The sequence below is a fragment of the Poecile atricapillus genome, chromosome 12 (genome assembly GCF_030490865.1).
Source record: "Poecile atricapillus isolate bPoeAtr1 chromosome 12, bPoeAtr1.hap1, whole genome shotgun sequence".
In the NCBI taxonomy this organism is placed as follows: domain Eukaryota; kingdom Metazoa; phylum Chordata; class Aves; order Passeriformes; family Paridae; genus Poecile; species Poecile atricapillus.
The window spans coordinates 5,178,097-5,322,275 of NC_081260.1; the positions used below are offsets into that span (position 1 = coordinate 5,178,097).

The 144,179-nt window shown below is 41.0% G+C and overlaps 3 protein-coding genes across 13 annotated transcripts; 2 read left to right on the forward strand and 1 right to left on the reverse strand.

The window, feature by feature from the left end:
• Positions 1-1,904: 1,904 nt before the first annotated feature.
• Positions 1,905-42,786, reverse strand: LRCH2 (leucine rich repeats and calponin homology domain containing 2). 4 transcript variants are annotated; one of them, XM_058847654.1, is made up of 22 exons: positions 42,418-42,785; positions 29,256-29,400; positions 27,040-27,166; positions 26,098-26,203; positions 25,853-25,989; positions 25,471-25,604; positions 25,259-25,346; positions 24,853-24,964; positions 24,445-24,542; positions 24,266-24,333; positions 23,931-24,035; positions 22,202-22,279; positions 18,728-18,796; positions 17,357-17,405; positions 16,131-16,247; positions 14,122-14,166; positions 13,663-13,713; positions 12,541-12,598; positions 11,759-11,871; positions 10,443-10,580; positions 10,070-10,147; positions 1,905-8,857 (listed from the first exon to the last, which is right to left on the reverse strand). In XM_058847654.1, exons 1-22 carry the CDS (start codon positions 42,701-42,703, stop codon positions 8,738-8,740), a joined length of 2,322 nt encoding a protein of 773 aa, XP_058703637.1. In that variant the 5' UTR covers positions 42,704-42,785; the 3' UTR covers positions 1,905-8,737. The 4 variants fall into 4 exon arrangements, with proteins under 4 accessions (XP_058703637.1, XP_058703638.1, XP_058703639.1 ...); XM_058847655.1 differs by lacking the exon at positions 22,202-22,279 and having other exon boundaries at positions 42,418-42,783; XM_058847656.1 differs by lacking the exons at positions 13,663-13,713; positions 14,122-14,166 and having other exon boundaries at positions 42,418-42,786.
• Positions 42,787-50,991: 8,205 nt separating this feature from the next.
• On the forward strand, positions 50,992-62,159 carry LOC131583519 (UAP56-interacting factor-like). 3 transcript variants are annotated; one of them, XM_058847722.1, is made up of 9 exons: positions 50,992-51,149; positions 53,438-53,581; positions 57,334-57,476; positions 58,776-58,900; positions 59,727-59,808; positions 60,245-60,288; positions 60,370-60,444; positions 61,103-61,214; positions 61,971-62,159. In XM_058847722.1, the coding sequence occupies exons 1-9, from the start codon at positions 51,068-51,070 to the stop codon at positions 62,064-62,066; spliced, it is 903 nt and encodes a 300-aa protein (XP_058703705.1). In that variant the 5' UTR covers positions 50,992-51,067; the 3' UTR covers positions 62,067-62,159. The 3 variants fall into 3 exon arrangements, with proteins under 3 accessions (XP_058703705.1, XP_058703706.1, XP_058703707.1); XM_058847723.1 differs by having other exon boundaries at positions 60,248-60,288; XM_058847724.1 differs by lacking the exon at positions 53,438-53,581 and having other exon boundaries at positions 51,013-51,149.
• Positions 62,160-65,158: 2,999 nt separating this feature from the next.
• On the forward strand, positions 65,159-70,368 carry LOC131583624 (leucine-rich repeat and calponin homology domain-containing protein 2-like). 6 transcript variants are annotated; one of them, XM_058847951.1, is made up of 4 exons: positions 65,159-65,477; positions 66,291-66,328; positions 66,807-67,528; positions 68,481-70,368. In XM_058847951.1, exons 1-2 carry the CDS (start codon positions 65,174-65,176, stop codon positions 66,311-66,313), a joined length of 327 nt encoding a protein of 108 aa, XP_058703934.1. In that variant the 5' UTR covers positions 65,159-65,173; the 3' UTR covers positions 66,314-66,328; positions 66,807-67,528; positions 68,481-70,368. The 6 variants fall into 6 exon arrangements, 3 of the variants coding, with proteins under 3 accessions (XP_058703934.1, XP_058703936.1, XP_058703933.1); XM_058847953.1 differs by having other exon boundaries at positions 67,467-67,528; XR_009278544.1 differs by having other exon boundaries at positions 65,216-65,477; positions 66,291-67,528; positions 68,481-69,111; positions 69,505-70,368.
• The last annotated feature ends 73,811 nt before the right edge of the window (positions 70,369-144,179 follow it).

A 144,179-nucleotide genomic window follows, 5' to 3' on the forward strand; every position in this document is an offset into this window, starting at 1 on the left:
TATCTGTTTCTAAATTAGTCCTCTGAGAGTTTTCACAGATAATCCCATTTTCTTTTGCTTCTGTTTCTTAGGGCCTGGAGAATACAGGGAGGGGTTTGTCTTTTTAAGTATTCTTCAGAAGTTCATGCACTTGGAAGCTTCTGCTAGGAAATACAGTGCTGGTTGTTGCTTTGCCTTCCTCTTCTCTTTCTGAGAGCTGGATTTTGGAGATCAAAAGGGAGAGAATGCAATGAACAACAGCCATGGATTTATACCTATCTGGAATGTCATATTATTATTAACACAAATTAACATTTACACTGAAGATATCAGGATTTCTCACTCAAGCTGCAAAAGGATTTCAGCCTCCACTGGCTGTGGAGAAGAAAAAGATCTGGAAACGCCTTAGGAGAGAAAGCAAACATCTTTGGACTGCTGAAGAGTAGGAAATTTGACAGTTTTATGGGAGATAAAAATGGTAGTATGTCATTGTCTTGGTTTCAACAGGGACAGAGTTAATTTTCATCCTAGAATCATCCAACCATTAAGGTTGGAAAAGACTCCTGAGACTGCTGAGTTCAACCATTAGCCCAGCACCACTGGGTTCACCATGAAACCCTTTTCCCAGTGCCACATCCACACAGCTTTTGCCCACTTCCAGGTATGGTGATCCCACCAGTGCCTTGGGCAGCTTGTTCCAAAGCTTGAACACCCTTTCAGAGAAGAATTTTTCCTAATATTCAATCTAACCCTCCCCTAGCACAACTTAAGGCTGTTCCCTCTCCTGTTACTCCTTCCCTGGGGGAAGAGACCAATCCCCAGCTTGCTCCTGGCTCCACCCTCCCCTCGGGGAGCTGTAGAGTGATAATATCCCCCCTGAGCCTCCTTTTCTCCAGGCTGCTCCTCCTCATTCCCAAACTTCATGGGGTTCAGCTTGGAACAGAGGCTTCTGAACGTGGTATCATTAGCCAAAAAGCCTCTTCATAACAGGAAAGTTTTCTTCAGAGATGAAAAATGAACAACAGACTCACAGAATATTTTAACTATAAACCCCTCATTGGCAACTACAAAAAAAAAAAAAAAAAAAAAAAAAAATTCCAGCTGCTGAGATGCTTTTGTCAAGGAATGGCGTTCACTTCCTCTGGAATGCTGCTCCTCAGTTTCTGCTTTACAGTCCTCAAATGTGCCTGATCAGAAAACAAAAGCACCTGGGTGTCTGCAGGTGCAGAACAAGGTCTCTCAGGGAAAAACACCTCTCAAAAGAGAGTTGTTTTCAATATTCAGGTCTAAGACTAAAATTGTCTACATCTTTAAATAATCTAAAAGAAATTAAGGTAAAAAAAAAAAACAACTTGGTCGTATAAACACTCTATTAACCTACATTTGAATAACCCAATTTAACAACAGCTCCAAAACGTAGCAGTTGTGCTCCCCAATGCTGGATCAAGCAATTGATGACTGCAAAGCATAAATATTATCTGTGCTATTGCCAGACACAGCCCAGGTAACAGAAGTGAAACAGATCACCTCTGTCAGGAGGAATTTCTGTGCTGGTTTAAGGTTATCATTAGCAAGACTCAAAAATCTATGGTGTTCCAAATATATATGCAAGAAGACACGGTTCTCACAGGAAAGTGTTGAAATGCATAAAGATTGCTACAAGTGAGGGCATCTTGCTCCTCATATTTCTCACCACTGTTGGTCAAAACTGAAATCCCAACATACTTCATATGTGGATGTGTCCTACTTCCCTGAACCAGGAGTTACCTTTTCTTTTGTTTGTCAGAGGATGTGTTTCCTGGCATAATGAGGCAGTCACTTATCTATCAAAATGACAACACAGACATTTGAGAGAACATACAACAAATTCTCATTATTTACTACGAATATATAAACTGAAATGAAATCAAACCGAATAACTTGACTACATGAAAATTATGAAACAGTTTGTATTTTATACATAGTGTATGTACAATGGTTTTGGAAATGTAGGTTTTATCCATGCAAATTTAATACAAAACACTATTTACAAAAAAAAAAAAAAACAACAGTAGGAACATTTTTCGAAATAAACATGTATGTTGGAAGCTCCAGCAATAATGGAAATCCTGAAAAAAGGCTTAATACAGTATAGTACAAGCAGACAATCTTCAAAAGTATGAAAGATGCACTTTACAAGAATATGAAATGCAAAATCAATTGAAATGCACTATCAAAAATTTTGCAAGTATATACACAATTTGAGCATCCATTTTTAATGATCACTCTCCTGCTGTGCCCTCAGAACTACTTCTGCCACATTCTGCACACATTTACATGTTGACCATTTGGTTACATTGCATCTTCTGAGTTTTATAACCACAAGTTACAAAATAAAATAACTGAATACCAACTGAATGATAATCGTAAAGCACATTTTCATTGCTCTAGACATTCCATAACAGTAGAAAGTATTCACATGACTCCCAATGTATTCCACCAACCCACCCTTTTTCACTACACCTGTGTGTGCTCCTCCTGGGAATCTCAGCCTTGCCTTGCTGCTGGTACCAAGAGCAGCTGCAGGAATGCTTCAGGTACCACATCCCTTCAGCAAACACAGCTGCACCAACAGCTCCATGAGAAGAGCACAGTCCTGCACAGCTTCAGAATGTGTATCAATACTCAACACTCACTGCAAGTTCCCGTGCCTGGGATGGCACAACCAAACCCTACGCAAATGCAGTAAATTTGGAAATATTTCACTGGTTCACTCATTTTAAAATGAAACAAAGCAAAAAAGTATCCTTGTGGCATTTCCAAATATTCTCTATTTTACAATCTGACTTTATAAAACTATGATGGAAAAAGTTATGCTTGCCTTATTTCCTGTAACTTTGAATGAAGTGAGGAAACCCTCCTCAGTGCCAAGAATTTACTTTAAATGACTGACTTTATGTAGCAACTGAGTTACAAAACTCTGGAGGGAAAATCTGGTGTCACTGAACCTTACAATCATAGACTTATTTAGGTTGCAAAAGACTTTAAATGGATCAAATTCAACGAAAAATTCAACACTGCCAATATCAAAATTTTTCCAAAACAATTAAATTTGCTGTCAGTCTGAGCTATTCTTCTCCTTTAGAATTTCCTAAGATACTAGAGTAGTCATGGAAAAAAATATTTGGTTTTTGCTTAAGTTTAGAATTCTAAAATGTAAAAAATATTCTGAATATTCTTTTTTGAAAATGCAATTTGCTATATATAATTTGAACTAAAAATGATTTATTAGATGTCATTTTATGATAACTGGTATTCCTTCCCTAGAAACTGATCAAGTAGCTTGCAGCAATTTTGCTGCCCTTTGCCACTCATGCTGAAAAAATAATGATCAAACCCAATGAGGGAACAAACTCTTCATATAAGTACAATTTTAAGATAATATGTTGCCAAAATTGTACTATGTGAAATATTTAAAGACAAATAAAGAGAAGGGTATTTTATTAGGTAACAAACATAGAACTGCTCCTGTGCAGTGGGAAGTATAAACTGAAATCCAATTAACCACATATATTCTCTATTTAAGCAGTGAAGATCAGCAGAATTTTTTTCACAGGAAAAAAAAATTATCTTCATATTTTACAAAACAAACCTGTACCATAACACTGCTCATTAAGAATAGACAGTTCACCTTTCCCTCTGTCTGTAGATGAATTACACATGACCCAGTGTGTTGCATATGGAACAAACCCAGCAACACACTTTGCATTCCCCCATGGAAGTGCAAGAGGGCCACATTAATCAGTTCAGAGCCACGGTGCAATTTTCAGTCAGAAAAGGTCAGTAGTTCCCAGAGCAAAAGCTTCCTCTGCCTCACTACACCACCCACTGCTGTTGGAAGTTAAATACTGGTATCTATTATTGAATACTCTCAAATTATCCCTTGGTGGTTTTGCTCAGGTTGCAGCATCTCTTTAAGAGCAAGGAGGTGTTTCTGTCAGCAGTTGTCCTGCACAGGTGTCACTGGCACAAAGGGACCACGAGTGGCACACGGCAGATCCCCTGCCCAGGGCAGCGCTCCCTGCACCACCAGCCACACTTCCTGCAGCACTGGGACACAGCTGTCCAAACCAAACGGGCTCTGGAAACACAGACAGCAAATTCCTCCTTGTTCTAAACTCTACTGGAAGCTCCATGCACTCAAGAATCCTCATCCCTCAGCTACAAAACACGCCTTTCTTGACTAAGACTGAAGGCTTTTCCTGGTGAAGCGATTCAATGTGAAATCAACTCAGAGCACTCTCTGCTTGGGCAAGGCTACATCACCTTTCCCACTGCTGGTCTTAATGACAGGTTTTTAATTCCAAATTTGTGTGTGTTGGGGTGTGTTTATTTGCTTTTGCTTTTCAAGTAGAGATCCTCTAACAGAAACACAGACATTAGCCTGACTTGGTGAGAGAAAAGTGACATTTGACTTGCCAATACCAAACCACATCTCCTGTCTGCAGAAAAAACTCCCACAAGGTTGCTTTCAGTTGAAATCAGTGGAATCAGCCTTTCAAATAAACATTTAAGGAATCAGCGAAAGGAAGAAGTGCCAGACCTTCATCCTTCTCTTCAGTACCAACACGACATATGAAAGTTCCATTTTCGTGAAAGCAGAGGTCTTCATTTTTGTTTGGATTTGGCTACAGATTTATGTCAAAATCTGAGATTACCACTAAATTATACAGTATTTGAAATACAGTTTTTAGTGCAGTAAAAACCTAATGGTTGTCCTCACCTACAATTTTACTGAGGTAACACACCTTCCCACCTCACTTTCATGTAATTTTTCCTACCATCTAAATACTGTTTGCTTATCAGAAGACTTTTCTTAAATGAATCCATGTAACATTTTACAACTTCATTTGACTTACCAGAGGTCACTATTTTAGTCAAGAATCTGACACTAACGTTTGCTAGTGTCAAACAAGTCACATTTACTATGGTCTCCAGCTCAGGTGTCCCACAAATCAAAAAGGCAAGAATCTACTGAAGTTAAAGGTAAAACTTGCCTTGACTTCAGTAAAGGCTAGGATTAAAAAAAAAAAAAAAAAAAAAAAAAAAAAAAAAAAAAAAAAAAAAAATCTTATGATTGATGTCAGTTGTTTATTGTTTCAAATTAATTTCTCCCTATTTTATGCTCATAGTTCTTGGTTAGATTTTGGAAGGCCTCCAGCTGCAGCGGTCTGGGTGGTTTCTGCATCCCTGGCAGTGTCCCAGTGAGCACATTGGATTAGCAGTGCTGGAGAACAGATGTAAAGCATTTCTGAGAACTCTCTGGGAAGACACTACAGTTCACAACAATTATTTTCCTGTCACTGCTTTAAGACCTCACCATAGCTGGGACATTATTGCTCAAGTGAAAGATCAGTCATGTGTGACATACTGCATCCAGTGACATAAAACACAGAAAAAATACACAAGGCCAGAAGCCCTGCCACTATGCTGATTCACTCTAATCTACAGTTCATGCCACATTATTGCAAAGTTTATCAGGAAAACTTAATGCATCTCCCTTCATGTTGTAAGTGAAAATGGAGTAAGTGCAACAGGAACTGACTGGGCCTCTGTTTTTAACTACCCTATCAGCTGTATCAAGTACTAAGTAATGGCATCACATTCTAAACAAAATGGAAAATGGGCATCTCAAACACTGGAAATGTTTGGAGCAGGGATTCTGGAATCACAATAGTTCACCAGTGCCACAGAACAATTTCTTGGAAAAATTAAAGAGGAAGGAGGAAAGTGACCCAAGGTAACCAATAACATGAATCACCAGATCTGAGAATGAACAAAAATAAGTAAGATGCTGGGAAACAAAGAGAGAAAGGAATAGAGTATGCAAATTCTTGTACAGAGAAGACACAACTATTTCCACAGGCTACTTGGATATGAAAACTTAAAGTTCAAATCTTTTTAGCATAATTTTTGAAATTGCTCTTAAAGAAATCACAATGGGTACCAAAGCCAATGTTAGCACAGCTTTAGATTATTATTTGTAAAACCAGTTAGAGATGACAGAAAGATTCATCCAAGCACAGTGAATCTTTTCTCAGACTGCTCCTAAGGGTACTTGAAGGTTTTAATCTTTGCCATGCTAAAAGAGAAGCCTTGGAAGAATCATGATTATCCTTCCCATAAGCAAGAAGGGAGCCATAATAATTTCCAAGGAATGGCAAAGCAAGACTGTTGCTGGCAAGTCTGTGGGGAAGAACTGCAGAGTACTAAAAAAACCCAAAAAAGTTGTTTTAGTAGTTTTGAATTTAAAATGAGTACATAAGTTTCATATTCTGTTTTCAACTGACTAAGGAATTTGAAAAACCCCTAAGTAGTCAGCAGCTGCCATGCTACATCAAAGGGAATTCTTAATGTTTACACTGTGATGTAACTTAATAAAATTAGTTCAAGAAGGAAAAATGTTACCTTAAGATCAGAAAATGTTTTTAAATATGACAATGAAATAGCAGTGGAGATCAGTTTTCAGATAACTGAAAGTGACAATTTATAGTCAGCACTTCTATGGCTAAGACTGAACTAGAACTTTGCTCTGGTAGTAGCAACAACAGTGAAATGAAAGACAAGGACTAATTCTTTTTGAGTGGCTGGTTTTTTAAATGCAGCAGGCAAGCATTTTGCTTAGTGAATTATAACTTTTTCATTAGTTTTTGCATGACTTTTCAGATAGTGCCTTTAATGAAAATAGAGACGGAAGTTGTTAAAATAACCATTAAGAAGAGATACAAGAACCAATTAGAGATAGATTTGAAATATAATATTTCAAATGTCAAAGCAATCCAGTTTCCTTAAACATGTATTTATCTAACCTAAGATTTATAGCTAGGACTTTGCAAATTAATTTATACACCAGCCTCTCCATAAGGTGTGTTTTAAGACAACACCATATGAACAATAGTGGATTTAAACTATTTCATGTACACTATCTTGTTTCAATGGATTTAAAAATAAGTGGTAATTTTAAACTTATCATCAGAAAAAGGTTATTTTTCCTGTCAGCTATTGCCTATAAGGACTACAGTAGAAGGAATAGACAGTACTCCTCCCTTATTATTTTATGAATTATCTTACACGGGGTCTTGATCAATTGGAAAGAACAGAATCAAATCTTGTCACATGCTTGGCAAACACATCCCTCAACTGAAAATAACTTAGCCTGAAATAGAAAATCTGTGGCAGTCAAAACATTTTTTTAATTGAGCTACCTATTCATGAAGAACTAACTAATACAAACAGATTTACTACCAAAATTATGAAATTATTTGCAACTCGATTAGAGAAGAACTCAACTGTGTATGGTTTCAAAATGTTCTCGAAACACCAAGAATTTGTGCAGAAGCAAACAAATAAATAAACTTGGGAGTTTCAAAAAACCACCACAGTGGAAATGTTTTGTTTTCACATTTATCAATCGATCTAATGTCTCAGCACAGTGACATTTGTACAAACTGACCCGTGTGCTAATGCCACACTCATGTAAATTACACAATAAACCCTGCAAACACGAAAATTATAAACACTGATACTTCCAGCTAAATTATGGATATATCTGTTGTAAAAATGTAATGTGAGATCAGGAGCAATTACACAAAATCCTGAACATCACAGCGTAAACCTGAGATTTTGGCAGTTTTATCAAAATGTCCTAAATTACTCTGTACGAATCACTAGTCCTCATGTCTTATTCATCATGTGTATTTGTTTGTCCCAAAAAAAGAAAAGTAGACAACTTTGTTTTTGTCCAACAATACATTAAACCAAAAGTAATTAGGTATTATCAAATTAAATATCATAAATAAAAAGTATTTACAGTATTTTCTAATTATTAGACAACAAATAACCAATTAAATTGTGCAACAAACTTAAAACACCCAACATCAAAAATGTGAAGTATTACTTAAATCTTCACATACTGATTTTACAAAAAAACTATTAAAATATTTAAAAATTTCCATTTTATCTATTTTAAACAAATAAATTTCAAAAATGCTTAAGACTATTAAGAATTATCAATTACACAGGCACTTCACAGGTAAACAATCTACAGTAAAACTGAAAAAAAATATTTGGCACCAACCTAGAAGACTGGAAAAACTCAATAAACTGTGTCCTTTTCTCACTGTATCCTGTTCTGTGTAATCACCAGACACTCAGACTCAATACTGGCAATGTTAGAAGTGCGTAAGTTACAATCAGGAGTGCAAAAAACAAAAAAACGCAAATATTAAGCTTTTAGAGAGTGAAAGGGGATTACAAGTGATCAGTTGCTCACATTTTTACCATCATACCATCGCTACATTTTTATCTTATCTTTAAATCAAATTATTGACGCGAAAAATTAAAGTGACGGGGGGTGTGCTTTGTACTTTCCAAAGTAATTCAAACATTTTCAATGTAAAAAAAGAAATCCAGCATTTAACTCTAACACTGAGATGTTAAATGGCAGCTTTTAAAACTTAACTAGAAAGAGAACTTGATGCTACCACATTCTCTTTGTACATCCAATTACAAGAGAAAAAAGAAAGAATAGTTAAGTTCTTTTAACTGTGAACTGACTCCAAGGTTTTCACACACAGCTCCAAAGTAAGGCTCTCTACAGCATCTGGACAGATTTTAGTTTTTGATGGCTTGGGTGTTCCCGTGTGGGAGGCTGAAGTGCCTCAGAGCAATCCATATCAACAGAGCAAATGGGAAGCTGTCTAGCTGCCAAGAAGTTGTGTCACATAGAAGAAAGCTGAGATACTTTCAACGCAGGCAACTCAAGCAGAGCTTGAACTGTGAGGCCAACCTTCACCAGACCCCTTTCCTCCAGAATGTGATGAGGCAAGCAAAGTCTCTCCTGCAAAAGAACACAGGACATTTAACCAGTTCCATGCCTTGTCCCCAGGGCAGGTAACAAACACATTCTCTGAAGCGACACACGTGTCAGGAAGACACTTGAAGAGAAAAGACCTTTAGCATTGAATGTCACATGTGGCTCTCTACAGCAACAGAATGGGCAGAAACTTGTTATAGCTGCAATCTGTATAAAGTGTTAAACTACAACAATGTCAGAAGATACATAAAAGACTGCTAAATTATAAAGTAAAAACTTTTTTTCATAACCAGAGTACGAAAAACAAGCTGGTGGGTGCTGTTGGCTCAGTGGCCTTCTTCCCCCTTCCCCTGTTGTGCAGACTTATTACCAATCTTTCTCTTGGGATAACTTAGAAGTGCTGATAGACTCAATAATAAACCATTCTCCAAAAAAGTCATAATTCAGTCTCAAAATTCAGCACAAGCTGGACAATCTTCCCAACTGCCAGCTAGCGTTACAAGTAATTTATGAGGTAAATCTCAGCACCTCTAGCTTCTGAATGGCCTGTGACTCCACATGAGACAGAAGCGATGGCAGAGCAGTAAACCAGCTTCTAAATCTATCTTCTAATTTTCTTCTTGCACTAAAGAAGATCAAGGGAATTTTTTGTCTCATAATATGTAGGAAATAATTGAATTTTTAGGTTTTTTTCCCCTCACAAAAGGAGGTAAAAGGATAAACTTGGGCAGCAGCAGCACAAGTAATGGGCTGCAACTACAGCCATGCTAAAAAAGACAGCTAATCATTCAGGCTACAGACTTCTGTAAGTGCAGGATGTTTCCCAGGCCAATTCATTTGGCATGAATTCATGCCAAGAAAGTTGCTAAACTCAAGACTTTCACGTAATAAAACATCACCCTCAAGTCCATTCCTTTGTTTAGATGACAATATATTTTATAAGGAGGTCAGTGTTATTTTTACTATTAAAAAATAAAAACTTCTATAAAAGTAAAATACTGTACAGTAAAAATGCTATACAGTGGTATTTTACTATTAAGAACTGACTAGAAACCCATAAAGTTTCTCAAGTTTACTCCATAAGCCTGGAATGGAATTTCTCTTCAGATCTTCAAGTTCTCTGGTCAGTGTCATAATCACTATTGCTCCCTAAATAAAGCTCCCCTAACCCCCCAAACTCAGTATCTGCTGACATCTTCTGTGGTTATTAATAAATCAATAAAGCAATTAGTGTACCTGTGGAACGCCCAATTTTTTACAAGCATCAAGAAAGTTTTCAACATTTCTTCGGCACTTTGCCATGCTGAGTTTAGGCTGTGAAGACAGGATATTAGATCTTCATCAGACATTTATGAAAGAGTGCATACTTCTGATATAAATTCACTTACAGTTACTAAAACACAAGACACATTCTATGAAGACTCAGTATGAGAAATATAGCTCAAACTAAACTTCTGAGCCTTGTTTAGTGCTTCTCACAGAAAAACCAAAGTGAGCAATGTAGCAAATTAATGTGGTGAACATGAGTCACAATGTTTTAGTACTGAAATTCAAAAGCTTGTTTTCATGTAAGATGAACCAAAAATGAGATAAATGATTTATGCCTTACCACTGCTGGCGATGGGACGTGAATGCTGGCAACAGAACGTGGCCTTATATGATTGGCTAAATGGCAAAGAACCACCCCATCCATCAACGCTGCTCCAATGTCATCTGGCAAAATTACCTTCAACCTGGATTCAAGATTCTAGGAAAAAGGCCATAAGTAAGTTACCCTCAACATGAGCTGATTTTTCATTTTAAATCCAGGGTATTTTAAAGCATGTAGATGTTTAAAAGGAACATTTTAATACTAAAGTGAAATAAACAGAATAAATTTACACTGTACTCAGTATAAACATCCTTTTCTCCTTATAGTCTCTGTGTTCCTTTTGTTTGTATTATTGGGGTTTTCTTGTGTTTTATGTTATTATGTGGGGTTTTTTTTAAATGACACAACAACATACATTGAGAAAGACATTCTGTCAACAGTGACCAGAATACACATCTCTCAAGCCCATACAATAAACTCACTGCTCATAACAGGAAAGCACAGAACTTAAGGACAGAAATGTTATGCTGAATATGTCATCAGTGCAGAATCTGTGAATTGAAACCACACAGGATTTTATGAGAAGGAGGAAAAGAAAAAGAAGGGAACACAACTGTGGGAAAGGCTATTTCACTTGTACAGATGAAAGTTAAGCTGGGGTGGCCAAGGGCCCATGCAAAACAGAGAAGGCAAACAATGATTTTTCCCACCCCAACAACCTTAACAAGACTTCACTTCTCAGGAAGTGAACTGGACAAAACAAACGTCCTTCATAGAAATGACACCACAAATCAGCATTGCCCTGAAAAGCAGATTTTCTTTAGAAAATCTAAATTCTTTAGAGTTAACTATGATTTAGTTAACTCTAACTGCTAAATGCCTTGAAAACAGAACTACACAAAAAAACAATTTACTGGAAATCTGAAATGCAGATCCCATTCAGTATTATAACATTTGTAGCAACTTCCTACAATCAAAAAGCATTTGACCATTTAGAAAACAATAATCATTTTTCTTCAGATCTCAGGTCAAACAATACCAAACACAAGCAGATTTATTGTCTCCCTAGGAAAATTTAAAACCTTAGGAAAAAAAATAATTTCTCTTTATTTTTTAGAAAGAAAGCAACCCCAAATAATTTCCAGTTGGTATTTTTGTTGGACCCAAACAAGTACCAGTGCAGGCTGCTACACGAAATTCCTTAGGAAGTAATACCACTACAGGAATGCGCTTGTACAACTGCAACAATTTGGAGCCTTCAAAATGAAAGTTTAAATTGTGGTACAGAACAAACTAAATGCACTGCACCCATTTTAGTGAATGATGGTACCTACACTGCGAAGCTGTCTGATTTGCTCCCTTTCTTCCCTTAAATGTTCCATTTTCCTCCTCATAGTAAACCCAGGATCCACTGCACCATAGTCCTGGCGTGAGGCACGGCTGAAAGCTATCAAACATGAGGGAAGTCAGTCAGCAGAATTCAGATCGAGAACATTCAAAAACTAAAGATCTGTAAGTGAGGATAAAAACAGGAAAAAAACTCTGGAACTTTTAAGAACAAATATATTTAAGCATATTTCTAGAAAAGATGCTGCCTATGAAACATCTTTCAAATAAAATCTAGAGATCATTTTACTTAAGTGTAAATGAATAATTAGAAAATATGGAGACTGAACTGACTTCAATATTGATGTATCGGTAAGGGACATACAACTCCATCTGCACTTCTTCAAGAATCTCAATCTAGCTTCAAAACTACTTGAATTGTGTTTTACTTTCAATCAAGTATAAAGCCTTTGAGCCATCAAACCTCAAGAGCAATTGTGTACCGTTTCCCTGTTCCCTGACAGTGACTAAATATGCAGAAAATAAAGGAGTGGGAAGAAAAAAAAATTCAAATAAACAACCCCCCCCTCCAAAAAAACCCCAAACAAATCACTCTGCAACTTTAGAAGCTTCCAATTATTTACTTGCCAAAGCAGAGCTGTCTGTGCCTTTCCCAGTACTATGCAGTGATAAGTAAATTGAGTGAACTGCTGTACTGTGACATCTGCTATGCTTACTGCCTCTTGCAGCCTGGGAAATAAACACACTGTGTTAGAGAACAGCAGCTTACCTGACCTTGGTTTGAGACCAAATGGACCATGAGTGTTACTATCTGTCCTTTCATAATCCTGTTGAAAGAGATGAAGTAAGGTTTCTTCCACTCATTAGAACAAGTAACTTTTGTTCCCATCAAGACACTGTTTAAATTATTGCCTAAGGAGAGTCCTTCTGCTTAACTGTAAAAGTCTTTTGAAGAGGACAATATAAAATAAACGGAATGAAATGTAACCTTACTACATACAGATAAAACTGTAATAATGAGAAAGAAAAGCAGCACCAGATTATCTAAAATCTACTGCAAAATACTTCAAACTACTGCAAACCATTCTGTAAACAGTTTAAGACAGCTGTAAGCAGATGCAAATATTCTCCCAATGTTTAGCATCAAAACATTTCTTAGAAACATCTACTTCCAACTATGAAGACCAGGTTTTTCTCATTTCACCATCTGAAAAAAGAAATACACTCAGTATCTTGGTATGTACATGAGATACTCTTGTTTCATTCCAGTGTATTTCGTGAGATGTTTTAATTCTGTGCTCTCGGGCTCCTTACTGACACAAGGTGGAAATGTTAATAATATTTGCTTTATTTTGATCTAAGCAGTGCAGTGTTCTCAGAGTGACACTCCATGCACAGCCACCCCTGAATGAAGCTGGAAGGCTGCACCACAAAGGCGACACCCAGGACTGAGAAGGATGAAACTCCTTGAGAAGTGTCAGCACCTTTGGGTTCCTGGTGATGTATAAAGTACTAGACCATAAACTTCAAATCCTCTCAGTGACTATGTGCCTTGAAGAACAGTCTGCCTTAGGAAGGCCTATCAAATATGGCAAATCTGATTTTTGTTTCATTAGTATTTTCATCGGGAAAGATAATAGAGACAAAGCAATATACCTTTCCTCACACCAACCAAAAAGATGAACTCCAGGGGAGATCAGAGTTGCAAAGGTAAAACAAATGGTAGTATCTCTCTAGTTTCTACCTCTTTTTGAATTTTTATTATGCTGAAATAACTTCTAATTGTAATTTCAAAGGAAACTAACAGCTTCATATCTTCATGAAAACCCGGTGACAGCAATGAACACAAAGAAATGTTTGTTGAATGAAAAACAAACCCACAAACTTGTACCTCAGACGACACAGGAGACTGTGGGGACACATTAGTATTATCACTGTCTTGCTAAAAAGAAATCAAAGAGATGAAATTATAAAAATGAAAATGATGATTTAACAAGAAACATGAAATTATGAAATACACGAGACATGTACCATTTGTCAAGTATGCTACAAACTGGCAGCAACTAAATTTTAAAATATGTAAGGTAAGGAACCACTATTTGCTGTGTATGTCAAATATTAGTTTTACATCACCTCTGCTTGACAGGTGAATTAATTTTGCTATTACCAAAGCAAGCAAATGTCCTACTGTTCCCCAGCAGGTAATCATTATCTTTTTTTTTTTTTTTTCAAACAAAGAAGTATAATAGTTATTTCTGCTATGGCTTTGGAATGCAAAGTTAATTTGTTCAAAAAAAAGACAAGAGAAGAAATATATTTCTTAATATTTCACACAATTACTACATCTCACCTCATCATTTTCATTTCCACTTGAATTCTTTCTGGAAGACTTATACTGCAAAACACATACAAATATTATTTTAAAATGAAAGCATGATTTTCATTTGAACTAAAAGACTTGCTTTCACTCAGATGTTACTTATTACTGATGAAGCTGCTGAGAAAAACAAGCCATGTTACAGAAAAAAAGGAGCAAAAAAGAAACAGACCAGAAAAGAACATGACATTTCTAGGTGAGACAAGATCTTCATTAGTCGAAGAGAGAAGTGCATTTTAAATCTAAACACTTTTATAATGTGAACTCTGCATGTGACAACTGATCCAAGTGAAAAGATCTTAACAACTGCTAACATGAAGTACTATTTCTTAGAAAAAATTATGCAACCTATGAAAGCTACTTTTGTAATATGTTTTATGTGACTAAGACTGCTTACACATCAGGAGATTGACCTGACATTGTAAAAAATTAAATTAAAAATTATTAAGGTTGCCTTTAAAACTTCAAAGTCTGATCACATCCTTTTATGTATTTACGACAATGCTTTTCCCACAGGTCTGTCTGATTTGTTGTGTGTTGCCTTCATCACTGTCCCACTTCCCTGATTATGCTAAAAGTGGAGGAAATTAAGGAGGAACTGAAGGAAAAAATTTACAAAAGCATTATTTAAAAAATAAACTTATTTCATTGTCTACAGATCAAGTGTACTAAAAAGTGGGAAAAGTCCCATGCAGATCAAATTAAAGAGAACATCACTACAAAAGTCTGTGGGGTGTATGTGGCCAGGTTACTCCTCCTCATGACATGACACAAATGCAGGCTAAACAAGGGACAACTACTAGCACTGGTTTCTCACAAGAGCACTGGTACCTATTTTTTTTTTTCCTACTTTGGCATGGCAGACAGGCTCTGTTTCAGCAGCTTTTTGCCTTGGTTTTGCAAATGAAACTATGAAACAGTGTATTTTGTTACTGGTACAGGCTGTTTAATTCACTTGAGGAGACCCATCTAGAGTGTTTGGAATGTGACTTCAGGCATCTGCTTCAACCACAGAACTCACAACTGACTGGTAAATTACCAGGAACCACTTCTGTATTAGTAGCACAGCTCTTTAACCAGGCAAACAACTGAATTCTGTTTTACTTCAGAAGCTTTTCTCTCTTTCTCCTCCAATGCCACAGCAAAAAAATTAATTTCAGGATGAAAACCCTGGAAAGACGATACAACTCCATAATCTCTCCAGGGGGAAAAAAAAAAAAAAAAGGCTTCTATAATCACAACAATGTATCTGAACTGTATGGCATGCTCTGATCTCCCAAGAATTTAATTTCTTTGAAGTTCCCTGGCATTTCACAAAGATATTTGATGGCAAAGATCCAAGAAACTAATTTCATAAGTGATAAATTTAATTTTAATTCAACCTAGCATTGCTCAGAACTCCCCATTTCTCTACATAGCCCAAAACAAATGTTACCCAATGCTGCTAGAACTTCTCCTCTGTTCTGCAGAAAGCAGACACTGGCACCTGCTGACTGAGGGTGCACACTACAGCAGCAAGGGAACACTGAAAATTTTCCTTCTGTAATGCAAACTAATGCTATGAGACCCAAAAGGCATACACCATTCCTAGAACCATGCTGAAAAAAAAAAAAAAAAAAAAAGGCAATGTATATTTTCTTTGCACTAAAAATTAGTACAGAAATAGCTAAATAAAAATCCCTCCAAATAGATGGTGAAGGACCAATGATAGGATTGATTTTTGCTTTTGCCAGAAAACAATGAATTACTTTCTTTTATTTTATAAAACAAAATCTTTCATCGATTTTTTCCTCTTGATTTTCTGGCACCCTCAAATTATCCTATATATATATATATATTAATCAAAGGAGTCAAATAAAAAATTATATGTTACATTCAAATTTAAAAGCATCACAACCTTTGAGGATTTACCTTTACTTGGTTTTATAGTTTGTTCTACTCATTAAAAACCAAAGCATCACCCACCCTCATTCCCCCATTACCTTGAAATACTCTTTTCTAATTTGTTTACTTCTCCTTCTTTCTTCATTCTGCCAGATTACTGGCTGTGTTTCTGGCCAGTGTTGCTCATCCACTGAATCCTTCTGGTTTTCCAGTGGCTACAATGGTCAGAAATACTTTCATGTAAAATGCAAACATACCTCTTGTGTATTAGCACAAATTCTTATGAACTACAATTGTCAATTGTCTGCCTGACTCAATCTAGCTTTATGACCTGAATGTTTAACAGTCTTAATGGTGATTCTGGTAGAAACCACTAATTCCTTTTCAAATTCTAAAATGTATTTCACAGAAGAAAAAGAATCTGTGAAACAATTCTTCAGAAAATAACACTTTTCAGCACTGAGACTAATTTTGTAGGTAGGTTAGGAAACTGCCAAAGGCTGCCACAAATACACCAGTTCCAAGTGTGGTTAGGCACTATCACATCTTATTTCTCACTGTGGATACTCATCACACAGAGAAAGGATGGCTACAAGAAGAGAGTTTGAGTATTTGTTGGCTATTTGGTCCTATCTAGAAGATTATACTCCCCCAAAAGCTAGAAGAGAAATCTCTCTTTTAAAGTACTGTATTATGCAATATGTACTGAGGAGACAGGTAGATTGATTCTTAAATAATAAAAAATATATATGACTGTCTACTTTATGAAAACTGGAAGTAGACAATCTGAATGAACTGTTTCCTAAGAGTACCACAACATTTCTGTCTCTTCTTACAAGAATATGAGGGCATATAAAGCAATTGTAGATAACTAACAGATTAAAATAATAAGGCACTCTCTACAGTTTAATAATAATTTTGTCATATCATGCAAGCTTCTCATTAAGGTATGGGAAATGAAAGACCTACAAACTTCAACTCATCTAGAATTTGCATCTATAAACCAAACTGAACATTTTGGTGAGGCAATACCTTTATATGGAAAGACATACTAAACCCAAGAACATAAAATTTATGCCTCGTTAGTTTTAACTTAAAGCTGGTACCACAAAAAAACAAAAGGCCTCCATTACAAACAAGTCAAATTGAGGCATAAGATCTCCAAAGGGTTTGTATTTTCCACCATAATTAAGACACCTTCAAGAACTATGTGTATAAGCAACCATACAAATAAAAGTTTTCTGCCATAGCAACAAAATCAAGGAAACAATAACAACAACATCACTCAAATATAAAGCCACCACATTTACATTTGAATATTTACCTGCCAGCTGTATGGGGACACTGGGGAATTCACTTCATTTGTTGAGACACTAAAAAGTAAGATGAAAGGTATTATGAAGCACACTACATTTTTGTGTACTTTAAAACAAGTTACTGAAAAATATATAAAAAAATGAACCCTTAAAAAGTGGCTTCTCCACAGCACTACAGTATCTTTGGCCATCTGTATAAGATGTCACAATGTGGCTTAAAAGTATGATCACTTATCTAAAATCTGAAATCATATTTTGTTCTCCCTTAACATAACTTGACAATGAGTCTTCCACATTACAGTAGTTTATTCAGATAAAGCTTCTTTTGAATTTTTTAGTTTGTTTTGGACTTAAGTCTCAGACCTGCCTGTTTCATTAACAAAAAAGCAAAAGGTAAATTTAATTATTCCTCAATTACCCTATAAAAAGAAGCCCAACAGAGGTGTACACTTGAATAGGTAACAGCAACTCATAAGAAGACCATGTGGAAAGTAAGCAAGGCCTGGAAAGTTCCAAGTAACAGCTGTAGCATGAGTCACACAACCACAGGACATGTGTGCAGCCAGCTGTGCAAAACCACAGGTACCACTGAGAGGGGAGACAGCCAAAACAGGGTGTGTCACGCTGAAGGAGCTGCACTGGATCAAGATGCTCTGCTGAGTTGTAGCTGAACAGCAGAGAGCCATTCCCACCCCACTGCTATCCAGCACCACCAGCAGTTACAGCATTTTTTTCTCCAAATTGGGGTAATTAGGGAATTTCCCAAGTCCCTAAAGACAAGGCTTTGGGTATTTCTGATTATTGATGGTTTCTGGGGTGTTTTCCTTTGTTTTGTGTGTGGGTGTTGTGCTTTTTTTTTTTTTTTTAATTCAAAGAAAAAGCCTAAGTACAGCTCCTGCAGACAGTGGATTCCTCAGTAACACACCCTCCACAAACAATAAAGGTGTTGTAGGCTGAGCTCCCAGCAACACTTTTCCAACAGCTTTTATGACCAGTAAAGGACTGCCAAGGAGGAAAATTCAGATGCCCAAGCACAGCTCCAGTGCCACCTTGTGTAACACAGGGTAGCAGACCTGCACAGCACCATCACCTATGGGAGGAGGTACAGCCTTCCACACTGGAGATGGAAGTCTGAAACACAGATGAATTGCTGCCATAATTTGTTTCTGGATGACATCAATTTTCCTAAATGCTCAGAAGAACAGATTTTTCTTTTTTTAATCTGAAAGAAAGAAGCTCAAGAATATATTACTCTTGTAGCTTCAATTTCATCATCAGCTAAAAGCAGTATGACAAGAGATGTGACAGTAGTGACACAATAAACAAAAATGAAACTAATAAAAGATTGAAAGCTGTGATTCATTAAAGTATATCAATACCATTTTTCAGATTCCATTGGCTGCTTTGGCCTGTTCCTTGTGTTTACTGAAACGGAATGATTAAGAAGCCTAGAGAAAAAAAAAAAACAAACAAACCATATTTAAAACAATTTTCTTAGAATATGTTACTTTCAGTGCATCACATTTCCTGTAAATGAAAAGGTTTTGAACGTTAAGTGGCATCTTCCATAAAACTACAATGTGTGTGTGCACACAAAATCCAAGCCCATTCCTGCTTCCATCTGAGTTAAGAGTATAATTTCCAGCTCTTGAAGTATTTCAAGTTCCTTATCTTAAGGAAGCAAAACTTGGTGGTAATTCAAACCAAAATGAAGTCTCCTCTTATTTTTCTACCTAAATAGGTACTATTTCAACTGAACTCACACCTGTGTAAAGTCATGCTGCTCTCAACACAAAAGATCCCATTGTTCACTAAAATTAGAAGACAAAAGATGGTCTACCTAAAGCAGCCCAGAAAGGATCGAGACAGACTGAGCACAAAACAGTCAGTCAGGAGGGGCAGATGAGAAGGTGACTGAGAAAGAAACATTGCAAGTGCAAAGGAAATGTAGGTAATAAGGTAAGGTGGAAAATTGTGAAACAGGCTAAGAACTAAACGAAAAATTTAACACAGAATTTAATGGAAATTCCAATTTTCTAAATGGTAAACAGCCAAAAAAGCCTAAACTTACAGAGATTCAGAATGGTGTTTTCATCTAGAGCAAGCACATACTGTGTGTGTGTGCACAGGAAGATGACAGGAGCTACTATGGATGTTTTAAGTGTTAAAAATAAAACTATCGGTAACACTTAAAACGAAATGTTTTCAAGTAAGCATCACCTTGAACTTAAGTGACAAATTCTGAACTCTTGAAGGTAGCAATATTACACTTTGACACGAAGCTCATGCGCAGAAGTGTGATGTCCATGTATCTACACAGAATTATGTTGAGAACTAGAATGCATTAAGAATCAGAACACAACCAACTATTCAATGGAAGAAAGTAAATCAGTAGGCCCCTTTTTTCACCATTACATAGTGCAGCACAGTCATTAACTTTAAATGATTGATGATTTTTCAATCAAACTTCTCTGATGACTGTGATAACTTTGAGCTCAGTAATCTCATTTGCAGTATAAACCTCTTGTTGTGTGACCCCCAGTTTAACAGGATTATGAGAAGTTAAGCCTGTAAACCTGTAAATGTCCACAAAAGTTAAAGCCTCTAAAAGTTAAGCCTGTAAATGTCTGCTGCACTCAGTCTATAGCATCTGCTTCCTGTATTTTGTGTTCAGAAACCAAGTTTTGAGGGTGCATTCCAGAATTTATTTATACTACAGCCTGAAAAAAGTTTAGCCAAAAAAAAAAATATTCAGAGGATGAGTTATCAATCCAGAATATAAACATGCTATTTTAAAGTCATTACTTTTTATAGACAATCCCTATTTAAACTAGCTTTGCCTTCAGCTGAAAGCAACGAGAAATTCAGTGAGACTTTATAGCAAGCAACGATTATAAGTAAAAAAAAATAAAAAATTAAGAGTCAATTTAATGCAGCAATTGCACTAAAACTGACACTAGTAATGTAAATGCAGTGATTGTATATAATCCAGGCTATTCCTTTTTTATACTTATTATATAAAATGCAAGGAAAAACTATTCAAGCTAATTCTAACATATATATATATGTATACACTTTTCAGCTACTTTTCACCATTTCTATGCAAGAAGTGTATAATAAATGACTGAGTTCATGAACTAAAATTATTCGAACAAAGTATATTCTTATACTTTATAAAACAAAGCCAGTAATTTTTGAAAGTTCCTGTTTAAAAAAAGAAGAATATTGATGGGGAAGTAACAGCAAGTTCAGTATCTGACATGTTGCAAGCCCAGCTATAGAAATCTCAATTTCCTGTGGAATAATGAACTTGAAAGCTTTTAACTAAGGAAAATAGTGAAGAAAATTAATCTGAATTTACTAAATTGCAGGCAATTGGCAAAATAATTTGTTCAGCTGGAAGGGGATCTAGGGGAATCATTGCAGGCATGTTAATTACTGTCTTCCAGAAAATACAATTCAAAGCAGAGTATGTAACTTGAAAGTAGAAGTAGCTCAAGTTCAAAAGTTACACTCAAGTGTGGTGCTGATGGTCCAACAATTTCAGCAACAGTTGCCATTTGTGTTATCACTCATTAAAGCCAAAAGTTTTATTGTACAGATCAATTATGGGGACAAATACTGATGATCTGACTGGTGAACTAGGAACTTGCACAGGATGCCTGTGCTAGAACTGCAATTAATTTCCTACTTTTGATTCCTGTAAATCACACCAATTCTGTTGTTACAGAGGTAGCACACAAACTAATCCTCTGAAAGGGTTCTAAAACTCAACACTATTTTTAAAATCTAAATTACTCAACACCACATATTTATATATTCTACTTGTATATAGTGCAAGCACAGCATGTACTCCAAAGTGCTTGACCAGATGAGAGAAAAAGGCAATGGCAAGACCAAAAATGATACTGGAAAATATTTTCTCAAGTTCCAGGATTTAAAGAGCGGAATATCCTCTCAGCCACTTATACTTTCAGATTTCATGCAATGATTAATGGACACAAATGAAGTGAACAATGGTAGTGTTATTTTAAGATTAGCTATCTTCAAGTTTAGACAAGCAAGTATGACCTTGAATCTATAAAGGGTAAAAAAGACACTAGAAATCCTGTGCAGTGAGACAAAGATGATTTATTTTCAACTTGTTCCAGAGCAATCCACTGACTTCACATCTGGCTCTGCTTTGCGACTGAAGCTGTGCTCTTCTGGATTTAGACAGTTTTAGGAAATCACTGCTGCCAGGTAAGAACCCAGATTTAATTTTGACACGAATTCCAACAGGCTCATTTGGAACCAATGAAAATTATTTAATCTAAACTACTCTACTGTCTTTTTCAAAAGACAAGGAATATCCAGACCAAGTTACAGAGCTTAAATTTATAAGATAACAAAGTCTGAAATCACTTCATTCAACACCTACACGTTTGAGTATAGTCTACATTATACTCCAATTTTAGGTTACTGGTGCGGTTCACAAATTACAAATACTTCCACCATGGGTCAAATGCAAAACAACATCGAATTTGTCAATTAACAAATTATCAAATTAACAAAAACACCAAATAAACAAAAGCCAAAAAAACTAAAAGCTCACTTTGCCTGAGGTATGATATCTGAGGTTGCATAGTTAAAGAAATAACGAAGTTTTATGTTTGGACTCAAAGTGTTCTCTGAATAACTGCCTAATTAAATGCTTTTTTAAATTAATATTTCATCCCAAAGAATAAGATTGCATTACAAACTGGTTTTGATATCAAAAAAACTTAGGCTAACTCAGCCAATGCCTTTAACTCTGTTTTCGTTCAAGAAATGGCCAAGAGCATTTCTTTTGTCCACATTTGAACTCTTTATACCTTGATGCACGTCCTGCCGCCCTGGTCCTCTGGAAGAGCTTTTCACTGAATGAAGTTCTATAGTTTAGTGGCCTTCGTCTGTATTCACATTTCATGCACACCAAAGCCAAAGACGGAAGGAGGAAGCAGGATAGGTTGATGGGAGAGGACAGGGAAGTCATTAGCACAGCAAGCAAAAGGAAAGGAGACTGTATAATATTACAAAAACATAGACTGAACAAACAGAAACGTGATTAGTAAGGAATTACTTTGTGATGCTTAACTTTCCTGAGGATTCTGATCACTGATTGACCATATTTTTCACAAATAAGCATAGAAATATCTTCACCAAATTCTAAATAATATTCTTATTGCCAGTTAAAAAAACCCCATGAATTCAAAATCAGGGCTAAATTTCCTATTAGAGGAGATTTTGAGCTAAAATTCCTAGAGATACAAAAGCAAACTTTAAAATATAAACTAAATGTAAAACTTAAGAACTATTAAGATTGCACATCTGAGTAATTCAAGACAAAGCAGAACAATTAGCAAGACCGCATTAAGACACACTGACATATGATAAGCAAAATTCAAGTTGCAGTACTTCAGAAGAGGAGTGGCTTGGCATTTCAAATGATTAGATAACAGGGACATATGCAGTAACACAAGAGCCTCATGCAACATAAATAGCCATCATATAAAAACCTAATATAAGAAAAACACCCTCATTCTCTCTTCCTTAATAGGAGAAAATTATGCATTCTTGGCCTTATTTGCAGCACTTTTGGTACTGAGAATACACTAGCATTAAGATTTCATTCTTATTTTTCCCCTTCTTCTGAACAACAACCAATTCTTGAATGCAGGGCTTGGAGTTCTAAGCAAAACCTACTTTATCTTTCACACGTGCACTCTACTGTTACTATATTTACCTAATATAAAATGCTGGTGAATTTTTAAGACCCTGCAATTCATAATATTGGGGGTCTCAGTTTCTCTGAGCGCTTCATATGTATTTCAACCATATTAAAAGCAAAGCATCAGAGTCTTATAATTACACAGAAATTTGAAAGAAAAGAAAACAGTATTTAAATTGATATGAACTTACATCCATTTCTGTGGGATTCTGAACGAATGGTATGAACTATTTTAGTTAATGAAGTACTGCTAAATACAACTTTCACCTCTCAGAGGAGCTTACTCTTGAAGTACCTTACAGCATCTGCCTTCTGGGTAAAGAGGACACAAACTGTTCCTACACCAGCCTGGACATTGCTGTATGACTCCAGATATCTCCTCCTGTTCTTCGTTTTACACAGTTGCTAATTTGTTCTACTGCATTCCTTTAATCTGCTGCTTGTTCCATGGCTCCTTTACAAGAATTGTTCTGTTGAGATGCCCATAATGAAGCAGAGAAAGGCAGGCAGTTGAAATGATATATCTTTATATACAGATATTGTCATTTGACAAAATAATGTTCAAACCAATTTCCCCTTCAGTCCACAGGATATTGACTGAAGGAAGTGCCACCTAAATTAGCTTGTATTTGAATAAAAATAACCAGTCACAAACAATCTGTAGGGAGGTTGTGTAATTTAGACAAGAAACAAGGACAGGTGTCTTGACAGAATCTGTCACTTTAGCAGCTGGACAAAACTGCTCTCAGAAGAAGTAAAAAGCTTTTGGGTATAAGAGACGTTAAAGAATAAATTAATTGTAACAAAAGTTATTTTAACTAATATTGTTATACCTGTGTTTTTGTTCTTGCTGCAACAATTGAGCTGCTATTTTTCTTAAGTCAGTCACTTCTTTGAGTTCATCATCATCTTCAGCCAGCAGCTGTTCTTTCTGAAGTCTGAAAAATTAAACATTAGTGACCTGTCTGACTTCAGTGAAGCAAGACACAGAAATGGCTCATTATGGCAATAACTAAGCAGTGCTTCCTATAAGCTTATTCTCTGTCCAAGAGGAACATCCTGTTCAATATAAGAATTATTCCCTTCATATGCAAGGAGCTTAAAAAACCCCACTGTCACCCCTGCCACTACTAGTAAAACCTACTCAAAAAAGACAAAGATGATTTACCTTTTTTCATCTCCCCAGTCCTCATTTTGTTCTATTTTCTGGGATTTCTCAGGATGTTTTCCCTGCTCCTTCAACAAAACAGAAAAAAAAAAAAAAAAGTTAGAATTTAATTAAGGGTAAAAAAAAGAAAAAAAAAATCAAGGCTACTGAACAGTTTTCCTTTTGTCAGTCTCTGATACCTTGACATAGGAGAGCAGGGGCCCAATCTGTGCATCTCCCTGGTCAGGAAGAGCTCCCTCCTCTGTGTTTGGATCAATGTAGTCAAACGCCTCCTGGTCTAGGAATGATTTATGAAGAAAAGGAAAGATATTAAAACAGTTATCTTGACCAAATGTTATTCCTGAGATAAATAAGTATTTATGAAACATGTCAGATAAAGATAAAACATAGAAATTCTGCCTTAAGCTAGAAATAGTGGTTTGTTTCTTTTCTCTCAAGCCTTTTCTGCTTGTGATTACCTTGTTTTCTGAACTGATGAAAATACAATATCAACACACAATCCTGTAATTTTTGCCATTTTCTTACATTAGATTACCTATGCAAAGTATTTCTGTTACCTAAAATGACAAATGCACAGCTGCTATTACCTTTCTGTGGATCAAGTTTACTTCCCACTACGTGATTGTCATTCCTTAATGTCTGTTCCCTTGTTGATTCTGATATCTGGGAGTGAAGGCTGATTGTATCATCATCAGATGGCTGCAAAGACACTCACATTTAGTACAGAACTGACATGCAAATGCTATTATTGTATGATTTCCTATATTCCTGTCATATCATATTAATTAGAATCAACCTTAACCATAAAAGTTAAAGAAATATATAAATAATTTGTGTCTGACATGACAGTCTAAGGGTTTAAACTCAACTGTACCCATACTGAAAGAATGTTAAATGCAACTTATTGGGATATTTCTCAAATGATATAAAATACAAAGGAAAAAGTTCTAAAAAATAAGAAATTACAAATTTAACAGTGAGAAAAATACTTACTTCTGTAGTGGACAACCTTTTATCCCCATTATCACTTCCAATGCCAGAGTCTGGTCCATGGTTTTTATTGGGATAAAAGTCCTCCATGCTACATTAAGCAAAACAACACACAACCCACATAAGAATGAAAGAAACAGTAGTTTCACTTTCCATAAGAAAATAAACATACTTTTCAAAATATGCTCTCTAGACTCAAAAACCTCACTACTCACCTGTCTGTGAGTGGCTGGGAGGGGATTCGTTTACCTAATGATGGAAGATCCAAAGAATCTGGTTTTTTATCTATTCTGAGGCACGCCTGAATACTGAGGAATTTAAATATATGTACTTTGCCCTTTAAACATATCTGTTGGGAAACAGGAACAAAAAGAAGTCTTAATTACACAGCATGTCTGCTGAGAGTACACCCCAAGAAATGCTGCACTGCATTTACAGCCACAACACCTCAAAAGGAGAAATACAAGAAATACAGATTAAAAAAAGCAAAACCAAAAAAACCCCAAAAACAAAACCCCAACTCGATTGGTATAACTTAGAACAGCTCCCTCTGAGATCTTAATGTAAATTTCCGTAGTTGTGTGCTTTAATACTAACCTGTGCTGGTGGTATCTGCATTGGATTGTTATCCAAAACTATAACTTGTAAGTGACGTAACTTTCTATAACAAATGGGAATTTCTGTAATTTTATTACAAGAAAAATCCAGCTTTACCAAGGGAAGGTCTCCTAATTCTGCATTCAGGGGGAAAAAAAAAAAAGAAAAAAAAAAAAAAAATCAGTTATCTTCTTAACATGTTACCTAATTTGCCTACATCAATGGAAAGAAGATGAGTAGCTCACCATCTGGCAACATATGGAGATTATTTCTTCTTATGTTCAATTCTCTAAGTGACTGTAATTTTCCTATTTGCTGAGGAAGAACTTGAAGTTCATTACAGCTAATATCCTAAGAAAGATATAATTAATAAATCAACTGAACATCTTAGATGAAATTACACAGAGGAATACTGCGATCAAAACTATCATAAAGCATACTATTAAAGGAAAAGAAATCCAAGAAAAGAAATCTAACTATCCTGGCTTTTCCATGGAGAAGATGTACCATAACAGATCTTGCTGGTTTTTGAAGAATTTAGTGATTCCAGAAATTCAATTCAAGAAGTTAAATCAATGAATGATGAAATAATGGATTTGAAACGAACACTGTAGCCTAGGAATCTGGAGTTCCTGGTGTAGTTCCCAGATCTGTCAAAAACTTCTTGTGCAATTGCTGGCAATTGACTGGCATTCTGCTCCTCTTCTAAAAATTCTTTTTCCTTAATAAACCTTGAACCAACCCATAAAACTAAAAATGTACAGACAGCAATAGCAGGCTCACCAGTTTTTTGGATACAAGCACTAGAGGGTGACAAAGCTGCATCAAGTGAACACAGGCTACAGCTATTTCTGACACTAATTTAGTATTAATTTATGTAGACCAGAGTGATTAAACAATCGCACAGTCTTTCTAGACTTCTTATATTCTAAACAGGTATGGAATGAAACTCTCTCTACTATGTCCTTAATCATCATCAAGCATGTATTCTGGGTTTGACAAACTTGAAAAATAAACCAAAAATATCAATAAAACACAGAAACTGAATTTAAATGTTGTAGTTCTATATTTCAAAAATATTAATAATTTATTATACTGAATATATAATGAATATGTAATAGATATATATATATATATATATAGTGCTTGTAAGAGTACTTACTACAAAGATTTGCAGTTGTACTTACCAACTCCATTAGATCTCTCAATTTTCCAATTTCTTCTGGAATGGAGACCAGCTTGTTGTTACTGACAACCAGAACTTTCAGTGGAAGATCAAACAGGTATTTTGGCAATGTTGACAAAAGATTTCGACTTGAAAGCAAGAAAAAGGGACAAGCAAACCTGGATTATAATATCTTTTTTATGAATATTGTAACTTTTCTCCCATCCCAGATGACTTTCTCTGCCTGTAACAACTTCACCTCCACTGTCCATCACAAATTCCTTATCAGATACACAGACTATTTCAGGTATGTGAATTTTAGATCCCCATTTCACAGGACAGAATCTAATACCAAAATGTTCAGAGAAATCTGTTAAAAGAAATAATGTTTGCCACTTGCTTTTATCCTGTTGGTACCTTCAGAAGAACCACCTGATCTGACAGTCTACCAAGCCAGAATTTTATATAAAGGCCATTGCCCATCATGCCATGTTGTTGTGTCCCTCCTGAGCCACCACAAAAGACCCTAAACATTTAATTATTTTGCTGAGCAACAGGCTGGAAAGTAAGTCTTAATTCAAATGTATTTCTTCTGTGTATACCATTTTCCAGCTGCATGCATGTATACCTGCTTTGTACACATAAAATACACTGCTACCCACTAACTGGGTTTAAATCTATACTGAAAGAGCTCATGTTGATGGACTTCCACTGCCCGAAGCACATAATATGTTTCTAATAAGGTACATTTTAAGAAGTCATTGGAAAACAAGCTTGTTCAGATGTGATATGAAAAAAAATTCCTGTCACATATAAAAGTAAAAAATTAAAAATCAGTAATTGCTGTTGATTTAGGTAGAGCTAGCTCTACTTCTGCAAAAAAAATATACTTTTAAGTGCTGATACTTGAGTTCATACTACATTAAGAAAAATTCCAGAAGTTTTAGTGCCTAATTGATATGTATTCAGAGCATTGTTTTTGTAATCTAAAAATCTTGGGATTTTTTTAATATTTTCTCCATGATTACAGTTTACAGAACTGCAACTTTACACCATAAAATGAAAGGAAATTTCTAACAATACCTTTATAAAAACAATGTATTCATTCTGTTAAATTCTAAGTGAACAATACAGGTGAGTTATTTATACAGGTATGCATAAAGTCTTTTTTTATGTTGCATTTCACGCAGATATGCCAGGCTATTTTGGTTGAAGGCATGAGAAGCAAAAATATAACATGCAAGTAAACTTTTTTTGACCTGACTATAAGAACGTGGGAATGAAGCAGTCAGTCATGTCACTTACATAGATTTCCTCTGGTTTTTCTGGGTTTTGAGTTTTTTTAGGAGCTGCCTGCTTTACTATGAAATGCACAATACCTTTCTTCCACTGTACGAAGCCCAAATTAGAATGTGAGACCATGTGGTTTTCTCCTGCAACAAAGCACCTGAGCTAGAAAGGCAGAATTTTAGCCTGTTCTCCAGTGCTACAGCCCACACATTCCTGCACTGCAAAACTGGTCCTTGGCCAGAAGCACAGAAATGGGGACAAAGCACTGTTTGGCAAAGGATCATCAGGAGAGCCAACTCTTGAAAGAAGTTAGAACTACACAGCATTTCTGGCTAAAGAAATGTATTCAGCACCTCAAACACCATCAAAAGAGAAATGGGTTGTTGCTGAAGAAAGTTTGGCCATATTTCTTTTAGAAAATCCTGTGGTTTTGTATCAGATTAATCCCCTTTAAAATTGTGACAGATCACATTACTTATGTATTAGTACTCTAAGAACTGATATTTGCAGGTTTTGAGACACAGTAGGTTTTGGGGATTTAAATAGCTCTTAACTGAGAAAACTGTTTTGGATTTGATGCAGCCAATATCAGAAACCAGGAGTACTGTGGAAGCAGGGTCAGGAGAGTTTTCTAGATTCTCTCTCCTTCCAAAGCTCATATCCATCTTCTGTTCTAGTGAGAAAATCCAACCATATGTTTTCCAAGTTTAAAAAGAGCAGTACAGCAGTGAATGTAAATAATGTGCAAAATGAACAGGACTCTCTGGACAGAGTAATTTAGCCTCTTGATAGCAGCAAATTTTTATAGCTGTAGTTTCTGAACACTGTCTGTCAACATAACATCAGAAACAAAGAAAACTCTGCAAACACAATGACCTGATGAAGAAAAATGCCAACTCCCTAAAGAGGTAAGTTATATAAAGACAAAGACCAACCACCATTACTCACCTAATGTTAAGGTAGGTAAGCATTTGCAGGTTTTTAATAGATTCTGGAATGGATTTGATGCAGTTGTGATACAAATTTAAAGTTTCCAGTGGTGCAAACAACCAGACATCAGGAGGAATTTCAGTAAATCTGTTCTTTGAAAGATCTAGAAGCAAACAGAAAAAAAAATTCCTTTTTTAGTCAAGACTTTCCCTGCAGTAAAAGGAGATAAAAGTACCCACTGTTATTCTTGTCATGCTCCTAAAAATTAAGGTGTTGAAAGAAGTGTAAAATAATTCCATTTTACCAGATGCTACTGCATATAATTAATACACAAAAGAGTCTTAAAATACTAAGAGATTATTGCTCAATATGCAATTACAACAGAAAGTAGACGAGTGACAGGAATTCAAAAATACATTTCCTACTACATAGTTACAGTTACAATGACATGGACTATCAATCATGATTGTCCCTCCTCTATCAAGTCTTTGTTCTGTGCAACTCTTGGGTTTCTTCCCCTTCAACTCCAGGCACAACAGTAAACCAAGGTAAAAACTCCAAGTTATTTCTCTCGTTTGACAGCTACACTAGAATCTAATGTCATTGTACAATGTATCTCCAGTGCTAAAACCAAGCTCCCAAAGCACCCTGACACAGTAACTGACATTCTCCAGCTACACATCAGTAACTAAACTTAAAAGAGGATAAAGTTGCAAAACCCAATGCCACAAGTATTTATTTCTCTATAAAAGTCAAGATGCAATTTCACACAGCCTAAAAGCAGAAAGAGGAGGTATCTTTGAGCATGGAAACACAATTCTTGAGCTAGAGTTATTCTGACACTGCATGACTGCATTATGCAAATCTGCATGCAAGAGTTATGACAAAACAGAGCATTACCAAAACGCACAACACCTCTGACTATATGAAACCTTGAAAAAAACCAGAAAATACAAATGAAATGTGACCCAAAAATCTTGGAAATTATCAGCTAAACTACTAAAATCTGTGCCATCGAAAGTCTACCAAACTACCTTGGAAGAAAGAGATATTTACTTGAGAACAACTGCCTAGTCTTCTGAAAGAAACTCTGGTTGCCAACCCAAGACATTTCAAAAGGATGTGGTTTCTCAGAAGTGCTGAACAAACTCTTTCAACAGAGAAGTAATACAGATCCCTTGCTATTTCAGGATTTAGTTCTCAGTTTTTAACACTCATATGGAATAAATATTTCTGCTTAACTCCCATCAAATTATCACTGGAACAAATAGTTCTGCAAAAAGTCTAGAAAAGGGCTGGAAAATTGGCTCCAAGTCATTGTCAGGTTCAAAGAGAGCTCAACAGCCTGAAGTTTAACTGACAAACCAGCTATGAGCAGCATTTCCCAGGGCCAACAGTGGAATCAATATTGCTGAGCTTCTTCATCATCATGCTGGCAAACAGGATAGAATGTGCCTTCAGGAGGTGCAGACAGCACCCAGCCGGAGCCATGGAATGAGAGCCAGGACCTCACCTGGAGACACCCAGTTTGAATAAAGGCTGACCTGTGGCAGATCCCTGCTCACACCAGTGTGAGCTGCAGGACAGAAGGGTAGAGGAAAGCCGTGCAGAGAACACCCTGTGATGCTGCTACACAACAGGCTGAGTGCAGGACACCAGGGTGCTGAGCAGAGGGAATGGCCTCCACAGTGTGCTGCAGGTGATCAGCAAACAAAATGGACTGGCACAATGAAACACCATCTTCCTGTGGAGTTGTTTTTTGGCAGTAGCTTTAACTTTACTTCTTGAAGTCTAAAATATGTGAAATTTTGTATTTATGTATACATAAATATATACATTAAAAAATATATATATATTTTAATATTTATGTAAAATATGTGAGCTATCTGGCTGTAACTCCATTATTTCCAAAAAACATTCTCAAGCTTAAGTATCACAAAGTCTTCCTATAAATCAGCACATCCACTGCTAATGCAGAATTCTGCAATCTCTACCTGCAAGAGGCAGAAAAATACATTCCTAGGTTGAAGGAGTGGCATTCCTAATGAACTGTGAGAAAAATGGGATAAAGTCAACAAAACTTTTCAACAAAACCTAAAAATCTTATTAAAAAAAATCTGCATGTTTGAGAAAGTTTTCACAACCAGTGAAGTTCATTTTCTGTTTTCCAGGACATCAGTTTTCAAAATGATATTGAAAAATGACAGCTTTCACATGAAAGTTTTCTGCAAAACCCTTCTTAAACAAATGCTCTTGTTCTAATATTCAGCAGAGCGCAACACCTGCATGCAGAAGAGATGCCCACAGCTTTATTCCTGGCCCAGTTGTAAAACCTCTACCACATGCTGAAGTCTTTGATACAAACCCATTCGGAAAAAAAAACAGCTTTAAGCCTCTTCCTGATTTGGTTTCATAAGCAGTTGGAACAGTGACTGAAGATGGTACAAAGGTCTAGTCCACAAAACAAGTGACAGAATCCCACCCCACAGCCACCGGTCCCAGGAGCAGCACTGTGGGTTGGACCTGAATGAGAAGGCTCAAGGCACCGTGAAAGTTTTGCTGCTGTATTTGCTTCCAGCCACACCTCAACAACACATCTTGGAAAGTCCCAGGTTAAAAACAGCTTTGCTAGTTCTTCTGCAGAAATAAAATCCAGAGGCAAGGCCAGACAACAAGCAGAGGATGCAGCAACTCTCTGCCCTGGACAAGGGGTGTAATACTCCACAGGAAACATAAACCAGCTGTGGTTTCCAGCCTGGCCTGACACAAATCACATCAGCACAGTCTGGCTGGAGCCCCTCAGTGCACCCTCGTACAGAACCCATACAGCTGCACATCAAAATACACACCAAGGTCACTTTATCTGTGTATTACTGTAGAAACCACTTCTCTCAAGACAATGCCTTTGAAGACACTGCAGGGCAAGGATTACACCTTTTTATTATGAAACCCAGAAATTTATTAAAATAGGAAATGACACTCACTATCTCTCAATAAAAAAATAAAAAAGGCAAATGAAGGACTTCTATTCCAAGCAATTTTTCATTCCATCATTGCAAAACAGCATTAGAATAGCTCCAGGGGTTGGTTCAGATTTTTATGAAGAGAAAGATTTGAGTATCTATAGTTTTCCACAACATTCTCATATTGTACTTATAGCCTTTTAAAATCAAGTAAAGCCACTTTTATACAAAGAATGATTTCTACTCCAAAAATGTTTTCATAACAAACAAAAAGTCTATGAGATAGTACTATCTATTATGCTAAATAAAATGCAGATGTGGAACTCACACAATTTAGGTACTTTGAAGTACTTTAGGTACCTTAACACAACGGATGACCAAGAAAATACAGTCTGAAAAAAGGAAGAAACTCTAGGAATAGAGTGGTCCTCTATAAACAAGACAGTTTCAATCCCACTTGCTGTGAAAGCAGGCTGCTAGCACTTGAGAATGGCTTTGTCAGGGTTAACAGACTGGAGAAGTAAGGAAAGCTGCTAAATGTGGAACCACAGATGATTTAGGTTGACAACTCCTCTAGAAGTGATTATAGGACTCCTTTGCTTAACCAGTTTAGACTGGAAAACTCAGTGGGAGTGTTATGTGAGGACTAAACAGAAGACACTACCATGCCTGCTCATGAATCAAGGGGTATTTCAAGACACTATCTCTGCAGGAACAATGAAAGTGAGAAGTACACTTACTAAGGTTACTAAGGTTAAATTTGAAAGAGGAAGTACAAAAATATGAAGAAGTCAGTTGCCCTTTATTTTTTTTTTTGTCAGAAAAAGTAAAGTCTTTAGTTACTATAAGACAGTGATTAAAAAAACCCAATATATAGAAAGATCAAAAATGAAAGAATTTTAGGAAATCAGTCTGGAAAGGAAACTATAAGAAGTGAGAAGTTATCTTGTACAAATTTCAGCCATGATCAAGAGGGAAAACAATAAGCTCAATCTCAATCATGTCAGGTTACAGCAGTGTGCAGCCAGGTATTTAAGTAGTATTAACATGACATTTGACTTGGTTTTGCACTTTTCCCTATGGATGCAGCACTGCTTACTGTCAGGAATGTGCTGATACAACAGACTGGCATTTTATTTAAACCAGTACAACCCCTTTTATATTCACATATTATGTACACTACATGTTGAGTTTGAAATAAAAGGCTCAGCTAAGAAACTTACACTTGAGTCTCATCTTGATATTTTAATATTTTCCATAAAAATATGATGCTGATCCAGGATATTGGTGTTAGGCTTTTGTTTGCTCCAAAATGGTATTAAGAAACCAGATCATAAAACCCCCACATTCCTCACCCCACAAAACCCAGAACCACACTCCTAACTCATCACAGATAGATTTTCCTAGCCAGCTTTTCTAGCAATGCTTTAGCCTAAACCAACCAAAGTCTAAGAACAGTTTCGACTGTAAAATTAGTCCTACAGAAGACAACCGATGCTCAAAAACAAGTGTTCAGACCTGATCTCAAAGATACTCTTTTAGCCAATCTAAATGTAAATCTGAGATCACCACACAGAACATGGGTAAAATTCATTTGTCTGTCAGATGCAAAATGATTCTGGAGCAGAAAAGTAGTCTCAAATGCTACAGAAACACCTGCATGTGGCATCTCCAGGAGACACAAGCTGTCAGTGTCCATAAACCACTGACTGAAGAATGCTTTGTTACATAATCAATGAAATTGGTTTGTTCATGCTAAGGGCCATTTCTGTGGTTAGTTACAGCAGACAGATCTCTCCTGCCTTGATTAGTTTCTCAACAAATTGGAGAAGGAGCTTCAGGAGAAAGGAACTCTGAAGCTTCCCAAGCTCACCTCAAGTGGGATGTCCCTCCAGCATTTCCCTCAAACTCTAAGCATCTACTTGTAGTTTCACAGTTCCACTCTTAATGAGTGTCTGGTGTTGTTAAACATAGAAATGCTTTAAAATTTTATCATCAAAGGAAAAACCTGGATAATTAAATAATAAATATCAGAATTCTTCAGACTTACTTATGTTGCAAAATGAAGTACTGAACAATTAAAATACATCCAGATGTAGGATGATTTCCATACTGATATAAACAGTAACCATTTCATTTGCAAAGGAGACCAAAAATTTTGAACTTACTGGCAAAGAATGTTCAAGAATTACAGCACCATAAATCAAAAAATCCATGTAACTGTGCATTTCACATACGAATCAACATTTGCTCTCCAACATTAAGAGCAATGGTGAAGGACAATACAGAGAAACTGAGCACCCATCTGCCAAAACCCTGTAGCACTCACAAAACCAAACTGACCACAAATTGTCAAGGAAAGCTACATACATTTGAAGTTTATTCTTAAAAGCTTATGTAGCAATATTTAACTTGATTTTTATCTGTTATGTATATTCAAGTCAAGTAGAAGCAGTTTATCTTCTGTCTAAAAGAAAGAAAAAACATTCCCAGGACTAGAGGTGGCTACAAGCAGCTTTTAATTTTTTTCCAACTGGGTGTTTGACAGCATGGAATAGCTTCTGGTTTTGTGAAAGGGTATTACAAACAGATATCAAAATGGAATTTGGATTCTAGGTCCAACAACTGAACATCTAAGAAATACCTGCTTTATGGTTATCCCTGCCAATAAGTTTAGTTACAGACTTGATCTGTGCAGTTAAAATGACAAAGAAACTGTACAGAGCCACATAATTGAGGTTTCCCATCAAGTACAGAGGAAGGGTTGTACAGGCAACTAGAAATTCCATTTTGACAGGTTCTGAGTTCTTGGCTTTTCATGCTAATCAGAACTTCTGAAGAAAAACAAAATCCTTTTTAAAAATACACTTTTACTACTTTAGAGACTTCAGTAAAAAAGTAAAATGTCCTGTCAGACTGAGCCACAGCTCTTCCACATGAAGGAAATGTTTCTGTAACTGGAATAGACCAATGGTTGTTGCTCACACTTCTGCTACCAGGAAGAAAGAACTGAGATCCAGCACACTGGCTCTGAAATCAAAGTAGTCTTAAGGAACTCACTATTTCAGCCCACCCTCACTAAACCCAGTCTCCAAGTCTACACTAGGTGCACCTACACTGAACACGTCTAAATTGCCTGTTTGGTTCAAGCAATTCTTGTTTTTCATGTAAGCAGCCTCTGCTCATCACATGTTGGTTCAGGTATGTGAGGTTTTTCCTGAAATCTGTACCAGTAGAAAACTAAACCAGAAGCTTTGACCTAAAGGTTGGAACAAATGAGGAGCACACTGGTGCTGATGTGCTGCACAGTAATGCCAGTGTTGTCCATACATATCAGATTTGTTACTTGAGAGAAGCACTGATTATTTATTTCAGTTGTCCAAGTCTGAGTGCTCAGGGGTATTCTGCAAGTTAAGCACACCTGCTATCAAAACTTCTTACTATTTATACATTTTAGCAAAGAAAGAAATTGGTGTTCATTGACACCAAGTTACACAGTTTTGTTAATAATCAGTATTCTACCAACTAATGACCTCTCTCGTTTCTCACACTAATTAGCCCGTGTGCTCAGTCTCTGTTTGGTCAGTGGGTTTCTTGGGTTGGTGGTCCATCAGTCATAGTTGTGATCTCCAGAATTACCTTTTATCCTCTCAGAACTGATTCAGCAGAGATGCTGAGTTGGCTTTATAGGCTTCATCCTTGTCTTGGGAGTCCTGCCATCTGTCCTTGTGGCCCATAAATTCTGCTCTCCCTGTGCCCGCTATTAGTGTTACATCCTTCTTCCCAAGCCTTGTTAGCCGGCTCCCACATCTGACATCACTGAAGCCTATCAAGCCTTAAATCTTAACAAGGCAATTCTTAAACCAGTAATTTGTTTTGTTAACACCTGGACATCGCTTAGGGCTTACCTGTTAGTTGCTATTTGTTTCTCTCCTTGTCAAGCAGACTTGAAAGTACACAAAGATTAAAGAACATCCTTTCTCAAGAAAATTTTACACAATCCACATTTTGCAACATGAGGATGAAGTGAACAGATGAATTCAGGGAATTCTTGACCACATTGCAACATTAGAAAGATCCAGACATTTCCAACACAAGGTAACACAGTACTCCAACTCTGGAGTGTGTTCAGCTATTTTAGCACAGCATGATTTAAATGGAAAAATAAAAACCACATCACCAGGATCACTCCTCAGTCTGGCAAATGAAGGTGTAAATTCAAATACCACATCAAAAGGACATAATCCATTACTTCATATCAAGGATTATCTTCCTCTCCATTACTGAAACTGTCTTGGCTCCACAAATCTTGCAGAGTTTGAACTGGTAAGCAGAAAATCCCACTAGAAGATTTTTTGTTTTGGCACTTCAGTATTTAGTCTAGAGTATAATTGTTAAAATGCTTTCCTACCAGGAAGAGTGAAATGTATTTTCTTGACAAGTCAGCAAGACTTCTTAAGCTGGCATATTATACTGCACAGGGCACTTTCCTCCCTCTTAAACTCACCATCACTTACTGGTTTTATTATGACAATTTCTCTTTTGACTTCAAAATTTTTTAATTCCAAATTTCTGTTTCACAGACAAGTACTATAAGGGAAAGTAATCCTCATTTGGCAATGAAGTAAAGCCTGGGTTTGTCAAATATACACAAAATCCCAGGACTTACATCAGCCTCTGTGTGCTCAGTAACAAAAAGCTACAACCAACCTGCAGTAATCAGTGTTTACTACGTGACTTATCTTTTGTGCAGATAAAATGGCTTGTCACTGGATAAACTAAGCAGAAACATTTTTGAAGTAAGCTAAACTGCTGAAAGACAAAGAACACTGGAGAACAAGGCAACTGCACTAAGGTGAAAGCAGAAAAAAACCTGAAGAAACTGGGTAAACCAGCAGTCCATGAGCACTAAGTGAACAGGGTCTAGCAACAATTCCAGCATGTTCTCCTGAGACCTGGAGGCCCCTGCTGTAGCAACTTCAGCATCTGTTCTTATTGGCTGCTTCCTCCCTCTGACTCTGTCCTACTCATGCCAGACCCCATGGCAGCATTTAAGAACGGCCACAGTCTTTTCTATTAGCTTAAAAATAATTCTATGGTATCTCTCATTACTGCATGTAACAACTTCAAGCAAACACTCTCAGAAACCTTTCAGTCAGGTCAGTCTTTAACAGAACAAGTTCTCCTCACTACATCCTGCTTCCATCTGTGGGAACAGTGCTGAAGGGACAAATGGCAGGAGTGCTTGGTTTAATACCCAGATGGTCGGGGATTTGCTCCCTGTGCGGTTACACCTGCGCTCAGCTGCCAGTGAGCCTGGGCTCACAGCTCCCTCAAGCCTTTTAACTACACAAACCTTTTTTCAGAAGTCATACCTTGACACTTGGAAACACATTTGTAATAATCATGTCTACCAAGCACAAAACTACTTTAGTTCTATACTGGAGAACAAGACTTTATTTTTTACTTTCACCTGAAGTGTGCGACCTTCTCTAGACCTGTCCGGACATTCTCCTAACAAGTGGAAGAACGATGAACATCAAACAGATGTGGACAGACACAGAAAACCAGAGAACACAGAAATCTCTTCACACTGTCATGTACAACTTTAATTTCAAGGAAAAAAAAAATAATAAAAAAAAGAAAGATGTATCAAATAACTTCGTATTTTCTGTGGAACTCCAGCCTTCAGCCCTGTTTTAGTTACTTTTTTGCTAAGGATAAATTTCAGCATTAAGTGCCAGCCTTACTGGGACTATAAGCATGTGCTTCTAAATCCACTCCAACCAAGCAGCACAACTAAAATGGGAAAACACACTTCACCAAAAAGAGTATCTCAAAAAGCAAAAGCTACTCCATTTTTCTTTATCACACAAGGTTTTACAATAGAATTTGCAATCTAAATTATTTGCTGCCTTTGCAAATAATCAGTAACAAGTAGAAACATGTATCAAAAGAAGTTCCTTAGTTGATCAAACAAAGAAACATTAGAGATGTTGGATATTACAAAACACAAAAATAGTCAATGCAATGGCAAATATAATTTTGATGGATGAAGATGGTAAAAAGTCAAAAAATTATACATTCCATGTCTTTGTAGGTCAGTTTTTCAGATAAGACTGTAACACTAAATTTACTGGGTTTTTAAAATATTAAATCAAGACATAAGTGGTATTCTTCATAATACAATCCTTTTAGGCAGGCAAGTAGTAATAACCAGCTCCTTGAAGTTGAAGTCATTGAACTGAACTTGCCCATCACACCAAGTATCCTTAACAAGGATCCTTTATAGGGGCCTTCAGCTCATTTCCGCTTTGCCCAAACACTGGACAGGCTGTGAAAACACTGTGGAAATCTTCCATAATTGTTTATAAACTGCATCACTTCCAGATTTTGCATCAGATGCATTTCAGAGCATGAACACCAGCCCCTTACCCCAAAAAAACAGAATCTGAGTTCCTCTTTTTGCTCAAATCTGAAGGAAATGCTGCTGAAGAACCACATTTTGCAATATATTTGATTGCCAGCATGTAATCGAGATTTAGGATATACATCATATATGAATGCTAATTTTTTAGGTGAATATTGGATTTGTTGCTGCTCTTCAGTTACTGCTGTTCTCAATTTAATCAACAACTCCATCAACAGAAATAATTTTATTCAGAAAGGAAAATATAATTGGTTTAGAAATGCCTACTGTAGAGGCAGAACTGCATTATAAATTAACATTCTTATGCACTTCACACTCAATATTAAACCTTGGGGGTTTAATCTGTAATCACAAGAATGACAATATACCTTAGAAGGGCCAGAGATAGGATGTAAAAAAAGTGAAAGACAAGCAAGTAATGGTGACAATGGTCTCTGTAACAATACCATGCCAAGATTGGTACTGGCCATGACAGGACGGCTCGCTCTCAAGACATACTGGAATACACTGGTGTTACTCCTCCATGCTATAAGGAGGAAGCAGGGGTGAGAAAGCAGAAATTTCAACACTCATCCATTTACAGGCAATCACTCACCTACTTATAATTGCCTGGGAGTCCCCTTAGAATTAAAAAGTGGGAATTGAAGCTGTTGTGACAAAGCCATAAACAAATAAGCCTGATGGTACCACTGCATTTTTCTGGATCTGTCAGTCATGCACCTTTTGTATTCACTAAATCAGTTTTTTAAAAGGTGCTCACTAAAAACAGGGCAAATTGCTAAAGGCACAGGTTGACTTAGGTTCCTGTGCTACACTGTCAGACTGAACTATCTTTAAAAAAATAAAACAGCAAACACACAACTCTTCAGCTAAGCAGACTGTGATTACACTGATGTGATAGACTCAATTACTTAACTGCCAGGGGGCCTAATGCTGCTCATACAGACAGAAGCAAAATTACACATAAAATTATTGGAAAATTCAAGACATCTCTTGATATCTCAAGAATTATTTTATTATTTTATTTTCTCTTCAGATGCTCATTGAAAGCAACACAAGATCTGTTTGGGCAGCCATAAGATGAATTCAGATAAATAATAAAATAAGGATTTCCTGGCCAAAGTGCTACAAGGACAATTCACAGTTAAAAATAAACAAACAAAGAAAAAGAGCTAAACAGCCAGAAAGGGTTACTATGCTTTAGACACATAATTAAAAATACAAAAAATATGCCTCAGTATTTGCAAATCAAGTATTGGCAAGCCATTATGTAAGCTAGATGCAAAATAAAATCCCGAGCTATTTTTGATAAATCAACAGAAGTTGTGCTTCAACATAGCTCTTACTGACTTTACTGATACAAAGATAGAAAGCAGATCCTACTGCCTGAGGGTTGGTGATATGGAAAATAAATTGTTTAAAACCACACTGGCCAGAGACTGCTTTTTTTTAATATTTCTTTCATGTACCACAGAATTAAATTTCTGAGTCACTGACTTGAACCAGAAAGTGAAACTGCAAAGATTTGTGACCCAAGGCCCCATCTCCTACATCTCAGTCTCAGCCTAGAACCTTGCTCACGGGGATATTTGCATGGGAAACAGGGATAACTGCTACAGAAATACCAGTAACTACATGACTTGTCTCTGAAACAGCTGCTAATTCCCCATCCAACTCCAGGCCACACTGACACTATCAAAGATGTCCATGATTCAACAGCAGAACACCATTTACCCACTTGACAAAAATTTCTACAGATCAGGTCAAAATACAGACTACAGGTCTTTTGTTTACAAGCACCTTTTGAAAGATGTTTAAAATTTGTATTTCACTAGGATTCATTCATAAACCAGGATCACATAAAATCAGGATTTTCCCAAGGTGGTGCTTACATAGATGCAGATTAACTATTTCAGTACAGGATTTTAGAGCAGCAAGCAATAAAGCTATTTCTGCCAGAGACAGCCTTTAAAACATTTTCACACCACCACTCACAATAACAATTCATGTCTGATGGGAACGACTGGGCTTTACTACATCCTAAAATACAGAGACAAGATCACTGCAAACAGCTCTGACTCAAATGCTGAGATTCAAAATAAATGGACAAAAAACCTCCCAAAATGCACACAGCAATAATTAGAAGCAAACAAAAAGTACAGAACCTTGATGCTCCAACTTCAGGATACAAAAATCGTTTTAATAACAGATTGCTTATATGTCTACAATGCTTCTTTCTTTCTGAGTGCTTTGGTTATTAAATATCAACACAAAGCAGTGACCGAAACATTGCTAAATACATTTTTGTACTACTACAAGGAAACTCCAGCTTCCATTCTTTCATGGAACCTCTTCTTATTTCCAGGTACCATCATGGACAGTCTCCTATTCTAAACAATATGCCAGCTATTCATAACCCACGGGGAAAGAAAACAAAACAAACCCCCCTACAGCATTAATTTACTCAAACAACATTTTCAAAAGCCACCTGTATTTCTGAACAAAAGATCCTGGGCATCTCAGTAATCTTTTCGTCTAGCACATTATTTTAAATTATCCCTTTTTGGCAACTACCCCGGCAGCAAGAAGACCCACAAGCAAATGGAGATGAGCCACAATATGAGAGAACCTCCATGGAAAATGTAGCTTTGTTTTCTAGGAACCGTACAGAAAAATACCTCCACATTTACTTCACCTAAAAGCCTGGGTAAATCCAGGCCCACACTCACGATATTCAAGCATTTACCAACACAGTGAACACACCAAGCTCTCCACACTCACTGCTGGATGCTCACACATCCCTCGCACCCGGCACTTGGAACCATACCCCAGGCGATACAGCTTTTACTGCAAGAGACCCGACACCTCAGAAGGTACAGGCCAACCACAATACGGAGCTCTCGTTCCCCCGAGCGCGAACTCAAGCGCTCCCCTCACCCTGCTCCGGCCACAACAGCTGCAATTCCCCATCCTGAGGGCACGTACAGACCGACACAGGGGACAGATACCCGATTCCCTGAGACCGCCCCTCTTCCCCGCAGGCACACAGACCGCAGCACCTTCCCTCCGCCGCGCACCGAGCCCTTCTCCCCGCACAGCCCGGGCACACCGACAGCGCCAGCACGGCTGCCACGACCCCGGGGGACAGCGACTTCCACCGCCCGAACACCGAGCACCACGGTGCACGGCCGGGCGGTGCAGGGAGCCCTCTGCCCGCACAACCCTGTGCCCCCGCACACACAAACACACACACCCCGAGCGCTGCGCCCTTCCACACTCACTCACTCACACACAGCGCTGTGCTTTCGCACACGCTCACACAGAGCCGCTCGCCCCCCACCTCCCCAGGCACCTCCGGGTCCCCCGCTCCGCTCGCACACAGCGGGCTCAGCGTGCCCCGCTCACAGCCCACACCTGCACGGACGCTCGCCCCACACTCGCGCGGCAGAACCGGCCCCCAGCGCGCCCAGCGGGGCAGCCCCGACACCGCAGCCCCGCATCCTCCAGAGCCCGGCCCGGTGCCCGCAACGGAGAGCCCCGCAAACGCGGAGCCTCCCCACTGCCCTCGCACAGCGCGGTCCCCGCTCCTCACCCAGAGCGGCCGCTCCCGTGTCACCCCCTCGCCTGCCCCCACAGCCCTCCCTGACACCGCGGGGACCCCCCCGCTGCATCCCCGGGCCCCGGCGGCCACCACAGCGGCTACAAGCCCCCCGCCCTCAGCGCCGGGCCCGCAGCGGCCCCGCAGGACGCCCGCAGCCCCGGGCCCGCACTGCCAGGGCCCCCTCACCTGCTTGCGTGGTGTCGCTCAGGTCGCAGCCGCTGCCGGGGAAGTCGCGCAGCTTCCTCCCGCTCAGGCACAGGATGCCCGAGCTGCCCGCCTCCTCCAGGGCCCGCTCCAGGCTGCGCACCGTGTGCGACTGCGGCAGAGCTGCCGCGCCCCAGTGCGGCCCGGACGAGAAGGAGAGAGTGAGGTGCGCGGGGATCCCGAGCCCCGCCGCTCCGCTCCCGGGCGCCGTCCCGCTCCCGCTCCCGCTGCCGTTGTTGCCGCCACCGCCCCCCTGCCCGGCCGCCATCTTGACCGGCCCCTCCACAACAACGGCCGGGGCCGCTGCGCAGGCGCCCCGGGGCCCGCAGGGGGCGCCGCGGGATGGGGCGGGGTTTCCAGGCGCCCCTCGACCGCGCCAACCAATCCGCGGCGGCGACGGCGCCGAGGGGCGGGGCTTCCCGGGGATGGGGCGGGGGGCGTACGGCTGTGTGCCCGAGGGCTCGTGTGCCGCTAGGGGGCGCTGCGGGGGCTGAGGGAGCGGGCTCGGGCTCGGGCTCGGGATCCTCTGGGCGACGGGGGCGTCCCGGGAGCGGAGCGAGCCCGTGAGGGAGAGTCCCGCAGCCGGGACGGGAGCGGGCGAGGGCGGGGGACCCGTTCGGGACGGCGCGGCTGCGGGGAGGTTTCGGAGCCGAAGGAACACGGGGAACATCGGCTCGGCAGCCCCGGCGCCGCTGTGAGCGCGGCTCTGCCCGCTGCCCTCGGGTACCGCTGGGCCCTGCCCGCTGCCCTCGGGCACCGCTAGACCCTGCCTGCTGCCCTCGGGCACCGCTGGGCCCTGCCCGCTGCCCTCGGGCACCGCTGGGCTCTCTCGGCGCTGCGGTCCCTCCTGCCCGGGCACCGCACTGCATCGGCCGCGCCTCAGGCCCGGAGCTCTCCTGCGCCGGGAGCATCGGAGCCTCCGTGGCCTCTGCCTTGCAAAGCCGGCACCGGCGGGCACGGACTCCGGATCCCCGCGTGTGGCAGCCACTAAAAGCACCCAGGAATCCTCCGTGCCAGAACAAAGGCAACAAGAGCGAGCGAGCAGCTCACCCTGAAATGGGTGGAGGAACACTCACAAAAGCCCCAAAGACACGAATGCCCATAGCTCGGAATGCAAAAGGCCGGTGCAGAGACATGAATCAGAAGCCCATTGCAAGGTCCAGGGCCCAGTTACCTCAATGAAATGCTACAGAACTGCTGGGATACTGGATGGATGGATGGATGGATGGATGGATGGATGGATGGATGGATGGATGGATGGATGGATGGATGGATAATTGCCTCCTCTACCACGTAATCAGTCCTTGTTAGGTGCTGCATATTTATCTTCCAAGAATTGCTCTGGAGTTGTGATTAGGAAATGCCAAAGAAAACCTCATAGACCCCACATTTTAATGCAATTGCAGTGTGTTTGATGAGCAGAATCTGCTTTTAGGCCTTGAACCTCCTTAAGGTCTTTGCATTCTTGAATTGATTTGGGTTGGTTTTTTGTTTATTTTTCCATACATATGTCATGCCTAATTTGGGGATCTGAAGGAAATTCCCTCTCCATGGGGTATGGAAGAGACTGGCCGTCAGCCAGCAACATGTCACTGACAGACAGCTGAGCCATTATTGATCACAAAAGGACCAGACCTGAAATATGATGTGGCTGATGTCTGTGTGAAACCCAGTAGAACCAATCAGCCAGGATCAGACAGCAGGTCCTGAAGAGTGAAGGGTTCAGTCCTGCGGGCAGTGCTGTGTGGATTTGGGGATCAGCCTGTCCTGGCACACAGACTGCCCTTCCAGCAAAGATCTCTGTGTGCAAAATGCAGCTGTGCAGGGGAAGGGGTCCCACTGTCACCTGCAAATACTGTGGCCATCTGCTTCCTCTGGCCTGAGCTCTGGGTACTTGTGGGGGGCTGTGGGATTCAAGCTTAAAGATGAATATCTATGTCAGTCTGCTTGGGCCAGAGCTTCTGCTCTTGCCCTGAAAAAGCCGATCATTCCCTGGATTCACAGCAAGAAACTACAAGGCAAACCTGTATAAACACTGCTGACTGCTGCCCTTGGTTGAGGTTCCAGCCAGAGACAGTGGAGGGTGGTGAATAAAGTCAGGCTGGTGTTGGGCCAAGTGTGTAGGATGATTTTGCCTGCAGACATGGAGCAGGAGCCACAGTGGCTCTGCAGCTGGCAAGAGTGAAGCAGAGCAGGAGCCAGGACCAGCTCCAGCACATAAATTCTACTAAACGTTAGAGATAGTTGCTCTGAGTTTCCAAAGCATGTGGCTGGGCACAGGGCCATCTCAGAGATGTAGGTTGGTTGTCTTCCCTCTCAGCTACATCACTTAGCCTCTCACTGTTTAGAGCACAGGTAAGATATAAGTTAAGCTCTCTTCGTATGAAAGAGGCCTGACAAATTGCCAAAGGGTTAAAACATTTTTTTTGTTGCCGGAGTTCTCAGGTATGAGGGCCCTTTTTATCTTTAACCAAATACTCACTGTACACCTGCAGTTGCTCCTACAAAAAGCAAGCCAGGCTTGCTCAGTCGGCTCAGACACACTCTCATATCTTCAAGGAACTTCAAAGAAACAGAAATTTCCCATACAGTAGGCTGGAAGCAATGGCTGAGGTTTTTCATAACAGCTCACCAAAAATTCCCAGTCTGCAAACTGTCTTGAGCAAATTGCTGCCTTCTCAGGCAAAAGTTTGAAAGCTGATTCTGTGTTCCTGTAGTAGAGCAGATTTACCTGTGGGGGTCATTTATCACCTCCAGTAGCTGCAGAACCAGAACAGATGTCTGGAATGCTAAAGTCTAATTACTTTTAATTGTAATGGATTTCACATCCTTTCAACAGTTCTTTTTCCCCATGCCCTTCTTTCTTTGTCATTTCACAAGCAAGACCTAGTTACTAGTCTAGTTGCAAAAGGCTCCCCAAACCAACCTTCCTGGCAGAATGACCAGTAAGCCATAGCTCTGCCATCCCTCAGTTTCTCCTCTAAAACAGAGATTGTTGTATTTTTTTAATTTATTATGGAAGTTGAGTACAGGAAGAGGTGGAAACACTCAGATGTTGTCATGAGACTGCACAAGACAAACATATTTTATTGCAGCCATCCTAGACAGAGCTGAGTTTCAGGAGTTTGAAAATTTCTGAAAATCCCACAATTCCATGAAGAGCTTCCACTTTGAAAGTCTTTGTGGTTACCCACATCTGCTCCAGATGAGATGAGAACTCATAAAGATACGACTTCCACAAATTTTATGTTAATGCCTTGAGGAATGGGATCTAGATCAGGCTTTGATCCATCTAACTTTCAACATGGAATGCAAGATGTGGTTACTCACAACCCTTGCAGTGAGGTAGCCCTTGGCACGGCTGGCCCAAGCCGCGCTCAGAAAAGGCAGCGAGAGCTGTGTGCCTGTCCTGCTGCTCTGCCTGCACTGCTGCACCTCCTCTCAGCCCTGCTCAGCAGCATCACTCACAGAGCCGGATTCCCCAGGGCGCTGCCTAATGCAGAGAGCCAGACGGTGCTGTGAAATTGATTGTGACAGCAGGGACAGCAAGAGCGGAGTCCTCGCGTACCTTTGTCACTCTGCAGCGTGTGCTGCAGGCTGTGTCCCAGGGCAGGCCAGCGCAGTGGTGGGGACATCAAAGCACAGAGACAAAGCCGAGGGGCTGCCCAGGGCGTTGTGCAGAGTGATGCTCCCCCGACACTCCACAGTGCTGGCAGGTCTCTGCCAGGCCACACAAGCTCTGGGCACCTATGGCCAAGCAACAGGGATTGTCGACAGCAGGGAGACCCCTGAAGCTTTCCATGCTCCTGAATCAAGTACTTGAGGTAAACACAGAGCAGGGCTTTGTCAGTCTAAATTGCCATTTGCTTAGAGAAATTAAATCCTCCTGAAATGTCAGCATGGACCTTTTTTGCATCCTTTAGAGACTTCCTTTTGCTTTAAGCAATTAAATGAGAGCTTTCCTACTGTTCTTGCTGTGCTTCTTTATAAGTACACTCAGTACTCCTCCATGGGTGAGACACTGAGGTAACACAGTCACTGTTCCTTCAACACTCCCATGATCCTGGTGCCATCTCCTTGATGCCTCTTCAAATCCTTTGTGTTTACTTTGCTTATCAGCACATGCTCTGTGTGTCATGGATATTTTCTTCTTCGACACCTGCAGGTGTGCACAGCTTCCTACAGGCAGTTAAAATAATCTCCAAATACCTGAATTCAAGATTCATACTAAAGTGGCACCATCTGGCCCATTTTGAAAGTGAAGCAAGCAAATTATACATATATTCCTTCTTAGATCAAAAGGCAAATGCCATTCTATCTCTGCTAAAGGGCAGTCATTTATGTGAAACACCATTTTAAAGAGCTAGAAATAGCTCAAAATACTCCAGCATCTGATGCTTGAATAGAAAAGAAGCAAGCAGGATTCTGTCTAGCTGCCTTGGCAAGCAATATGTGTTTTTAACATCTCTTTGTACAGACCACAATAAGAGAGCCGATGAGCCGATCCATTAATGAGAATATTCCTGATAGGTTTCCCGTTGGCAGCATGTGATTCATTGCACAGCTAGCAGCGCTTCATTGAGCATGAGGAAGCACAGTTCTGAAGGTAGTCGGGAGGGAAGCATCCCTCCTTAAAGATGTTATTTAAATCCCCACCTATTCCAGCTACATCCACTGGAAATACCTTCTTGTGGTGCAGTGAAGGCCTTTGTCCTTCACTGATCATTTTGGTGTGAATTCAGACAGGATTTGTCTTTTTATTCTATTTTGAGTAACTTGCTTGCTGTGCAGTAGCATACTTGCCTTGATTGTTTCTTGGAGAGATTAGAAATGTAGCCCTTTTAGTGAAGGTTTACTTTAACATCAAGAGATCCCTAACAGTAACATAAACTGAAGCTACTTCTACACAACAACAAGCAGCACGGCCACGGGTGGTGTACCTGTGGATCTCCATTGCTGGAATGTTGCTTGGCTGGTTACAGATTGCACTGAGCCTTCCAGCTCCCTGTCATCCTGTACATGTGCTTTTTTATGGGGTGACTGTGGGACACTCTGCATAGTCCAGAGGTACAGCTTATGGGTGTTGTAGCAGTGGTTTTGCATGTGCCAGGCTGAGATTACAATTTTAATACACATAGAGAGAGGAGGAGAAAAAGCCAACACCTCCTCTTTCAAAAAACTCAGTTTTGCTCTATGCAGGTTGCCTCTGCTAGATTTGTAAGAAGTAATACAAGGATTTTGTCATTATCCATGTTTGATCTTTTTTTCTCTGAGCTCAGCCACTTTATAGCAGACAGTGGCTGAATTATACACAGCAACCTTCTGCATAAAAACTGAATTATCATCATCAGTACAGCTCATTCTGGGAATGGCTAACCTAAAGAAATATTGGTGTAACTAGAATTTTCTTCAAAGAGCCCGAAGAAGTGTTTGGTTTTCTTCCATCTTCTCAAGAAGATGGTTTTCAAGCGGTACCATATGGTTAAAAGGCCATGTTCAGCATCTAACAATAAAACATAAGCTCTTTCAAGTGGTGGTTCACCAATTTTGGAGCAAGGTATTGTAGCTGTATTGCTACCAGTGCTCCTTGTGAAGAGCTGAGAATGGTGGTCCTGGGGTTCTCATAAATTAAAAGGCCTAAATATCCCCCTTGTGAGCAAAATACAGTGTCACAAAAGTGATCAGGGTTTTGGCCTGTTGAATTAAGTGATTGTTTATGCTTTGAGCAATTCTGGGAGAGGCTGGAAAGCTTCCTTACCCTCAGATAAAAAAATGTGTGTATGCAGATTCCAAGCCTGTCCTTGACACATATTCCTACAGCCACCTGAGCTTAGTTCCCAAGAAAAAACCCAAACATTTATTAGCAATTGAGTCATGTAGTTTTGGGTCCATTTCACTGAAAGTGAACAGTCATATATTTTGCATTTTTGTAGTAAATTACTGTGATATGAGGTGCCCCTGGGAATAAAAGACAAAGTGACCAGTGTTAATTTTGACATCAGAGTGTAAAATTTGTTACAAAAGTAAATCATGACAAGTAATTTAACATGCAGAAGATTCACCAAATCTTCTAAGAGACCAAGAACACATTTCAGATAATACAAGTGTTTGACTGTTGGCATGCGCTCCTTTCCCTCACTGAGTTTATTTTTGTTTACTTTTAACTAAAAGACTTCTAGGGTTCCTTGAGGTTTCATTATGTGACAGGAAGAGAGCATCTGATAAATTGAAAGGCCCAGTGCTCCAAAGTAACACTTGTTCTTTTGGAACAAGTTGATCCTGCCTGTGCCTAACAAGGGGAAGGAATACCTGGTGCCCTTGGCAGAGGCGCCCCAGTACATAAATAATTTTTCCCCCCTTTCTTTGTTTCTTTTTTTCATTGTTCATTTATTAACCTCACTTTCTAGTTGTGCAAGTCACATTCCTGATATTCCTTTTTTAGGATGCAGGGTCAAGTCTGTCTGCCAGACACCTGCAGTCCTCTCCAGTGCAGGGGGATTGTGCTTTAGAGGAGGTTCTGGCTCTTTAGGCCTTTTCACCAGCTCCAGCATGTGTCACCTACACTGCTGATGTGAGAAATTACTCCGGACTGAGATGATGGCAGTGCTGAGACATACTAAGCAAATGGGACACTTGCCAAGATGTTAAGAGGTCACAGACTGGCAGTTGAGAGATAAGAGAACATATCAGCTCATACTTCCCAGATGAAGAAATATGGCTTGGAAAGGTTTTATCATTGCCCTTAATGCTACGCACTTGAAGGAAAGCAGCTAATTAAACCTCTCAGCTGGAGAAGTGGAATTTGCTGTAAAAGCTGTGCTGTAGTTTCATGAAAAAATGTCCTTTGAATATTTTAGAAGTTGCCATTTCTAAACTCTGTCTTTGTCTTCTTTGGTCACAAATGTTTGTTTCACTAAATGTGATCAAATAGAAACACTGCTGGAAATCTCTCAGCTGTTGCTTCCAGAGTTTCTGAAGATACAAGTGTGCAAGATTTTACAGAAAGCCAGGAAAGCTTTCATGACACTGACCTCACATAGTGACCAACTCCAGCTGCTGCCTTGTGTGGAAACCTGGGTCATTCAGCTCACAGTGGGCCTGTACCCAAGGAGACTCCAGACCCCTGCTGCAGTCCTTCCCTTGTGTCTCTGGACAGCTGCTGCTTTGCTGGACACTGCCTAGAGCCCTGCTCCAGCACCCTCCTTAGGTGCTACAAAATGATACTGCTGTAAACCTCCTCTCCCAGTATATTACTGAAAGCTGGGCTTGTATGGATACCTCCAGGCCTTTCCCAGCAGCTTCTCTGCATACTCGCTGAATTGCTGGAAAATCTCAAGGATTCTCTTCAGGGAAAAGCTCTTGGACTAGGGCAGCATTAGAGCCAGGGCTCCTCAGAGAACAGCAGAGCCCCCAGCACACCTTGTGAACCACAGGACACTGCAAACAAGGATCCTGGTTCTTCGCATCTCACATCAGTCTGCTTCCATGGTCATTCTGCAGTGTCACTGCAAAATACAGCAAAGGTTATTTGTTGCTCCCAGGCCCTGTTCTATTATTTTCTTTCGTGAAAGAACACCTCCCCTAAATCAACACTTTCAGAAGCACTTGATATTTCCAAGAGCTGTACACATACCAGGAGGCAATTCTTGCCCTGATTGATCTGCGTGTAGAAATTTCTCTCCCATTTGAAGTGCAAAGTGGAAAAAAACCCCTGTCCTGAAAACGCAAAACATGGAGGCATTGTTCACTATTTATGTGGCCCCTATTACATAAGTCGTGAGAGAGTTTATTTCACAGCATTTATCATATGGGAACTTCAGAGAAAAGCATACTCCTCACTTGATGCGTGGCAGCCCTTTGAAAGAAATTGTTCTCCTTTTATTTTTTCAGCTGTTTTTAAAAGCAGAGGAAGATGGTTTGCTTGCATTTTGTACTCAAACTGTAGAATAGTTTCGGTGCCATGACCAATGTGACAGAAAGATCCCCTGAAGAATCTGTGTTCTGTTAGTGATCGGGATGCTGCCCCAGGACCAATGCCAAATGGGTGCTTCCTCCTCCGGGCGCTCACAAATACCAGAACAGACTGTACGCACGAATACGAGCCACGAGTATCTCTGTGGCTGTCTTGTTTTTCTGGTCTTCAGAATGAAGCAATGTCATTCCGTCGTTGACATGGCTCAGAATTGACTGCCGGGTTGTTAAGACATATGTGCTACCGGCATAAACCCCGGAGGAGGAGGATTCGGGGGGAGAAGAGGACGAGTGTCAGCCCACAGGCTGGGGAACGGTGCTTAAGGCAGAGAGAGATGGAGGGGAGGCGCTGATGGAAGGGATCGCCGGGGAGGTGCGGAGGGCAGGCAGGGCAGGGCTGAACGCAGGCGGGGGAGCAGCGCTGGCTGCAGGCGGCTCAGGGGCCGCTCAGTGCGGGGACAGGGCAGCCGGGCACAAGGGGTACAGGGCAGCCGGGGCGGGGACAGGGCAGCCGGGCACAGGGGGGACAGGGCAGCCGGGGCGGGGACAGGGCAGCCGGGCACAGGGGGCCGGAGGGGCCGGGGCAGCCGGGGCGGGCGGGGGCCGGTGCGGGGCCGGCACATTCCGGGCAGGCGCAGTGAGCGCACAGCGCTCCGGGCCCATGGAGGCGGCGGGGCCGCAGCCCGCGCCGGGCCCCGCGGCGGGGCCGCAGCCGGGGGCCGAGGAGATCGACATGTCCCTGGGTAGGTGCGGGGCGCTGCCGGGCGGCGGGGCCGGGCCCCGCGGGGGCTCCGTGCGGGCGGGGAGCCGGGGCGGCCGAGTGCGGGATGGCTCGGGCCGGGCTCGGGCCGTGCGGGTGCCCGTGTCCGGGAGGCGGCGGCCGGCACCGGCGGGGGAGGCGTGTGCGGGGTCCCGGCCTCGGCGCTGGGCTGGCAGCAGCCCGGAGCTCTCGGGAGAGCGGCCCGGGGGCTCACGCAGAGCAGCCCCTGTGGCAAGGGAAGGCGAACCATGGGCTCGCCGTGCTGCTATTTTTAGCGCTGCTCCGACGCTCGCCATTCCTTTGGCACGGGGAACGTGGACTGTGCATAAACAACCAACAACCGCCCTGTCATGAGCTCCCCAGGCCTGCATTCTGACGCATGGACGAGAGATCTTGGTGGATTATCGTGTTGGCGTCTCTGCTGTGAAAGGAAAGTTCATCAGCACCTTTTATTATTGGGTCAGCTTCCTAACTGAAGCCTTGTGTCATTTATTCCCAGCAAAGAGCCATTTGGCAGGAACAGCGAACATTTTCCACTGCAAACTCCAGCTGATCCCTTGGCATATGCACCCTTGTTTAATGTCTCTATGAGGAGCTATAGCAACAGTGGATCCCTCATTTTTGATTTATTTTTCTCCCATAGTGTTGCACACCCTTTTTCTCTTTGCTGATGTGTGACACTACCTTTGGTTTTGCTCTCCCTTAGTGCTTCTCCCAGTCAGTCCTTCTGTGGTCCAACTCCATATTCCGTCCAGAGTACACCTTACTCAAGGTAGAAGAGAATTGGAAAACAAGAGACCCCTGGTCAAGAACGTTTTCCATCAGGTGGCTTTTCTGTGCTTTCACATACATTTGTGCCTTACATGAGTTAGCAGTCACAGAAAAACTGCAGGAGTTGCTTTAAAGCTGTCCTGGTAGATCTAATTCTGCCTCGAGGGCATAGATGTACCATAAATGACCTCTCAGTCTCGCCTTGCTGCCTTGTGTGGTAGTCCATTACATTGCTCTGTTAACCCCATCGTGTTTATGGGCACAAAAGGCAGGGTAACAACTCATACCAGACAAAAAAGACTCTGAAAGGCGACAGATCAGGCACCTGAGCATTCAGCCCCTCTCATTTCCTCATGCTGTGGACAGCCCACCCTTGGATGAGTATGGTCACCTCCGTGCAGAGCGTGCAAGGATGCTTCCAAAACGCTTCAAAGCATCCTGTGCTCCAAATCACACGTGTCCCAGAGGCACATTTAGCTGAGACCATTAGCAAATTCATCCCAAGAACATGGCCCAATATCTCCCAGCCTATTCTTTTTCTGGCAGACTTGAAAGAGAAATTACAAAAGCAGCCTGTTCTTGCATCTGCTCTCATTTCTTTTCCTTGGGCTTTGTATTCATTTGGACACAGGAGTTTCTTGATAGGAAATGACAAGGGGCCAGTGCTGGAGGTCTGATAATTCATGGTAAGCACCCACTGAAAGCTGATGGTACTTTTGTCCTTTGACTCCAGTGATACATTAAGGAGCTGGAGTTAGCTGCTGCCTGGGAGAGGGCCTGTTTTGGACACTTAATTTCTTGCTAATTTGTTCAAGTTAAAACATTCTGCCTGCAGCTTCACAGTGCCTTTATTTGCAAGGTATTTTCTGGAAGAATTGAGTTTAAAAGAAGAAAATGTTGGAAAATACACATTAATGAAGAGCCATCACTTTGCCTTTGCCATTCCTCTTCATCAGAGCAGCTTGAATTAAGAAGATCCCATTGATTGCAGACCAGCTGATTGAGAATGGAGGGGTCTGAGCTGTTTCTTGATGGAGCTCCAACTTTGTGCATCCAAGTAGCTCAACAGCTGTCACATCCTCCCCCCTTTGGCCACCTTTCCTACAGCCACCCAAGTCAGACCTTCTCAAAAAAAGGTCTCTGCCCAGCACTAAGCTCCTGGTGCCCCTGCAAAAACATCTTCCCTTAGGCTTGGGGGAAGCCTGCAGGATCAGATCCCTCGGTGGATGGGGTCTGAAATCTCTGGCCTGCCTGTGGCGGGGACATGCTGGATGCTGGCACATTTGTAAATCATTTGCTGCGCTCTAATCTCCAGCCCGCAGGAGCCCAGTAAATTGATCCTATACTTTCTAAGCTAAGCTTAATCTTTCATTGTCTGTCCAGCGTAGCTCACAGAACAGCAAGCTCCGTGTTTACCGCGGACAATTCCAAGCACCCAAAGAGGGAATCACTGGTGGTGGAAAGTGCAGTTTCTGTGGATTTCTCCTCATTTCATTCTAGATGACATCATAAAGCGCCACAGGAAGGAGCAGACAGATGCCAGCGCTGCGGGCGACAGCAGAAGGCAGCAGGTCAAGAACAGGAGTTCAGCCTCGGGGTACGGGCGGCCCCAGTACCGTGCCTGGAAGCAGAGGAATTTGCAAGGTAGATGGGCACTTGAGACAGCAGAGGCCTCCCAGGCTGGAAAATGCATTTTTTTTTAGCAAACTCCAGCTCTTAAATCCTCCTCCTGTCTAATTCCTGTGTGTGTATAAGATGCGCTCAGGCCCTGATTAGCTCTTCTCCCAGTAACAATGGAAAATCTGGGCCCTTTCAGAGCATAATTCATCCATTTCTCTCCCTTCCACTCTCTCATGAATTACTAATTTAAAGTGACTTAATATCTATTCTCTATTCCCCTTGGCTTTGCGTATTTTAATTATGCCTCTTCCTAATCCTCGATTTCCCAGAGCAGACTTAAATTATCCAAATTACCCCTCCAGTAACTGTATTTGATAGCTCAGTTATTGAAGGTAAATTTTCACTTTTGCCAAGCATGCTATTTTTATGGTGAGGTTTTTTTATAATACTAAGTGATCACACCTTTGTTTTGTTCCACTGGTTTTTACTTACAAACCAAAGCTACCTGATGCATGAAATGCCATCTCTATGAACTTATTTTTTTTAATTACTGCTAAGTCACTTCCTTTAAATTCTAGTGATATTTTGCAGAAATATCTTTGTGGTCTTATATTGGAATGGCAGTCACACATCAGGACAGTAGGATCACTGGGAGCAATCCTGCTTGTCTCTGCTCTGCTTCCCACCTTTGTGTTTTTGGTGTCCACCACACAGTGTCTTACTGAGGATTGTTCCAGTTCAAAACATAATGATGATAAATGCCTGTAGCAAATTGATTTTTCTGTCAAAACCCACAGGCTTTGATATTCTCCCGCACTCAAGCAATTACTGCATCCAGAGGGAAATCCAATAAAATATTTTTCCCTATTCCTTAGATGGGAGAACCTTTCTGTTAATTTATAGAATTATTTCTGGTAGTTTTAGTATTTCATAGATTTTCAGTGAGTCTGAATTCAGCCCTGCCAAGTGCAGAGACTGCCATGCTGTGTGGTGCTGATTGTCAGTAGCAATTTGGGGAAGCTCAGCATGACTGGGAATTTAGCCCATAATTCATCAGGGGCGCCGTTCACTTCGGTCCCTGCTGAAATGCAGTCCTTTCTGGGCTGAGATGTGATAACCATTATCAAAATGATGATCTGAGGAGCCCAGCACTGTAATGACAGAGGAGGGGGAAGGGTATTATGCTGATTAAACCAGCAAGAAGAGTGCTGCTAATCCCTCTTGGAATATGGCTTAAACCTTCTCCCTGCTGGGGGAAAGATGATTTTTAATGATGAGAAATTTGAATTTCAAATCTCCTTGGAAAAAAGAGTCTGTCAGACATGGGAACTTGTGCCCAGACTGGACTGGCTGAGTAGAGGTGCCTTTTGGCCATCCCAGGTGTGCTCAGCACCAGGCTCTGAGCACGCACCCAAACACGGGATGGGGGGGGTGTGTTTCTTCCCCAGCTGCTGACACCGTGGGGTTTTATTGAAATGCTCTTACATTATTAAATATCTGCCAGACCTTTTGCAGACATGAAGCCTCCCATGTGTCACACTTCAGGACACAGATGACAGAGCGAGGCCTTGGTCCCCAGCTGGTGTGATGGGGTCTCCCTTGCAGTCTGATGGCTCTGTCATGTGTTATTTGTGTTGGGTGAGCCGTGCCTGAGTGCACTGCTGAGCACAGGCTCTCTAATAGGAACAGACTGACAGGGGCTCGATTTTCTAGTCAGGACTGCCTGCTGCAGCAGTCCCTCCCATTGCCCTGATGGAGTATCCAGGAAAGGCAGCTGAGCTCAGTCTCTTGTCCTCTCCAGGGTGTAGGAGAGCTGTGTAGCAAGGCTTGGTGGCCAGCAGGAGAGCAGCCCAGCAAATAGGCAAGAGATAGGGACAGGCCCAGGGTGGGGGTTCAAGAGAAACAAGAGAGGGCAAAAACAGACTGGGGGAATAGAAGCAGGAGAAAAAATCAAAGGGACATTGTCTACAGCAAGTCCACATCTGGTCAAATAGAAATGGTTTGCCAAAACTGAATGTTTGTCATGAGAAGAACGTTTACACACCTGCATTTCTGCAATGAGAGGGCATTGTCTGCAAAGGAAATAACTGGCCCCAGAGCTTGTGAACTGTGTTGTTTTTGTGCACATTCCCAACCAGCACCTCTGACCATGGGGCACGCAGCAGCCCAACATGGTGTTTGGGATCTGCTTCCCAAGGGCCCATCCTGGTGCCCTTTTGTTTTAGAGCCAGAGCAGGTCAAATGATCCCCACACATGTTCAGGTGTAAGCAGCTTGGGCTGGTGCTGGCTGGTGTTACACCCTGAGGCTGGAACCTTCATTCATTGTAGCAGTGGTGGCCCTCACAGCAATGCCACTGCTCAGAATGCCTCAGAACACTTCATTTCCAGTTGCTCCAAGTCAGTATAAATTGCTGCCACATGGCAGCCGATGATGCCAGATCAATATATGCAGCTCACTGCTCTGTGGTTTGTGTCAGTGAGGTTCTGCTATGAGATCCAGGGTCTGAGTGCGCTCTCACTGCCCTCTGCCATGCACAGCTCTGTGCCTGGCTTATACACCCCCAAGGTGTGGGCACATCTCACTGCTACAGCAGCTGTTGGTGGGAATGGGCTGAAAAGGGGCCTGTATGCCTAAGGGACCTTGCAGCTGGGGATAGCAAAGTCTGAAGTAGCAGTGAAGGACAACACACATTTATTGCTGTTTACCCTCTGTATGCATTGCCAAGTAGAATGTCTGGGTATAGCTAATGGAGGTGTTGGGTAGATGTGGTGGCATCCTTCTGGATGTCCTTGAGCTCCCTGCCTCGTTACAGAGATCAGAACACAGTATGGTGGTGACTCTGTGCAAGCAAACCCTTGACAAACTGGTGTGAAGGGCAGCCTGGTGATTCTTCAGCGCTGGGCCAAGCTTAATGGGGTGGTGACTGTGCCCAAGTGGCTCTGCTTAGGTATTGCTTCAGGGATCTGCTGGTTTGTGAGGTAACAGAAATAAATTCCCTCTTGGCATTCCAGCTGTGAGTTTGTGATTGTTGTTGTTGTGCCTGTGTCAGCTCACACAGTGACTCACTCAGAAACTTGCTGTCTCATTACGACTACAGGATTTTATTCTGTGGATTAATTAGGTTTGGAAGCACTGTGCCTCAGTCTGACAGGGCTTTCGTCTCACTCAACACTTCAGCACTTTTCAAAATCATCAGCAGGCTTAGGGGAAAAGGTGGGATGCAAGATGGACAGCGAGTGTGCGAGTATCATGAAAGAGCAGCAGGAGATGTCCCCGAGAAGTAACGGTGTGTGAAGTTAAAAGAAAATTAAAGTGTATATATATATGTGTATATATATAAATAAAAATTATACTATGATGTGGGCCCTCAGAGGTATTTCAGGCTGCCGTGGGGTTGGCTTTGGGATGTTCAAGTCATGTGTATATCTGTATCTCAAGGCTTTTTCTGTTTCATAGTTAATTCATAGCAGTGTGAGCTCTGACAACAGATTGACATGTGTCCTGATGTGGGTGTTTCCTGCTTTTATGAGGAATCAGAATTGTGAAGGGTGTTTCTCTTCTGTATTCTTTCACATCAATAATGTGTATGGCAGTCCTATATACAATAAGAATGCAAGAGAGACATTATAAAAATTAATTATTTAATACGAATTTGCACCACTATTTGTGTAGATACTCCTGTATCACATTGAGTTAACGTTGTAATCTATTTACAAAACTGTCATCATAAATCGAATTTGGAAGTATGCTAAAATAAGAGGGCTTTGTTTTTAGGACCTAATCGTTTCAGAAGAGGGTTTGGACAGCAACAATTCAATCGGAGACAATTCAGGAATACTTTGCCTGGTCGCAAGAGAAGAGCAGCTGCTGCATTCGATGGAGTGAGCCCTTTAAATCGCCAGGCATCAGCTCAGGAGGTAGGGGAATAAGGAAGGTACGGCTTTTCCCAAATGTCATGTAGAAATCTGCTCAATTTTATGATCCTGGATCACTCCGAAGAGCAATCTACATAGAAAACACCATCTTTTAATGCCTGTGCACAGCATTTGTATGCATAGGTGAGTGCAGACATCCATGCATATGGAATAGCAATTTTCCAGTTGGTTTTATAAGCTTCTGACTTAGCATAATTTTACTGATCGGTTCCCTTGGGTTTTGCAAAAAAACTATTTTTCAAAAATTGGTCTTGCAAGGTTTAAGAAATTTCCATAAAAATTAATTCCATGGCATCTCATCTTAGTATTATCATTTAGAGGAGGTGTGTTAAGAGTCTTTGTTATTTGTTATCTTTGCACCCGGAGCATTTTCCAAGTTCCTGTGAAGTCAAAGGACAGACTTGGTGAATTCTCAGGTGCCTCTGGTTCAGAGACATACTTTCCACCAGAGACACTGATTCCCAGTACTGTGACAGAGTGTGAGAGGCAGCTGGGTTTTCCTGCACTGATGAAAATCCACTCAGTTAGGAGGTCATAGATATTCAGTAAGCTTTTTTTAAAAAATGCAAGTGCTGAACAAAATGGCACATTTAGTGGACATGTTGTAGGGGTTATAAATAAGAAAGCCCTAAACTGAGTATGCATGTGCAAGGAGTGAGGTTATTCCTGAAAAGAAAGACCAGGATGACTCAGATATTGAATGTGGCTGGTATTTACCAAAAGTAATAAGCAGTTGCTAGGAGGCAGAATTCTACAGCTGCTTCTACTTTGTGGGAATAAACCAAGGGGGAGGAATATGGAAACACAGCTCAGTCAGTGGGTACTAACAGTGAAGGTAGCTGTACCACAGAAATCACCAGGCTGGAGCCTGGGACACTTTGTGTGGAAGCAGCAGGACAGGGACTGCTGAGGAGTCTTCTGCTGTGTTTCATGCATCAGGGTGCAGTCCGGGCAATGCACATGTCCAGACAAGGAAGAGCCGATGACCGAAAGGAAACCTGGGCAGGGCTGTAATGCACGGCTTCTGTGAGATTTGCTCTGCGTGGACTGATTTTTTTTTCTTGTTTGATTTCTGCAGCATTAGAATAAAACATTCTCCCTGGCACTTGTAGTTCCGTGTCCAGGAAGTGAGGCACACCCCCTGACTGGCTGTTGACAGCAGTGTCAGCAGCAGTCAGTGGACAGCAGAGCCTTGTGCTGTCCCTTGCCCTCACCCCCTTCTTCTTGAACCAAGATTGTGCTGCAGGTGACAACTGCTGAGGTCCCACACTGCTCTTTCAGGGCAACAAGAAGAGCAGTGCTTTTGCCAAAAGCAGCAATGGGCAACAGGAGGAACAGCCACAGCCATCTCCAGGCCCCAAGAGATTCAGAGCAGATGCTGCCAGCGTCAGAGCCTCAGGGAGAAGGTAAAATCTTTGGTAACTCCAGGTTATTTTGGTTTTCAGTGGCTTTCACCTGTTCTACTCATGGGCTTTTGCTCTCTGTATGTGCCAGCTGGGCGTGGCTACAGCCATGTGCTTGTGCAGCACCAGAAAAATACCCCTGGGCATGTTAGGAAGGCACCTGGAAAGAAAATAATCTTATGCTCATAGTTAATAATGCCAATATTAATCTGTAATTTTATTTCAGGAAGCACAGAAAATGTGACCTTCGTATTTTTATTAAACTTCGTCGCTTTGGGAAACATTTTTGAAGGGTGAAATAGCATTTATTTTCATGCAGGAAATAGAGATTCCAGCCATAACGGATGGGCAGAGGGCGTCTGTCCCAGTGAGGGGCTGCAGGAGCAGACTGTGCCCCAGGAGCTGTGAGGAAGGCAGTGTGCCAGGTGCTGGGCACTTGTCTCGGTGCCTGTCTCCTCGAGATCGTTATGTTCTCCGAGCATGAAAGGAAGCGCCTTGCAATCCTTCCTTTGCTCTGAGCAGAACAGGGGCTGAATAACATCGAGAGGTCCTTTCTGACCTGATTTTTTTTCTATGATTTTCCTCCCATGTTTTTTTGCTTTTAATGAGCAAAGCTCAGAACACACAAGCTGTTGCCTCATTTGAGTGGAAAATCAAGTTCCTCTGAAATCCTTTGCTGGCAGAAAAACCTGTTGGGCTGAACTCAGTAACACACAGCCTCATTTGCTTCTTACACTGCTTTTTAAGACCAGCTTGGGTTAGGTATTTTGGCATTAAACGTTAGAGAGACCTGGTATCATCCTCACCTCTTTCTCTCCTTTGCCATCAGGCCTTTCCTGCTGAACAGGGGACCAGCGTTCCAGCAGAAGCGGGTGCAGCAGTGGTTCTACAAAGCCCGCTTCCAGAGAGGGGTCAGTATTCGAGACATTTCCTCTGCAGTCTGCTGAGGTAGTGACAAACCTTCACATTTTACCAGCCTTTGCCCAGTTGCAGCTTTCCTTCCAAAAGTAACTGGGGGAGAGAGGTGGATGACCTGAACGCTGCATGTATTGGTAGGAAAGTATTTGGCACGCAGTTTGTAATGCAGCTTGGTATTCTGGCAGCTGGGAAGTAAATCCTGGGAGTGTGATAAAAATAAACCTTGCAGTTTATAGAGCAGCACAAGCAGGGCAAGGTAAAGCCACCCCATACACATCACTGTGCCAGTGGGAAACCCCAAATTAGCACGTTTCTTGACAACTCGCAAGGATGGAGGTTTTCAGATATACCAAACAAAATCCTGGAAAAGGAATCTCTGTTTCTGAGAGCTAATTCTTTTAAGTAATTGTCTTTAAATATATTTTACAGCAGATGGATTCTAGAGGAGAAGGGAAACCGCCAAGGATGAGAAGGTAATTGGTGAACAAAGGCACAATACAAATGCGATGTGCTCTTTCACGCTTGCAGCTGGATAAATCTCCCTGTCTCGGCAGGTGGCAAGTGAAACCCAGCCCGGGAGCAATTCTCACGGTTTCTGTGGTTAATCCCCAGGCGGGCCAGACCAGCGGGTAAGTAAATGAGGTGATTTGTTAGGGTGGGAGCCCTACAAAAGCCATTGCAAATCCCTTTAGCATTATTGCAGCTTCACTTCTGTAATGAGTGTGCAGTGAATGGTTCAGACCCAAAATGGTTAGCAAATGATGTGTGGTTCCTTTCCCAGCATATCAGAAGGAGATAAAAATCTCCTGTATTTACCTGTAATTACATGGTAATCTATAATTACCATGCCCTCATTTGAAATGCAGAGTGAGGAGAAATGGAAGCACAGTTGTGGGAAGAGGTGGCACGCTGGTTGTGCTGGTTGTGCTGGTTGTGGGGTGTTAGGAGAAACAGTGTGCCCCAAAGGGACACCTCGTGCTTGCTGTGTAAGAGGAGCTCAGAGGCTGGAAAGGGGCAGCTGCAGGACCTGGCACCCAGCTGGGGACAGAGAGAAGGGTGGGTGAGGGCACTGTGCATGTTCTTGGTGCAGACAGCACCCCCCAATAGCCTGGATGTGACAGTCCCCAGTGCTAGAACTCTGCCTGCACTGCTGCTCTCCTGGCTGCCTTTCAACTCTGCCAGGGGACCGGTGGAGTGGGTGTGTCCTTTACTCCGTGCTGGTTTGCAGAGGATGGGAGGTGAGCTGTCTTAGCATCCTGAGTGACTGCAGCTCTGTGCTTTCCCCAGGCCTGGATCCAAGCGCCCATTCCTGCGAAGCCAGAGACCCCCGGCACGGGTGGCCAAGCCCCAGCCCAAGGGGGTGCTGCTGAGATTCAACTTCCGCGCCATGGCCAACCAGGTAGAGGATTGTCGACGGGACAGGAGGCACCTGGCTCCCTGCAGCAGCCCTGCCACTGAGCTGTTAATGTCACACTCAGGTTTCTGGGGCTGCCAGCTGGGTTTATCTAACACAACCTGGGAGGAAAGTCCCGTAGCTGTGTTGGCCAGGTTGCTCACAAAACTGAAGGCACTTGAGAAGACTGTTCAGCAACTACAGACTCGGCCCAGTTTTTCCCACTCTGATGGCCTGTCTTGGCCTGTCCATGTGCTTGCTTGGAGCAGGGAGGTCCTGCTGCTGAGTAGTCCTGGCCAGAGGGGACTGTTTCACTGTCAGTGCTTCCCATTCCTCAAAGACACGTGGCACTTCTGGGCTTTGCTCACTCTTTGCTTTGGTGCCCTTCTTGGTGTCACATTTTACACTGAAGTATGGTTCAAGAGCCCTGGGGCAGCTGAGAAATCCCACTCCACCTTCTTCATTGCCGGCGTTTCTTGTCTGGACGGTTTGGTTTTACCTGATGCCTTGTGCTCAAATGCCATCTGCTTGCTCCTGTTCTTGCCGAGGATGCCCTGTGTCTTGGGGCTGGGAGCTGCTTGGAGGTTTTCCAGCCACACACAGTCTGTCGAGCTCCCTGTCTCTGTGTGCTGAGTGGTTTAATTGACTAACCAGCTGTGAAACACCAGCCTGACTGATGGGCTCTAATCAATACCCCGCTACAAGTTTGGCTGTGCTTTGCCACAAGACAAGGGACTGACTCGCTCTCACTTTCCCCTGCAGACCAGCCTGACGCTGGATGAGAGGTTCTCTGGTCTGAGGAATAAGAGGCGCTTTACAGCAGCCAGGAGCGCCGGACGGACGGTCACCATGCCTTAGGACTGCGTGCTCGTCACAGGGACTGCCTGTGACAGTCCAGGCTCCATGACAAGGGCTCAATAAAAGTTGCTAGATTCCCTTTGAGATAGCTGATTTGGCAATGTGCTGTCTCCTTCCTTACACACAGAGTGAATGAGTGATTAAGGGCAGGGATGAGGCAGGATGAGAATGTGGGCTGGAGCACAGGGCAGGTGGGGCATGGGCAGGTTGGTGGAAGGGGATGAGCAGAGATGGATTTGCTGGGAGAGCTCTCTGCTGGGAAGTTGTAGAGCTAGCACCAGCTCTGTCTCCCTGCCAGGGCACTCTGTGTTAGCCAGGGTGATGGCTGATAGTGGGAGGGTGTACCACGGAGCCTTCCCTACATTGTCTGGTGGGTTGGACAGGGTTTGAGGATGCTGTGCCTGCCCACATGGGAGACAGAGGGAAGCAGGGATGCTCCAGCTGCCTACACTCCCCAGCATCCACTTAATTGCCAAACTTGTGCTTGCAGGCATCCCTGCCCAGAGGTTTGCAGTGTAAGACCACTCCACCCTGAAAACCTGTTGCTTTGCCCTGATAGTCAGGCCTGAGCACCTTGCATTTCTCTGTGGATTGCTGTGCTGTTCTGACTGCTGCTGCAGGGACGGGGTGAGATGTGCCATGCTGTGCTGCTGGAGTCACTGTCCTCAGCACAGAGCACAGACAGGCTGCCCCAGCCCAGATCACATTTTCCAGTGCTGATTAGTTCTGCTTTAGGGTTTTTGTAGTTGCAGCTCCACCCATGCTCAAAGCAGCAGCATAATCAAACCAGCAGCAGCATGCTGATAAACATTGGCTGAAATGTTACTGAGCTGGGTTTAGACATTTGTTAATGAAGCCCTGCATCAAACCTGAGTAACTGCTCCATTCTCTATCCACTGCTGGAACTCAGCACTGAACATGCTGGACATAGCCTGTTTCTGGGCTCTAAGGTATACTTAAAGGAAATATTTGATAGACTGCTTTACATTTTACACAGCATCTTTAACAAGAGACTGGACTTGGTATTGGTTTTATAGGAATGTGTGAAATGGTGTTAGTTGACAAAGCAGTGATGTATGAGTCCAGTGCACTGAATAAAAAACTTAACTTGTCAAATGTCACCTCTGGTTATTTTCTTTCCTTCAACAGTTGTTTGGTGAGTTCAGCTTCTCAGTGTGACACTGCATGGGCTGGTGCTTTGGGGGAAACTGGTCCCCATTGGTGCCTACCTGCAGGGAGTTTACTGCTTTGAAAGCTGGCTCCAAAGCAGTGTCAGGTTTCAATAGGTATTTTGTAAAATCTTTGCTGTGATCTCTTATGCCTTGAATATTATTGGCAAAATTATCAGAGCAGTCCTGTCTCTGAGTATGTTCAAAATTAAATGCACCCCAATGCCCAGGTTAATGAACTCTGGAGGAGACACCACCCCTTCATGCAAATAATCTGTATGTCATGGAAGTTGAAAAGTTGAGCAAGGAACACGATCACAAATAGCAGTATCCCTGATTTCAGTTGCCTCCTGGCTATGAATATGGACAGTAGATGGCAGACTCACTAGGAAAACTGAGCACTTCTATCAGGTTGTAAAGGGATGGAGCCATTCAGTCCTGAAAGAACATCTGAGTGGGAAACATCCTCTCGCTGTTCAGATCACACCCTGATTCTACTTGCCAAATAAATGTTTTTTAGCAATCTGTACTTTATAATATTTTAACCACTCCTTGAATTAATATTGAGGGCTTAGGTGATAAAAACTGTTTTTTTTTCCTGAGCTTGATTCCCTTGCAGTGCTGGGTGACTTTTTATGTAGCAGGAGATAAAACAGGCCTTGCACTGAATTCACAAGTAGCCAAAATATGTAACCATTACACTAAAAACATATGGGGTGAGGGCACAGTGTGAGCTCAGCCCAACAGGCATAAAATACCCCTTTCTGTCACTAAGTACTGAGTACTAAACCCACAGAATAATTGTCTCTACCAGAATTACCCCTGCTGTTGTGCACAGTGCTTGCCTGTCCTTTGGGGAGGGTATTTGTGTGACACAGTTCAGCTGCTTCCTGAGCCATCACCAGGGGCACGTGTGGCCTGTGCCCATCCCATGTCTGACAGTTCCTGTGCACTGTCCTGTGCTGGACAGGTGGCCCAGCAGTTCTGCACCTGGGGAGTGGCAGCAGCTGCCTTTGGCTGAGCTCCCAGCCAGGATGGCTAAACACAGGCTGGGGCCACTGTGAAGGCCCCGCTCTGTGACCTGGAAAACTTCTACTCTGTTTTAGGCCAGGCAACACTGTCTCCAGAGTAACATCTCTGATGGTGTCTGAGAAATTTAAAAATGTAGAAGCAACTGCACAGGGTTAGAAGAGAGTCCCCACAGCGCATCCCAGGGCAGGAGGAAGACCAGCAAAGGTTTGTGGCCCTGCTTGGTCACTGAACTGAACCCGCAGTACCACTGACCTGTGTCTTTAGCCACTTGTATCATTGGATTTCGTGGAGCCAAGGCAGGAGGGCGGAGGGCAGCGGGCAGAGCCCAGCAGTACCGGAGGGCAGCGGGCAGGGCCCAGCGGTACCCAAGGGCAGCGGGCAGGGTCCAGCGGTGCCCGAGGGCAGCGGGCAGAGCCCAGCGGTGCCCGAGGGCAGCGGGCAGGGCCCAGCGGTACCCGAGGGCAGCGGGCAGAGCCGCGCTCGCAGCGGCGCCGGGGCTGCCGAGCCGATGTTCCCCGTATTCCTTCGGCTCCGAAGCCTCCCCGCAGCCGCGCCCTCCCGAACGGGTTCCCCGCGCCCTCGCCCGCTCCCGTCCCGGCTGCGGGACTCTCCCTCACGGGCTCGCTCCGCTCCCGGGCCGCCCCCGTCGCCCAGAGGATCCCGAGCCCGAGCCCGCTCCCTCAGCCCCCGCAGCGCCCCCTAGCGGCACACGAGCCCTCGGGCACACAGCCGTACGCCCCCCTCCCCATCCCCGGGAAGCCCCGCCCCTCGGCGCCGTCGCCGCCGCGGATTGGTTGGCGCGGTCGAGGGGCGCCTGGAAACCCCGCCCCATCCCGCGGCGCCCCCTGCGGGCCCCGGGGCGCCTGCGCAGCGGCCCCGGCCGTTGTTGTGGAGGGGCCGGTCAAGATGGCGGCCGGGCAGGGGGGCGGTGGCGGCAACAACGGCAGCGGGAGCGGCAGCGGGAGCGGCAGCGGGAGCGGGACGGCGCCCGGGAGCGGAGCGGCGGGGCTCGGGATCCCCGCGCACCTCACTCTCTCCTTCTCGTCCGGGCCGCACTGGGGCGCGGCAGCTCTGCCGCAGTCGCACACGGTGCGCAGCCTGGAGCGGGCCCTGGAGGAGGCGGGCAGCTCGGGCATCCTGTGCCTGAGCGGGAGGAAGCTGCGCGACTTCCCCGGCAGCGGCTGCGACCTGAGCGACACCACGCAAGCAGGTGAGGGGGCCCTGGCAGTGCGGGCCCGGGGCTGCGGGCGTCCTGCGGGGCCGCTGCGGGCCCGGCGCTGAGGGCGGGGGGCTTGTAGCCGCTGTGGTGGCCGCCGGGGCCGGGCGGTGGCGGGCGCGGGGCCCGGGGATGCAGCGGGGGGGTCCCCGCGGTGTCAGGGAGGGCTGTGAGGGCAGGCGAGGAGGTGACACGGGAGCGGCCGCTCTGGGTGAGGAGCGGGGACCGCGCTGTGCGAGGGCAGTGGGGAGGCTCCGCGTTTGCGGGGCTCTCCGTTGCGGGCACCGGGCCGGGCTCTGGAGGATGCGGGGCTGCGGTGTCGGGGCTGCCCCGCTGGGCGCGCTGGGGGCCGGTTCTGCCGCGCGAGTGTGGGGCGAGCGTCCGTGCAGGTGTGGGCTGTGAGCGGGGCACGCTGAGCCCGCTGTGTGCGAGCGGAGCGGGGGACCCGGAGGTGCCTGGGGAGGTGGGGGGCGAGCGGCTCTGTGTGAGCGTGTGCGAAAGCACAGCGGTGTGTGTGAGTGAGTGAGTGTGGAAGGGCGCAGCGCTCGGGGTGTGTGTGTTTGTGTGTGCGGGGGCACAGGGCTGTGCGTGTCCGAGCTCACCGCGCACTGCGATGCTCCGTGTATTCTGGGGGAGGGGTGGTTGCTCTCCCCGTATGTGCGGCGTCGCTTTCGATGAAAGAACTCCTGCCGGGATTTTGTGAAAATAGAACCCTGTGCCTTGTGCTTGCATTGTTGCAAGGATTTTCCTACACAGACAGTTTATCTTCCTGACAGCATCTGGTTAATTTTCCCTCTCCCATTGCAGGGCACCTCATGCTTGGCTACTGAGAATCTCCTCCACTGGTGAGTGGAAAGAAACCTTTGGTGTGTTGCAGTTGCATGCGGCCTGGTGGGCTGAGAGAATGTTCCTGTCAGTGTTATTGCAGCAGCAGAAGCTGAGGGATCCCCGGCTGTTTTCTCCTTTTCTCTTGAAGACCTTTTGAACAGCTGCAGGAATGATTTTGTAGCCAGAAGATTGCATGCTGGTTTTAGCCATTTTAGAGTATCGAATTCACAAGCATAAGTGGCAATGTCTACTTTAGCCCACTGTTAGTTTGAACACCCCAGAATGCTATTTCTCCTTGGTGCAAATGGTTGTATAGCTGAGGATAAAGAAGGCCATAAATGTGATACAACTCCCTGTCCCTCAGTCTACTGTCTGTCCACAAAGCACAGAAGCTGGGTCTCCTCTAGCTCTGTCTTTCTCCAAAGAGGAGGCCAAAGAGGAGAAAGACAAGAAAGCTGGAGAGGAGGAACAAAGTGAAGTTCCCTCTGTTCTCAGAGACAGTGGTGAACTTCCTACAGTTCTTGAAGATGGTGGTGAATTTCTCCCCATTCTGGAAGATGACAGCAGAGCTCCAGCAGTGTGGATTGAGGGTGGCGAATGTCTTGTGGTGTGGGGTGAGGAGTGGGAACATCCTGCAGTGCAGGAAAAAGGATAGCAAAGATCTTGCAGTGTGGGAGGAGGAGGGCAAACATCCAGTGGTGTGTAAAGAGGATGGCAAGCATCAAGCGATATGGGAAGAAGAGGGACAACATCTCTCTGCATGTGAAGAGCACCATGAACATCCCAGTGTTCGGGAAGAGGATGGCAAAGCACCACCAGTTTGGGAAGAGAACAGCGAACCTTCCTCTGTTGAGGCATCATGGGCTAAGCATTCTGACAGCAGCACAGCCCTGCAGCCAGAGGGGAGAGGAGAGAAGTGCCTGGTGCAGCTGAGTACGTCTGCTCTCTGTCTTGTCTGCCAGAGCAGGGTGTGGTGTGTGTGTGAGCATCGGCTGTATTCAGTGTTCCTCTGCAGCTGAATGGCACACAGTAGTTTATTGATCTTGCCCACCTGAGTACAAGGGGTACAGAGCCTCAGAGAGTGGGGCTGCATTTTGGCTCTGCTGCAAGGTGGGATCTCCATCTTGCAGTGACTGCCTTTCCTGTTTCTTTCAGGGAGCACTGTGAGCATGGGGGAGCCTGCCAAGAAACACTGAAGCTGAGCCAGTTGGCCAAGGGTAAGTTCAAGATACTGATGTTTACGCAAGCAGAGGCCAGGTATTTTGCTGGAGGACAGTAATATCTTTTAGAGCAGGACATACTGGTGTGATCTAATCTCTAAAAATGTGAAATGTGTCAGCTGGTGGAGACTGCCATTATTGAGGCCAAATTTATCTTAGTCCCAGGTTAGGACAGTAACACTTCAGCATTTTTTCCATCCTGCATTTCATCTTCAAAGGATACTGCAAGACCTAATTAAGGAGAAATCTTGCTTGGGATCAGTTTTGGGTTTAATTTTCAGCAAATTCATAGAGAGGACAAGATAAATGAGAAGACATATGTCAAGAGCAAAGCCCTCTCCTAAACCCTACAGTTGAGTTTAGGTCTGGTGTCAGTGACAGCCCACGACTCATATTAGTAATGTATGCTGCATGTTTGCTCTTTATGCAATCCCAGACAACAGCAGTGGTACTTGAAATAATGACCAAACTCTTCCCAACTGTTTTGCTCTATAATCACAGGACCAGAATTGCTTCCTGCTTGCAAAATGTGTGTGAATATTAATAATAGTGGTGATAAACTAAGGCCATTTGAGAATGTAGGTGCAGAGAATGTCATTAGAGCTCTGTGGATAATGGATGAGAAATCATTTCTCCAGAGCTTCCAAGGCCAGATGTCTCTGGCTATGTGTCCTGTAAGTGGCCCCTGAATGGGGAGTGTCACTGAGCTCTGGTGTGCATCCCAAGGCAATTTGGCACAGCCTGGCTCCGACACTCCAGAAGGATTTGCTGCATGTTTGTTGTGGTCTCGTGCCACAGCCTTCTCCAGCTACGCCTGGAGCTTGTCTGCACTGCACTCCTTGCTGGTCAAAGCAAAGTTGCTGGTGGTACAATTGTAAACTGTCTTTTCTTCTGTTGTATATTCAGATTGTTAATTTTTACCCCTGCGTTTCTTCTTTGTGTCTGCAAGCCCTGGATTTCCTTCATTTGAGCCAGGTGATCCAAAGAAATCTAAAAAGCTCCAGCATCCTTCTGGGAATGGATGGCCCTGTCAAGTGCTCTAACCACTGTCAAGGGTAGGTATCATTGGTCAGGCACAGTGTTCCCAGGATGCAGGTGTGGGGCTGTGTCCCAGTGATGACCAGGTCCCCAAAAGTGGTGCTGGTGAGAGTGCCTGGACCCTGCTGCCAGCTGAGAGCAGCTGCAACGTGCAGAGAGGTCTGGAAAAGAGCAGGGTGTCAAGAGGGGCTTGGCTTTGTGTATGTCCCTTCCAGAGGGGAGGGAGTAAGAATCTAAAGCTTCAAGTGAATAAATAAAAGCTACTGCCTGAAACCTGAGGGTATCTTTAAGTGGCCAGTTGCATATTTCTTTGGCTCAGAGGACTTTTGCAGCTGGATTCAGTAGTAAATTCTCAGACCTATAGCTGGGAATTCTTTTGATTTTTAATTCCAGCTAGCTCTTGACAGTGTTTGTTTTTGTCCTCAGCTGATTTTGGCTTCTGCACTCAGCTGACCCCTGAGCAGGATCATCAGACCTCCATGGTGGGCACTGCTCACTGAATGGCCCCAGAAGTTTTGATCAGTTCTCCTTATGGCCCCAAGGTAGACATCTGGTCCTTTGGGATAGTGACCCAACAGTGGGTGGAAGGAGAGCCTCCTTCCTTCAGACAAACTGGCAGATGTCCAAGTGTTTGCATAGGCCTGTGTGCACAGGATGGCTCTGCACTTGGATGAGCCACTGGATGTTTGTGCACACGGTGGAAGGAAATTCCCAGAGCACTCAATGAAATTGGCTGTCAGGGCAAGCTTGTTTGCCTGCAGCTTGGCTGCATCAGGGTTTGGGTTTTATTGTTGGTATAGAAAAACGATCTCTGAGCAGCATCTCTGCCTGGGAGGACACTGCCCCTGGAGCCTGGGGCTCAGGACCTGGGGTTGCTGTGAGCAGCTGTGGGTGTGAAGGGAACTGGTGCAGTGTTGTGTTGGCTTTTCCCCCAGCTCGTGCTCTGATGGGGCAGAACAGGACCCAGCGTTGCTGCAGGAATTGCTCAGCGCAGCCTGCAGCCGGGCGAGGAGCGGCGCTGCTCTGCCTGGGAGCTGCTGCAGGTGAGTGCAGGGCAAACAGCACTGCAACAGTGGGGTTTTCCTGTCTGGCCCCCATCCTGTAATCTGCAGTCTTGGTGCTTTGCAAACTGAGAGCAAGCAGAATGAATCCTAGACTGGTTTGGGTTGGCAGGGGCCTTTCAAGGTCATCTGGACCAGGTGCCCTGCAGTGAGCAGGGCCATCTTCAAGCAGATCAGGTGGCTCAGAACCCTGCCTGACCTAACCTTGGGTGATTGCAGGGGTGAGGCACTTTCTGCATCTCTGAGCAACTTCTGTCAGTTACCTCATTCTCCTTGTAAAAAAGTTTTTCTTTACATCTTATCTGAGTCTGCTGACCTTCCTTTGAGTTTAAAACCACTCTCCCTTGTCCTGTTGCAACAGGGCCTGTAATGGAGCTTGAGTTTGGAAAGGAACACTTCATTTATCTATATTTTATTCTTTGGGCAGCATCCATTTTTATCGTCAGCCAAGCCTCTCTCCAGCCTGACATCTCTGATCACTGCAGCAAAGCAGTTGAGAGAGTAGCAGAGATGCAGCACTAGAAGACAGCTTTTTGTTATGCTAGTTAGGATAGTTAGTTTGTTATGGTAGTTAGGGCATTTAATTTGATATGCTAGTTATGACAGCCAGTTTGTTAAGCTAGTTAGGACAGCTAGTTTGTTATGCTAGCTAGGACAATTAGTTTTTTATGCTCGTTTTTTGAATAAAAACTCTTAAACCTCAACTCCCTTGTAGTATCCCTTCCTTATCACCCTATGATTCAGGTGACTGGGGCAATGTGAGGGGAGAGCTGAGCCCTGGCAGAGACCAGAGCAGACTCAGCATCTGCAAAACCAGGCTGGAAGGAAGCTTCCAGGAAGCTTGGCAGGGAGATGCGATCCCAGCATACACACTTGGTGGCCACCTGCGAGCCAAGAGAAGCATTGGTCTGAGCTCGCTGCCCGCCCCGTCCTCTGCCATCTTCCTCCCTCCCGCCCCGCCACTCTCCGGGGGTCCCCGAGCAGGTGCTGCCGAAGCCGCCGCTCCCCAGTAGGGATCCCACCCTGTACTGCTCCTGCAGGGCTTCCTTCGGCTTCCCTGTGTCTGCAGCATTCGGCCCGGCTCCAGGGACGGCCCCCGACCGCCCCGGGCCCGGCTTCTCTATCGGGTGCCGGCGGAGCTCGGGCCGGAGACCTCGGGAGGCGCGGGAGTGTTCGCGGCTCGTGTCCCCTGTGGAGTGACAGCGAGCCAGGCGGAGCCCCGGGACAATGGGACAGCTCCAGCTGTCATCAGCTCCTGCTGGTGCCCGCCCAGCAGCGCCGCAGCCTGAGCGGCCAGAGCCGGGCAGAGGCGGGACGGCCCGGGGCGGGGAGGGAGCGGGACACCGGCAGGGACAGGACAGGAGGAGGAAGCGCAAGAGTAACAGCGGGAGCGGGGCCGGAGAGTCATTGCTAACGCCGCCGCGGTGCTGCCGGAGCGCCGCCGCCGTCTGTCCGCTGCTCCAGTTGTCCGTGCGAGTGTCCCTTGGTCCCAGTGTCCCTTGGTCCCAGTGTCCCTTGGTCCGTCAGTCCGTTCCCCACTGGCTGAGCCCCGGGGCAGCACCGGCCAGGCGGGGCCGCTGAGTTGGGGGGGACGCGCCACGCTCGTCCGTGCATCATTTATACATCATTTGAGCCTAATTAAAGACGCCGTGATTGATACAATGGATACCTGTCCCACTTAGGTTTTAAACTATCTGATGGGAGGCTAGGCTAGATACCTTTATGAGGGCCTACATAGGCTGATCCACATTTTCTTGAATATAAAAATCCTTAATTGATTTTAAGAATTTTAACCGTGGTAATGCACAAACTTGCCGCAAGATGGCAAGTTATGACTGCATTAGGCACCTCATACCTCACAACTCCAGCGAGGCAGGCACCAGGAGAAACCAAACTATGATCACTGGGATGGGGAACGAATGTTTACAAGAAGCATTTTATGAAATCTAGGTTCCTTTTCTCAAGATTAAAAATAGTTTTGAATCTATTCCTTTTCTCTGCCTTTTAACTTGCTAGGGTTCTCTGACACAGGATGGCTATTTTACACAGTAGTTTCTGGTTTGTTTGTTTTAAAAAGCAAAAATAAAAATTAAGACAAAAATTGAGATTGTGTTTCTTAAACATATGCTAAGTATTTTGGGAATTATTTGTTAAAATAAAAAGTAATGAACTTCCATTTATTGTTTCTTTTTGTGGGAGACACATGAGCCAAAAGCTGGAGACCAGTGATCATATTCAAGAGCAGGAATACAAGAACATTCCTACCTCTCCACTGCTATTCCCTGTCTGATTCTTACACCATCATTCTTGCAAGTGGAGGAAATCTGTTCAGGTTTGGCCAATGATGCCTCACAGGTAAAATTCTTTTAGAGAGAAATTACCCATCAAAATGTGAGGTAATATTGTTGCAATAAAGCAGCTGGGACTCAGTTTCTTCATGCAAGAGGAACCAATTCTTTATTCACATAACTCATTTTATACAGTTTTTACAGACTTTGTGTTCAACTCCAATTGGTTAGTAATTTTCTTACCCCTTACTCTATTGGTTAGTAAAAGGCATTTTGCTTGTCCATCAAGTCTCTTGGTTCTTTCATTATTTACATACCTTCACTGATTCTCATGGTTTCATTGTTAAGGTGCCACTTATTTTTCTCCCTAAGAATAGATTGTTGTGCAAACAAATTCTCATTCTCAAGATTTTTTCGCAGGAGAACTTAGCTAGCTGCACACAGAAGAAGTAACAAGCCAGTTGGTAATGTAGCAGAGCACTGCCTGATTTTATAAGGCCTTTCTTTTATAACATCTTTTACCTGTCTGTAACATAATGTAATTACTGAATAAAGGTAATTATTACACATCTTACAGAGGTAACATTTCAACAGAAAGGGGGCTACATTCTACACCTTGTTAAGCCAAGTCTTGATCAAAACACTTGAAATCAATTTAACAATGTCAAGGCTGTTTATCAAACCAAAACTGCTGAAAGGCAGGGGAGAATAGATGTAAAAACCTGGAATAGCAAGTGTCCAGGTTAGGAATCAGGAGTGAACCCCTGGTTCACTTAAAGCCTCAGGGAATTGTGCCTTCAATTCCATGGCTTTCCAGATCTTACTTGCATGTAGTGTGAATGACCTCTGTCAACATTTATCCCTGCCCATGTTTGTTACTTTCTCCTCAGGTAATGTCTTTGCAGTTCATCTTGTCTGTTAGGATTTATTCTACACAACAGAAATCCCCTCAAACTGCTGAGACCAAGCTCCCCCAGCAAGGAATAACATTTTCTACACTCTGAATCTGAGTGACAGCAAGTATCACAGTACAGTGCATCCATTCACAAACATTTACATCATTTCTATCCAGCCCTTCATCTTTCAGCATCACTTAACTGACTCAGTGACTAAGCAGCACAGCCAAACCCCCGTGACAGTGACGAGCAGTGATAACCAGCCTGCTGACAGCCTTTCTCATGTGGACTTCTGGGCTTGTTTAAAGAGCATCATGAGCAATACTACACCTTCAATACAGCTCCATTGCTGCTGGCTTAGCTGAGATAAACCTTGAAGGTCAATGAAAACGTAGCTCTGTTTTTGGAATAATAGGGTGTCTGTCTGGCTTTATTCCAGTCCATGATAAGTGTCAAATCAACTTCAGCAGAACCAGGGTTTTATTAAGGGCTTTATTAAGGGCTTAACTTCAAAGGCCATAAAGCATCAAAGGCCATAAAGCATCAACTACTCACAGGAAGTTGAGGTGGTGGTGGTCTGTCTTGCTTCCTGTGAAAAGACAGGAGAAATTAGAAGAGGCTTCTCTAAATTGCTAGAGAAGATAAAATTATTTATGCTCTTCATTCATAAGTTCATAATTTGTCAGCTCCCTGCTTCCTTGTGTTCTGGTTTCTCTTTACAGCATGAAATGCTTCACTTCTGTTTGGGTACATACAATATATATTTATAGAAATCAACATATACAGGCCTTTCTTTCCACAGAGATTTGCATAAGGTGCAGTTATATCTACATATTTTATATTTAGAACACTCTGAATTCTGCCCATTTCTGAATTATTCAGTAATAGTTCTCTTTAGTTACAAGAAACAAAACCTTTATATTTATGTACAGATAGAATTCCATTAACTGTAGTTCTATTTAAGCCTTTTGCAATTAAAGACATTTAATCCCAAATGCTAAGAAGAAGTCTTTGGAGACCATTAATTTGAAAATTTGTTTACAACTTTTGAATAGGATCTGAGGATACTAACTTTCAACCCTGAGAAAACCACCTCACTTTTTATTTGAATTAAATTTTCATGGACTTAAAATCCAATTTAAATATTCATGACATATATGCTCCTTATTTAGGGAGAAATGCATGCATTAGAAGGCATATTGATTAAACTCAATGTAATTTTAATGGAAACAGGTAAACACTTGATTAGCAGCCAGTAAAAATCTGTTTTAATTTACATAAAACCTTATCTTCTCTTTGAACCCAAGGTCTAGCTCATTTAACTTTATGTTGCTTGACATAAATAATTTTAGTATTGTTATAACATTGCTAGTGGCTTTCAGCAGAATCTCATCACATATTCTGACACAGGGTTTCTAACTCTGATGTTAAGAGAAGTTAAATACTAAAGGGTGAAGAAAAAGATAATTTTTTTGCTAAATATTTAATTTTTAAATTGTTTGTGTTAAATTGCCAGTAATTGTTTTCTTGAACTTCTTGGTTCCACAATATCAGCAAGCCTGGTTTAGCACATAAGAATTGCAAATAACATATTTCCAGTAATAATGAATTCAATATGTTGCTCTCGGTAACAGCCATGCAGCAAGTGAACAATGTCAGCCTGTGAAGAATCCACTTGTGTGTGTGTGAACACAGACAGTGCCAGTCACAGCTGTCATTAATTTACTGCTTGTAGCAGAAATAACCTGACACCCCAAGAAAATGATTTGGCAAAAAAGAAAACACTTCAGAGTCATCACTCAAGGTTCCAGCAGAGCTGACTGGGAAAACAGTTCATTTTGTTTGTTTTTAGACTAAGCATTTGTGCAGTGGCATCTTTCAGTTTAGGACTGGATATATCAAACAGAACAATAAGTTTTAGCATCAGCTACCAAATTATTATTTAATATGTAAGGTTCAAAATGCAGCAATGAGACAAATCTTCCATTTTGTCAGAAATCGATATCTAATTTACCTTAGCAGTACTTCAGAAGCATTGGAAATTATCACTAAAGCGGGTATCTGTGCTAGCTCATTCACAACTTATAACTCAAAAATCTATTTTAAAGACATGTTATGCAGTATAAAATATTACACACAAATGATCTCAAAACAACAGGAATATTTTTCATTAGCAACTCTCATCTCAGAAAGATCATCTTGTCTATGCATTAATTTGCCCTTTGTGCAAATGAATTTAGATCCCGTGTGCTCTGGGTCAGTACAGTACCAAGGCCTGAACAACAGGCCCGAGCCAAAGCTGACCTCTAGATGAACATTCCAACAAAATGTTATATATGTAGTTGTTCATTAACAAAGTATTGTTATATGTGTTCACTTACTGGCAAAACATGTTCACCTTTATGTGTCTAGAAACAGGATAAGGCCACATCCGGCCTAATTAGGGGGTGTAGGATCAAAGACAATTCCCTTGGATCCTCCTTGAGCCCTGGCCAGGCTTTAGGAGAAAGCTGGCAGGAAAATTATATTAGAAATCATATCAGCTGGTTTGTTTAGCATTGTAAAAGCTGGACCACTGTCAGAGCAAAGTGGAGGAGCCTCGTGGCCTGCAGAGGTGGAGGCACTGCAGGAGTTACCAGTTACTGGAGTGGTTCTCCAGCCCTTGCCTGTGACAGCTTCCCCCCACAGCTGATGTCTCTTGGACTTGGGTGATGTATCTTCACTGGTGATGTATTTTTCTTTATTACTGTAGGCATTCTTTCGTAGCAGTGATTAGCATTGCTCAGCTTATCCCTTTGGAATTCTTTGCTCATGGTTAGGTACCTTGCTTAGCTTATCCTTTTGTGATTCTTTGCAGTTTTACTTCATAGTAAATGCCACTGTTCCTTAAGCTGGTGTTTGTCTCTGACCCTACCCACAAGCAAAACAGTCAGGGAATGCATACATGTTCCACTCAAAATAAACATTTCTGTTTGTTTCATTGTAGTGTGAAAATTGGATTTATTACTCAGCAGTCAGCATTTTAAAGATCTAATGATTTGTTACATTTTGTTTTTTTTCACACATCCTGCAGTCACTTGACTGCATTTAACCATAGAAAAATCTATCAGTAGCTTCCAAATAGATTATGAACTACTTGGGAGATTTTTGCTCTTAACTATCACCAGTGATTTCAAAAGTAAACCTCAATAATGCAATCTTGGTTAAAACAAACTAATCTTGACTCCCCAAATTAATTTTATCGATACCTGGAGAGGAACTTACAGATTTTCCATATTTGATTCTTAAGTATGTTTTCTCTTGAAGATATAAAATCATAACCAGCACAAGCCACAAGGTGACACTTTAGGACTACTGGAAAGATATTATCATCATGGCAAAAGAAATAATTTTGACACTGGAGTGAACTGGGCCAATTATAAAGTACACAGCAAGTGTGAAATTGGTCTAGGTCTTTTCTGAAGGGGATTGATTGTTTGGCTGCAGAGGCAGGCAGCCAAATGCTGTATTGACCCACAAGAAGAAGAAAGGAACTCAGAAATTTTTTATTGAGGGGTCTGCTTTCCTGTGGTCAAAGCCATAAGCCAGTTTTATTTATGGAGATGAAAAGCAAATCAGAACAGTGAGCATAACTTGAAAGTCTTGCATTTTCAAGGAGAGCACCCCCAAACTTGGCACTTAGAAGTGGCAATGTGAAATAAATGTGTGTGTAGCTGGAAATCAACTATACATTCAGCAAGTCTATAGATCACTGACACTTGTTTCAGCAGCTGCTCTCTAATACGCCACAAGTGAAAGAAACTGAGAGGATATCATCTTACAGTGTGCCCTGTGGACAGCTCTGCCACAAGCTACACAATCAATATTGAGCTCTAACAGCAAAGTTGTTATTACAAAAATCTTATTCAATACTAACCAATCTTTCTAGCTGCCAATTCTTAGGAAATCTTTGATATAATTTCCTTAAAACCCCAACCCTTCTATAACTAATAGTGCCATAAATATTGAGCACAAAAATATACATATTTCAAAACAAGGAAAGAAAAAACACCTGAGAACACATTTCCTTCATGTCTTTTCCAGACCTTTATATAGTTTCCCAAAATTATGTTCCTCAAAGATGCCAGCAAAGGCAAAATTTATACACTTGAGATAAGGTGCCCATGACATTCTAACAAAGTGCCCCAGGCTCCTCAGCTGAGCAGGAACTGGAGTTCCCGTCACTGCTCCGCCAAGTGATCCTAGAGCTTGTCTAAGTTGAAAAAGCCAGCTGAGGTATCTTATGTAGCTTCTTGAAGAAGAGATGGACATTATTTTCCTGTTTGTTTGCTGCTTACTTTCTACCAACTTGATTGTCCTGCTGAGATAGGTAAAGAGATAAAATTCCTTGGACATTATTTTACTGGGTTAGAAAGTGTAGCAAGTCTATCGCAACTATTTTTCCTAAAGTCACAGCACCTGCCAGACTAAGGTGTGTAAAGGAAAAAGTCAAGACTTTTTAAAACTCCAAGCATTCATAAAAAAGCTAAAGACTTTAAAGACTGACAATTAATTTCTTGGGTATGGATAAAAGCTTAAGAACATAGTAATACCACATTCTCTGTACATCTGACAAAGATTTATAGATTTGAAAACACTAATATTTTTTAATGTTAATTTTAGTTCATTCTTGTCTACTAGGAATTTACTACTGAATTTACCATTTTTCAGACAAGAGCTACTGGTTTTCTTTTTCCTCCTATTTCCTGCAGGGAATAGGCTATCATGGCAGACTTCTGTTTATTTGTTTATGTACCTTTTGCATTATTAATAAGCCCTGGGAAGTGGGTTTGTTACTTAAGCTCCCTCTGCTGGCTCTTCAGCAGCAGAAACACAACAGATGAAAGGTTTTTCACTTGCATTCCCTTTTCGTTAGTCTTAGAGCTGGGAAACTGCAGTTGCCAAAGCTAGCAATTCCTCTACAAAGGAAGTGCAGAAGACTTAGAATACTAATGTAATCAAGAGGCTATGGGAACTTGGGACAGTAGCATCATGTATAAAATATTACTTAGGTATGTCTGTAGTCATTGCCTGCAACACTCAGCTTCAAGTGAGGCACCCACAAGCTGAGAAATGCATTTCCTTCCACCTTGCACTCTCACCTGCTTAGGATTTAAATACCAGTTGTGTTACTGACAGTCATTATTTGTCTTGTTCTTCTATTAGGCAAAGTTTTCTCAATTATGAATATTTCACTCCCACAATTTCAAAATATCACCATAGTGTACAATATATACTTTGAATATTTAGGTCTTCACGAAGACTTTATACAGACTTAGCAGTTTCTCAGAGTGAAATGAGTACAGCTGTTCACAATTTGAGAGTGCATCTTTAGAGAACAATCATATTTTCAGTTGCACATCTGCAAGCTTATTTTTACAGCTTGTGGCAAAATTTAACTTTTGACCCCTTTTGGACTCTACACCCTACAGTTATCAGAAACATGACTTCCCATATTTTCAATCATTTTAGTTATTCACAGTCCCAATAAAATATAGGTACTGTCCTGCCTTGAAATCTCCAGGAACATCCTCTGTCTACGACCTTCGAGTCAGATTCCCTCTAATTCAAGCACACCTGTGAAATGGTCTCTGGGTGGCCATGAAGTCACATAAGGCTCAACGACAGAGGAGCTCCTCCAAAGATTGAGTTAGAATTCTTTTTTTTCTCCCCAGTAATTCCAAAGGGAGCCTGACATGATTAGCCTTCCATTTTAGGTATCTCATCATACTGGGCCAATCTCATTCTGCTTGTCTGTTTGGCAATGAGGAAATAAGGATTAATAATCTCTCTATTCATTCCCTAGCAGAATGCTGATGTAATTTCAAAAGGATCAGTATTTTACCTTAACATGTACTTTGAAATTACATTGTTCCTTTTTCTGTGCTGTTTTTTACTAATAACTGGTTCTTCATGGCAATCTCAAAAGGTATAAAATTCTTTGTCTTCATTCCTGTAAGACCCTAATGCATGAAACACTTTTCTTGGTTTAAAAGCAAAGAAAATATAAAGAAAAAATATCTTATTTTCCTCTGAATTCTTCACCAGCTGTTCCACCAGGACTTCAAGGAGATTTACTTCCCCTCCACACTCCTCCAGGAAAATCTAAGATTCTTTTAAAAACAAAATAATATTCTAGAAGCTGAAAAGAAAAAAAACCAAGAATACTACCTAACATTCTTCTTGATTCACAGTTTCATCAACTGATTTATATTAGCTCTGCACCTGCACTGAAAGGATCTGGAATAATTCAAAGCATATTGTTGAAGCCTGATAACTAAGCTATGACAAAAAAGCACCTTGAAGGTCCCTGCAAAAGCCAAGAGGATTAAACAGACATATTGTAATAAATAGGGCTGTCTAAGAAGCTAAAATCCATAGGAAATAAAGAATGTGGTTATTTTGGTATTTGATTTATATTTCAGTTAAGTTCATCAAAAGGACTGCCTGAAGACTTATTCTCTTGAGGAAAAGAGAAACATTCGAAGTTTGTTTCTGCCCTCAGTAAATAGTCTTTTAAGTCTTCTATGAATATTCTTTCTCTCCAGGAATTATAAGAAATGACAACACCCTCCCCAGTTGCTTTGCTAGAAGATAAGGAATAGACAGAGTGTTCAAAGTGCTCTTTCCCTGCTGTAGACAGAAATCCCGTCTCTCACCTCTTCCCTGCATCTTTTCCCCTTCTCTTCAAGGGCTATTTATACACTGTAAGCTATTTATGGCTAAACTTGTCACTTGAGCAAAAGCAATGGAAGTTTTCCCATTTATTCAAAGAATGCCTAAAGGTTTACTTGGGATGGGCAAACTGGTTCCTTCCACTGTGTGGAAACACAAGTTTGACCATCCAGTAGACAGGCAAGTCTTTGTACTAAACTAATCCTAATTCCCAATGAGCTTCATGCTGGTCCATTTTTCATTACATGACACTTGGACTTAAGAGGTTCTTATGGATATACCTATATTTTGACACAATCACAATATAAAGATATTTTAAAAACAATAGGCATATTGTGCAGATCATCACAGAAGGCAGGGATGCACGGGGAAGAGCAAGACAGCCTTGGCTTCAGGGCTTTCTGACATCAAAGAGCTCTGATCTTACTGCATTGCTTTTTAGAATTCCCACAACCCTGTTTTTAAGCACAGTAAACAGCTGCTGAAGCCTTTATGAACCATATGTTCAGGATGGCAAATGCTCCACTCTAAGAAAAGCCATAAATTCATTTGCATTTTTCAAAACTCCACAATCAGTTCATTCTTCACTATAGATTGTCAAATGTAAACATCTCTTTCCAAGAATATAAATGGAATTTGTGTTTTATTGCACATTTCATGCTGATGCACAGCCTTGCATCACTTAAAGGCCTGGAGTTATGAGCACCTCGAGGTTTACTCTGGCCTGGAATCATGAATGGTGGCTTAAGGCATTCCCAGATCAATGAATATATAGTTCTTTGTACTTCCAAAGTACTCCCTCCTTCATACGTGTGTGAACGTCTTATTTTTTTCCCAGCAGAAACTCAATATTGAATTTTTTCCTAAACAAGCCCCGTTTCACTGTTGTATTTAGAAATAATGATAAGGAATATTGTTTCAAACTGAGAATTCGGAGTATTTGGCTTATCAGGATACTTACAATCATGAACATAAGCATGGTGAATATTCATCAGTATCTTATGCAATTTCAAAGGTAGCACATGCAGTTTAAGAGCCACTGTCAATGATGACCTCTTTGATTTCATTTATATTTTCTATTTATGTTGTATGTTCCTTTTCTATTTATCCTGTAAACTCCTCAGACTAGGTGCAATCTCTTAATCCATCTGTACAGTGCTCAGCACGCTGCAGATTAGTGCCTAAAGTAACAGGAATGATGATTTCCAGTGGTTGCTATCTATCAGAAGCCATTTTAAGGCTTCCAGCAGAGGTCACAATTGCTCAGCAGTTCCCGGGAATGCTTTTCTGCACAGAAAACTAATTTCTGAAATCAAGGCTAGAAGATTTTACTGCATAGCTGAGACTTTGCTGCAACCAAACGTGCATTAGATTATTTATTGGTAAGGAAAAAAAGATTTATCTAATTAATAATTGCCTCATATTTTGGGAAGCTAATGAAGTAGCTTTGGTCTCTTAGAAAAATAATACACCATTAAAGATAAAGTCTCTGAACTAAAGCAAACCATTTAATAGATTAACTGCATATCAGTAGTAATTTGCTTATGAAAAAGACACTTGTATTAGAGAGGATGGCTTTCATTTATGTAAAGTTAAGGGGTTCACTGTTGAGAATAAAAAAATACTTATAGTTTAAACTCTGCATTTTCATATTTGCTAACAGCATTTTCTGGATTTTTCTAATATATCATAGGCCTGCTTTGATTTATACGAAGTCAAATTATTCTCACTATTACGGGAAGAAAATGAATTATTTCTGCATTAGAAAGAAAGAAAAAACCCCCAAAATTATGAAGTGAAATCATGAAATTTCACCAGGCTTTTTTTAAAGTTAAAAAATCAAATCAAAACAGTACAGACAAGGAGATTCTAGGTGAGTCAGTGAAAGTGTTGGGATAAGGCAAGATCAGAAAGAAAAGCATCTGGTTGAAGACTAACAGGGAGTAAAATGGGGAATTAAAATGGAGGACAAAGAAAATGAAGTAACCTGAATTGAACTAATAGTGAAGTAAGTCATACAGATCACAAAGTATTTTCCTGCTGACACCTGATTCTTAACCCTGCTCAAGGCTGCTGCTCACTAAAGATTTACCCATTCATGAATCCGTTGTCAGTAGAGGCTCTGCTGTGATTTTTTCCCTCTGTTACCTGACCACCTCCCTGACCATCATTTTTCCTTTCTGTCATCCTGCCCTCCTCTTCTGGATAACTTCCTCACCTTATAGTTTCCACTCCAATTTACCCAGTGGCTTTGCAATTCCCATCTCACCCTCTCCTGTTTTTAACAATCTGTTCAGTCCTTGAAATAATTTTTTAAATTTTAGTTATGCACAGTTCTAAAGAAAACAGCAATGTGGATATTTCTGTGTGTGTCAGTCCCCATTACAGAAGCAGAAGTAAGAGAAAGAGTGGGATACAGTTCTTGAGCAAAAGGTCACTAGAAAGTAATGAGAGCTATGGAAGCTTCAAAAAAATCCTGCCTCCCTGCATTATATTTTCAAAACAGTTAAAGAATTTGAGCAATTGAAATGTGTAGAATAGCTAGGCAATGGAATTCATAACATCACAGTTAATTCCTTTCTTCATGCCACCACCAAAAGGCAAGCTTCAATTTTAACCCTGACCACAAACAAAATGGTTTTGGTTTTGCTTTTGCTTTTTTCTTTTACATTTGCAAGGATGAGAATAATTATGTGCATACCTGCCACAGCAAAGGTAAAGTATCTGCCAAGCTCTCTTTGATATTACAATACATTGGGGAAAAAAAAAGTCTAGCCACATTTTATTATGCATTTATTTATCAAGAATCTGTCATGCACACCTACCCTACCAGATTGCAGACTTGAAAGGTAAGAACAAAGCCTGTTTGTTTTGGGTAAAGTAATCTGCAGAATAACTCTATTGCTGTACTTAGCAAATGACTTGCATCCTCTGCAAGGGCAAGAAGGAAAAAACAAACCATCAGCTCTGAGAGAATGAGATTTATTTAATCATTTTAAAGTTTCTTGAATGTAGTTTACAAAGTGATTCAGTCTACTATTATTTATTCAGTCCTCTCCCAAGGACTATCAGATATAATAAGCTGCATGAAACTGTTTGAATTTTCCTTCCATTTCCTTTATGGGTTGCTGTTTGAAGTGTATACAGAAACTTCACTGTTTTTAGGTATTAATTCAATGAAAACAGAGGTAAGCCCAAATCAAACTAACTACTAACAGGTTCCTGAGTCTGTAAAATACTATTAAAATTTTGAGAGAAAATACTGAAAACCACCCTGGGATGAACAGCTCTTGGACTAGTGTCTAATTGCAATTTCCAGGACAGTTCTTATGGAGCTGGATACTGAATGTAACAGAACAGGTAAAATTCATCAAGTTTTGAACACCTGTATTCATTTGTGCTTACATTTTTATTTTATAGAGAGCCTTGTTTTCATCTTGGAAAACTTCTACTATATTAAGCCCCCTACAGTGATGACCCTAATCTTTCTTGATAGATAAACCAAAAAATCAGCCAAAACTTATTTGGAGCTGATGATAAATGTTATTGTACAGATCATGAATGTCAGCCTTCATACCAGTCCTAAAAGCAGCATCTTCTTTTTGGAAGAAAACATTTCTACCACAAAATCTCTTTGGCAACAGCATATCCAGCAAAATCCAAGTTATTATTTGCTAGAGTTATTTTACATAAAAATAGAAAAATATTGTTTTTCTTTGAAAACTCTCTTAATGCTGACTTCAAATGCTAATGTCTCAGTGTGTTCATACCTATCAGTGGAGTGAAGACAAGGGAGTCTTCACTAGAACATGAGGGTGTGCTCTGATGGTGCAACAATGTTCTGACCACAAAATGATGTGTAAAAATCGAATTTTGACAAGATCTCACATCTCCCTTGAGTTCTCCCTCTCCTTGTTGCTTCCCCCAGAAGTGGAGCTTAACAGCTCTCCAGGCACTTGTTTAGAAGTACAAAGTAGCCTCAGGCATGAAATGCTTCAGAACGAAGTTCTTAGCCTTCGGTACAAAGCTGGTTCTTTGAGGTGTGGCCAGTACATCAGTTACTCTAGAAAAAGATAAATTCTGCTTTTTTCTGCAAGTGCAAGGTTCTATCTGTGATGCAAGACCCAGGGAAATAGCTAATAAAATCAAAACCAGATATGGGAATGAGATTCCTCACACACTCCCCACTGACAGAATACACCCACACCGGGTGAATCAGATGAGTGATTCTAGCCTAGTCTCTGTGAAGCTGCATCTGAGGGAATCCAATTCTGGTCATGTTGAAAAAGCTGTAATGTGGATTCTCAAATTCAAGCAAGGAAAGTGTGCTTTATTTAGTAAGAACAGCAGCAGAGTGAGAGGAAACAACTGCACATTCACACAGCAAGTAATTCAGTGACCCTTAGACACACAGATTTTGATCTAGAAAACAATGTAAGAAAGCGAGTGGATAGAATACAGGTGCTGCTTATTTCTAAAGCTTAGAAGGAGAAATCTTGCTCTCAGGTAACTCCAGGCATTGCTAGCCCTGCTATTTTGAGCTGCTAAAGAAAACCCAACTGAGAGAATATGACATCTCAGTAGAAGTAGTCTCTAAACCAAAAATCAGATGGAGAAGAAGAAAGAATAAACAAGCGCCTGCAGCAGTCTGGGCACAGACTAAAGGAAGTGTTACTAACATGACAGATCATTCTGCAGTGAATGTTCTTAGCAGCACATACCCTACAGAGGATGCTCATTCCCAATTGCTGTGTAATACATGGTCCCATAGGATGCAAGACAGCAGAAGGATTCCTAAAGCTCACAGTGCGCTGGGCATGGACAGCAAAGAACACAAGTTCTTGGCACATTTTCTCCACAGAGCATGGCAGTAACATAAGATGGGATGAATCATGGAGTTTATAACAGCCTGAGACCGATCACCAGTGCTGAGATGCCTTAACCTTGGACAGAGATTAAGTTTCAAAGCAGAAAATCTGATGTAAGCCAAGCACCACATTGTTCTTGTGCCCGGGGGAAGGTAACACTGCCTGGAGTCAGCTGTGTAGGAGTACCACCAGTGCAGTTTTCCCTGGAGCAGAGGGGATGTGAAGGGAAGTGTCCCCTGGGGAGTGAGGCAGCAGCCACAGGGACTGCCTGGGAGCGAGGGCCCTCACCCCTCCCTCTGCCTGTGGTGAGGGATTGTTTTTCTGCTGGATACCCCTGAGGGATTCTTTGGCCCTTTGGCTGGAACAGCCCGATCTGTCTGCGGCAGTGGGAGGTGTCCATGTGTGTGAGGAGCTTTGTGCCATTATTCTGTGCAGTAACTATCCTGGGCACAGTGAACCCGGAACCAGTTCACTGGAGCACCATCGTGGATACATCTTTTTTGCAAGTTTTGGCCACAGAATTTGTTTGTGAATTAAAGTTTGTCCAAGTCTTTTATCTGTGTGAAGCTGTTTTCCTGTACCTCCATGACATCAGTACATAGTTCATGTAGAGGATGACAAACCCCGTTTGTTTATGTTCTTTTGGCCTGAGAAGCAATTCTGACCATGTGACATTCAGGTGCAGCAAGAACTACTGACTAATCTCTGATAGTCTAGATAGCTGTGATTAGCCAAATTGACTACCCAAGCCTGCTGTCTGAAAACATCTATTATTGGAACTCAGATGGAACTCAGGAGCTTATTTCTTGTAAAGGATTAGAATTACAAGTGCATCTGCAAGTATGTGTTTGTGAGACAGACTAAAAAAAGGCCTGTTACTCATTGCAAACAGAGGAACACAGCTGAGTGGAGGAAAAAGGACCATTTCATCCCAGTGCTAAAACCCACATTCCTATTGGCTTTTTCAAATGGTGACACCTAGTTTGATTTTTTAATTAAAAAGGAAAAAGTCAATTTAAAATAGGAGATAAATCATCGTCATTCAAGACAAATGTTGAACATTTGCTCCTAATTTTCACCTTCAGTTCCATATTCATTATCAATTATGGTGAATATGGTTGAGTGATTATACATTGAAGCCAAATTGCCGAATTCTACCCATTTCTTATGGTCAGAACTGGAGGCATGATGAGGAGCTGAAGCACTTAACCCTGAATGTTTATTATGTTTAAATACATTTATGTGCGGTGATGTCAATACACATGAAATCCGATAAATTTTGGAAAAAGAAATTGTAAATTTGTACATACATTTGCATTTGTGTGTGTCTCTCTCTATATATATGGTATTCACACACAAAGTCACTCAGAGATGTTCTATGAAACGTCACATGTTGCACACAGGTAGAGATATTATAAAAGAAAAGCCATATAAAATATAGTTTAGGCCCTGCTACTCTAGCTAAACAAGCATCTACCTTGTAAGTTCCCACGTGAAAAAATCAGAGGAATGAGAATCAGTTTGCATAACAATCTGTTCTTGTAGAGAAAAATAGTTTGCACTTGTAATAACAAAAGATCTGTCCCATGAGAATCCATGAAGAAAAAATGTAAACACTTGTAGGAAGAGAGAGTACACACACAAGCATCTTCTAACCAATGGATTGAGTGGCAAGAAAGTTACTAACCAGTCAAACACTGTGGGAATGCAGCTGGAGAGACAGAGCACTGCTCAACTGTGACAGAAGTGCATGTGCTAACTCTAGCAGTCCGCAAGCCCCTGGAAAAGAAAGCAGCACCCTGAAGCAAGAGATAACAGTGTGCTGTGGTATGCTTTATTTGTAAGAAATCATGCAAGACCCTACATGCCTATGTGGGTTTGTGCAAAGCTATGATTAAGCAACGTTACTAGGAAACATAAATGTTGTGATCAGTGCTATTTTTAGCTATAGTTGAAAAGGTATATACTGAGCTTTTGGAATCAATAAATCAACTTCATGCATGCAAACCATGGAGTCCCTGTCTCTTTTGTTGGAGTCTGAAATACAGACTGTGTGCCCTTGCTTTTAATGTTTAGTTCTGGGATTCAAGAGAACACTGAATTTCATATAATATGAAATTCATGAGCATGTTTTCATAGTAATACATGAAAACTAATGCTAAAGTTAGATAAGAAAGGTAGGTGTGTAGATTAGAAAATTTCTTAAATCACTGGGTGAAAAAGTAGTTTAGAGAACAGGAGACAAGATGGAGGATTTAGGGTGTTGTCTCTTGTCTTTCTTCTTTCTTCTTCATGTTCTTCTCCTAGAGGTTTTTGGGTAGTAGTTAGTAATTGGATAGAAAATGCCGCAGTGCATCACAGAGGTGATGGGTCATTGGGTCATTAAGAAAAATAATATACGTGTCTATTGTTAATTGGATAAAAATAAGTATAAAGATAAAAGAACTGCGTAATGCGGGGCCATTTTGTGTATCAGACATGAAGTGTGCCACAAGGCCTTGTTTGTACCATCAGAAGAAAGAAATGTACCAAATTGCAAAGATTAACCTTGTAACCAGCCTGAAGAAACCTGTTAACTTTTGTAAGGATCCTGCAATAAACACGAGAAACAAGATTTTAACGAGCTCGAGAGTTTACATCAAATAATGAGAACTGAGATATAGGTGGAACTCCCCACGAGGGAGGATCCCGGGAAAATTCAGCCCAGAGGAGGCTGGAGAATTAGAGAAGAACTGTATTCACAGAGAATTCAGCCCAGAGAAGGCTGGGGAACTAGAGAAAGATTGTATCTACAGAAAATTCAGCCCAGAGGAGGCTGGGAGACTATAGAGAGCTGTATTCACAGAGAATTGAGCCCAGAGAAGACTGAGAGACTAGAGAAAAGATATATCCACAGAGAACAGAGCCCAAAGAAGGCAAGAAAAGAGAGACAGAGGTAACATCTTTGATTGCCCAACAAAACACAACTTTGAAATCTGTATAAATATGAGCTTTACGAATAAAGAATTGGCTTTTCCTGCATGAAGAAACTGAGTCCCGTCTGCTCATTATTGCCACAGTCACACACAAAGCTCTGTGCTCAGCTGTCAGTCCAATCCCACCATTCCAAGCCGACTGCTGCAGCCCTGGGCTGTGACCATCAGCTGACCTGATGTGAACATCAGTGTGCTGATGAGGAGTCAGAGATGAGGGCAGTTATCTCTCTGTTTGCGTGTTCAGTTATGTGTCTGCCAAGGCTGTGTTTTGGGCTTCATTTCTTCTATTTAATCTTCCCTATTAAGGTTCAAATTGAGATCACCATCCAGATCAAGGCAGGTAATGATAAAGGGATAGCTGTGAGCATTACATGTAAAACTAGTTTTTCAGATACATGGACAAGTGAGAAAACAAAATCATTGCTTGTCTAGATAATGGATACTAATTTTAAGTTCCCAGGAGGATTCTGGAACAGCATTTGTTTTAGTAGTGCCAAAACTATGGGTAAGCAAATTCTGAAACAAGTACATTCTTAGTAACAAATCTGCAGTGAAGAGATACCTCAGTTCTGAAGAATCCAGTAAAGTGGAATGACTTGCTCATAAAATCCCTTAGAAAAGCTGATCCTAGAGCAAAAATATTATTTCAGTTTAAATAAATAAACAAATAAATAAATAAATAATATAAAAGAGATAAAACTGACTTAAATGGACAGTTGCATATTATTTCCACCCCCAATATAATGCTACAATTCTCTGCTGAAGAAAATATCTACCTATCTACCTATCTCAGGCTGGAAAACCCTGATAATCTCTTTATGAGGAAAGCTGAATACTGTATGTGCAGCAAGGCTTAAAAAGGCCATGGGTATCATGGCAGTGTAGAAAGGTAGATTGGTCTATCTGGAGCAAGACACAGAACTAATGGAAATACTGATGTGCAAAAAATGAGCTTTATTAGACTAAAATTTTAAGAATATTTAAGCAATGAAAGGATTTGAGTTGTTCTTCATAAGTGTCATCTTTATACTGTGGCCAAACAAAAGAAAGCTTTCAATTTTAGAAGCATCTTTAACAATTATTATTTTTAACTGCATCAAAAGATAAAAATGCAAGGAAAGAAAAACATTTTAAAAACAAACATTGCAAAACATGACATCACATAATGGAAAACCTTTTATTAATTTGAAGGGTATAAACTTAAAAGCACGAGGAACCTTTTAAAAGCTTCATTTAAAATAAATATTTAGAATACTTCAGTAGTCATTCCACCTGAATGCTAATATAAGATGAGGGCTAAAAGCTTGTACAAAAAGGTATGTTTACTAAATGGATACATTGATCACTGAACTTTACACAGCATTAAATTTTAATGACCTTCAGTGATTTGAGAGGCCTTAGTTGTTTATGTAAGAACTGTAAAAAAACCTATGGATTTACATTTACAGACTGTTTATCTCTTCGTAAATGACAACATTTTAGAAAGAAATTGAACAAAACCAGAAAAAATTGCCTCTGATCAATGCTAATGGCCATCTTGTGTAAGTCAGTAAATACATCAAAACTGGAGTTGTAAGCTTTTTTGTCATGCTCATCTGAGAGGGAAGGAAGCAAAACATACTTTTAACAGACTCTGTTGCTCTTGCTCTTCATTTGAAGGGCCAGCATAACTTGAAGGGACTCATTAAGCATCACTGGCTCAGCACTGAGTACTGAACAAAGCAGGAGCATTAAAATACTCAGAGCCTCTGACTAGGACTGGGCAATCAGACAAAGCATATGGACAGAAGAGAGTGTCAAGGGCCAGAATAGTCAAAATTATTCCAATTACTAACTCAAAGCCAACTCAAAGTTTGCTGTGGAGAAATGTGGGTTCTTGATTTTCAGGGCAAATATTCCAAGACTTTACTAATTCAAAAGGTAGAACTATCTTTCTGACACAGTTGGATATGGCCACATTCCTAATTCCTCAAAACCTGTCCCACAACTAAAGAACTTGTAAGCAGCTCACCTAGCCTGGGAAGAAGAAAACTAATATTTAGTCTGACTAATATATTGAGAAAAGAAAGAATCTTACTTTGAGTATTTGCAACATTGCAGGACATTTGCACCATTCTGCTCCCCAGCTAATTTTGTTACTTATATTGTTTCTGTACATCACTTGTCCAGGGGATGTACATGTGCATATCCATTTAATGTGCCAGAGCTCCCAGCTAATTATTTGAGAAAGCCAGCTCATGACAAAAGTTGAATAACAAAGAAAAGAAATAATGTGGGGTTTTTGTGTTTTGTTTTTCAGTTGGTTGGGGTTTTTTGGTTGTTTTTGTTTTGGGGCTTTTATAAATTAGGAGTAGTGGACAGACTAGAGACCAAAATCCTGACAATGCAGGTTTTCATTTCAGACAGTCCATACCTGAAGTGATATTAGTTCTGCCCTCTTCTACCAACACCACACTTAAGGCCACACCTTGGTCTTCTCCTTGCTGTTTCAGGGGTGCTCCATGCAGACTGGCACTGAACAGAGCCAGCCTCTCGTACTGGCACTATTTGGTCCAGACTTGTGGGATGCTCCTTGGCTCTGGGCTGCAGATGGAAGAATGTGCTGTGTCCAAATTTATTTTTGCAATGATATTGTTGCAGTTGAACTGCTTTTTTTGTCTTGAAGTCCTTTAGACTTTAAAAGAGTAAGACCTCTTTTGTACCTCAGGCAGTCTGCAAATTACAATTAAAATTACAGCTATTGTTGAAATTGCAGATTCCAGTCGCACATGTTTTTAAAATTACACTTCAGCTGACTGCATTTAGAAGTCTTTTCAAAAATGTAGATTTTTTTTAATGTACTACAATGTAATTGCTGATTTTCAAAAGGTAAACCATCAATATAACTTTGAAAAAAAATAGTCCGGGAATTCAAATGCTTTTAGACTGCATATATATAATAAAAAAATGAACAGATAAATAAACTACTAGCATACTACATGAGTTATCTGATGTTGAAAAACTTACTCAAATAAACAATTCACTGAATTCAAAGTGTTTTTTGTGTAAAGTAGTGCTCTTTATAATAACAAGGGTCCAGACATTCCTACAACTGATACATGCCATTTTGCAAACATTAGCATGCCACTGCCACAGACTTTAATGAGGTCCACCCACAGCAAAGCTGAATTAATGCTTTATGAAAGTGCTGTATACCCATAATTTTCTTTAATGCCCAATTTTATGATAATGAAGTGTTATCTATATTGCTAGTATAGGCAATACAATGCAAATAAATATAAAAACTCAATGTGGAAATGAACAAGTTCTATTATATTTTTTTTAAAAAAAATAAATATTTCAGTAAAATGAAGTCAGTTTCTAATGAAAATAACAAAATAAAAGGCTGATGTTTGGATTAGTTTTATAATTGGACTTTAAGGCAAATATTGCAATTACTTTTCCAACAACATGCTGTGTTTTCTGGTGAAAAACTTCCCATCTTAAATATTCTTATTTAAAATCAATTCTTCTCATTTCCTCAGAGGAGGAAATTGATCTATTTAAAAATCTATGCTCAAAATGCCTTCTTGCTAATATTTCTTCACTATTGGAAATAATAACTTGCTATCTAACCAGTAATGGAAGTTTAGATTTTACTTAAAAAAAACCCAACTGTCAACAAAATTCTTCTTCTCAATTGACCTTACCCCAGAAAACACAACTGGAATGAGAAATGTAGGCTTTCCATTCTCTAAATGGGCATTTTTGAAATTTTTGAAAGCCTTGCATTGCAGAAGTGGAATGACAATTGCTATCACGGTATAGTGAATAAACAAAAGCAATATGCAATTAATTAATTGGAAAAAAGTCTACAATATTGCTGTTGCCATGAAGCTTTATTCCTGAGCAAATTTTTTGTCATGCAAGGTTGTACAAAGGCTGCGTAGGAAATGTGGCTCCAGGCTACAGTCTGAGCTCTCAAGCACAGGCAAATCTTTTAAACATAGGTTCAAAGATTAACTATTTAATGTCAATATACTTCTTAAAATATCTTCTATTGCATGAAATGGCACGGCAACAAAGATGAAAAATAGCTGCATATTTCTGGAATAATATTGTTTTTTCCACCGCTGCACAAACTCCTTGTTTAATAAAACAAGGATTTTAGCTAAAAGTTCACCATGACATGAACTACCTCAAACTTCAGAGCTGTTTAAATCTAAATTTCGAGATTCTATTTTTTAAAAACTATGAGAAAATAATAAATTTACGAAGTCTATGAAAACATAATGCCGTACTGTTGACTGTCTTTGCAAGATTCTGATAAGATCTAGATATAGAACGAAAAAATCACAAATTAAATGTTTGTTGTTGTAGTGGATCACAAATTAGAACAATTTCCATGGCAACCCCTTTAGTCTTCTTTCAGGAAAGATTGCAACGTTTTGTTTGCTCCTAATTTAAAATGCAATCTGTTGCCTGCTACCACATGAATTTCTTCCACACATTGTGAAAAAAAATCCCCAAAACCCAAACCAGATCAGTGTCTTCAATAAGTCACGCCAAAGGTGTAAAAAAGCCCAAGAACTACACAAACCCACCATACAACTAGCAGATAATATATTTACAAAATTTGTGCGTATAGAACACGTTCTGCTTTTCGCTTGCAATTTTGTTTTGGGGAGCTGGATCATGTGTGAAGAGGGAGTGACACAAGCTCCGCTAGAGCAGGTTTGGGAGCTCCCTCTCATTGCAGCAATTCAGAACACGATCCAGCTCCCTGCTCCACGGCCGGGATCAGAGCAGAGTTTACCCCAGCGCCTCCTCTCCACACCTCGCTCGCTGCTCCCGGTCCCGCCCGTCCCCCTCAGCACGGCAGCCCCAAGCCCCGCCCACCTCGCCCGAAGCCCCGCCAATCCCGGCCCGCCTTCCTCTGCTCCGCCCAATCACAGCCGCCCTTTCAACCGCGCCGCGGGCCCGCCAAACTCTGCCCGCTCAGCCCCGCCCCTCAGCCCGGCTCTCCTGAGGCGCAGCTCCCCCTCCCGCCGTTGTCGCTTCTGAAGCCGGCGCGGCCGTGCTATGGCAGCCCCAGCAGGTGCTGCTGGGGCCCGGGAACTCATGCCGCAGCCGGGAACTCTCCCGGAAGAAGGAGGGAGCGGGGCTTGAGGGGACAGCCGGATTCGGGGCGACGAGCGGGGCGGGAACCGGCGGGCCGCGATTGGCGGGGCCGGGCTGTGCCTCAGGCTGGGATTGGCTGGGCCGGCAGGGCGGGGCGGGGGTGGCCGTACCGGGGGCTATAAAGGGCGTGAGCGAGAGGGATACCGCTCTCAGTGCACCGGGGGTGTGTGGCGGGGGGTGCTGCGGCTGTCCGGGAGCACCGGGGAGCCAGCACCGGGGAGCCAGCACCGGGGAGCCAGCACCGGGGAGCCAGCACCGGGGAGCCAGCACCGGGGCCTGGGCGGGCGCTGTCCCGGGGCGGTGGTGCTGGCCCTGCCCTTGGAGGACTCCAGGGGTCGCGGCCCTGACCCGCCTGCTCCGCCTTGCGGAGGAGTAGGGCAGCGGAGGCGGGGAGGCTCCTGAGTGAGAGGGCTAGGATGTGTTCCTGTGAGGGTCCCAAGGTTAAAGTAATATCAAAAATAAGGGTAATCACGCTGTTTCACTTTATTATTATTTTGTTCTACTTTTATTTTCTACTACTACCACCTTATAATGTTATTTTAGCCTTCTAGTTATTATTCTATTAATGTATTATGCTATGGCATTACTGTAATTTTATTTTTTTTTTTTCTGTTACTTGATACACGATGCCTATTAAATAAAGATTGTAAGGATGAAACACCAGTTGTGTTCACCAATATGCAGCCCCTGGGGCTGGAGGCAGCCCCAGAGTGATGTGGAGCTGAAATAAATCCCATGGGGAAGGGGCTGTGGGAGAGGCTTTGGGGCCTCCAGCCCCCAGGGTGGGACTGAACAAGTGCCAGATCCCAGGGCTGTTCAGAACCAGCCCCAGGGTCCATTTCGGGTTGGGAGCCAGGGGCTGACTGGCCACGCCAGGAGCTGATTCCCGCTGGGAAGGGACTGTGGCAGGTGCAGGGAGTGGGTGTGGAGGGGAAGGTGTGTATTGGGGCTTTAGCTTTCATTTGCCGCTGGAGCATGGGACCCCTTGGGGATGGGTGTAACAGCTTACAGAGATATTTGAGGGATGACAGTGACTGATTCATGGCCTTGTCAACAGCCCCGAGGTGCAGTGAAAACCAGGAGCAGCTTTTACCTGGAGGCAGTGGGATGCTGAGGAGCTAAAGCTCAGGTAGCAGAGCTGGTGGCAGAGACACAAAGATGGTAGGGCTGCAGACAAAGCTATTTTAGAACTGGGATAGGGAGTGTAGGGTTGGGATAAAGATGGTGGGGGTGGGAGCTGAAGTGTTGCTGAGTTGCCACCATAAAGAAGATCCTTCACTGATAGCCAGGCATCTTTTCATCTGGTGGTGCTGGGAAAGAGCTGGAGCTGAAACATCAGAGCTGGCAGTGAACTAAAGCTTGTGGGGCTTGAACTGAAATCGCTGTAGGACTGCTGGATGTGAAATCACTGAAGGTCTGGGACAGGGCCTGTGGGGCTGGAGCTGAAATTTCTGTAGAGTTGGGAGAGCAGCTGTGGGGCTGGAGCCATAATGAAGATCCTGCCCTGAGAACTAGGCACAGCTTTGCCTGGCAGTGGGGGGAAGATTTAGAGCTGGTGCTGAAACAGCTGAACTGGCAGTGAAATAAAGCTTGTGGAGCTTTATAGCTGAAATCACAGTGGGGCTGGGACTGTGGGACTGAGATAGTGACTGTGGGGCAGCAATATGGACAGAAGGACTGGAGCTGGGATCACTGGTGCTGGGATGAAAACTGGAGCTGGGATGAGGCCTATAGGGCTGGGAGAGCAAGTGTGAGGCTGGAGCTGAAACAGCAGAGCTGGACCCATAATAAAGATCCTGCTGTGACCAGGAGTAGCTTCTCCTGACAGTGTTGGAAGATGAGGTGCTGGGGCTAAAACAGCAGAACTGGCATTGAAAGCTTGTGGGGCTGGAATCACTGTAGGACTGGGATGGTGACTGGATCTGGCGTAGCTGCTGTAGGGATAGAGCTTAAGCATCACTTACACATCCCTTGGCACTGCTGGAGCCAAAATGAAGATCCTGCCCAGAGAACCTGGAGCAGCCTCAACTGACAGTGGAGGGATGATGCAGAGCTGGGGCTGAAATGGCAGAGTTGGCATTGAAATAAAACTTGTGGGTCTGGAGCTGAAATCACTGTGGGACTGGGATAGCAGCTATGGGGCTGGAGCTGAAATGCTGCAGAGCTGGTATTGAAATAAAGCTTGTGGGACTGAAGCTGGAGTCACTGGGGCTGGGATAGCAGCTTTGGGGCTTGGATAGTGACTGTGGGGCAGACATAGGGACAGAAGCGCTGGAGCTGAAATCACCAGGATAATGATTGCTGGGATGAAGACTGGAGTTGGGATGGGATACAGCAACTGTGGGGCTGGAGTTGAAAGGAGCTGAAAGGTCACAGACCTGGACTGAAACTGAAGAAGAACTGAAGTTCTCCCTGAGAACCTGGAGCAGCTCCAGCTGGATGATGAAGAGCTGGAGCTGAAATGGTGGAGCTGGCATTGAAATGAAGCTTATGGGGCTGGGGCTGAGATCACTGTGGGGCTGGGAGAGCAGCTGGTGCTGGGGTAGCCACTGTTGAGGTGGAGCCAAAACAGAGATCCTGCCCTGAGAACCTGAAACAGTTTCACTTGGTGGGAAGATGTAGACCTGGAGATGAAACAGCAAAACTGTGATGAAATAAAGATTGTAGGACTGGAACTGAAATCACTGTGGAACAGGACAGAGACTGTGGGACTAGGATAATGACTCTGGAGCTGAAATTGCAGCTGTAGCAATGGGGCAGAAATGTTGCAGACCTGCTGGAGCCAAACTGAAGATCCTGCCCTGACAACCTGGAGTAGCTTCACCTGACAGCATTGGGAAATGCAGAGCTGGAGCTGAAACAGCAGAGCTGGCAGTGAGATAAAGAGGGGTGGAACTGGAATTACTGTGGGGCTGGGATGAAGACTCTGGAGCTGGGATAGGTATGCAAGGGAAGGGGAAACAGGCAAGGGAGGTGTTGGTGAGGCAGGGCATGGGAAGGCTAGGCTAGGTTAGGTTAGGCTAGGCTAGGCTAGGCTAGGCTAGGCTAGGTTAGGCTAGGCTAGGTTAGGTTAAGTTAGGTTAGGCTAGGTTAGGTTAGGCTAGGTTAGGTTAGGCTAGGCTAGGCTAGGTTAGGTTAGGTTAAGTTCGGTTAGGCTAGATTAGGCAAGCAGGTGCAGGAAGGGAAAGAGAGAGGAAGGCAAGGAAGGGACAGGGGAGGCTGGGAAACCCAAGGAAGGGTTAGGCAAGGGAAGGCAGTTGAAGGGAGGGTTAGAGAAGGCAAGGGATTCCTAAGAAAGGCAAGACCTTCATTTGCTGAATGTGGAGGGATGAGGAACAAAATTCAGAGGTACGTAATGCATTCCTTGTCTCAGTCTTTAATGTCAGGGCCAGTTGTCCTGAGGACACCCAGCCCCCAGAGCTGGGATGCGGGGATGGGGAGTTGAGTGAAGCCCCTGTAACCAGGGGGTGGTTATTGATGTTCTCTGCCCATTGGACAAACGTGAGTCTGAGGGCTCTGCTGGGATCCACCCCAGAGTAATGAGGCAGCTGGTGAGAGAATTTGCCAAACTGCAGACGTAGGATGAATGCAGGAATTTGGTTCATTTGTAAAGAAAATCCAAGCTCCCCTTGTTACCTGCTGCAGGCAGGGTAGTGAAAAACGTAAGGACATAAGGAAATGCAGTTATTAACGAGATTTTAATCTTACAGCCTACCTTGTAATAATGCATTTATTACAAAGTTAAAGGAATTCACTAAAACATTATCTTGTGTTCACAGTGATCAGGAGTCTAAGGTACAATTTTTGGAGTATAATGCCATTGCCTGTTACACCAGCATAACAAAAGGATGTAAACAGTTTCAGTTTCAGTATCCATGCCTACTGCTTGAAGTAAAAACTGTACTGACTGATCTCGACATTGTCTTATTAGAAGGAGACATGAGAAACTTTGTTGATATCTTACAGTTGTACAATCTCTACCAGAACACCCAAAGGCAAGGCATACACTGCTTTAAAACTACTAGTGACACAAAATCATGTTTCTCCTTAATGAAGAAAATAATATATGACTCATCCAGAATAATGGGAATATATTACAAATTCCAAAGCAAGACTTAATGCATCTCTGATCTCCAGATAATTATTTTTAATTAAAGCAAGTAAAGTGAGAGCAAATAGAGCTATAAGAGATAATTACTGAGTGAGAAATATGCCAGTCAGATATTTCTGAGCAGAATTATACGGGGATAAATTTGCCATGTTGTGTTGCCTTTTATGAGATGTTAGAAAGAACCTTACCAGCACTCATACAGACTCTAAAAAGGCCTTGAGAACTTTAAGTTCTTCCCAAATTGCATTAATGATAGGAGTTTCTCAAATATACTGAACAGCAAACAGAACTATTAATCTCAGGGGCTGACAGCATGTATTTCACCCAAGATTTAACAGCGAGAGAGAAAAGGCCACCTGGACTTGTCCAAAGTGACCTTGCTGCTTCTCTGCACTTGGCTGTGGGGAAAGGGATTTCCCTTGAAGTGCAGGACTTTTTAGAAAGAAGTGCCTCCAGTTTTTTTGATAAGCGACCTCATAATAACCAGTTGGATAAAGCAGCGCAGCTTTAGGCACATCACATTACTGCTCTTCTCAGAACAACACAAAGCTCATCGTAAGGTGGCTAAATTAGAAATGTGGGCAGCTCGACACCCTCCAAGTCAAAAGGCAGCTACCAGGTTCCATAAAGGGGCTGTGTTATCTCAGGCAAAGGGATCCAGGAGTTAAATTACAAATGTAACCCTGAGCCATTGTAGTCACACTCATCCCAGTCATGCTGCCCTTTTCCCAGAGAGGAAAAACACCATTTCTGCTGCATTACTGTCAGCACCAAGCAACCTGTGACATTATGGTCCATGAACAGGACAGATTTCAGCTCATCTGCTGTTACTTTTAATTAGTTTGTTGTGCCAGTTTCAGTGTTTCCAACATTTCCCTATGCTTTAAGAACAAGCAGTATATTAACAGGGGTACGAGAGGGTCAAGTAGTGTTAAGTTCTACAAAACGAAACAGCAGTTCATTCAGAGCAGCCAGAACTTGCCTTGGTCTGTTTCAAATACCCTACTCATAAATATTGTGTTAACACTCATCACAAAACACTGCTAGGATTTCAAGTGTGATTCTGTATTACAGGTAAATGATGTTTTGCTGTGTCATAGCCAGTCACAGGCAACACCACTTTTAGCAAGCCTTCTTTAAAGGAGAACACTGCCCTGCAGTGAATCTCAGTTCTGATGTGCAGACTTCTAATGCCTAGCCAGTTCACACTTGTCAAATTTTGGACCAGGATTTTTCTCTAAATTCTCTTACATTCCCCTCTACCCTTAAAGAATGACCATGTCTTTTGCCAAAACAAACCAACTTCTTTCTTTCTCCTTTTTAAAACAGGACCGTTTTTTTACTCCTGAAAATCTCATGAACTCTGTTTCATCCTTTATTCATCACTACTCAGCATGAGTGATTGGAATTTACACAGTATCTTAGATTAGATCAGTAATTTTCTGGTAATGTTCAGCTGTAAGTCACCTGCTGCTTAAACAGTAGCAATAAATTAATACAGGATATTTCACAGAGTTCATTCCAGCTATAGGCTAGGTAGGAATAAATTAAGACTCACAACTCAAATTCTGTATTGTAACTATTTTAATGTTAATTACTAATATCATAATAGCAGAACACTACACTCTGTTTCTGTTTGATGTAAAGAAGACGCATTTCCGAATTACTCCTATGCATCAATGATATTGCTGTTATAAGACTTCCAACTGATGGGTACATTTTGTTCTCAGTAACAGCTATGGGAATTATTGAAGGGAAGAACAGAATTTGTCCAGATAAAGCTGTCTCGTCTTTTTGCTGCATGGTGCTGAAAAGGTTTTTTTACTAAACAAATTTAAAGCAATCCATTAAGTTAGTTGCACAATGAAATAAACCAATTATTTCATAAACACTTAGGACTAGTACTGATTGGGACACATGAAAAATACGGAAAGGCTGTTGGAATGTTTGGTTCAGCTGATGCCAAAATATTCCAGAGGTGGTATCTGTTCTGTTACTGGAAACATTTTTTGACAAAAAATAATTAGCTGTTGCATGTGCCAGCAGCCTGCCAAACTCAAATTTACCCTGGTTCATGGGGTGACTGCAATGGGACTCAACAAGGGGATCTAATCCAAACAACAAAATGCTGCCCCTTAACTGAAGTCGGATATTAGCTGAGTGAAATGGAAAGAACAATATAGAATTTTCCTGCCTATTTGCCCTGGTTTGTAAAATAAAAGCAACAGCTGCATGAAGCTGTTTAAGATGGAAGACCTCCTGCCTATGTGATGTATTATGCAATGCCTACAGGGCTTGTTTTAGAATTAAAATGTGGGTGGAGGGTCAAAGTGAATAGAACATAAAATAGAGACACTTTAATGAATCAGTGTAAAAATACAGTTTAACTTTATTCAAGGTACAGTGCATGAGACTGCTTTCTAAATTTCAATTTTTACTGGCTTCAAAAAGAGAAAATCACAGCAAGTACAAGGGCCGTGGTTCTCATACTAATGTGGAAACTGTGCTATTTTGGCTTTATGTAAAATAATTGTAAATGTGCTCCTGAATATCTGCTTCAGATTCTCTTTAAATGGAGATGTCAGCAAAGAGTTCAGAGATGAAGCAAGAGTAGCAACATTTCCAAGCCCTAATGTGTTTGTAGAGAGCACAGGAATAATTTCTCTAGAACACAATAAAAGCCCCTCAAGGTTAAGTCAACAGAGGAATGTGAGTGAATCACACATCAGGAATAATTTGAAATGTGGCTCCTATCTTAATTGTCACAAATGCAGAAGCAGGTTTATTTCTGTCTGTAACAGTTGCATTTCCTGTACAAACATCAGTTTGAAGCTCCATCTGTTGCCAAGGATCTTTTGAAAGTGTAGGTTTCTTGCCTCATTTTTATGAGTCAGACAATGTACATTGTTGGTTTAAGCCAATTATACACAGAGATGCTTCCCAGATAAATGTTTACATTTGTAAATTTAAGTTTTGCTTTTGCAAATGGTTGCTTTTATAAGCTGAAAAATCACTTTCCAAAGCATTTATACTAATAAAGCTTTCAATATTTCAAGTAGTCACCAAATGCAAGCAAATAGAAATTGAGCCCAATCAATGTCTGTCTGTCCATTTCATGGACACAATTATTTTGTACAGTATTTTCTAAGGTCTAAGTAGGAATGACAAAAGAAATAGCCTAAGGTACACTGTTTATTGCAATATTAAACTTAGCTGTTTCAAGAGCATATGCTGATTCCAGAAAATGTAGAGGCATACATATTCTAAAATACAAAGATGCAATATTTAAAAGCCTTCAAAAGATTAGTTAATGATCTGATTTTAGGCTCACTGGAAGATTTCACACTAGGTTAAAAGGGAATGAAATCAACAGGTTATCCAGGGCTAATACCAATGCTACCAGAGCTGCTCCTGAAACAGGTGTTCCTAATTTCATTTAGCATTTCAGAAAATCACCTGAGTAGAGCACAGTTAAACCTAAGAATACTTCTATTCCTCACTTCCCAACCAAGCCACACGTCCCATAATAACACTACTTAACTATTTATTGTTCCTATAATTAGATATATCAATTTTTATTATATGTTTTGCTATAGGTTCTGTGCCCCTGGGATGGAATCAGAGGCGAAGAGCTTGGGAAGCTGAGGAAGAGGAGGCAGCAGGAGGTGTGGGAAGCAGAGGGCCCACAGCTGCCCTGTCTGGAGGGCCAGGCTGGAGGGAAGGGACCCTGGGGAAGGATCAGTCCCAGAAATGGGTGAGAGTGATTGTGAGGCTCTTGGTAGAATGGTAAATTATCTGATACACTGCTGGGGAGGAAGCCTGGCTGTTGAAGCACTTTGATGTGGCTGCTGGCTGGCTCTGAGGACATGGAGACACTGGGATTTGCTGCTGTCCTGAGCTGTTTCCAGAACCATCTTGTAGGAGTGTATAAATTCTGTAAAACAATCAATCTTATTTACCAGTAAAATGATGTGGATAAATAAATCCAACAGCAGCATTAGGCCCATCTGTATTTTAACATCATCTGACTATTGTTAGTCTAAGAATTGTTGCTGCTAATTATTTTGTAATCACATCTGTGAAAGGAAGCTCTATGGGGAAATTCTTTTCCATAAGGTTTTTACAGAACAGGTTATGAAAACTGTAGATGGAGGGCTACCTTACAGCCAGACTGATTCTGCTGATGCACTGTGGCACTTTTGAGTCACAAGCTGGGGGTGGAAGTGCTATGTCTACATCAAATGGCATTGAAAGCCTTTTCCCTGCAGAATTCTCCTTGTTTCCTGCCTTTTAATTACAGAAAAGAGCATTCTTTTCCTCATGGCTGGTTTATTTTGCTATTTGTTCAGTTTTGTTTGGGTTTTTTTAACAAGTCAGGAAGGAGCTTTCTAAGTGTTAACTTGTACTGGTACTTGTCATGTTATCCTGCTTAAGTCTGCAGAAATTGTGCATTTCTTTAATTGTGGAACTCCTTTGCCTGTGACTGAGAAAAGAACACATCTGTTAGGAAAAAACCTTCTAATTTAAGCAACCAGGCATCACACATGAAACCTGTGCCATAAGGAGAACCTGATTTTTTAGGCAAATATGTTTTCAGGTGCTCTTTTCTGTGCTGTTTGTGTGTGCACCTGCAGGTCATGGTAAGGGTCCTTTGTTGGTAGGGCTGAAGATGGAATTCAGACTACAGTAGTGTGTTTTGAAAAGTAACATGTATTTTGAATAGCACTTGCTGAAAAATAAATTTAAATTAAATGTACCAAATTTCAGATTAAAAAGCGGGGTGTGTGTCTGAACAACAGCATAAATATACCCACTGAAGGATTTCTTTAGGAAAGGAACCACCTGCCTGTGTACTCAGGTGCCCCTCTAGATTTGTAAATGCACCACACAAAGCAGTTGCCCTGCTTGTCATAAGCTACACTTTTTTATTTGACTAAAAGCTCTACGTGTTTTCCATTTCACTGGAAAGCTAAAAAGTTGGATACAATGACAAAAATTTCAAACCACAGAACTCTTTTGTGAGCTATGGGAATTTAGAAAAATATAAAAGCAGGTCAGGTACCAGTTTGCATTTTGAGCCATGGCTGTTTAGTTTATTTTAGCGTTTTGGGGATGTTTTTGGATAATACCTGGTCTCTGTTATTTCAAGTAACCTTCTTGCACTGCTAAAGGAAATAGACTTCACTGATACCTGACTTCAGCACCACCTTTTGAATCCCCTAATCTTCTTCAATTACTCCTACTGTGTCAGGTTATAAGTGAAGCTTGTCTGGCATTGGTATTGTGAGAAAAACCAAAACAACAACAAATCCCCTTTCTGCTTTTTTTCAGCAGCATTATTGCTTTTTGTTTTCCTCCTCCATGACGTGCCCCATGAGGTGCAGGAAGTGTGCTGGCAGTCCTTGTGAGAACTCCAGAATGGGAGTTCTGGGTTTTATGGATGGATTTTCTGATGAAATTTGCTAATACATAGGCAAAATTTCAGTGAGTATTTCTGACTCGCTTGATTGCAAGGCAGGAGTTTCACATCTGTCTGGAAAAAGTTTTGTTCACTGAAGCCTCCCTGTCACCTCCTTGTTGTTCCATATGCATTTATGAGGCGCTAAATCAGACTTTGGGGAATCTTAGCTGTGTTGTCTCTTGATTGCTGTTTCTGTCAGGACTATAAAGCATAGTTTTTTACTCACCTGATGCCTTCCCACGCTACAAGGAGAGCCTGCCTCTTTCCCAAGCTTAGTAATATTTCAAGGGAGCCCTGAAATTTGCTTTTAATGCCGTTAACAAAATGAATATTTCATACCAAGATGAACACAGGTTCTGAGTCTAAAATATTGTATAGCATCAAACTTTAAATTAGGAAATTAAAATATATTTAAATTATGTTGAAAAAGTCTCTGATTAACAGCCATTAGCATTAAACTTGGCATTTTAATAAAAGTACATGACATGCTCAGGAAAAAGTCTATATCTTCCTAGAAGTATTATTCTGTGTACATTTGTCTTCTCCTTTATGCAGTGACATGCTGAGCACCTCACAGAGAGTTTTATAGGTACCTGCACAGTCTTCCCACTGCCAGAACTGGTTTTAAAATACATGAATTTTGTGATTCTGTGGTGAGCAATGCCAAGGTAATACGTAATTTATGATTCACTCTCTGAATCCTATCCCTGTGCAACTCATCTTGTACTTTTCTTGCTTTAAGGAAATATAATTAAGGTTTGAGTGGCCCATTGCCTTGGCAATTTGTTTGTTAGCCTGTTTAGTGACTTTGGCTGTAGAAGTAGTGCACAGCACCTCCTAAACCTTGTTGTCCTGTACCTAGACCCCAGTGAGGTAATGTGGACTGTGATCTACCCTTTAACTGTGGAATGGCAAATGCTTTGTTCATTTAAGATTTATATTTTATGTTTACAAACATGTCTTTTAAGGTAATGACCTTTAAAAGTATATGTGCCTTTGTGAAGGTACAGATGGGAAAATTAACATTCAAGAAAGAGAAAAATAATATGCAATCTTTTGTTGCCAGGTTTGCCCACTTTGTGATTGTAAAATTTTATTTATGTGTTTTTAAGAAGTTGACAAATACACTCCTTGGGTGAACAAAAAGTAATGGAACCAATTCCAGAGATATAAGCTGAAATGTTGCCTGGTTTTGCTAGTGGTGAGATAACTAAGCATTAAAACTAGAGGCAGCAAAGTAAATATTTCATATTCTAAGACATTTGGTGTCAAGGAGATAAATGAAAATTCAAATGAAATCTGTTAGCAGTGTGTCAACTTCAGAAAGTCCACAAACAATAGTAAGGTGGTGTTATTACTTTAGTTTTCTGCATATAAAATAACATCCTTAGCAGAGCAACTTGATATTCACATGGCTGGCTCATAGCTGGGACTATTAAATGGGAATTGGCCTTCTAAGTGTTGGAGTATGGCTGGTGCAAATTATTCTCTAAATACATTTTCTTGTGGAATAAAATAGAGCTCTGCATATGAACTGATCAGATTTGTTGGATATTCTTTAAAAGCAGTGCATTTTTAGGAACCACATCCCCAAACCAAAGCACTTTCCTTTAGGATACAATGTAGGTCTGAAAGGTAGGTTGAATCTTTAAGTTGAAAACTTTATATTCTCATGAAGACCTTTGTGTGGTGTACAAATAAAGCATACAGTATTTGACTGAACAATAATAATCATAATAGCAAACCAGATTAAGCAGAAAATCCCTCAAAATGAAAGAACGAACAGAAATATAATTGCACACGTACTTTATTTAAAGATTACTATCATTATTTGTCTCTCATAAGTTTTACAGACAGAGATTATTACAGCACAGTCTCCTGCACTGCCAAACAAAGAGATGTGAGTATAATGCATTCTTTAGGAACAGCAGTTTTGTGCATCTTGATTTACGAGGAGAAAGTCATCTGTGTCCATGAATTATGGGGCTTTGAGTTGCTTCTCTAAAAATCTGGCTGCAAATAGAACTGGCAGTTTATTGAGGCCAGAGTGGAGTTTCTGCTGGCTGGTGATAAGAGGAGCCTGGCAGCACGGGCATCTGATAGAGGGAGGACAGACTGAATGTCAGCACCGTAATGTGAGCAATGGCAGGAAGTCACTGAAAGTAATGGTTTGCAAAAATTTCACTTGGTTGCTTCCAGTGTGGTTCATTTTCTGCCATCTGCTCCAAGACATCAAAACAATAAGATGAAACATGCAATTATCTGCATACATCATTTGCATAATGAGGATATAGATGTAAGTTGTCCTGTCTAACTGTTCAGCCTGGGCCAAACCAGGCTGTTTAACTTGTCAGTGACCTGTTCACACAATCTTAACATGTGGCTGAAATATAAATCAAACTTAGATACTCAGAACTAAGTAAAGAGCTGTGCAGAGGGTAAAGAGGGACAATTTCAAACATGCAATATTTAGTTTTGGATTGATCAGATAATCCACTGTGTAACAGTTTAATTTCCCATGCTTTAAAGTAGTTGAGAACATCTGAAACATGCACTGTGAGCCCGTGAGAGTGAGTTAAACATAGAGGCAGAGAATTTGCCAGAAGTCCCATGCAGCATCACCAGAAAGCAAAGATCTGGGGGAAGCTGAAACTTGTCCATCAGGGTACGTGGGGCTGGGGCTGTCAGAGGTGAGGCAGCACAGGAGACCAGCCAGTGTCAGCCAGGAAACACCTTCCTTGGGCCTTGGGTAGGTTTGCACACATGGTCACAAGGTGTTGAGATGAAGAACAAAGGGACCACCTTGCTTTGAGATGATTTATTGCTCAGGTAGCCAGATAAGATGTCAGTCTGAAGGTGTGAGATTTAGAGGAGCAACAAGTTGGCCATAGCTCAAGGTAGTCACGGGTTTCTTCTTCACACGCCAATATATAACATTTTGGTCCAATAGACAGTTGATACAAAACTTGTTTTCACTCATTAACCCATCACCTTTGCTGAAGTTTTCTGCACTGTGTCTGTCTCTTAGCCACTAAGCTGACAGGTCATGTACTCATACACACACCTTTATTACAGCTTCTAGATCCCTAGCTTACTCTATAACTCACACCATTACAGCTCAAACCTCAAAATATTTTACCTGATATAATTTCTTACCTACTCTAGGCATATTCTTACTTATAACTATAGGAACATATGTTTATGATTTCTCTACCCAATGTCTCTGTACCTTCATCATTACATTAACTCAAGCTCTTTCTAAGGCTGCAGATTGAACCCTTCAGCATCTGTGGAAATTTCTGTTTTTCCATTTCCCACATCAAGGTATTTTTATTTTGCTTGCTTGTCCACTTGCTTAAAGCAGAAAAACTCTGAGAGAAATTTATCCTTAGTGGTTGTCTAAAAAAATTACTTAAACCCCCATGGCTGCAGCTGTGGATGCAGGGAGTCAGAGAAGTGGTGTTTTTAACCCCAGCCCTTACCCTGCCTTGTTCAGGCATCACTGCGCTGTCAGCTCAGCCTCGCTGCCCGAGAGGGATGCCGAGTTTGAAATGCTAGTGGTGTACCCAGTCGATCTATAAAGAAAACACGTGGTTTTAAGATATTTTTCTTGTTAATCTGTTCCAAAGCCAAGCGTTGTCAGGGCAGGGCGAGCCGGGGAGCTGCACCACACGGTGGCACTGAGGGCTCGGCTGAGGCTGGGCTCAGACAGTGCCGAGCATCCCTCGGTCCCAGCGCATCCTCAGCTGGGGCGTGTGCCGGGAGCCGCGCTTCAGTGTCTGTAGTCGCTCTGGAGTAATGCCTTCTCTACTGATTTTGAGGGAAAAACCCCTTATATTTTATATTTCACCTATTTCATCACTATTATGTTTTCTTTTTCTCTCTCTCTCTCTTTTTTTTTTTTTTTCCTTTTAATGCTGCTTTTCTAAAAATGCTGATCAATATAAAATGGCAAAAGTATATTTTGACCCAGTTTTCAATAAGAAGCTGATGGGCAAGGTCTTCAGACCTGTATCTCCTTTGGTCACTTCTTGACTGCAGGACTGAATAAGTTACCATCACATTTTTGTAGGGCACAATGTGTTTGAATTACTTTTTCTTGTAATTTTATTTCATACTACTGACTGGATTTCTCCCAACAAGTTCATATGGGGAACTAGAAAATAGCTTAGAATTCTTTAGTAATCTGATCTTATTTTCATCTCCAGCGTGTTTCCTTGTATGAGGATCAGAGAAGAGCTTACAACATAGCCAAGATGATCTCTTACTCTGATTGAATTGTTTGTACTTAGCCTTTAAAAATGTTTCTTTAAATAGCTGCCAGCATCCTGGGACAGCTTGTTTACAATTCTCACTTACTGAGAACTGTCTTCCCAAAATGAAAATTGTTTTTCTTGCAGTATTTTTTTGTCAGTGTTTTATTGGTGTTTCATTATTACTTCATATCTGTCATCCAAGTTACCGTCCACTTTGATACACTTAGCCTTTTCCTTGCATTTTGTGTGATATCCAGAGGACTTCCCTTTTCACCATCATTTGTACCAAAAACCCAGGAACCTGTGAGATTCAACAATCTGCAGATTAGTAGTGCCGAGTTCCTTGCCCAAGAGCTACCCCTACAGATCTGCTGATTTAAATATCTGGTTTTCTGATTGTAGGATCTGCTGTATACCCTCACCACTGGTTGTATCTGGGTTATTTTCCTATTTTATTCCCTAGTTGGTCATTTTCAACTCAGTCATTCTTTATAAACTGGCTCTCAGAGTAAACATAATTCCCTTTGCCATGCAGTTTTTTCTGTTGGGTGTGGAAAGGGCTCTGGGGAGACCTTATTGTGGCCTTTTAGTATAGAAAAGGGGCTTGTAAGAAAGAAAGGGATTTTACCAGGGCCTGACAGAAAAATGGGGTGGAAGAGGGTAGATGACTTGGATATAGGGATGGAATTTTTATATGATGAGGGTGGGAAGACATGGGCACAGGTTGCTCAGAGAAGCTGCAGCAGCCCCATCATTGAGAGCGTTCAAGACGAGGTTAGAGGGGCTTTGAGAAACATGGGATAGAGAAAGACGTTCCTGTCTGTGGCAAAAAGGTTGGGCTGGAGGGGGTTTGGACTGTAGTCTTTAAAAAATTCCTTCCAACCCAAACCATTGTCTGATACTGTTAATATATCATCATAGTATAACAGTTGAGAGAAGCATTTATGAAAGGTTAATCTGTGTTAGATCAGTAAGAGGGTTACCAAAATGTTTATTTCTTTTCAGATATCAGGTCTCATGTATTTACTTGGTATGCAGTAAGTGTAATTCATGTTTTATGGAAAATATGCACATGCATTTGGAAGATCTGCATATGTCACTGCAAAAATCCTAAAATGAATTGCTGCAGATCAGAGCTATATCAGTGCTATAATGTATCTTGTGTTGTAAAGTAACATGAGACTGTTTTTCTGAGCTGTTTTGGAGTAGGAGAAAGAGTGAATTCAGTAAAGAGTTCTGATTTATATGGTGATTTTACCCCAATCTGGTGTGGAGTCTTTAAAAAAATATTAATTATTTTGCTGACATGAAGGGGATACAGGAGGTTGTTTCCCATACAGGCAGGGAAGAAGTCTGAGAATGATTTGTATCCTTCTCCATGAGAAGCCTATACACCTGCCCTTGCCTGGGACTACTTGGGAAAAATTCTTCCAAGTGATCCTCTGGCTTGGCTACACAGAGGGGAAAAGGACAAAATAATGATGTTGTTCTGAGCTAGATAAGATGCTACAATGGTCTTTTAGACCCGTGTGAGAATAGCACAGTCCTTCCTGAATGGGGCAGCCTCAAAGGGGTCTTGCTGGCATTTTGCCTCTGTTTTCTTTTCTGAGGCATTCCTCAGAAGCTTGTAGGTCTATACAGCTCTTGGATTTGGATTATGTTTGCTGTGAACTTGCAAATATTTAGAAAATACTTTTTCATAAAACACAGAGGATGTTTCTAAACTGAACTGACACATCCCAAGTTCTTACAGCTTTTACTTACCACACTTATGTTGTTTTCACATGTCAGAGGAGGGAAATGTTACTTCAGAAAAACATTAACTTCCTGACAAGATTTTTAAACCTAATAATTAATGAGGAAATTGCTAGATATTCATGTTCTAGATACATTGTACCTGGGCATCTCACAGACAACAGTATCTCAAAGCTGGTTAACCATTATATGCTGTTTTCTTTAGTGACAAGGATATTTTCAGACTTACACAGGAGAATGTCTAAGACCTGTGTGATAAGAATTAATCAGAAAGCTGAAGATTTAAGGCTTAATTATAATTCTGTTCCAAAGCAACGGACTGTGTGAACTGCTGGTACTGAACTGTACTGTGCAAACACTGCATACTGATGGAATTTGCTTGTCAACCCCAGTGGCATTTCTTTGCACTAAGCTTGTTGTTCTGTCACTCAAGTGCATCACGGGAAAAGATGAGTATCTCAGGGGAATGTGATCTGCATTTTTAAGAAGAAAGTCAACCTCAAAGGTGCCACAGAAGGACTAACACAGATTACTTTGCTCAAGAGATAGCTGGTTTATTGACTGTGAATTTTGCATGCTTCCTAGGTGATGACACACGTTTAGTTGCTAAAACTTCAGCTGAATGTCAGTTTTTGTTTCATTGCTGATGAAATTATTGGTTAAAGAGTGCAGTGTTATAACATAGGAAACAGTCACTAAATCCGAATGATTCTCAAGACTTGCATAGCTATTCCAATATTTGTTTTCTTTTTTTATACTACTCAAACCTTAAATTTGTGTATAATGTTCTCCCCCCCACAGGAAGAACAAGACTCATGACAGGCATTTTAGCCCAGTGTGTACAACAGCAAACTAGATAAAAACAGTCCAAGTAAATGAAGAAAGACTTGAGCAAACTTCTCTTCTACTTCCAGGTTAGAACACTAAATTATCCTCAGAGTAAAGAAGAAAGGGCAAGTCGAGGTCAGGTTGTGAATGAATCGTTCAGAGCTAAAAGTTGATGAGGTAAAATGATACAGCAACTTCTCAACTTGGTGAGATCAATTTTTTTAAACTCCATTGGCATTAGAAGGACAAATGTATGTCCTCGGGTGTGGGCTGCAGGGATGTAATCTGTCTTTTCAAGGCACTTGATGATGAATACAAGCTTTTTTCTGGTTTTTGGCTAACAACTATTACTTGACTTTTCAAATTTACCTCAAGACTTTCTTCAATTATGTGTTTTGATGTTACACATTAGAGTTTCTAAAGAAGCAGTAGAGATGTTTTGCCTCTCAGCTATTTGTGCTGCAGAAGGGCAATTAAACTGGGAATACTTATGGTGAAGTTTTGTACCTTTGCTTTAATAGATACAACAGTGCCTGATTTTGCTTCTCTCCAACTTTATGGGAGATTGTAATTGATTTTGCTATTGGGAACAAAACTGGGCCAGGCATTTTGAGCTGTAAATATCACTGGCATTTTGAAAATGGAAGTACTGTTAAATTGCAGTGCTGACAATGGATTATCCCATATGAAGCAGGTTTCACTAAGTTTTATGTGTAGCTTAGTCATTATAATTCAAGATTTCTATGTGTGTGGGAAGCATAATATACTATGTTTTTTACATAGTCCTGTATATATGTAAATGGAATTGTGGAACTCCCTTAATGCTTCAATAAATATGCCAAATGTCTGTAGCAACCTGCTGTTCACTGTGCCCAGATTGCTTCTTTGTGAGTAGGTATCAATCTTCAGTACTTGCAGCATTCAGCCTCTCCTGGTGCCTGATCAGGATCCATCTGTTCCACTGCATTTGGTAGTGTGGATTCTTTTATGATAGATATAGGTTTCAAAAGTGTTAATCTCCAAGTGGTGCCTGATCCCTACTGGGTTGTGTTTGTCAGCATAACAGCTTCAAATTGCAAAGAGAGAAAGTCATGCACTTCCAGGTAATAAAGTGTTCTGTTGCTTGGTACATTGACATAGGCAGGGCAGATTTTTTTTTTTTTTTGGTGACTTTTTTTTCCTCAGTTATAACTTTATAAAGCTTAAAAACTACCACTTGTTTTCATTCTGATTCACTGGAATAAAGCTGAAATGTTCTTTCTATATGGATATGGAGTATTGGAAGACAAGAATGGAAGACTGGATGCACCCTGGGAAAGTAATTTATTTGATGTTAGATATAATATCTTTTTCTTTGGTCTCTATATTCTTCCAGAAATGCTGAACCATGTCTGTTAAAATGTGAAAAGTGTGGGAAATCTAAAGTGAGCACATGGATAGATTACCTTTGAGGATTTATTTGCAAATATGATTTTGCACAAATGAATTGAAGCATTGGTTCAAATTTAGAAAACATATTATAGGTGTGCAAGTGGGCAAACATACCGGTTCTGCTGGGAATAGTTTTACAAATGTATTTGTGATGTACTGCCTGCACAAAAATACAGTTTTGTTCCTGATCTGATACGCTTGTAGTAACAGAAGGCATTATCATCTGCAAATAGGCAAGTGTTATTATGTTTTTGTTATTATGTTATTGTGTTATTATGTGTGATTGTGAGTTTGACACTGTCAGAATCTGTGCCTTGAGCCAAGGTTCACAGACATTTAAGTCCTTTGATGCTCTGATGGCACTGGGATGGCAGGGCTGCAGCTGCCTGACAGCCTCTGGGGGTGAGGGACTCTCCATAAACGTGAGCATGACCAAAGGCAGCCCAGAAACAGCCCTGGGAAACAGTGCCTGACGTTTGGCCTGGCGTGAGAGTGCTTTGCAGGTAGAGCTTTTGTTGGGAAAAATGGTATTAGGAGTTACTATGGTTTGGAATTTACATGAACAGTTTTTAAAAATGAAAAGAGGTAAAGAAATTTACATGGGTGTATTTGAATGCCAGGTAAGACACATGTCTAAATATTGAAGGATGCTGGAAGATAGCATTTAATCCTTTAGTTTAAATTAAATAACCTCAAGCATTCACTTCATGCTCTGAATGGTCATATACTTGGTCTGGATGTACTTAGCAACCCTGAGGCAATAAATTTATCCTGAAGCTTTGTAATAAACTAAGCTTTCTCTTTCAATGAATTATGCAAATCAGCATAAAATTGAAATTCTAAATTGAATATATGCTTGCATATTTTAAATGTTTTCAGGTTAAAAATGAATATTTCATACTCACATATCCCTTATAAATAACATCTAAGACTTGGTTAATAGGATACATAAAACATCTGAAAGGCACAGCAGGACTGGCATATCAATGGGAGGGACTAGCCATGAATTCTGCAATTTTACAGTGCTGCACAACTTCAGAGAGGTGGAGTTGCTCCTTTGCCATTCACAGAGGGGAACTTCCTTTCCTAGCAAATAGCAAGGAATCACTACAGACACACTGAGCAGAAATGGACTTTTTGTCTGTTTAATTGGGAGCTCATTGCATCACTAATTAACTGTTTACTCAGATCTTCAGCCTGGTGGGGCCAAGGAGAAGAAATAACTCTGCTGGGTCCTTTTACTGCCTTTGCTGGTAGGGCTGTGTGGGTGACACGGCCTGGGCTGGTCGTGCTCTTCTCTTTGGGGTTCTTGGCACTGCAACTCCTTTAAGGCCTGTGAACATTTATTCACACTCTTATTTTTCTTACCAGTCACAAAATAATCTGAGTTTCTTCGTTTCCTCCACCATAAGCTTCTGTTTCAGGGACTTAATATTTATTATAAATCTTTGTACACCGCTGGCATTTGAAATAACTGCTTCGGCTGATAGGTTCTGCTCTTGGGAAAATATTTCCATTTTTTAAAGTTTAGTGATAAACTTGATATCTTTGTGGCTTTTTAAAATTGGCCAGAGTGGTAGCCTTATTTTAAAAAATATTAGGAATCTTTCAATATCAAAATGTTAGCTTTTATTTCTAGGAGAATACTAAATTCAGGAAGAAGATTTTGATGTACATTTTTAGGCCTCTACAAATAGTTAAACTATCAAAAAAACCAGTAGGGCTAACCAATGTTAAAAGCAGGGAAGGATGTAATTAGAACACAAAGAAAAGGAAAGCAAAACATCAACCCTCCTCCAAACTCTAGGAGTGTTCTTTTCATGCTTTCATTTTATTATCACTTTCTCTTCTACTTCATTTGAGACTAAGAAAAGTTATTAATGTAAATTTTCAACCCCCCATCACAACCACACACTTAGATGTAATAAACACATATAATACACATAAAGAATACAGGAAAATGATTTATTTAGCACTTTTGCTGTGGTTCAGGTCAATATCTACAATCCTATATAGTCACAATATAGGCAAGCTGGAGGAATGCTTACTGAGACAGAAGCTGGTTGACTTTTACACCCCAGCATTGCTCATATTCATCTCAGTCCTGACTTGCAGGTTTGACCTCTCTCTGCCACAGCAGCACTTGCACTTTCCTTTGAAGCACCTGGCTCTCAGGAGGAAAAGGGTCCTTCCAATTGTGCCAATCTACTACAGCAATTCTTGCATTCCCTTTTTTACTGGGAATAGAGTCAATCTATAAATAATTTGGAAATTCTGTGTTGGTCTTAATACATGGTTAAGCATATTAAAAAAAAAAGTCCAGCTAGTATGTGGAAATTAATTTTATTTACTAGATTTCCTGTAAAGGTAGAATAGGAAACACTTTTTTTCCCCCCCCACCTAACAGCAAACACTGATGGCAACTGAAAAGCTCTGTATCACAAACTAATAAAATATGATATTGATAAAGAAAATAAAGAGTGGCTGTTTCTAAGAGTGATTTCCCCAAAGTTAAAAATTGCAGATGCCTCTTATAGTGGTGTATAAAAACCAGCTTTGAACATGTTTTAGTCCTAACATATCTCTAGAGGGAAAATGATAAAGAACCCATTAAAGATTATTCCTGAAATTCCCATGAGCTTTTTTAAAAACCTGTAATAAGGTGAGCTTGTGTGGGCTGAGTGATTAGGTAAAGCATGCCTGAAATTTGCTTGAAACTTGTCATGGAACTCTCTTTTGATTTGGGGAATTTTCACTAATAGCACCTGGTAAAGTCACTGCCCTTTGTGATGCTGGTCCTAATTTTCCCTAGCATAAAAAGAGAGAGAGAGAATCTTTTGTTTTCCTAAATACTTTGTGGGACTACAATTTTCCAAAGCAACAAACCTACTTTGTACTGCATCCAGTGCTCAGACAGGCCATCTATAATGTATGAACTGATTGGTTTTTCCTCTGCCATTTTTACAGAAGCTGCTTTCTAAGCAGAAAGTTTGAAGCCAAACCATTTTCTATAGCTAAAACCAACGAGTGTACCATGATTTGACCCTTCAAAAGTTGAGTTTTGCTTTACTTAAAATATGTTTATTTATGGAAGGTTATGGATGTTCAGTTCTTAGCTATCACATAGATACTTTATAGAGCTCCTTAAGTTTATAAATGTCCAGGTCTGGGGCACCCAACACAGAAAATTAACCTGCTGGAATGAGTCCACAGGAGCCACTCAGATGCTTGGAGGTGAAGATAGGCTGAGGGTCAGAGGAGAAGGTCCTGGGGAGACCTTAGAGCACCTTCCAGCACCTAAAGGGGCCACAGCAGAGCTGGAGAGAGTCTTTTGACAAGGACAAGGGGGGATGGCCTTAAGCTGACAGGGAGAGGATTTAGATTAGATATTAGGACAAAATTTTTTCCTCTAAGGGTGGTGAGGCACTGGAAGATGTTGCCAAGAAGGATTGTGGACTCCCCATTCCTGGCAGTGTTCAGGACCAGGCCAAATGGGGCTTTGAACAACCTGGTGAAGGTGTCCTTGCCCATGGTGGGGGGTTGGAACACATGTGGAGCTTCCAACCCCAAACCTTCTGTGATTCTGCATATCTGCTCAACAGCTGTTTGCTCCCCAGCTGTACTGATGGATTTTTCCATCCTCAATACAGGACGTGGCATTTGTCTTTCTTTCAGTGTGAGAGTCCTGTCAGCCTGTAGCTGCAGCTTCCCAAGGTCACCAGCTGATCAAGCATTCCTCCCAGTGTGTTCCCGTAAGCCACATCTCAGAGTCTGACAGAGTTCAACTGACAGGAAAATACAGGTCCAGTGTATATTGATGTAGATCCAGCTGCTGCAACCCTATTCTTTTTCTCAGTTGCAATGAATGCTCATAGTTCAAACCTCTGTGAGTTGCTGTTTCTCTGCAGAAACTCAGAAATTCCTGAGCTACTTTGTTCAATTTCTTCTTGATTCTGCTGATGCCAGGAGCTGTAGGATGCCTCTCTTTCCCCTGGCAGCCTGATTCAGAGAGACAGGGATGATTATGAGGTTCTCTGCTACTTAGGGTGAGTCAGTTCATACCTACTGAAAACCCTCTAGGCTGCTTCCCTGCTTCTTCTTTTTCTTTGGGACCCACAAAGTGGGAGCAGCTGCTTTGCATGCCCAGTGTGCTGCTGTGTGCTCAGCAGATATCACCCACATTGCTGTGTGAGTACACATCGTTAGCAGCTCTGTGCCAGCTGATGTACATCAAAGCGAAGAATGAACTAAACCCGAGCTTCTGGTATCACTGCAAACCTCAGCTTATCCACTCTAATATTTTCTCTTCAAAAAAAGGTGATAAAGGAAATCAGAACTTCTGTGTGATTGAAAAGTCATCGTGCACTATTCAGATGAGCAGTGTAGTTACTGGATGTTATATCCTGGTCTTGCTGATTGAAACCACACAGCTACCCTCACTGGGCTAGTTTGTTACACTTTGGCTCTTTTAATAACAGTTTTTTATCTCTTGCATTCAGTGGTTAATGGTATTTGTACAAGAAAAACTGTTCCTTGGTCTTCAAAACAATTTTACAATACTGTGCTCATCAACACTGAAAACTCAGTGTGAGTCACTGTACTTGAAAGATACTGAGATGAAGAAGTAAAACAGTAACAAATGGAAATTAAGAGTGGTGGAAGTGCACAATGTCTTTTTTAATAGCTCTGAGGGGTGATGTGGTTATGTAGTAAAGAAAAGTTACAGCTTCTCATTCTTTTTTATCTGAGACAGTGAAATTGCATCTGGAACTTGGGAGCAGAGTGGAGCACCTCCACAATTCAGAGGCACTGTCTTAAACCTTCCCTCCATCTCATTAGCTACTTTTTCTGTTATTTGGTAGTCTAGACAACATATTATTATATTCCTTTGGGAATTCAGGTGTGACTTCCAGAGGAATTTAAGAATTTAGGTACTGATGCTCTGAACTCCTTTGGAAAGCTTAGGTAACTCAGAGCTCAATATTAAGAACTGGGCAATATCTTTTCCAAAGTCTATCCCAGTGCTTCAACATACCTGATCCAAGAGCTTTGTAACCATATCACACTGGTTCAAATTCAAAACTTAAATTCCTTCCAGAACCACATTTTTACCTTTTAGGAAAGTTTAAGAGAGTCTTGTTTTCTATCTGATTAAAAACAGGAACAATGAAGGAACTCGAGGGAATACAGGGAATTTTCTTGTAGTTCTACAACTTAGAGTGCTTCAAAACAGTAAACAGGATTTCAGAGTTGCAGGGTAATAAGAACTAACCTGCCTCTGCCTGACCAGGCCCTCCTCTGGAAGGCTGCACTTTATTTCCTGGGCTTAGTTCTGGTCCCCTCACTTCAGAAAAAACTCTGAGGGGCTGGAGCTTGTCCAGAGATGGGAACAGAGCTGGGGAAGGGTTTGGAGCACCAGGAACAGCTGAGGGAGCTGGGGTGGTTCACTTCTGAAAAGGAGTCTTGGAGGGACCTCCTCGCTTCTACAAATCCTCAAAAGGAGGTTGTAAGCAGATTGGAGTGGAGCTTTCTCCTGGGTAGCAAGTACCGAGAGCAGAGGATGCTGGCTCAGTGTGCAGCAGGTGCTGAGGAATGCTCCCAGTGCAGGGGGCTGGGGACAGCTGCAGGTGGGCTCTGAGTGGGAGCCCCAGAGAAGAGGCTGGGAATTGCCTTCCTTTGGAAAAGAAAGAGCACCTGTGGCTCATGTGACTGTGACACTCCCCCTGCTCCGAGGAGATAAAAACCCAGAGGTCGCTTTATTCAGGATCCCTCCTTGGAAGCACCAGCTTGTGTTATTCTATTATTTAGTTGCACCTAGAAGAAATAATTGTAAGGATCTTGATGACTGAGACTCTGCTGTGGGAGGCCAGAGCCTGAGCTGGTAAGGAAACCTGGTGGCTGTGAGTGTGGCGTCGCCTCGGTCCCGGCTCAGCACATGCTGGCTCCTGGATACTTGGACAGGGAAGCTTCCTTACATGGGAGAGGTTTAGATTGGAAGTTAAGAAGAATTTCTTCTCTGAAAAGATGGTCAGTCATGGGAACAAGCTGCCCATGGTAGAGGTAGAATCACTGTGGCTGGAAGGGCTCAAAAGCTGTATGGATGTGGCTTTGGGGAATATGTTTTAATGGTACTGCTGGGTTAATGGTTGGACTGGATGATCATAGAGGTCTTTTCCAGCCCTAAGAATTCTATGATTCTATAGCTCTGTACCAGCTTGCCTTTCAGATTGTGAGTAGTGATAGGCCCACAATAAAATCGGTTTTAAATTGAGGAATTTAAGAGGCAATATAACACTCCATAGAAAATAATTTAAAGAGTCATCAAGAAAATAAGAGAAGGGTTTCTAGGGGTTTCAGTTTTCATTGTTCTTTAGTGCCTTTCCATTGGGCCATTTTCCACATCTGGTGTGAAATCCAGCTCAAGGCAATTTGAATAATTACATTTGCAATTGTCTGTTATCTCAAAGGCCTCCCCTGCAGTATTCTGTTGTCAGCTTCAGCTGAGGAACTGGTGGGTTAATGAGGGAGACTGAAATACCTTCTGATCCAGACAGGTGGTATTCCCAAATCAGACAGAGCTGGCAGGACAACACAGTGAAGCTCTAGCTGCCACTGCCTGCAGCTGGAATCCTTTGGTACCCAGAGCTGTCAGTACAGAACTGCTCATGGACTCTGAGATTAGGCTATAGAAAGGGAAGCAAGGACTTCAAAGCTACGCTGTGCTCTGAGTTTTTATAAGCAGCTTGGAGATCCTGGTATTTCTGAATATGCATCTGTTTAATCTAAACACCATAAGGTTTTGCTGACCTATGCAGTGTTGATATTTCTACCCTAATTTGTATATGTTTCTCTGTGCACTGCCTGGTTTAGTTCTAGGAAAATGGTTAGAGTGCTGCTGAGTCAGTGCAGCTGGGATAATGAGCCGACCTACTTTTCCTGTCTCATTGGGACATCCATGCATTATTGGAAGAAAAAATTAATTGCTACAGATAATCCTTTCCATGGTATAGTCAATGTGGAAAATCACTTCACCTATCACTATTTGTCCCTGAACCCAACCATAAAAGCAGCCTACAGCAATAATACTAGGAACAGCACTAGCTGAGAAAAATATTAAAGTAGTATTCATGTCTAACAACTGTGCAGCCCAAGGTCATAAAGTGAGTGCACAAAGCACCAAAGAAAGGGTGGGCTGAAGCAAACTACTTTTTGTAAACTTTGCAAAGGAATGGTGAAGAAATAGAAAGTCTTTATTCATGCAGTATCTTTTGATATAAGCTATTCACTTTTGAAATGAGCAAGGATCAATGCAAAAAAATCTTGATTTTTATCTACAAGTCTTTTATGTACCAGCTTTAAGGTAAAACACTGTTCTGTTCAGTGTGTAGAAGTGTTGCAACAACTAGAATCTATTTCAGTAAAGTAGATCTGAAATCAGGGTGACTTCCAGGTCCATGAAATTTTATACATGTAATTACACATTGTACCCACCATACCTGACTGGCCAGAATTTACCACGTTATCTGAGAGTTTATCTCTCTTTGTGGAGTTTTTTCGGCCATGGAACTCACCTGTGGTAGTGCTGGTAGGAGAGAGCACTGAGATTTAGCATAGCTTCTTGATGATGATAGACACAGCATCAATTTGGTGATTTCTATGCTGTGTCCCTACTCAGATTCATCCCTAAAATAGCCCTGGGATATTTGCCAGGTCCAGGGAGCGATGTCCAGTTTCATGCAGAGGTACTGGCTCAGGTCCTAGCAGCCGTGCAGTGTATCCAGCACACCCAATGTGCTACCCCAGGGTAGTTGTGCAGTTATTCCAGTTATGGAATGAGGCTTATGGTGGAGTTAGCTGAGCTGTCCCAGCATGGTTCATCCTCACACAGTCATGAAATACCCATAACATGAGCTGTGCAGAGAGATCCCTGCATCTTGAGTACCCTGACCAGGCAAGGGAGCAAATGTGAGTTGATGTGGAACATAGCACTCAAGAAGAGATGACATCAAAATGATTAAAAAGAAAAAAAAAAAAAAAAAAGTGGTCAAAGCACAAGAGTTTATATGGAAATGTGGGCATGAAAATTACCTGGATAGCAGCCATTTCACTGCTGAATTCACCCTGGTACTCTGTTTTTCTAGAGCTCATAAAAAGAGTATAAATTAACAATGCCAGCTGTCAGCATGGAGCACATTTCTGGTATTTGCTATGTAACAGTGTCTTTCCTACAAAGCTACTCAATTTTCTGTGCTGTGGGCAGAGCTCCGTGTTCCTGCAAGGCTACCAGAATATCTGCTCCTCACTTGCCAGCAGAGTCTGGCAGTAAACCCAGTGTGCCTGGCACAGGAAGATCAGTGCAGGTTTTCTTCCCTGTGTGGAACAGATTTGCCTGCTGCTCTGCATACACCTGGGCCATGTACCTCCATCCTGGGATCTGCATGGGAGAAACAGGCTGCTGCTCATCCATTCTTCTAGCAGATGTAATTTCATGGGTTTTAGCAAGTTAAAGCATCTCTGGGGCAGTTTATGCCTGTGTGCAGTGGTCCCAGGGCTGCTGGTGTAGAATGTTGAGATTCTTGTCCTTCCTGGCTCATCCCATGATCTCTGTGAGGTTGTGTCTTTCTCCTGAAAGCCTGTACCTGGGTGAGGAGTCACAGCCTTCTCTGTTCCTATCAGTGATTCAGTTTACCTGTTTTATCTGTGTCTGTCTGTCCTCTCTCTGCTGGGAAAGGGGCAGAGATATGTTTCTTTATCTCCAAGGACCGTTTAACTGATGCTGCATTTCAGCACTGAATATTAAAGTCGCAGAGATGGTTTATGCAGCAAAACAATAAAGTATTCATAATTCTGCCTCACATGAGAAATAAGACAACCATACAGTTTAAAATAAATCTTCAGCTAACTCTAGACACATATAAAGTTGCTCAATATTATTAGTCTTTCTCTCCACAGTCCAATCATTTTCTTCATTCTCCTCTGAGATTTCTGACTGCAATTTCTCTCTAAATGCAGCAATAGATATCCTGTTTGAATGCAATTCTGAAAATTGTGCATTTCTTTATTCTAACCCAAGTTTCAGACATATTGAAAACACGCTCTTGGACACTACTTCCTTTGGAAGATTTTAAGGATCTTACAAGAGAACCCTCTTCCCATGCTAGGATTGGACAAAATATGATGGGGAAGAAAACCACTTGTTATCCATGAGAGAAACATATTTCCAATTAAAGTATGTGCATATAGTGAATAATTTTAGATTTCAGTATTCATCTTCTGTTGATTTCCACCCTACCAAAACAGACTTGCTCTTGCAATCCTGGAGCTGTGAAACTGTACAATTTAGTGTATTTGGGAAATAATGCTAATATTTTTGTTTGAATTCTGTTCAAGATGTCACTTGGGCTGCATGCTGGTGGATTAACATCATAATAGGAATGAATGCACACACCAAGTGCATAAAGGAAATGACAGGTAGATACACAGAAAATGCATTTTGAGTTTTCTGAATGTGAATGGTTCACATTGTTTGAAAGTGTTAATGAACCCCCACAGACCTCTCTGAGATAGCACTTTAGAAACACAGCCAAATTCTGTGTAAGGAGAAGATTCTGAAACTGAGCCAGGTTAGGGAAATTACTTGAAGTGACATTCAGTTCTTTAGGCCTGAAGGGTATTTTTATCCTATGAGGATTTAATCTATATTATGGATGCATATGAGGAAAGAAAAGATAATTTTGGATAAAGAATGTTCATGGTGTGCTCTCCATGACTTTGATTAAATTCAGTCACCCTTCATTAAGGCTAAATCTAATTAAGGTATGTTTTTCCCCCTTATACTTTCACTGGTCTGCTTATATCTTTTAAGGTCAGTGCAAGGTAGAGTTACCCTACTTGAATGTAAAATACATGTACTTTCTGTCTTTTCATATATTTGCAAGAGAAATTTTTGTTTTCTTCATTAGGTTTTGAACTTTGTCTTTATTTCTCTGATATTTTTTCTTATTTGCATGTTTTTCAGTGATAGTTTGTATTTGGAAGCATTTATATTTTCGAGAGCAACTGCAATGCAGTCTGTTTAAATGCATTGCAAAGCGTGTTTGCCATGACTGCAAAGAAAACACAGTCTAATTGTAAGATATTCCACTTATTTTTAATTGGAGTACTGGCACTACAGCTATGGTGGAGTATAACTCTGAGGTGCTCTGATGGGTAATGTGTCATAATATATGCAATGAGTTTTCTTCAGTAAAGCCACATAGGAAAGTTCCCAAACAGCTAGGGATAAATCACACCACTAGTAGTTTCTGGGCACTATGAGACAGCATTTCCTCCTAAAGTTTCTTACTCATAATAATAATAGGAACATTAGGCTTGGGTCTGATCTATGCTTACTAAACATTATTGAAAATAATATGGAAGATTACTGCAATGGGAAGATTTTCTTTCTTTGCCTTGATTGTTAAGAAGTGCTTTTTATTTTGGTTCTTTCACTTTTCCATGTGCATCCACTTTTCACTTTGTCTTTTTTTCCCTCAATTATGTAAAATGTTCCTTTAGGCCTTTCAATGACAGTTCTGCAAGGGGATAAAACAATGTTTAAAATCTCTCTAACCATGAAACTGTCCATTTGTCCAAACAAAAGGCCAAAGTGTTACATTCTTTAGTGGTGCTGCCTTTTTTTTTAATGTTTTCATAAAAAGACCTGGTTAGCTAATGAAATTTAAAATGACGACTATAAGTATTTAAATAACCTGATCTTTAACTTTCCCACTCTAGATACATGTTATGCCCACTTCACTAGAACTCCAGTCTCATTTAAAGATGAATTTATAATGAAGCTGAAGAAGACCTGTCATATTTGCATGACAGGTCCGTTTGCAAAGCTATCAGGAATTTGATATATTTATCACAGTAGTTCTTGCAACTCATACTGCTACATGTATAAACCATTTTTCCAGCTCTTAGAGCTATTATTAGAGTAAAACATATTTGTTTCCCCTAGTTCTGTTTGTATCTTACTAAGGAAGAAGTTGTGGCATCTTCTTTTCCTTCTGCCACAGGCACCCATTCTATGTGATCTCCTTCCTGTGCCACTTAAGTTCTGCCTTGCCACAGAAAGGCAAAATAAAGCTTTTTCTCAAGAGCTTTAGACATTTTCTTCTTTACAGAAGAGTTTATAAGAGAGTACTTCAGAGAAGTCTTCTGATCACAAATCTCTTCCTGGATGCAAACTTACGTTCCTGATTGTTGAGATACTCAGAACAGTATTACTCAAAATCAACTTCATCCATAATTTAGGTATTGATGAGACCCAAATTCTCCCCCTGTATTTTAGCGGGCTGGGTGAAGAGTCAGTTATGGAGACTGAGGGGCAGAAAAAAATGTGTTGCTCTTATAGTGCATTGTCAAGAATAGAGAGATAATTTCCTGGGAAAGGAGAATCAATTGCACTGTCTGAAGCCCCGTGCTGAATGACAGTGATTCTTCCAGAGCACACAGAACTGTGCAATTATCATTTATAATGTAGGGGATTAAACATTTTGCAGTTGATTATACAGTATCAAATCTTAAGGTCTTTATTTTATTACTTCAACAAGTTCCTAGTTTAAATTTGTCTATAAAAATACAGATAATCAATTGTATGCACAGCTGGTCTTTGTAACAGCCTGCTCCTTTAATGTGCTTTTTCTCTCATCCTACTTGTTCATCACTCTACCCCTTGCATATCTCACCTTAAATTAACTTCCAAACTCCTGAGGGGTGGTAGTGAAACAGAACTTGTATTTGTGTTTTTCAGCACCATTCAGTAAATGTACAACTTGAAAGGGCTGTGTGTGCCCCCTGTGAAATGAGGAGAGAGAAATGACCAGGAAATACTTGATTTAAATAGGAAGGAAGGACCTGTGAGTGAATCCGAAGAGATGTTACACTGCTTAACAAAATGTTAGCCTCTGATGTGACTGAAGAGGTAAGTTGTGCAAGATGTCCTGCTCAGCAGAGTAACAGGGCAGTTGATATGTTAGCTGCTGCAAGAGCTGGTATAATTTGCTGCCTGGAAGGAAAATTTTGAAGCACTAATTAAAGCTCCCTATTTTACAGTCCTTTCAATAGCTTTATTTTTAATATAAGTGTGAATGTACTAAAAGCTGAAAATGCTTATCTTGACATTGTAGCTTGTATCTTTTAGAAGAGTTGCAATTTGAGGTTGCCTCTGATAAATCAACAGCTCTGCCAGCTGAAGGGGATGAGGTGTCCTGGATGGAGTGGAAAGTGCAACTTCAGGTTACACAGCAGCCACTGCAATAGAAGCAAAGCTGCTTCTCCCAAAAAGCTGTTGCTGCTTTTTGAAGGTGTTGACTATCACAGTCAAACTCTTTTAGTTGTTTTGGGAAGAGGTGTTGCCTCGGAGTGATGGGTGTTTTTCAAACATGGCATATTTGAACGTGATTACCATGTTTACTTTCTCACTGGAGAGGAGCTTAATCAAAATCAGCAAGTGTTTAGCATTCCACTGTTTCATAAATTGTTGGCAGCGATTCAGAGGTCTTGCAGTGCAACTGGGAAAATTGAAGGTGTTCAAGGACTAAGAGAAGAGCAAGGATAAGTGAGCTTAGCTGTCTGCTTGAAAATGCAGAGATGTACAGGAAAAAGCAGTGGTGCCATATGGGGGCTATACCATGGAAGTATAACTGTGCTGAATGACATTCCAGAGCAAATAACCCACATCTGCTTCATGATGTTTGTAGTTTAGTGTGGCCACAGCTGCATCTAGATGTTTAGAATTCTGATATTATTTTTAACTGACTAGAGCAATCTTTAAATTGGGTGAGTATGTGAGCAGATTGAATGTCCTGTTTTACAAGGAAAACTGCTCTTCAGCTTAAAATTATAAGGATATGTACTAGGAATACTTTACTGAATTACTATTATGATTTATAAAACATAACAATATCCTTTTGCTGTAAAGTTTATATTAAAATATGATTTATATTTTCCTTCTGAAAACTTTGTGTAACTAGACAATGCAACAATAGTTGGTTTCTGGTCACGCTTTTATTATTTTTATTTCTTTAGTGAAAAATGCTACCTAATCTAGACTACTCTCATTATAATCCAAGTAGATTTTTCATTTTTTTCAGAGTATCATCTACAGCCAATGAAATAATGAAGGGAGCACCCTATCTGGCTGTTAAGGTCATGACTTTATACAGTGCTTTCATTAGAACAATCAGAATTTATGCTGTATTTTAAGGAGCTCTTGAGTGATATGGTTTGCAATTTAGATTAGTTTACCTCTGGATTTTCCTCTAAAGTTATATACTGTCTTCAGTTATACAAAAATCTAATAAGTAATTAATCCATTTTGCACACATAAAACCTCTAGGTGAAATGCAGTAAAGTACTTGTAATAAACCCTGTATTACACTAATGAAATAATTAAATGAAAATATCTCCTTTATATATTTCATCAGAGATTTTGTAGTGTACTTCTTTTCACTGCATGCAGTTACTAATGGCAGAGGGGATTCAATTTTGCCACTTTTTATGAGTGGATTTTTTGTTTTACATTCTGCAAGCATGCTTTTCTTAGATTTTAATTAACAAAATGTTTGAAAGCTACAGGTGAATCAGGGATGAGGTGAATATCTGATAAAACTGTGGAGTGAGAAAGTACAAACTGTTTCTCATGGAAATCAGGAGCAGCCCAGGGTGCCAATTGTCCTGTACAAAAAGAGAGTGCAAATATTCTTGTATTAAATTCAGTCATTAGCCTGGAAGTTCCAGCACAAAATTTTAAAGTCTTGTTCAAGGCTGGTTATGCTCCCAGGTGCCAGAGTTGCACTGTGTGCCCTCTCCTCCCTGCCCTGCTGCGTTTCTTGGACAGTGGGAGATTGTTACAGGGCAGGGGCACTCGGGCACAAATGCCTCTCCTCAGGTCGAGGATGCCAAACTGTCTCACCAAGTGAGGATGTGGTCTGGGAGAAATGAATGCAGAGGCCTTTGGAGATGTGTCACAGAATGCACGTGAAGAAAAGTCAGGAGGAATTGTTACAGGATGGATTTTATAACCTCAATGGTTTAAATCTTCTAACCACAAGACTGAGTGAGCACTCTGGCCTTTTTCCTTTCGCTTTTCCAATGCACTAAGTAAATATTCTCCCAAGTCTGTAAAAATTACTTTTTTTGAATTGGAGCCAAAAACCAGCTGGGCAAAATATTTTGCTCCACTGCTGTCTTTAAAGTAGACATGATTCAAGTGCCTTTCAAAGCAGGAGCATCCTAATCACCTGGAGAATCCCTCAGCTGCTTGCAGGATTTCTTCTGCTGGACAGAAGCAGGTACAAAACCATCCTCACTGCTGCAGCTCTGGTGTGCATAACAGGGAGGTTATTTTCTACATCTAATTCTTTTAACTCCTGTCCTTTCTGGGTCCTCTCAATAATTTATTTCCAAACTTTAAAGCTCTAAAAACATTCTGTGGTGCTTTCCAGTTCTGTGATCTCCTTGTGCCTGGTCCCTCTGTTCCCCACACTGGAAGGTGCAGCAGTGCTGCCTTTTGCTCAGCCCTATGATGTGAGCTCGGATCACTGGCTCAGGATAATGGAAGGGCAGCCACCTCCCCTGCCTCCATCCCTCAGTCAATCCACTCTCATTCAGATGTCTTTTTATTCCTGCTGTGAGCACATTCTTCCCTCACAATACCGAAGCTATCTAGGAGCTCTGTTCATTTCATCAGCATTTCCTTTTTGTTGCCCATTTGGATTCTGCAACTCTTCTACCCTCTAAGTCTTTTTTTTTTTTCCCTTCTTTTTTTAGTTCTTTTATATTGCTCTTTCTGTTTAGAATGGGATGCACTTATCAGTCCTCAGGAATACATTTATTTTCTGTTTTCCATTATTCCCCCCAAGCTCAGAATTTGATGCTGATTGCTTTAGCCTTAGTACTTCATTGTGTTAAGCAGCTGTTCAGATTTAAGTATAAGAAGTTAAACTATTAAAATTTTAACTCATACTTTTCCCAGTCACAATGGATGGTACATTTAGCTTTTTCCTGAATGGGAAGCTAAAGGCCTTGATAGGAATACAAGTTGGATTAAATCTTTAGTGAATATTGAGCACATACCTACAATATATATGTATTTAAGTATAGGTATTTTACCTAAGTACCTTAGGTACTTTCCTAAGTATAGGTATTTTACCCTGATTTGAAGTTCTTCCCAACAAGAAACATATTCTTGTTTCTCTGATTAACTGCAGTTACTGACTTAAAAAAAAAGTATAGTGCTTTTACAGATAATTAGGGGAGGGTGTTTTGCTGGTTCACTTCTCTATTTTCTCATTCGACAGGCATCTATTCATCATTCTCAGGCTCTGTAGACAAGATTTTTCTGCTGACTTTGTACAAATGTAACTTACACAGTTCTGGCAGCTAAACCTTAGTTACAGCATTATTTTATTGTTGGAAGCTATTCCTGAACTGCTCTTGTTAAAGAAAGGGTGTTTATATATTTACTTACCTGTCTCTTCCAGTGATGGAAGAGAGCACTTGAAAAATAAGGGCCAGAACTGTAAAACTAATGTTTAAAATTGAATTTTAAGACAGTCTTATTGCACATTATTTTTATATGTTTTGAATATAGACAATTATTATTTCCCTCCTATCCCAAATTTTTTGGAATACCCTGCTTTACTTCCTTGAAAATATTTGTTTATGGACACCAGAAAAATCAAAGTAAGTTCATACTATAGTGATAGACTTGATAAAAAATTCAAGTTGAAGAATTCTCTGAAGATATTTCAGCTTGATTTGCTTTGAAAAGCTTACTTGTCTGAGTAGAATGACTGGAAAAGGGTATTGTACAGGAAAAGCCCTTTTATGAATGCCTGAAATTTTTGAAGTTATTTCTGAATAGATTGATTCATATTCAGATTAGCTTCCTGCCAGATGGAGGGAATTTACAGTAAATCAGTTCTTGGCAGGAGAGAAATAAAAAACGAACAACATCTGCTTATTTATAAAAGTTGTCCTATTCTTTTTCTAATATTGGTGGAGCACAAATTACCTACCCAAAGAAAGTTTTATGACCAATAAGCTGTGGAATGTTAAAGCTCACAGGGATGAGAAAGCATTTGTGTTTACAAAAGAGGTTGACACCAGAGCATGTTTACAGATTGTGCATGGCACCTTTGCATAGCACAGCCACTGCTGCTCAGCATCTGTCTACTGAGCTCCTGCTCCAGTGCTGGCTCTTGCTGCAAGAAAAGCCTTGCAGCTCCCAGGAGTTATTTTAGGCTGTGATCTTGCAGACGTGTTTCTGTAGGCAAACTCAAAGTCAAACATTCCACATCCACAGAGGAGGAAGGCTCATGAGTATGCAAAACCTTAATAGCTCCCTTTTGACCCACGCAGATGAAACTGTCCTGTGTGGTCCCATTAATATTTCTGTTCCCAAGTTCATATCTTATAAGTTGGATATTGGAGAGCTCAGATATTAGGTCAATATATTTGACTGCTCCTTTGTAATGGCATTGCTGTGATGGGCGTGCCTGGGTTTTTAATAAGCAGTTTGTTTACAGTATTGACATTTTAATGTACATGTACATAAAAGGAGAAAGCTCAGGCCTTCTCAGTGTCATTGATGTCCAAGTACTGGCTCAAAGCTGCCTCAGTCAGAGGTTAGATGACTGAAGCAGGAGTTAACAGCATCCTTCTGGTATGAATAGCTCACAGTGATCCTTCAGTAATTGCAGCTCATGATCAACAAAAGCTGGAAGCGACAGGCAGTGACAAGGGCACAGTCATGATATTTCCCATACATAACTTTGTTCACCAAAAATACCATGCTGTTCTCTACCCACATATTTCTAAGTAGAAATAGATGCAGAACAGTATTTTGTTGTTGAAGTTTAGAGATAAGACATCCTTGGAATGTTGGTAATTCATGTTCTTTACCTCACTAACTTCCTTCCTTCCTTACTTCCTGAAGGAGCACCTGGGCAGAGGAGCAGAGTGGAGACAAAGGCACCATAGCAACTTGTCCATGCTCGAGGATCACTGGTGGCTGTTCACACATTTATCAAGGGTGATCCCCACCTGCAAGGTCACTTGAGCACTTTAAAATACTCAGCATCCTCCTGCTTTCAGCCCATTTCTCCCAGCATGGCCCCCTCCCTTCTGTGTGGTGGTGGGCTGTAGGATGTGCTGGCTCTGAGTGGATCCCGGTGCTCCTCTGTTTTTCCCCAGCTCAGGAAACCCCTGTGTGCTGCAGTCCCTGCTTTGCTGTGGGATGCAGCTGCTCAGGATCTGCTCACCTTGGTGGATGAAGTCACAGCCCTCGTGTCTTTCTGGGATTTACGTGGAACTTAATCATCTATGGCAGATTTAAGACTGAAATTTTTTCTTCTCCTCTTATTTGTGAAATTCTATCATCCTGACCTAGAATACCAGACGTTTTGATTCCCTCCAGTTATAAACGTAATTATGTCAGATATTTTATCGGCAAATCTAGCAGGAGATATTATTGCTTTCTATTTTTCAGATGCTGCCTGTCAAAGAACTTAGAATTAGCACTCTTGTCCTTGGCCAAAAGAATGCCAAGGTAATAATCTCAATGATGATAGCCAGAAATGGCTGACGAATGAAGCCTGAAGTAATACAGTCATTAGATGACATTTTCTCTTTTCTGAATGTATAATACTGCTACTTCTTCTTGGGTAGCAGCAAAAATGTGCTAATGTAATTTGAAAATTACACTGGGAAAAATGCTTATTTTCAAATAATTCCCACTTTATGTTGGTTGATATACAGAAATTGTAGGTGTTCTATAAAATGACTGTGTTTTGGAGACTAAATTTGAACTTCAAAGTGAATTAAAAGATTAGGCCATGATTAATGTTTAGCTTATTCTGTAAAATACATGTCTGAAAATATGTTAAGAAAGCAGCATTATAGAGTAGTCATTTACCATGACATTCAGTGGATTTAAATAGGTATAACACTGCAGGGTTACAGCAAGAAAAGACCATGACTATCAAAGGTGAAGCAGAAAAATTCTGTTAGGACTGAAGGCCAGTGATAATGAATAGAATATGAAAATGTTGTTACTTTAGTTTTAAATTGCTTTTTTGGGCTAAGGTCCTGTGTCTTTCAAATACTTGGGTAACAGGGGTGTTCCCTGTGGTGGGTGCTGTAGGGAAGTGGAGCTAAGCAGGGTGTCCAGTGTTTGCAAAATGTCATCTGCAATAGAACCTATTCTGCAATTTCTCCTCATAGATTTAAAGCCTAATCCTGCAAGATCCACACATACAAACCTCACAGCAACGTTTTGGGGGAATTTGCTACCTTTTAGAGAAGTTAACAGGAACTGTTTCAAATATGTAGGTGTTAAAGACAAAACCAGAAGGAGGTGGGCAGTACTTCTCCATCATGTATCAGTCCAGAGTTGCCAAGATTATTTACATTTTATGGCAGTGGAATGAAGGGAGTGGAATAACTACCCTGGAGCACCCACTGGGCCCAGAGCTGCAAGAATCTGTCTGTTGAGTTCCAGTGTGTGGCTTGGTTTGGATTTTTCCCTTTGTGTCCTTTTCCCATCCTGTTTCTCAGCCAGGCTTTGAACTCCTGCAGACCTCTTTGTTTTCAAGAAATGTGTTGAAACAATACTTGTACTTAAATATTAGAGGTGATTGTTTTTGCCCTCCCTAGGGACAAGAGAGTTTCAAGAAGTTGGTGCAATCAGCTCCTAAGCACATTTCCACTTTCACAGTTTGTAGTTATGAACAAAAAAGAAAAGGGGAAAAGCTGGGGACTTTTTGGTTAATAGGAATTATAATTTTATGTGTGTTTCGGAACATTATATTTCTGCTGAAGACCAAGACGCTGTAGACTGTGCAGTAATTATTTTGTATTCTATCTGGGAACACAAAACACATCACTGACCTTGAGTATCTTAGCAATTGTATTCAAGAAAATGAAAATTCATTTATGCAAATAATAACGGACAATAATTAGATAACATATAATTTAATGCTTGGAAGATTTCTAAAAATTAATTTGAAGTTGCTAATGGTGTAAAATGTCAATTGCTTTTCACAAATATGTGTTTTCTTACAATTCATGTTTAAGAACTTTAATGTATACATTGCATATGGTAGCTCAGATCTTCCTTCAGTAAAATGCTGGAGCACATCAGCACTTCAATTAGAGAACATCCACTGATATCAGGGCAATTACTTACCTGAAAAATCTCTTAGAAGTGTTTTAGTATAAATTTTTTGCAGTGGCAAAAGCAAGGGGCGAGATTCTGCAGTTAAGTTTGCAACTCTGGCATTGTAACCACTCTTTCAAACATTGTTTGCTTCTTCAGACTCTCCCTCCTTGGATTTGAAAGAGAAATAATGAGTAAAGCTGAGTAATGTTGGGCCATGATGAAAAATGGAACAAAGCAAGCTGCTTTTTCATGGGCTTTAAGAAAAGCCTTTATTTTTAAATGGCTGCTGAATCATGTTGCTGGGCACATGATTGGCAAACACTGGGGGAAGGATCCTTTGTTGCCCATTATTGACATATGGGTTGGCTAGACATGGTTATGAACCTCTGCAATTTTGTTCTCAGTCTGCACTAGTATTTTTTTAGCCATTTTATGCAATAAGTGAAGGAACACTTGAATCCTGAGCTTTCACTACATATTCACTCACTCTCAGAAGTGTCCTGGAGGAAATTTGACTACAGGGGTATTGGGATGGGCAATGAAATTTGAACTGAAGTTAAAATAATTCTCTATTCAAAATGCAATTTTCTTAGTGCATATTTAAAATGAAAAATGAAAGTGTTTAATTTTAAAATGGCCTGGCCCAGTGTTCAGCAGGAATGTTCTAACTAAAGGGAAAATCAGTCTGTTCCTTTGAGGTTTTGTTTTCTTTTAAACAGTAAGTATCACTTGCATTCACTAATGTTACAGAAATCAAATTCTGAGGATAACAAAAATATTTATGCCTTAAGTAAATATACTGGAAAACTCTAAATTCAATACATGACACTTTTTTCTTTCCTGCTTCTTTGTTCTTAACCCTACAGGTTAATTGAGGGAATAAGCATACCTTAAGTGGATGTATAAATATATGGGATGCTTTTCAACAAGGTAATTTTTCCATAATCTTACTTTTCTAATTTGACCTAAGAATGGAAAAGTTTGCTCCCTGTGTTTTGTTAAAACCTATATTTAAAATAAGAATCAAGTTAGCTACTCTTTGCAGCCATAGAAAACTATTAATTAGCAATAATAGTAAAACAATATTTTGATCTTCCACATCCCAAAAGTATACTAGTACTAATTAACTTAAATTGATTATGTTTAGTAACAAGAGCAGAGTCAATAGTGTGAAACACTTCCATAAATATTAATGTGAATGTTAAGTGTGCCTATTTCAGGTGTCCTTGTGTCGCTTCCTGAGTTCTCTTGCACTGGCTGGGCTTTTGCCGGAATAAATGCTCACAGGAAAAAAGAGTCTTAAGACCACTTATTTTAGCACTTAAGTTTGTTTGCCATTAGAAATTCCTGCAGGAATCTGTGAAGATTCATATTTATCTAATATTGGAACCAGTGCCTGCTTAGGAAAGTTGACATCTATTTTGAAAAAGTCCCGCACCAACACCTGTGGTAAAAAAACCTTCCTAAGACCAGATAGGGTGTGGATGTCAGAAACGAAAGGATCTCTCATTTCTGATGCCATCTGGGTGACTTTAAACAAGGAATTGCCTTTTTTTCCTTTTTTCTTTGTTTTTTTCTGTGTCTCACCAGCAGTAACAGCAGAGTAGCTTAACCAAGAGAAAGAAAAGCCACTATTTGAAGTAACAGAATCATAATACTATAACAGAAAACAATTATTTTTGGTACAATTTGTAACTTAATTCATAGAAACTCTCAACTGCTCTTAATATTTTCATGGTTCTGAAAGGTTTCTGTAGCCATACCAAAGTGTCATTATGCTTTCTGCATGATCATGAACTAGACAAGTTTCATTCTCATTCTATTTTCATTTTGAAAGGATGCAGTAAAAGTGTAAAAATCACAAAATGACAGAATTGTGAATGATTCAAGTGAATTTGCTTAGGATAAAAAGATATTAATAAAATATTTTATGTTTCTCTTTAGGAGAATGACATGCTTTTTAAATGTGAGAAGCTCTTTAGAAAGTGAACCACTGTTTTCTTACCCTGTTCTTTTGCTATGAATACAATATTAAATGTTTGAATGGTTCATTGAGAAGAAAAGTGTAGAAAACGTAGACAAGGGAACTAGATACCTTAGCTGATCAAAGAGATGGGAACACAGTGTTACACACCCTGTGCCCTTTGGCTCCTCCAGTGCCTGCATTCAGAATCCCTCTGGGCCTCCCCTCTTGGAGGGCACTGGTGAGTCAGATAAAGTGATGTTCTGGTTAACGTGAATCTCTCCATTTAGAAAGTTTCAGAGAACTTACTGATAATAGAAACCCATCATTTGCTAATAAGAGGCATACCACACCTCAGAGTTTAAACACGTGTTAGAAAACTTTTAAATACTGTGGCAATTTCTGCTAATTTAACATCTTTGTATGGTGAAGCTATTAATGTCCAGAAGTGGCTCTGCATTTCTGGGGAATATTTTTACTACACATTAATGATGTAGTAGAAAAAGACTGAACCTTCAGGAATAAGTCTGTGAGTCTGGTCTTTTAAGCAGCTGTCCCTCCTGTCACTGTGCAGTCTTCAGCTTCTGAAGGTAGAAATCACCATGAACCTAAGGAAAGGAGCTGAAGTAGAGTCCTGAGAAGGATGTTGAGGCATTTACATCTGATTCTCACCGTGCCTTTACAGAACAGCACCAGTCTTTCAACTGGAGTGAGGCTTCAAAGTTCTCTGAGAGAAACCAGTAAAACCTCAAAGGACAGTTGGCATCATTTTTCCAGAATAATCCTAATTATACGCCATTAGCTTGGAGAGCTCATAAGTCCCTTTAAAAGAGAATCTGGTGTGGCAATAAAACTTCTTTTTTTTTCTGGTGGAAGAGATCTTTCCCACAGTATATTCAGTTCATTACTTGCTTTGAAGATAAACTTTGTGGAGTGTAAGTGGAAGAGGTTGATTTATGCCCTACCTATATCAGATTTGCAAAGAGCTTGTGCATCTGCACTCTGTAAACATTTGGAGCAACAGACAGTTTTGTTTTCTTTGTTATTGCTGTGTTACACATTGCTGCAAACACATTGCCGGTAATAAAATGTTAAAAGCTTGCCAAAATCATTAGGTTCTATACACTTATTATTAAACTGAAGAAGTGCTGCATGTTTATCACCAGCTGCTTTTCCGAATGTAGTAACGTACTAGAGAGGCAGAGTGCTGAATCCAGTAAGCCTTGAAAAGATAACATCACTTGTCTTGTAAAGAATCACAGATTGGTAGAAATGTTTTGAATTCAGTTATGGCTTCCAACCTCAATTACTTTGAGAATTTTTCCTGGTAATTTATGGAGATGCTCAGAGACAAATATTCTTTTATGTAATTATTTTTCATTCGATGAGAAACAGAGGAAGCAAACCCAATATGGTCCAAATTTTGCATGCATAAGCCAGGTGGTAAATACACATTACTCTCAGAATACCTGCTTACCCATGAGTTTAGAAGCAGTTTATCTGTAATGACACTGCCAGCCTAAGAAACACTTTCCTCTAGATGAGTAGTTTGTAATCTTGCCAGTGCACCTTTGGGGACCAGCCCTTTCAGATATGATGGCTCAGTGATGGTAGCACAGTTCCTGTGTCTCTAGGTAGAATAAGAAACAGCAAAATTTCTATTTACTGCTCATCCATCCAGGCCTTATGCAACCACTGGATGATGAAGTTGCACCACTCTCTTCCTGTCTTGCTGGAGAAAAATTATAAAGTGCAAGTTTTTTGCTTTTGCATATGCTGATACAGAAGATTTTAGTGAGAAAACAAGGGGGAAAATATTTTGTTTCAGCAATAACAGGAAGGGGTCTCTGTGTAGTTACCTTTTGAGAGCCCTTCTCAGCCCATTTGTGAATGGAGGTTGTTCTGTCTGAAACTGAATGGAATCTGGTGCTCTCTAAACATGTCTGTGGATTCCTGTCCACAGGAATTGTGGCTTTGTCACTGCCCCCAGGACTGCAGCTCCTCTTTCCAGCACTGGCAGTGTTGCTGCACTTGCTGGTGAGGGAGGAATCTTGAACATGAAGGCAAATTCTTGTGGAGATCAAAGCACCTGGAAACCATGATACTGCTAGAGTTGAATATTGTGAATCTGGATAAATTTTTTCATGAGGGGTTAGCTAAGTTGTGAATGTGGATAGTTTTCCATATTTCTTCTTTATTTTTATACCTTTCAGCATTTTTGCTTGTCTTTTAAAATTTTTCTCCTTTTCATCTCATTCCCTCTGTTTTTCTGATAGCATCTGCACTTTTCTGTGGAGTTTACCCCTTGGCTGAATTTGATGGTGAAGTAACTAAGGGCAAAGTGTTCTCTAGATTATCTGAGCTAAAAACTGATAAAAATGAAATATGTGATGGCAACACCTTTCTATTGGTAAGGTTAGTTTAAAATATGTTGTTGAGAAAAATCTAAGAAACTTCCCTGATAGTCCTTTATGAAAGAGTTGCTTTAAGAAACCAAACCTCCCCTGATAAAACACAAACAACAACAAACACTCAAAAAAAAAAAGCCTTTTAAAACATTTTATATTTTCCACCTCATCAAAAGTAAACATAAATAAATAAAGAAAAAAGGACAAAAAGACAACTTAGAGGAACATTTCAAATAGACCATAGAATATCATAGCTATTGTTTGGACAATATAGAATAAAAGACCTCTAAAGCATTCTGTTATGCCAAAAGACTCTCCAGGTACTTTTTGTATCCCCAATTCCATAGTTTGTATGCATTTATACAGATGTCTTAACAGAATGTCAACTAGTGTCAGAAATAATAAAGTTCCAGAGATTGGGATTTCCAACTCTTTGCCTTCAATTTTACTATTGTAGTGTTGTAAAGGAGCTTTTGTGTGGCATTTGTCTTTTTCTTTTTATAGTTGTTAGATTTTTCCATTTAATTCCAGCAGGAATTTAAGGTTATTGTTAAAAAGGTTCTGTAGTAGACTATGTGCTGCTATGCTGCATAGTCAACATCTGCACAGAAGTCAGATTTGTTTTTCTGTGAATCATTAAAAAGCTCCAGACTTAACACTTTTCTCCCAGCTGGTTCTATGAGTTGCTGTAGTATGCCAGTTGAATCCATGTGTAGAGACTGCTGTGTAAAGCATCAGTCTCTTCAGAATATTTTTTTCCATTAAGTTCATTTATTCATAAAGTATTAAATTTTTGTTAGAATAATAATTCTGATGTTTCCCTGTGTGTATGTTGTCCTGCTCTCTCACTAGAAATATTCCCAAAAAGTGTTATTATCAAAAATAAACTACGAAAGGATTGTGGCCATGTTAGAGAGGGATAAGAGGTAAACTGAGGTGTTTGGAGAGCTCTTGGTGCTTTCTGAACAGTGAAATAGAAATGCATATGACAAACCATGTAGTTCCTGGTAGCTCATGAATTGCATGTTGATATTCAGTACCCTGCCAGCCTCAGGGAAGGGCAATACATCCAAAGTGGGGCTGATGCATTTCTGGGTTTATGCCAATATAGCTCCATTATGTTGTTAGTGAAATTTTTTCTGAACTTTAGTCATGATTTAACTTCATCTGGCAGCTAAGCCCCCCATAGGTGCTCACCCTTTTCCCCTCCACCCTACTCTACCTCCTACCACCCCTGTGGAAGGGGGAGACGGTCAGAACTGGTAAAAGCTGGAAAACTTGAGGGTTGAGATAAAGACAGCTTAACAGATAAAGCAAAAGCCATTCAGACAAGCAATGCAAATCAAGGAATTCATTCACCACTTCCCATGTGCTCAGACACCCCCCAGGAAGGCTGGGCACTACTACTCATAGTGTGACTTGGGAAGACCAATATCATCACTCCAAACTTACTTTTTCTCCCCATCCCTGTGTGCTGGGCATGGTGCATTTGATCTGGGATCTCCCCTGGGTCACTTGGGGTCAGCTGTCCTGGCTGTGTCCCCTCCCAGCTCCTGGGGCACCCCCAGCCTCCTCACTGCTTTGTGGGAAGCAGGGAAGGGCTTGACTCCCTAACCCTTGCTCAGCAATAACAAAATCATCCCTGACTTGTCAGCACTGTTTTCAGCACAATCCAAAACACAGCCCTGTACCTGCTATTATGAGGAAAATTAATTCTGCCCCAGCTAAACCTGCCACAATTTGACTTCGTAGAAATTTGACCAGAATCAATTAGAGAGTTCTTATGTCTCTGCCCATTGCAAAAGAGTAACCTGGGATCTGTCCTGATCTATTAAAGGGTATTTCAATGGAATTAATAAAATTTCCATTTACAGGCATGAATTGGGTCAAAGCCCTCTCAAATGAGTATCTCATTTTTGAAGTCAGTAGGAGTTAAGTGCTGCTTTTCACTGCCCTCAGAAATAATTTTCATGGAATAAATGTGTAGCCATAGTGGAGTGTCTGATATGCACCACAGGACCTATGTAATCATTTAATTCTTGTGCAATCAAATGATCTTACTCAGAGGTTTTTCATTTATGTTCATTGCTGGACCAGAAAAAAGAGTACACCTGACCTGACAAGTTCAACCTCTGAGTGGGAAATGTGGTTGGAAATTTTGCAGCACAAATTATCCTAAAAGCCATGCTCTTTTGCCTTCTCTACAAGTCCTAACGCTACAAATTACGAGCATCTTTCTCAAATAGATGAAATACCTGTAGCAGATTTGGTACTCGCTACCCAGGAACTTGAAAAGGCTGTGTGTGATGTCTCTGTGATTTTTTGGCACTCAAGGCCCCTTCCCTGGGCAGAGGAGCCTTTACCCCTCTCAGGAAAGACTCGTGGCTGTCTCAGGGGAGTTCTCAGGGCAGATGCTGTGCTGATCCTGCTCAGCATCCCACCTGCAGGAAATGAGCTTTGCTGGAGCTCTTGAAGCTCTGTGCTTCTCTACCTTTGAAAGCCAGCACTGAGGAGCCACAGCATGGATAGAGCACTCTAGGACAAGTGGCTTATCACAGCTATCATGAATAATGCATCTTGGCTGCACTGAGGATGTGTAATGACACTGCTTACATTTTAAAGATATGTTTTAAAAACAGTGTATTAATAAACATAAAAGGCATTTCTCACCTCAGTGATAAAGTCTACGCTGCTGCAATGCACCTTTGTGACATAAGCCATATTTCTGCAGTTAGATTTATTAGTGTGAAGAAAATTGCTCTTCTGAAAAACAAGTAATACAGACACATTATTACTGTTGCAGAAGGTGTTATTAATCCACACCCTGCCTCTCCAGTTGCATGGACTCTGTTTATTATCTGCAAAAGGAACATGACTGTTGCTTTCTCTAGCAAATCCTGGAAGCAGCTGCTTTATCATGAGACTTTTCCTGCTTCCTCTTCATTTTCACGGGGTACTTTAACATTTTGATGCAATTTTAGAAGGGGTTCACTTGCTATATGTAAATAGAGGTGTATGTTAATAAAGATGTCAGTATTTTTTCTTCTAAACTTTCTTCATGGATTTAAAGAAAATAAAACCAAAATGAGAGTGTTATTGTGCATGGTACAGAGTTGGAGAGGAAGAATTAATGAGACATTTGTAAGAGCTGCCAGAGAAATAGCTTTGAAATCTCAAACAGAGGCTTAGTGCAACCAAGAAATATAAAAAATAAGTGGGGGCAGGAGCAATAACATGAGAAAATAATCCCATTTACCAGATAGTTAGGAGAAACCATTCTGGAGCAGCCTGTTGAACAGAGATACTCCCAAAAAGGTCTGGTAATCCATGTGTGTGGAACAGGAGATAGTGAAGCACCTCCTGTATTTCCACTGCAGTTCTCTGCAAGTTCAGTGGCAGATTCCTGTCCTGAATCCCCTTCTCTGCAGCTGAACTAATTACACTTCCCAGAAGGTGCTCAGCATTAGTGAGGTCCTATTTGGGTAGCTTTTGTTTAAAATACAAAGACCAGTGGAATTTGATGAGGTTCTGACAACATGCATATTCCTGAGCAACCAACAAAGTAGTCATGCTTTAATTGGGCATTAATTTCAATCTTGTGCCTCCTGTAATTCAGCATGAGAAATGATTATTACTGTCATGTCCTTTCATGGTGAGGCAAATAACACTGCACATCTCTTCCACTTTTTTTTTTCATTAGATCAACTTCTTCGATCCACCTCTTTTGTATTATTTTTATTAATAACGAGAAAGAAATAGTTTAGGGTTCAGTTCTTCTAAAGATACCTCTTGCTGCTCGTGGCCTTCTGTTTTCCAGTAGCATGTGAGTGGCTCTTGCATTCCCAGTTTTCCTTCATGATTCCCACTGCCCAGACACCAAGTCTGCCAGAGCTTAAATTAAAATGCTGGGTGAGGTTGAGCACAGGCTGGTGGGGTGCAGCTGGTCACATTTATTTACTGCAGCTGGGAGAGAATATTTCTCCACAGCTAAATTTTGCTAAGTATGAAACAGACAGGATTAAAGTATTCCCAAACAAGATCCTAATGGATTCCTTTGAAGTGAAACTATCTGAATTATTTCTTTTTAGTCTTATGCAGCATAATTGTCTTAGAGAAGCAACAACTGTATCCAGTTGTAATTAAAGTTAGTAATTAAACTAAGGTAACATTTTAATAAATAGTTTCTCTATTACTATGACATAGTGATTAAATAGGGTACAAACCTTATTAAGACTTGTTTTTGCTCAATAACAATGCATGTCTGTAATTGACTCTTCTTTGATCCAGCGTTTCTCTAAATTACAGAGAAAAAAACTATCAGATAAAAATGAGATAGCACAGAATGTATATTTCATAATCCCTTTTGAAATGCAAATGTTAAAAAACATTTCTTACACGTTCTCAAGTTATGTTTGATGTTTGTGATGATTGCCCATCATTGCCTTCAGTTACAAGTCCACTTATCAAGGATAACCTCTGTGTTCTTCATACCATAATTGATAAATCTAATCCTTTCATTAAGATGAAATGAAGCCTTCCCTAGTAACAGTAACAGTGCCACATGATGTCTGAGGGGAAAATATAGTTCTCTTGACTGTTTTGACTGTCATAATTTTAACAAAGACACACAAATTTGTAGCAAAAACAAATGTTACCTTTTCCCTTCCCCAAAATGTTTCATTTGTTGCATGGATCTGAGGTAAGAGTAAATTAAAATAGTGTACAATAAAGTCAGTCAGCTGTTTCAATAGTGATAATTTTGTGTCTAGTTCAGAACATTTTTAAGAAATTTTGCTAGCTTAATTTTGATATGGCGAAAGGAATACACTTCCTTCTCCCTCACTGCAATATATTTGGGAATACTACCACAGCTTGAGAAGAATCTGCATTGAGGTTTGTATCTTTACCCTCGTTGTGTGTGTGTTGGAAAGAAGGAGCAGTGGGCAGGCAGGCTGAGCTGTGGTGCCTGCTTGCCATGTTTGTCACAGCAGGGCTGAGCCACACAGGGGTGTTTGCAGCCCTTGCAGGGGGAGGCTGGCTGATCAGGATCTGTTCTGCAGCTGGAAGTGAAAACCCACGAGAGGTAAGTTTGATTTGACATTTCTGACTCCATCTGAAACTATCAGACAGGGCATGTAGAAAGGAGCCTGTGGGAATGTAAAGCTGGTGGTAGAAAGAAAAATGATCTGAACAACAGGTAGTTTGTAGTATGCCACACAACTGCTAACCCAGATGGACATATTCCCAACTCCAGAATTCCTGTCAAAAGAGAAAGAATGATCACATAGCAACCAGTATAATTATTGTTTGGTTTGTACCTGGCCAATTGTGTCACCTTTGCCAGAATCACATCCAGAAGGTAAATTATAATATTTACATAGCAGAGCAGAACACACAGACTACCTTAAAAAAGTGCACAGTGTAGGGGAAGATTAGCCATTGACCTTACTGAAGTGCTTTATATGTCCTAATGCCTAGTTTCCCTTTATTTTTTTTATGGACACTTTCCCACTCATTAGCTATTTTGGTTCTTATGCTCTGAAGCTCCCAGCAAGGCTTCTCATTTTGTCCAAACTGTTAATATTAATGTGGTTGTGCAACTGCCCAGTGACAGCCTAGTTTGGCATCTGCTGGCATCTGCCTATGTAAGCAAACTCATTTTGCTGCTTGCATGTGAAGAATGCGTATTGTCTGCTGCTGAAATGTCCTCTATCTGCATGCCATTCCTCTCTTTACAGATGCCATCAAATCCCTGTAGTTCTCTGAAATTCTAAGAGATGTTTTGCTCAGCTTTCCCCATCAAATCACGAGTCTGTTTTTCCCTCTGCAATATCAGTTGTCTGTGTGATGCCTTGTTTTCTTAGAAGCTTTGGAATGAAAAGGAGGGCTTTAATTCTTGTCCACTCCCCAGCACCTTCTGGTGAAAATGTGATCTTTTTGAAGGATTGGGAAATGGCAAAGTACACACAACATTTTTTTTTTAGCAGTTTAAACCAGCATTTGCTTCTCAGACTGCAGCTTCACATTGATTAGGTGGTAGATTTTCTAGATTAACTCCTGACCACTGAAGTAGTTTTGTTCTCTCCCATGCTGTTGGGAGATTTATTGATTTAATTGAAGGTGTTCTTGAGTTTTTCAGTTGTACATGTGTCTTTTCCTCCTTAAGCTGTTCACTTTACTCATTTTTATCATCCTGTGGGCTATGACTGTTTTTTCCCCCAGAGGTTATGAGGTAAAACAAAGGCTCAACTACTTTTCAAACATCTACTTGTAATTAACTTGGCTTTAAGTCACCCTTAACAATAGATCAATAACACCTATACCTGCCACCTTGGGAAATTTCCAGGGGCAATATACAGATCAGATGCCATGAAGGTAATTTAATTTAAAGAAAACCAAAATGGGTCATTTCAACAGCGCAGTGGCATCTTTGTGTCGTATTTACTTGGAAGCCTTGTATGACTGAGATATATTTATTTTCTCTCTTTCCAGGTATTTCTAAAAATTACTAAAGCACAACTTAATAAAACCAGTGAAATATAAGGATGGTGTTACACCAGTACAAGACTCTATCCTTGCTTTCTTTTATCTGTTTTTCCAGCGGTAGTAGGGACATAGTAAAAAAAACCCACTGGTTTTGTTTTAGGCCAGATAATAGAATTATCCAAAAGTTATTTGCCTTTCCTCAAAGTGATACTTCAGGTTATATAAAGGTTTGACAAATGTAATGCAGGATCTGTGGCAGCAGTCAAGAACATGTAGAAAAACACAGTTTGCTCACTGCTCTGCACTGCATTTGAAATCATACTGGCTCATTTTGAAACTCCACATTTTTGTTCTTATTATAGAAATTCTTAGCAATTTGTAGTTAGCAAAATTGCCAACTGTAATGATAAATAATAGCATATGGGAGTATGCAAATACAGCAAACACCCTTTCATTCCATATGCAGGATGATACAATTCCCATCATCTCCATTCCATTAGCATTGCAGATACAAAACTTGCTGTGCTGCCAAGAGAGTTTTGTTAAAATCAACAGAAACTGTGCAGCTGAAGTTTTAAGAAATCCTGAATTTTTCTGCTCAAACATGTTGTTTATTTTTCACATTCCAAATGAGTCAAAGGAGGACAATTTGGATCCCCATTACCAGAGCACTTTTTACCCCCTGTAATTATGGTTCAGTTAGGTGTCCAGTTTTATTCAGACTGCAAAAATGTTTTTAGAAAATCTTATCCCTTTTCCCCCAGCTGAAAGCAAAGCAGGGAAGAAACCATTTTTTTGTTTTGTTTTGTTAGATTTTTTTTTCCTGTGGTGTTTTTTGTTTTTCTCTGTGGTGTATAAGTATGAAAAAATATAAGAATCTAAGGGAAGAGGTTAGCTGATGGCAATAACTGGGAGTGACAGTTGCAAACCTACCAAAGAATTCAAAATGGAAATTTCTGAGTAGCATTTCAATTTTTTGAATTCCTACTATTACAAAGAAATTTGAAAAAGTTTCCAATGATGTAAATGTATGTTATTAATATGCTTTGTTAAAGACCAAAAGTGATTCAACCAGAAAATATATTTACTCGTTGGAAACATCTATGAAAGGAAAATTGAAGTAGAGAGGAATATGTGAAAGTTTCCAACCAATAATAACAGTGAAATCATCTGCCAGACAGCTTCTGGTGCATCCCAAAATGAGATTTAAAATGCTTTCATTATGGTCTCTGCCCCACTGAGGGGCTGCTGCCCTCCCTGCAGAGCCCTGGGCTCTTTTGGCCCCTGGTCACAGGTTATGGGTTAAATCACCACAGAACAGCATCAGCTGAGACCCTGGAGATGGAGTATCTGATGGAAAAGCATCTCAATTTCCTTTCACCAGACCCAGGAGGAGGGTTGGAAGGCAGGTGAAGACAATATTCTTGGGCTCACAGTGTTCAATTCTTTGGCTGTGATACACAGCACGAAATTCTATAAATTTAGAGTCCTCTGGATGTATCTAGATCTTTTCTGTGTATGTGTGAAGTGGCTTGGAGGCCTCATTAGGAAATCTGGGAAAAATGCTTTGTTTAAAAAGATTATCTAGTATGGATTTTTCAATGCCATATTGGCATCTGTTTAGAGAAAAACCTTATGTAAATAAATAAGGATGAATTTCACTGATCCTGCAGAGTGTTCAAATAACCCAGGATTACCCTGGGTGCTGTCAGTGCTGTGATGCACAAAGTATGGACTGATGCTCTCCCACACTACTTTTCCAGCTGCTGTGTTTGCCTCCTGTCTGACCCAGAAGCAGTGTGGTTAGAAACTATGGATTTTTCTTCTATGAATTTTCTCAGCAGGTTCTTGAAGTCAAGTGAACATTTAGCTTCCTCAGCATTGTGCAGCAGAACCTTTCCAGGCTTAAATGTATTTGATGGGAAGAATGTTTTTTTACGGGTGCCTGTCCCTCTGTGGTGTTTTTTTAATGCTGCATCACATGAGTCATCCTCAAACCCTCTGCTACAGAGGCAGAATTAAGTGGTAACTACACCCTGTAGTTACAGAATTTTTATTTTCTGTTAAGTTTGGATTGCTGGGTAAATACCATCTGGTTGTGGCAATTTTTTACTGTTCACTTGTTCTGAAAACTCTTCACATTAATATTTCTATTTGAGGTAAATTCTTGAGTGTGTTTGTTGAAATAGTCTCAGTGTGAATAACTCCCAGATCTCCATGGTGAACATGGCTGTGTCTTTCATGAACATTTATATTGTGATTATCAGATCCTTCTGCATAGCTGCTGGCAGGTTATCTAATGAAGTACTTCTAAGAAGTTTTTTTTAGTTTTCATGCCTTCTCCAGGCTGTTGTTTTATTGTGATATCATGTATAATTTGCTAGGATTTGTTTCCTATATGGAGAAGACTTCAAATTTTCATGGGGTTTCTATTAATTTGGAAATATTTCAGGTACCATTGTGATTAATGGTGTCATATGTTTTCCCCCCTCAATTTTTTTCTTAGCAGTTTATATACATGCATTTGAACTCTCACACATGCACTTTTGAAATGCCTCCTAATACCAAGAAAAAAACAAGAAGGTAAAATTGATTCTCAATGCTGACTGCCTTGCCTTCACAGGGACTAGAGCTGTCCATAAACTTCTGATGTTTGCCCTATGCTGTTCACTTTATAATTCACTTATTATGTGGATATCTGAGCAACATTTGCACTTCCAACTAAAATTACATCCCTATTGCCTGAGGCTGACCTTACAAATACTGCCTTGGCTAGATCATGGTGAACAGTGTTGATGAGTGCTTGCTACTGTGCCTCTCATCTTCAGCTTTGAAGGCTGAAATGAATTTAAAACTGAGACCTGAACTTAAACACTTCAAATTGTTGCTCTGTTTATAATTCAGGTATATTTGGAAGAATAGCTTGAGGAATCATTCTTGTCTCTGCCAGCAGACTGGGGGGTTATTAACCTCACATGGAGGAAATATTTATAGATAGCTGAGGAATGGGCTGGGCTTGGAATTTTATACTCCAGAGCAGCATGTGTGACCATAAACTTGTCATTTAAAGAATTTTCACTGCTGCTGAGATTCTTCCATTTGGAAAATTAGTTTAGTTTATGCTTACTACTCAAAAGGAAGCCTCCTAAAGGCACTTGTGCAGTTTGTTGTTTTATTGGGCTACAAGTTGTCCTTAGACTAAAGCCAAAAGACAGGAGAAAATTCCAGTTTCTACACTGCACTATAAAACTGTGTAACTCTCTTCTGAGCGGTGAGTTTATCAACAAGGTTATCGCTGAATACTTTTAACAACTTTTTTTGAAGACATCCCTGACAGCCAGAAAATTGTACACATGGGGGAAAAAAAAAAAAAAAAGCTTTAGATGATTTAATGTCAAGGACAGTATCCCACATATTTCTGAAGGTGTCAGCAAGTAACTGGCTACAAGTTCCTGTAAGGTTGCTGTGTTCCATATTGAGCATTAAAGCGGCTGCTAACTGACAGCAACACTTCCCTGTGCTGTTCATCAAAAAGGATTATGCAAGGCAGTGACACCTTTAGTGCAGTCAATGAAGTTTGTGAAAACATTACCTTGAAGAAACTGTTTTTCAGTGACCATTAGTGGTGCACTGAAAGTGGTTTGTGATTTGTTTTTGTTTGGAGTAAGGAATCCAATGTCCAGGTTCACTGACTGTTCGCAAAGAGACACTTTGTCTCAAAGACAGTAGCAATAATTTG

Coding starts and splice junctions, on each gene's coding strand:
- LOC131583624 (XM_058847950.1), top strand. CDS start 65,174: ATGGCGGCCGGGCAGGGGGGCGGTGGCGGCAACAACGGCAGCGGGAGC. Junction 65,478..66,290: donor GAGCGACACCACGCAAGCAG/GTGAGGGGGCCC, acceptor CTCCCATTGCAG/GGCACCTCATGCTTGGCTAC.
- LOC131583519 (XM_058847722.1), top strand. CDS start 51,068: ATGGAGGCGGCGGGGCCGCAGCCCGCGCCGGGCCCCGCGGCGGGGCCG. Junction 53,582..57,333: donor GAAGCAGAGGAATTTGCAAG/GTAGATGGGCAC, acceptor CTTTGTTTTTAG/GACCTAATCGTTTCAGAAGA. Junction 58,901..59,726: donor GTCAGAGCCTCAGGGAGAAG/GTAAAATCTTTG, acceptor CTTTGCCATCAG/GCCTTTCCTGCTGAACAGGG.
- LRCH2 (XM_058847654.1), bottom strand. CDS start 42,703: ATGGCGGCCGGGCAGGGGGGCGGTGGCGGCAACAACGGCAGCGGGAGC. Junction 13,714..14,121: donor GTGGAAATGAAAATGATGAG/GTGAGATGTAGT, acceptor ATTTCTTTTTAG/CAAGACAGTGATAATACTAA. Junction 12,599..13,662: donor AGTCTCCTGTGTCGTCTGAG/GTACAAGTTTGT, acceptor CTCTTTCAACAG/GATTATGAAAGGACAGATAG.